Source organism: Aulonocara sp. 'chitande type north' Nkhata Bay, linkage group LG20 (assembly GCF_057382095.1).
Source record: "Aulonocara sp. 'chitande type north' Nkhata Bay isolate Kocher_YH1m ecotype deep benthic linkage group LG20, A_spYH_male_GT1.1, whole genome shotgun sequence".
Lineage (NCBI taxonomy): Eukaryota > Metazoa > Chordata > Actinopteri > Cichliformes > Cichlidae > Aulonocara > Aulonocara sp. 'chitande type north' Nkhata Bay.
The window spans coordinates 18485025-18629203 of record NC_141363.1 but is presented as its reverse complement, the minus strand read 5'-3'; the positions used below and the strand labels follow the sequence as shown (position 1 = coordinate 18629203).

The 144179-nt window shown below is 43.6% G+C and overlaps 2 protein-coding genes across 9 annotated transcripts; one reads left to right on the top strand and one right to left on the bottom strand.

The window, feature by feature from the left end:
• Nucleotides 1-61975: 61975 nt before the first annotated feature.
• Nucleotides 61976-106489, top strand: LOC147305428 (regulator of G protein signaling 17-like). 5 transcript variants are annotated; one of them, XM_086278598.1, is made up of 6 exons: nucleotides 62040-62168; nucleotides 81710-81817; nucleotides 98339-98511; nucleotides 98633-98728; nucleotides 99154-99388; nucleotides 104236-106488. In XM_086278598.1, exons 2-6 carry the CDS (start codon nucleotides 81803-81805, stop codon nucleotides 104428-104430), a joined length of 714 nt encoding a protein of 237 aa, XP_086134724.1. In that variant the 5' UTR covers nucleotides 62040-62168; nucleotides 81710-81802; the 3' UTR covers nucleotides 104431-106488. The 5 variants fall into 5 exon arrangements, with proteins under 5 accessions (XP_086134721.1, XP_086134722.1, XP_086134724.1 ...); XM_086278597.1 differs by having other exon boundaries at nucleotides 62043-62168; nucleotides 81707-81817; XM_086278595.1 differs by lacking the exon at nucleotides 81710-81817 and having other exon boundaries at nucleotides 61976-62168; nucleotides 104236-106489.
• On the bottom strand, nucleotides 98149-119806 carry tcea2 (transcription elongation factor A (SII), 2). Of its 4 annotated transcripts, none has more exons than XM_086278591.1 (10): nucleotides 119643-119806; nucleotides 118058-118120; nucleotides 117700-117805; nucleotides 117453-117534; nucleotides 117202-117353; nucleotides 116944-116998; nucleotides 116562-116718; nucleotides 111792-111938; nucleotides 111649-111720; nucleotides 98149-99959 (listed from the first exon to the last, which is right to left on the bottom strand). In XM_086278591.1, the coding sequence occupies exons 1-10, from the start codon at nucleotides 119709-119711 to the stop codon at nucleotides 99819-99821; spliced, it is 1044 nt and encodes a 347-aa protein (XP_086134717.1). In that variant the 5' UTR covers nucleotides 119712-119806; the 3' UTR covers nucleotides 98149-99818. The 4 variants fall into 4 exon arrangements, with proteins under 4 accessions (XP_086134717.1, XP_086134718.1, XP_086134719.1 ...); XM_086278592.1 differs by having other exon boundaries at nucleotides 117202-117350; XM_086278593.1 differs by lacking the exon at nucleotides 98149-99959 and adding an exon at nucleotides 107614-110832.
• Nucleotides 119807-144179: the final 24373 nt, after the last annotated feature.

Sequence of the window (144179 nt, the reverse complement as noted above, 5' to 3'; positions counted from 1 at the left end):
TACAGTCAGTTACAATAACTCGTACTGCGTACTAGCTAGCATGAGTGAGTTTCTATACAGCTGGGCGGGTGCTATGATATTATTGATGTTGAACTTGTTTTATCTTATTTTATTTATAAGGTTAGTTATTAGAGTTGCCAACCGTCCCGTAGAAAAAAAGGAATCGTCTCGTATTCAGAGAAAATATTGCGTGTTTCGTATTGAGGTGAAAAGGAACGCGATTCGTCCCGGACTTCAGCTACAATGAAAAAGACATAAAGCTGGAGTTATTCTGTGTCTTTGCTGCACAGCTGCCTCTTATCCTCTCATTCTCTCCTCTCCTGTTGCTACTTCAATCATGACATGTTGGTCAGTCACAGGAGCTCGTTCAGTGAGAGACTGAGATTACCGAAAAGCACCACTGAACGACACAGGAAATCATTCCTGCCTGTGGCCATCTCCCTGTACAATGCATCCACTTAACACACTGTTTGCTGCTACAGCTACACATGTTTCTTTTCCAAATATTTATTTATAAGTGACTTATGTATGTATGTATGTATATATATGTATATATTGTACTATTCTTAGTTAGCGTATTGTCTGTCTTGTCTTAATGTTGGTTTATAATGGAGCACTGTAACAAAAAATAATTTCCCCCAGGGATCAATAAAGTATTCTGATTCTGATTCTGATTCTGAAACTGATCAGTGATCAGCTGATCGGCTTTTCTCTCTTGTTTATTTATCGCCCACTTTGCGCCAGAAAGAGGAAACCAGCGGATGTCGCGCTAAACAACAGCAGCACGTTTAAGCTTGATCAGCTGTTGTTAGAATTTATTTAATATTAATTTCTAGTATCAGCTGATGTTTGCTGGAGCCACAGCTGTAAAGCTGCTGGTCATGATGTCGGTTTGGTTATGTGGTGAGAGGGAAACATGAAGATGAAACCAGGAGATGTCCTTACTGAATCATCAGAGCTGTGATGGAGAAACAGGTTTACCTTTTAGGTGACATGAATGAGTTGAAGGGAAGTTATGAACTGTTTCTGAGAGAAAAATAACACCAGGATCCTTTTCTAAGTAGCTGACAGCTGGTAACTGTGCAGGGGCGGGTCTAGCAAAGTGTTGCCAGGGGGGCAGGTAGGGCATTAACAGGGAGAGGGGGGCACAAAGAAATACTTTTCTTTATGTCATTTAAAAACTTTTAATAAATAATTATCTGAATCTTACAACAAATGTTTTCATCTGATGTATAGATGTATAGAAATCCATTATTGTACATAGTAATTTTTTTAGGGTCCCATCATAATTTCTTCAGAAGTAAGAACTGTATATATCACTTCCAGTTAATACTTGTACAGCTGCTGTTATTGTGTATATATTTATTTATATTTCTTCATACATTCTTATATAGTTCTATATTGTGTATTTTGTTGTACAGTTATTTTATTTTCTACTTTAATTTATATATTTTATCTTATTCTTTCCCAGTTAAATTTACCCTTCATTCTAATTTGTGTTGTACAGTTATTTCATTTTTAACCTTAATTTATATTTTATTCCTTCCTAGTTAAATTTACCCTTTTTAATTTTTCATGTTTATTTCCTATCTTATTCATAGCCTTTTCCTTTTTTGTTTTCTTTAGGTCACGAGCAGTTGTCCAAGCATTTCACTACATATCGTACTGTGTATGACTGTGTACGTGACAAATAAAATTTGAATTTGAATTTGAATATACACTCAACAAAAATATAAACGCAACACCTTTATTACTGCTCCCATTCCCCATGGGATGGACGTAGAGACCTAAAATTCATTCCAGATACACAATATAACCATCCCTCCCAAACAGTGGTCACAAATCAGTCCAAATGTGTGGTAGTGGGCACATCTGCTATATTGAGATAATCCATCCCACCTCACAGGTGTGCCACATCAGGATGCTGATCTGACATCATGAGTAGTGCACAGGTGTACCTCAGACTGCCCACAACAAAAGGCCACCCTGGAATGTGCAGTTTTTTGCACTATTGGGGGTCTGGGGACCCAGAACCGGTCAGTATCTGGTGTGACCACCATTTGCCTCATGCAGTGCAACACATCGTCGCATGGAGTCTATCAGATTGTCAATTGTGGCCTGTGGAATGTTGGTCCACTCCACTTCAATGGCTGTGCGAGGTTGTTGGATATTCGTGGGAACTGGTACACGCTGTCGTATACGCCGGTCAAGCACATCCCGAACATGCTCAATGGGTGACATGTCCGGTGAGTATGCTGGCCATGCAAGAACTGGGACATTCTCAGCTGCCATCTGCCCTGAACAATGTGAACCATGATTCATCCGTGAAGCGCACACCTCTCCAACGTGGCAGACGCCATCGAATGTGAGCATTTGCCCACACAAGTCTGTTACGGCGACGAGCTGGAGTCAGGTCAAGACCCCGATGAGGACGACGGGCATGCAGTTGAGCGTCCCTGAGACGGTTTCTGACAGTTTGTGCAGAAATTGTTTGGTTGTGCAAACCAATTGTTCCAGCAGCTGTCTGGGTGGATGGACTCAGACGATCTTGGAGGTGAACCTGCTGGATGTGGAGGTCCTGGGCTGGTGTGGTTACACGAGGTCTGCGGTTGTGAGGCCGGTTGGATGTGCTGCCATATTCTCTGAAACGCCTGTGGAGACGGCTTATGGTTGAGAAATGAACATTCAATGCACGGGCGACAGATCTGGTTGACATTCCTGCTGTCAGCATGCCAATTGCACGCTCCCTCATTGCTTGTGGCATCTGTGGCATTTTGCTGTGAGACAAAACTGCACATTCCAGGGTGGCCTTTCGTTGTGGGCAGTCTGAGGTACACCTGTGCACTACTCATGATGTCAGATCAGCATCCTGATGTGGCACACCTGTGAGGTGGGATGGATTATCTCAATATAGCAGATGTGCCCACTACCACACATTTGGACTGATTTGTGACCACTGTTTGGGAGGGATGGTTATATTGTGTATCTGGAATGAATTTTAGGTCTCTACGTCCATCCCATGGGGAATGGGAGCAGTAACAAAGGTGTTGCGTTTATATTTTTGTTGAGTGTATATAGCGCCAAATCACAACAACAGTCCCCTCAAGGTGCTTTATATTGTAAGGTAGACAATACAATAATACACACAGAGAAAAACCCAACAGTCATATGACCCCATATGAGCAGCACTTTGGCGACAGTGGGAAGGAAAAACTCCCTTTTAACAGGAAGAAACCTCCAGCAGAATCAGGCTCAGGGAGGGGCGGGGCCATCTGCTGCAAGTTGAATAATGATCGCGAAAAGACAGGTAGACATGGGATTACCAGAAGGAAAAGCTTTAAAAAAATGAGACACCGAGAGCCACTTTAGTACCGTGGGGTAGCAGATGATCTGGTTCAGAGTGGAAGTCAATGCTGGTCTTAAATACTGGTCAGCTGATGGCCGCCTGTTTGCCTGCGGGTGGAAACAGCAGGCAAGGGAACAGAAACCCTGCAGTTTCAGGGGTCGGAACATGCATGGGAGAACCACACTGGAAAAATACTCACTCATACCGTGACATCTTTATTCTTAATCAAAGACGCAATCAAAGTTAAAGCTGATTAATATGTTAAATGAGAAATGAGCTGAATAGCGAAAATGTCTGAATTTGTGCAATCAGTTTTCAGCTGATTTTAAAATAAACATCATAAACCATGTTTTCTGATTTCCCACATAATCTTTTATTATCGTCTCAAGTGCAGTGAAGTCAATACTTGTGATGATATCAGATATGACTGATATTAAGGAAAATAATGAGAATAAGGTCCATTTAGTTGTGTTAAAATACATGTACAAAATTCTGCTCCTGTTTAAACTGATTCAACATTTTTAAATTTTGTAAATTTGTATTTGGAAAGAAAACTTTGGTTTTCACTCAGCCTGTTCCAACCACCTGGTCTGTTCATCGGTGAACGTCACAGTTTAATCCCTGGAACACAAACTTATTCATGTCATTCATAGCGGAATCAATACTCGTAAAGTACAATGTGCCAAATCAGGGAAACTGAATTACAAAATGTGATGAAGCGGTCACGTGTGAGTCAGAGCTTCTGTTTCTGTTGTGTCAGCTCATACAGCCGTCCCATTTTCTTTCCTTTTCTTTTTACTTTTAATTTTAGTGCTTTAGTAACCCTGTTTGTGTCAGTGCTCTGCATCCGTCTACATTTATTTCATACAAACTGTTCTGTGTAGTGTCCTTGTGTTTCTGAGAGAAAGGAGAATAACAGCACATTACTCTCTAAACATCATCTTTTTAATGCCACATTTTGAACACAGACATGCACGCCATGATGTAGGTGAGTGAAATTTCATAAAACACACTCGAATGAAGGGTTGACTTTTGTTCTTCTAAGAAAACGTTAGTGCAACATTTTCCGTAAGCATGATGGCCTCGTGGACTCATGTCAGTAATACTGTGGTTACAGCAGTAATACACACCATAGATGCATACACGGTATATTTTCACATTTTTTATCGTCAAGGTCCATGTTTGCGTTTGGATGGATTTAGTAACCTGAGATCTTTGATCACAAGAGAGCAACACACATGGAGCATCCGCCTGTAACCATGGTTACACACTCTGATGTGATTTCATGTTTACAACGTGACAGATTTGTGGCTGTTCGTCAGTGTTCCCCAATCTTTCTAAGAGCTAACATAAAGGACGTGTGTGTGTGTGCAGTTTGATCTCTAACGGTGACGTCACAGCCGTCAGTCAGCTGACCCTCCTTCTGCTGTGAATGAAACATGGACCATGATGAAAATCAGCTGCAGCTCATGCTCATCCTCCTCTGAAACGTCCTCGAGGCTCAGAAGACTGCCCTGATGATGATGGAGATGTGTGGGCACGGAGATGATCGTAGGCCATGTTTCACGTGGAAGCAAAGCCTTTGGAAATAGAAGCAGGAATTTGGGAGAAAGGCTTATTTAAAAACAGTTTTTCCTTAAAATGGGCCACATTAGCTTTGTAGCCTGCTTTCTAAGTGTTGACAAGCTTGTTTCCACTAAATGTATTTATGAAAGCACTTCACGTGTTCATGAATTCCTAACCTGCACACACTACCATCAGCAGGAGAAACAAACTCAAGTATTTCCACATGCAGCCAAGAAAAGCATTCAGATTCATTTTTAGGTCATGTGTCCACAAAGCAGCCTTTATTTAAACTGGTCATCTGTGTGAGATCAGCTCTGTATGACTGACATGTGACACCTTGTGCAGTTTCATAAGTGCACCCGTTTTAATCACTTCCAGTAAAATATACAGTTTCATATCATTTGTGAATAATAGACTCATATTAAGACCTCAGACCTGACACTATAGAGCTTAAACACATCACTCACCTTTGAGGTGGTTAAACGGTTCAACGCGGCACACGATGGATGAATATAAATTATATCACCATAATGAAGCAAAGACAAACCTGTACAATAGTCGCATGATCTGTAAAAAAATGTTCCTGGTAGGACTGAAAAGTGAGGATGTTGTTGGAAACACTGAGGACTACTGAGGCTGGATCAGAGAGAAATTTAATTTTATAACCACGTGGACTGCAGGCTGGATACTTTTATCCACTCAGTGGCATTACTGTTTGGAATGAGTGTGTTTGATAAGATTCATGCAAAGTATGAACAGCAGTCTGTATACTTGCAGATTACAAGATGAGCCTGCGGAGGAGGAAACTCATGTCGTGACTTATTAAACAGAGCCAGACAAAAGTGACACTGTTTGCTATGAGAGTCCAGAAAAGGGCACTCGATGCTCTCTGACATGTGCTCGCTTCTTCTGTTCACTCTGTGTTTTACTGACCGTGCTGGAAAAGGCTCACTCATCTCTCTAACATTAAGTGCTTCCCTTATTTATCCCGAGTAACTAAACAACGCATCAGTCACTCCACAAACGACCCGAGAAGCCGAAGATAGTGGCGAGCTGCTGGTGTAAGTGTGAAACCAATCACATCACCTTTTATTACTGCAGTAGGTCCGAGGTTCTGACCATGGGCACGAAAAGCTGAGCTGATCGTGTCCTGCCGTTCCTCTTTATGACAGGCTAAAGACGTGCAGCGCCCACACTGCTTCAATTTCCTGTTTATTTGATTAGCTGCACTTTGGAGTCTGATGGAAGCACCAAAAGTAAAAGTCAGAGGATGTATCCCCTAATATTGCCGACATGGCAAAAATCAAACCGTTACCATCAGTCAGACAATGCTCTGGTCTCACTCTCCTCCTCCACCACCCTCCTTTTACATCACACAACAGCCTGAAAGGAGCTTTCACATGCTTTTGTTAGATCTCTGTTTCGCTGGCTTTCAGTGGGTATTTTGATTCAAGTGCATAATTTTTATTATGACACGTTTCTGTATATCAGTGTCTTCACACTAGCTGGGAGCGATCTGTGGCACATTGTAATAACTGAGAAGCACACTGTCACAACCTCATCTCATTATTGAAATGCACGCTGCTCATAGACAAAGATATCAAATCATTTTAAATTAGTCTGGATGAGATCTGACGTGAAATTACAGAAAAACAGACCTGATATTAAAATTTTAATAAGCTCTGCGTAACATAAAAACACACGTTGTTAATGTTGTTCACAGCTGTTTAGTGAACTGCAGTCCAGCACAGCGGGCCCATAAAGTCCAGCAAAGCCCAGGACCATGTTCCAAGTCTTTTTCTTTTTTTAAATCAGCGGTGTCGCCCCCTGCTGGTCAATTTAGGGCGGTTCTCAGACCTGCAGCTACGTCCATCTTTTCCAGTGTCTGTGGGCCACACATGCAGTTTGATTAAACCTCGTCAGCACTGAGCGACGGCTCACGTCAGTCATCTGGCTGACTGCAGCTGCTGGAATAATGCACTTAATAACAAATGCACATCCTTCACATTTCTCTGCACAGATTGACTGCTGGTGCGATGCTGACTGTGAAATGATGAGACTGCAGGATCTAAAGCAGGGGTCCCCAATCCCAGTCCATGAGGGCCAGTGTCCTGCAGGTTTTAGATGTGTCCTTGATCCATCACAGCTGATTTAAATGGATAAATTACCTTCTCAACATGTCTTGAAGTTCTCCAGAGGCCTGGTGATGAACTAATCATGTGATTCAGGCGTGTTGACCCAAGGTGAGATCTAAAACCTGCAGGGACACCGGCCCTCGTGGACTGAGATTGGGGACCCCTGATCTAAAGAGTCAGCCAACAGAAATACTGACAGTCTGTTGGTTTCTGTCCATCTTCTTTAAACTACAGGCCGCTTTATTCTCCATCTCTATCCCTTATCTTTACTCGCTCCCTAAATGCATATAATACTTCCCACTTTCCTTCATTCTTTACCATTTTCCTTGTTTTTATTGATTTTACAAAAAGCTCTTCTTCTTCAAAACTCTGAAGTGTTATTATGTTTATTTGTGACTTGAGTGTGATTCATCTAAAAAGCAATTAAGTTAATCAAGAGTTTGGAAGAATTTGCTGACCCTATCTTTCCATGAGTTATGGGTAATTTTTCCATGTTAGCAGGGAGCTAGCATTAGCTCATGTTAGCCATGAGAAGTGCGGCTCAGGGTCGGCTCTGATGCTGAAACGATGTGTCCATGAATCAAACTGATGAGGCTGTAATTTCCTGTTTGGTCGTGCAGGTTTTACTACGTGAAATTAACTTTTCTGTCCCAGAGTCTGTGCCGTGCTGGGAGATGTTACTGGTTAGTGGACTCCACTTTGGATTGATGCTGGGAGCAGAAGCGAGGTACTGAGGCATTTTGTGTGAATTTTTTAAAGAATGACATGTTAGTGTTTTCTTATGTTAAATTCTTTCACATGTAGGCAGTAAAACCATTTCATACTGTATGTAAAACTGCATAAAGCGATACTTTAGCAGATACATTACATGGACACCAACCACCTCCACAGCACACCTTCAGAAGCTGCTCGGCCATGAAGCTCCTGGTGCACGGTTTCTGTGCTGATGGTTGGAGGCTTTAATACACTTTAATGCTCTCCTCTTTGGTTTCCTGTTTACTGGCTGAGCTGCTGTGCTTTCCAAACACTTTACTTCAATATCTGAGAGGGAGGAAACTTTATTAACTGATTTGTTGCACACGCGACATCTTCTTGCAGCACAATTGAATTCAGCAAGCTCTTTAAAACGACCCTTTCTTTCAGCAGACTGCTGAGTTTAATACACCCGAGGCAATGACGCCAAACACACCTGAATTCAAAGAGGTCTACACAGTGTATTTCTAAAGTATTAGTTAAAGTCTGTGAAGTGTGAACCCTTATCTGTTGTTCCTCATCCTTCTTCTCACCACTCAGTCTCTTCTTCGACTGTTCTCCTGTCTCCTTCAATCCTTCATTCTGCTCTGTCTGACATATCAGTCCATAACTAATCCCTTGGTGATGGATTAAGGCCTGTTTCACACTGCCTGAGGTGATCAACATCATAAAGTCTGTGTGTGTGTGTGTGTGTGTGTGTGTGTGTGTGTGTGTGTGTGTGTGTGTGTGTGTCTGCGTGTGTGTGTGAGGAACAGACATGACACAAAGATAATGAAGAAACAGAAGGAATGGCCGATACACGCCTCGTGTATAGAAACGATAATGTAATCTGCTAATAGAGTGGATGTAATTGAGTGCAATGGAGTTGGAAAGAAGGGCGCTATCACACTAAGAACCTTGATGTCAGGACTTCAGAGCATGGCTGCAGAACTGCATTTCTCTGGTGTTTAGTCTGATAAAGCTGGAAATAATCGGGTAAATTAGTGTTTGATAAAGTCTCACTCAGTGCCTGAAATGACTGAAGACACAACCAAGTTCAGTCTGACTGAATGATCATTTCAAAGCAAAGAGATGGCATCACTTCCTGGTTTGTCTCACTGAATGAAGTCTCATTTATCCACAAGCAAGATACGGTTAGAAGTTAAACTCACCGGACATTTGATTAGATACATGTTGCTGGTACCAGCCTGCCAGTACAGATTAAATCCAGTGTCCAGATTTTGGTCCATCACACAGTTGCTGCAGGTTTGTCGGCTGCATCCATGAAGCCTGAAACTTTTTTCTACTAGTTTAATGTTTTAGTGCAGAACTCACAGAAGTGTGCATATATAGATCAAAGACAACCGAAGAGCTCACCGCGTACCCAGTCCTTCACAGCCGGGTCAGTGTGGGACTCGTGGGCAGTCATTCTGAAGGTAGTGAACTCGACACTTGGTTTGATGAATGTTTCATTCAGCAATCATAAAGCACAAAGGCTTGATTGTCTTTGAACACACGTTCTTAAGGCTTTATTAAACTCTCAGCTGTGACTCCAGGCCAGTCACCATAAAAAAAACATATAAAGATATAATTATGTATACACCAGATTTTATCAACAGGAGATTTTAGGTTTAGACATATCAGTGACTTTAAGTTTACTTTTGTTTTCTACTCTGGAAATTAATCCTAGGCTTAGGAACTAATTCATAAAGAAAAATGAAGAGCCTGCAAAATGCTTCTGGGACTGACTGTTGAATCTGGAAGTTCTTGATAAAGCAAACGAGGCGCTGACATTATTAGATGATCTCACTGAAGGTGAGTTTGTGGCGTAGGCGGCCCTAAATGTGCTTAGCAAACTATCTGCAGGCAGAAACTTATAAAGATGCGAAATCATATCTATTTGTTAGGAAGCACCAAGTCCTTCCCCATCTCACCCACGGTGGGGTTTCTAAAAAGTAAAATGAGTGCTAAACACACCTGTGCACCAACCCAGAAGCACAACATTTGGCGCAAGTTACTCAGGTCAAACCTCTGTGGCAGCCATCTGGTCTTGCTGGTAAACAGGAAGTGCTCCTCAAATGCAGCTTGTTTATTGGATGTGAGCTGGCAAGAGTAGGGACCATTTGCAGACATTTAAATTAGTTAGAGGAGTATGTGTACATTCGTATCTGACATGTCTGCTTCCATTTTCACAAGTGATTTTTTGTGAAAATTAATCTTCTTTTCTCTTCTTTTCCCTGTCTGGAAGGATTATGTCATAGGCCAGTTTGAATTGAGAAGGTGTGGTCTGGGAAAGCAGAGGTGGAGAGAGATGGATAGGTTGCCTTTTTGGAAGCTGCTCTGTGTGTAAAAGATCAGCCAACAAACTAAGGTTGCTCTGCGTTCAGTCACCTCAGAGTGATGTCGGCTGTTTTCCACACCTCTCTGTGTAACATAATTAACAGACATATTCACAGGTGCACGCTGTAAACCAAGCCAGCTCAGAGCTTCGTGCTTGTGGAGGCCACAGAGAGGCAGGAAAGGAAAGCTTAATCTGAGAAATGTCTGTGCTGCGTCATTTCCATGCTAACCCCCGAGGAGCTGCAGCTTTCAGACAGCAGGGTCTGTGGGTGTCAGTCTGAACCACCACAGTAAACACATTCACTTTTGTTCCCTTGACACATAAAAACCTAAATAAAGCCTCCTCATAAAGCACATTTATTGGAGCTATTCTGCTCTAAAGCAATATTGACTTTTTCTATGATAGTGACCAATCACATACAAGCAGAAAGGTAAACACAAAAAGTCTGCAGGGATTTTCGGCTCTCCACAGGAAATCACTGAGGGTGTCAGGAGAAGGATTGGATGTTATGAAGCTGCAAATCTTCAAGAACTAAAATCATTAAAGCAGTCTGCCTGACTCTGATTCATGCTGACAAAAGCTTACCTTTCTGTGTGGGGGTTAAAGCTAGAGTAGAGCCTGTGAGCTGTCTATTAACTAAAGCTTCTGTGATCATCGGTGCCTCCTTTAGCGTCTTTTTTTCTGCTGGTGTCCTGTTTGTATGGATGCTGAAACAGGTTTTAATGAACCCAGATGAAGGAAACAGCACTTTAATTTCTTTACACTATAAAGTTTATTATAAGGAGAAAAAGGATTTAGTCAATACGTGAAGAAAGAGTAAGGCCAAGGAAAACTAAAAGACAAGACCAGGGGAACAGGATGGAAAGACAACCCAAATTCACAGAAACCCCAAACCAAAGATAACCTCAAACTGAGGACTCGAATAAACATTCAAATATTCAATTCAGTTTGATTTACAGATTCACAACGACAGTATATTGTTAGGCATAGACCCTATAAACTGAATGTAAACAAGAGCCACTGGGAAGTATAATCCATAAAACAAAAACTATAAATGTTAAATATGTCTATGAAGGTTCTCAGTCATCCAGGTCATCGTAGTCAAAGGAGCTCGCAAAGAAAAGCGTCTGGACTTCTTTAAGTTGCTTGAAGACGTTTCACCTCTCATCCGAGAAGCTTCTTCAGTTCTAAGGTCAAATGGTGGAGAGTCCCAGATATAAACCTAGTGGGAGTTTCCCCCCACAGAGGGACAAAAGGACCCCTGATGATCCTCTAATCGCCTGAGCCAAGGTGTGAAACTGGGTGTGGGTCCCAATCAGCCAGGGTTTCGGGTGTGTTCATTGTGAAACCTGGCCCCACCTTATCATGCGAATTCCCGAGGTCGGATGGCCCAGGCAGCTGCCTTTATTTCCTTTGTAATGTCATTTATTCCATTTTATTTGGTCTCTCACATTTTCTCCTGCTTCTGGCTGTGTAGCAATGACATTTTCTTCTGTTCCACACAACGTACTCATCCCTAAAATTCATATAAGTTTTTTCACACTGCAAGAACCAGCTGGAAGCACCCATCATTTACAGTGACCCAAAGGGGACAATCGTCACAGTTTTTGCATTAATATTTGCCAATAAACAAAATAAACACAAGATCAAATCCAAACAAAGGAATTCAAAAATGGCTTTTTAAAAATACATGGACCATAATACTAGATTTGTGTTCTTCCAGGTACTCTTCATGTAGCTTACACTGAGTATGGAAGACTTTCTGTGGACCTGGGTGATTCTGGATGTGGAGAGCCAGACCGTTTGTCAACCGAACACAGGCCTACAGGAAACTACAGTAACAATGTGTGGACCTCCACATACATGTTCCTCACATCTGAAACTCAATAGAGTTAACAATCCTGATCAGTTCAATTTCTTTATTTATATGTGGCATCAAATCACAACTACAGTCACCTTAAAGCGCCTATGTGGTAAGGTAAAGATCCTATAATCATGCAAAGAAAACCCCAACAATCCGATGACCCCCTATGAGCGACCACTTATCAACAATGGGAAATAAAAACTTCCTTTTAATAGGAAGAAACCTTTTGCATGACCAGGCTCAGGGAGGGCAAGCTGTCTGCCGTGACTGTCCCAGAAGGGACTGGTACCATCCAACTACCGATCAATAACCTATCTCAGCACAACATGCCAGCCATCATAGTGGCTAAGATGAACAGGCATATGGCTCAGTACGTGGGCAGGGCCCAGAAAGTAATTGGTAGCAATGCCAGAAGGGGAGCTAGTGATAGATAGAGCAGTCAATCAAGACTCTTTGACCAGACTGACCTACCTGTGCATTACCTGGATTGGCTACAAGAAAACCTATGCCTCACACATGGATTCTGGAAAAGCCTAGAACTGTACAGCAGCAACAGAACTATAAGAACCTTCATCAGGAACTCAATGGGAATGCTGCACACATCACAGGCAACCAACTTCAATTCAACTCCAACTGCCACCAAGTGCAGGATTCACCCAGGAGATGCTCTGTCCCCACTGCTACTGCACATAGGCCTGAACCCCCAGATCATTAACAGCACTGGCTACGGAAACCGAGTTTTGAACGGAGCAATTATTAGCCACCTCCTCCGCATGGATGATATCCAGTGTGACAAGACATTGATTCATTGATCCACACCAAACGAGAGCTAGAGCAACCATATTAGAATGTCATTCAAACTGGATAAGTGTATTCGGACGGTGTGAGAGGGAAGGCAGTCAGAACTGAGGGGATTACACTACCATAAGAACGCTGCAAACATTAAGATTAGCTATAAGTGTCTTCCAATCCCACAGGCAAATGGGAACCATGAAGAGCCTGCCAGGAAAGCCACAACCACCAAATACCTGCAGAGACTAAGGCAAGTACTGAAGACTCAGCTGAAAGAACATAAAATGGTCTCTGTTTCTGCTGTATTATTGTAGGGGCTACCTTAAAATATAAAGCGCCTTGAGCTCACTGTTGCTGTGTTTTGGTGGTATGTAAATAAAACTGAGTTGAACTGAATCGGCTCTGAGCGCCTTCTTGTTTGCTGTGGTGATGAACATGCTGACAGATGAGGCCAGGCAGGAGACTCTGCAGACTATGATGTTTGCGGAGATGATCTTTAACTAGAGTAGGAGGCTGGTGGAAGAGATGCTCTGGAGAGAAGAGGAATAAATGTCAGTGGAAGCAAAACAGAATCCCAAACAAAATCACACCCAGCCAGCACCTCATCATCTCTGCTCCCTTCACCTAAACATCCCTGAAGTTGGCTCTAACCACTGTAACGTGCTCATAGCAATATGCCTACTATAAAGTGCCTTGAGCTGACTGTTGCTGCGATTGGGACTTTGCAGCAAATTGCAATTTGGAGTGTGGTATTGGAGGTGCAGCCAAGCAGCTGCTGGTATTACAGAAGAATTAGATGTTTTTTGATGAGCTTGACAAAGGTCACACACTGGGCTGAACCAATCCAGGCTCATGTCTAACTGCTGCTGTGTTTTCTGGCTGCACACTGTGTGTATGCATCTTACCGTGCACGTGTCTTTGTGTACCTCTCGTGGTCTTTTATCCTGGCTCAGCCTTAGATCTCTTTGTTTGAGCCTCATTAGTTTGTATGAAGCTGTGAATTCAATCCAGCGGTGCCACTGCTCTGAATCCATCCGCTCTTTATCCTCCCTCCTTAGTGGCCTATTTTCCTACCTCTCATTTCTCAAGAAAGATGCACACAGTCAATGAACATATTAACTTGTGTTTGATCATCAGTGCAAGCCTGTGTGTGTTTGAAGAATAAGACACAGACATGTAACCTATATTTGCTAATGTTTGGATACAGTTGATGGCATAAAAACTCAAGCTGAATAATAAAAATAATAGTAAAAGTAAGACCATAATTTAATAAAGTGATTCCAGTGTTATTGATCCAATCTGTGCAAAAGCAGAAAAAACTGTTAAAGCTTTAAAAGCTGAAGTTCTAAAATAAAGAAAAACATTAAAAACTCAGTTCCTGCTTCACGGGCGCTCTCATGCAGAATTAATGGGCTCTATGGAGCTTTATAAAAGATGTGTTTTTACTCTGCTGTCAAAAACATGTTGGTTCTCTGTTGTTGATGAGATATGGATGTCTGTTCATGTACTCACGTTATAGCTGTGCCATTTTGACCAGGTCTGTCTAGATGTTAGATCTGAACTGGACTTCTTACTAAAATAACCAAATAACTTGTACCTAAGTTTAAGAAACCTCAAACCAAATGACAGCCAATGAGAAGAATAAGAGAACTGTTAAAGAATCAGATCAGTAAGTGATACTGATTATTGAATCAACATCAACTCCCGCTCAGGTGACTCACCTGTGCATTCAGTGGTGTTAGATCACTTAGTCGTCTTTACTTATTTTGATTTGAGCTCAAATGTTTCAGACCAAACATGGATTACATCACTTCAGTTTCCTACAAGAATTAGAGCAAGTTTAATTGAGCAGTTTAGCGGTCTGATGAGCTCTGAGCCAATGATGGAGGCAGGTTTGTGGACATGCTTTATATTTGTGGTGTTTGATTTCTAAACAGTTAAATTTTGCAAGAGTGAGAGAGTTTACTTGATTAGCAGCACTTTGTTTCTGTGTCCTGATTCTTAGATTGATCCTAAATCCAATTCTGTGCTCCCTTGAAAAGCTCTCTGACTGTTTCCCTAGTTTTCCTGCTGAGTGCCTGGACACAAAACTGACATCCGTCCTATGCACCCTGGCTGCAGGTGCTCATCATGTGCTGCTGTAAAAAGTAGGACGTTACATCCGGTAGTTTTCTCCTCTCTCCACAGGAGGTTTTTGTCTCCACACAGGAGTCTGTGTTCATTAACCTCATTGTTTGGCTGTATCTGTCCCTGTCTGACACATCTGAGTGCTGTCTCATTAAATCACACTGACTGAATGCTCAAATGCCTTAAATGACTGATTGTAACTATTACAAAATGAAACTCATTTCCAGGGAATCAAAATGTAATTTGATATAATCTCTCAGTCTCGTATAATAACCTTCTTAAAGTTGGGTGTTTTTTCATATATTAAAGACATTTTGTGAGAATTGTTTGCATCCTAAAAGCTGAGACCTCTCTGACTCTCTGTAATAGCCAATGTCTATGTGAACGTTAGACTAAACTTTAAACACTGTGCTGTGAGTGCCTCAAAGCAGACGACTGAGGGAGCAACTCCTCAGCTTCGCATCAAGACGTTCCACCACACACCACATCATGTACACAGAGACAAAAGCAACAAGAATAGCCTCCTTTAGCTCTGAGTGAAGACCTGCAGGTGCTACAAACAGGTAGCACAGCTGCATCATGGGAGGTGCCTCAGGCCCTGTGTCCGATAGGTGTCGCGTCACCTGTTCAACACCAGAGGTTTCACTGAGTGACTGGCATTCAGATGCTATCCCCACGTTTACATGCATACTGTTTATGGGCTGTTTGTGAGGCGGGAGGATGAATGTCATGCTGTTACACCTGACCTGTGACCCACCTGTGTGTGCTGCAGTGGAATATGATGGTGGATGTTAGCATTGTGTGTATGAGGTCCACTGATCACATCTTCTCATATGGACCAAAATAACAGCTCCATCAGCTGATGACATCGCCTCGTCCGGCGTCTGTGGTAGCTGCGCTTCAGTGGTTTTGTGATCATTTAGAGCTTTCCTGTTAATTATTCCATGCTTGTAGTTTGGAGTTGCTTTTTGTAGTCCTCAGTCCTCCCCCGAGTTTTCCTTAGTGAAGAATTGCTGTGTGCATTTGTTAGTTACTTCCTGGATTATTTGGGGATGATTTTCTGTGTTGGGTTTTACTTTCTTTGTCTTGTTTTCGTGATTAGTTTCAGCTATCAGAGGTGGGGTGGGAGGCATTCACAATATCCTGCTCATCTTCTCGGTGGTTTCTGGATTTATGAAGGTGTGGATTTGAATGTGATTTTGTACTTATCATCTTTAAACCCTTGCCCTATCTTTCACTCCTCAGTTTTACTCCTTGGTCCTCCACAAACTGAGTTTTGGATCTTTTTTTGCTATAAAACAAGCCTATTCAAATGGCGGCCCGCGGGCCAAATGTGGCCCAGAAGCAACCTGCGAGTGGCCCTGCCTGTGGTCCTGGCAGAAACACAGAGAAAACCCCAAAAATGAATGAATTAATTTTAAAAAAATCAAAAAATGAAAAATTCCTACAGCGTAGTGTAGACTGTGAACGCAACACTCCTAGTAGCCTAGCAATATTTAACCCACAATGCACCGTGATGTAAACAAATTAAACAATCATCGTAATATATGATACGACAACAGCATGTCTCTCTCACTCCAAAAGCGCAAAATTGACAATGAAAACTGTCGGTTTAACCCTGCCTGGACTGACAAATACTTATTCATTTTACCGAGTTTAATAATCTTACAACCGGAGTTGTACTACCATGGTGAGGGTCCTGTACAGCCCAAGAGAGAGCTGCAGCATCTTCCCTTCGTGTTTGCTTCTTGGCGAAGAAGAAAAGGCCTTTCACAGATTCTGAAACAATGAAATACTGCATGCTGGCCGTGGTGGATGCGGTGAAAAGTGATGAATAAATTAAAGTAAGTGTGACATCTGCTATTAAAAACGTACCCCTGTAGGACAGTTCAAATATTCGTAGAGTTGACGTTCTGGCGTCAGACGAGTTTGAAATGCTGTTAGATGACCTGAAGAAAACTGATGTAATGTCTATAGCAGGAGATCACAGACAGAACTGATAATGCACAGTTGTGCGTATATGTCCGTTTTTTGGATGGGAAATTGCTCGGTTTACTACCGTTGGAGGGGGACACAGCTGGCGAAATAATGTTTGAGAAGATTTCAGCTCTTTTTGAGGAAAATGGTCTGGATATGAAGCATGTCTGTATACTTGTGACGGATGGTGCTCCATCCATGGCAGGAAAAATGAGTGGTCAGCGAAATATTTATTTTAATTTGAAAGGGAATTATCAAAATGTTTTTTTGTTATTATTATTATTATTTCAAATGTGCAAAAATAGTTTAGTTATAGCTCCCTTTTTTTTAAATGGACCTTTTGGTGTGCATTTGTGATTTACAGGGGAAAAGGAATAAAAAAAATTACTTGTTTTTCAATACAGTTGTGTGGGTTTGAAATTGATCATGATCTGCTGCTTACTGTCTTCAAAAAAAATATCTGGCCCAGATAAATTCCTCGGTTTGAAAATCTGGCCCAACTAATTTCGTAGTTGAATAGCCATGCTATAAAAGAAAACTGAACACACATAGTTTAGGAGGAATGAATATAACTTTATTAGTTACTTATTTTTAATAACTCACTGTGTTGAATTGATGACTAAAGAAAAAAGAGGCTTAAAATTTCTTTATTAGGGGCGTGGCCTCTCTGACAGGCAGGTGGATGGTGACACAGGTGGCTATAGCTGCCAGCTGTATGGGAGGCTCAGCTAAGTGGACCTCTGGTATTTCCTCACATAGATACCATATCACATGAGAACATTAACATCACATTAAGTGCAGACATGCGGGCCAGTGCAAAGATCGTTTCCTGTGTTTGATTCTGTGATTTCTGAGCAGGAGAACAGGAAGCTGCCACAAACTAGTTTAAGTGCCTTGTTTTTCCGCTGTGGAAATCAAATGAACAATGAAAATAGCTTTTAGGTCTGTGTGTGTTTGACCTTGTTATGATGCCAGAGGAGATGTGTTTTTATTACTGCAGCACAAAAACAAGCCAGTTGTTTCATTCTGTTTTTAGTTTGAATTCACAAAAACCAGAAGAGTTCATGTGTGTCGCTCACACAGATAGTTTTCCAGCGGTGTGGTTCGCCCTCTTGGTAAAAGTGGAAGTACACATGTTCAGTTTGTTTCAATTCAGGGTTCTTTAAACTCTGATATCTGCTGCGCTGTTGGTGCACTTTGATTAACATTCAGTTAAATGAAATTCAGTTTTATTAGCAACAGATCACAACAACAGCCACCTCAAACCGCTTTATATTGTAAGATAGACCCTACAACAGTCAGACAACCCCCTACTGTATGAACAAGCTCTTTGACGACAGTGGGAAGAAAAACCTCCCTTTTATCTCAAAGAAACATCTAGCATAATAACAGTAAACCCGTACATTACTGAATGATTCAATAACCTGGTAGTAACTGAAAAAACACCATGATTAGATCATTTAGGATCTGCTCGGTGGTTTGTGCCTGGCTGTTATAGGTGTCCTCTGGTGCCTGTAGGAAATATCATGATGGATTCTGGTAAACCTAAACAAACACTACCCTGGACTCCAGGGGGTGTAACTACAAAACAATGAAGGCTCATCGTAACCAGTTTTATAACAAGTACAACAGTAAAGCTGCTCATTATGGCTCTAAAACTTTAAGCATTGTCATCATGTCCAGTTTGTGCTGCCTCCAGCTCACCTCTCGGACCTTCACTCATGATGTCATTCTCGTAGTTCACTGAGTAAAACAATCACTCCAACAAGCCGTGAACACTCATTTTTATATCACTTTGTAAATTTTCATTAAATTTATTTATTTATCACTTTTATTCAACAGGAAGTCCCACTGAGATGTCATTTAAACACTTCAACATAAAGTTTCATAAAACCGGTAATTAAATTAATTTTTACCGGTAATTCTTTTTCTCACATCAAGGCATTAAACCTGAATGCCTGGGTTTCTACTGATGAGACCTTTCTCCCATCCGTCCGGCTGATCAGTATTCCTGTGGAGTCTCCTATCGGCAGCAGCAGAGATGGAGATGACATGTGCAAAGGTCCTGGGAAACTGAAATTTTCTGGACGGAGAAACATAGCAATGGAGGCACAATGAGGCTGGCAGAGTGTAATACAGAACTGTGTGGAGAATATGGGGGTCTCTGAGCTGCTATCTGACGGATGGGACCTCCTGAAAATCTCTAAATTACTCCAGAAATAGGACTCCAGAAATAATACATAGCGAATTATTTTCTATCCAATCAGCACAGCAAGTTTGATTTGACACAGCGTTCAGCAGCTATATGTTTCTGATCGCTGACTGCATTAACAGCCGCATGCTGTTCGCAGATGCAGAGCATGCAGCGCTGACTCAAACAGGGAGTAGCCAACCAAACGTCTCAGGACAGCGGCATTAAAAATGTGGCCCCTCCCTGCTGCTCAAACACACACACACACACACGCACACACACACACAACATAGTATATTTATGTATCCCCCCTCTGTTTGGTGTTTTAGGTGCTGAGTATCACAAGTGTGCTTTGTAACAGAAGCAGCCGTTGGAGGTCCGTTTACGTCACCCTCAACACCCCACCCACCCCCTCCCATTATCTCCTTTCTTCTTATGTTTCGTCAGCCTTTACCCCTAATCTAATATCCAATAGTCAGTAGTATGAATAAAAAAATTAAGTAACTAAAACACAAACATTAATCAGAGGAGGGCTACAAAGCATTCAGACCATAATTCAGGTCAGGACATCAGGACAGGATACAAAAACTAATGGAGCACAAAACCAGCTTGTCAGAGTATTTACCTGTCACCATGGTGAATCTTGGCTCTACTGATAAAGGAAAAAGTAAATAAAGATATGATGAAGGAAGTGATAGCAGAGCTGTACATTTAAATTTGTTCAGAAATCTCTCAGTCAGAACGTGCTATATCATGTTTAGGTAACTAGCGAAACTAGCGAGCTAACTTCCACTAACTTCCTGCTAGCTTCTAACTCCGTTAAGTGTAATAAATTCTGCTTCAATCAATCAATCAATCAATCAATCAAGGCTTTATTCGCCATGTGCAGGTTGCCCTGCAGTGAAATAGGACACCCCCCGACCTTACACACACAACACAGACATCACATGGGGATACAGGTCGGAGATCGGTAGCGCTACAGAAAAAAACACTGAAATATACACTACAATGGGAAAGTACAAGAGGAAAAAAGAGACCTCTACTCTCGCTGAGCTCCTGCGAGGACAGCATGAGAACAGGAAACAAAAAAACTCCTCTGCACAAAAAAGCACATAAATGTCCACAGCACAACATTATGGAGCACGTGACAAGCCATAATCCGAGTAATCCGAAGCAAACACAGCAGCCATCCTGTGTTTCCCCATTTTCATGGATGCCTGGATGTTAAACTTAACTGTTACACCTGGTAAAGCAGCAACGCTGATCATTTTATTAAAGATGAAAGAATTTAGACAGTTTTTAACTCTCAGTGATGCCGCAGTGTTCATTTGACTTTAGGACCTGAAGCATACAGAGTTTAGGACCTAGATTACTCCCAGATTTACGAGCACCTTAGTCCGACAAATACGGCAATAACGACGGCCGCTTGCATGTTCTACAAAAATGTGCTTTGGTGGGTATGTGACGGACAAACACCAAACCAGTTCTACATCACTGAAGTTCCAAAAACCAGTTCTGGTTCATCTGTTTCATTCAATGATCCACTTTCCCCTTTCTTATTCTCCGTTGCCGCCATGCTTTTTCGGCCATGTGCATGCGCGTTTTACCCATATTCTATCGCGATATTTTATTTTCTTATCGTTGCCCAACATTATACCGGTATTACCATGAATGGTATAATATGGCCCAGCCTTACTTGTGTCTTTTATTTCTCAGTTTGTTTTTGCCACCAAATAAAAGCTGCTGCTTTAAGTTCGCCATCTCAGAGTCCAGCCCCTCCTGCCACAAACATTACATAAGCTTTCAGTTTATTTTAAATGATGCTCACATTTATACTCACACTAAAAGCATCTCAGTAACCACGGTGTCTCTAAATTCAGTTCACCAGCAGTGGTCTCTGAGAGTGTGGTGAGAAAACCTAAAGAAGTCCGGACACTTTACTTTCCATGCTCCGTAGACTACGGTGGCCTGGATGACTGAGAACCTTCACAGACATTAAGTTTGCATTATTTGATTGATGTGGAGATAATCTGATAAATAAGCAGAAGACTGACTGTCTGAGCATCGAATGTCATTGAGCACAGAAATATTGCTGCTCCTCTGTGATGGAGGTGAACCTTGTTAGGTATCTCCTCCTCCTCGCAGCCAGCTGAAGGTGAGACCACACACCAGAGTCATTAATCAGCCTGTTAGTGCATCCAGGCCACGGTACAGCCTGCTGCTGTCTGCAAAAAGATAAATAACAGGGATGAGCTTCTTTGCCTCATTTTGCCTCAGGAAGACCAGCACAATATTTAACCTCTTTAGAAGCGCCACCTCCATCAGTGAACAACACTTCCTCTTATTTCTCGTTTGCTGCCACCTTGTTGATTGAAGTAATTGGCAAAATTGTGAGCACCCTCGCTGCAGCACTCTTTGCTGCTCTCACTTAGCAGGCAGCGCTTCCAATTTGGCTTCAGGAAACAATTAGAGAGCACTCCCTGTGGAGGGTTTGGCTCAAACTAAAGGAGAAGCTTATTTCATACAGCAGTGATATTCATCATATACCAGGGACAGGAACTTTAAATATGTCTCAATGCTGACGAACTGTCGAAACTGCAAACAAACGACCTCATGAGATGTGCCGTACGCCCCCATGGCCGAGGTTCGGTTCACTGTGAATGGCTTCCTGTTGTGGTTAGGGCGATTGTGCATTTTCCGGCCATCTGTTTCTGTAAACTACTGAAAACCAGTCATGTGCAATCCTCATCAGCTGAAATCATACACTTCTGTTCATTTCCTCAGCTGCGATTGGCTCTTTGACTCCAGTGACCACGTTCCCTGCTCAAGAGTTAGAACTTGAGCTGTTCTTTCTCTAATTTGGCAGGTTTGTGTGATTTTATGTGATGTGTTTGAACCGAGGTGGGATCTAATATAACCTCTAGCACTCATTGTATCACCAGCAACAAATCAAGAGTTAGCTCTGGTGCTTCTGTTCAAAGATTTTCCATTCACATTTCAAAGTATAAAAACTACAACAAATACTATAAAAATGGAACTTAAGAGGGTATTATTGTTATTATTATTATTATTGGGTCCTTATATTATGTTATATTATTAAGCCCTGTGAGAGTGTCCCCCAAGAGGGTCATGGACCTCCTATTGATCCTCTACCTAATCACACGAGCCAAGGTGTGAAAACAGGTGTAGGTCAAAATCAGCAGAAGTTTCAGTTGAACCTGCTGTGAAACCAAGCCCCGCCCTATCATGTGACTCACTGAGGACAGCTGGCCCAGGGTGTGAGTGGGCGTTAAGGCATCTGGGAAGGATCTCAAAACTGGATTATAGATGGCAGACAGTTGGTGTCGTAAGCCCCGTCGTTCACAGTGGACATAAATGGCTTCTTTCACTCCTCTTTCAAACCATCTGTCTTTGTCCAACATGTGAACATTGGCATCCTCAAAGAGTGACCTTTGACCTTTAGACGCAGATGTACAGCTGAGCCTGGTCCCGTGGAGGTGGCTCTTCTATGTTGTGGCTGTTTGCTGTCTCCAGGTCTGAGCTCTGCACAGCTACGTGGTTGAGTTTGTGTTTGTGATGAACCAGTTTGTGTCTGAGTGTGTTGCTGGGTTGAAGTACTGCTTGGAGAAGACTGAGCATCTCTGATAAACCTGCTACATGAGGGATGGCCCTGTGATTCTTCCTCGTTGGTGTCTGACCTTCTTCTCTGAGCATCTTTGATGGAAGCCCATGTTTTAAGAGCTTCCTTTACATGTGTGTGTTCCTTTTCTTTCCCTTCTGGCTCAAAGGGAACATTTTATTGTTGTAAAAGGTGTTATTTTAATTCAAACCAAACAAGGGTTGAAGTGTTCCTGGAAAATCTCCTTTGACTAGGTCTTCACTGCTTCTTTGTCGTTTTACATATTAAATCTAATTTTCATTGTTCTTGTTTTACATTGTCTGTCATCGTCCAGTTGCCTGCACCTTCAGACCAGTTCTCTGTTTTTGTTGTTTCTGTTTTTTTCTATCAAAGTAAAATAACAATAATAATAGTGTGTGTAATAACTGCTGTGAGTGTGTTTGACTGACTGTGATATAAGATAAGATAAGATAAGATCAAACTTTATTAATCCCTCGGGTGGGTTCCTCTGGGAAATTCGGTTTCCAATAGCACAGCACCGACAGAAGTTACAGAACGTGAGCAGAATATTATATATATACACATATATAAACACAGAGACATATATGAATAAAATATACAAAAGGGATAAATAGAATAAATAGGAATAAGAATACAAGGGAATTGCACATTTCAAGTATTGAGCTCTATTGCACCATTGACTATTAACAAAAGTATTGCACAAAAGGTATTGCACAGTGAGGTGCAGAGGCACTACAGCTTAGTTGTTCCCCCCTCCTTTGTCCTCCTGTTTCCCCTCCCTCTCCCCTCCAGAGAGGAGTTAAACAGTCTGATGGCGTGTGGGACAAAGGAGTTTTTAAGTCTGTTGGTTCTTGTCTTTGGGAGAAGCAACCTGTCACTGAACAGACTCTTCTGATTGTTTATGGCCGTGTGCAGAGGATGCCCAGCATTGTTCATAATGTCCATCAGTTTCTTTAATGTCCTTTTCTCTGCCACTGTCACCAGAGTGTCCAGCTTCATGCCGACCACAGAGCCAGCCCTCCTGATCAGTTTCTCCAGCCTGGATGAGTCCTTCTTTGCTGTGCTGCTCCCCCAGCACACCACAGCATAGAAAAGTACTCCAGCAACCACCGACTGGTGGCAGGAGCTTCCTGCAGATGTTAAAAGACCTCATCCTCCTGAGGAAGTACAGTCGGCTTTGGGCTTTTTTATACAGGTGCTCTGTGTTGCATGACCAGTCCAGTTTATTGTCCACCCACAGCCCGAGGTACTTGTACTTGTTGACCACCTCCACCTCCTCCCCCTCTATCTGAACCGGCAGTGGACCTTCTCTGGACCTCCGGAAGTCCACAACCAATTCCTTGGTCTTTGAGGTGTTGAGCTGCAGGTGGTTTGTGTGACTCCATGCGACAAAGTTCCTCACCAGACTTCTGTACTCCTCTTCCTGATCATCCCAGATACACCCCATGATGGCTGTGTCATCTGCAAACTTCTGAATGTGGCATAATTCAGAGTTGTAGCAGAAGTCAGAGGTGTACAGGGTGAAGAGAAGAGGGGACAGCACAGTTCCCTGTGGTGCTCCTGTGCTGCTGACCACTGTGTCAGACGTGATGTCCTTCAGCCTGACGTACTGTGGTCTGTCGGTGAGGTAGTCGGAGATCCAAGCGACCAGGCAGGGGTCCACCTCCATCCTGTTCAGTTTTTCCTGAAGCATACAGGGACGGCTGGACATACTCTCAAGATGGGTGCTAGGGTGCAGACACACAGCTTGGCAGGTCCTGTGCGTTTGCCAAAAAACCCACCTAAAAAACCATCTAAAAACCCCTGGATCTTGACATCAACTTGTCTTTTTGTTTTTATACATTTTTATCTTCTGTGGAGTTTGACATGTCCAAGAAAGCTGAATAATTATACCACTTTCCCAGCCAAATGGAGTCAACATCTTTTGTTCACAAGATTCTTGGATTTTGGTCATGCTAGACCACCCCCAGGTAAACATGAACAATCAAATATACCACAACTATCGCTGGAGATTCTGAAACTTGTTCTGATGCTACTTTTGGCTGGTGATTTAGAACTAAATCCTGGACCTAATTCAAACATCAGTGATTTGGACTGGCTACAACTAATTAGCCTAGTTAGCCTAGGCCTGCCTGGGCCTCCAGCTCAGCTGCCTGGGCCTCCATTTCAGCTGCCTGGGTTTCCACCTCGGCTGCCTGGGCATACACCTCGGCTGCCTGGGCCTCCACCTCAGCTGCCTGGGCCTCCAGCTCAGCTGCCTGGGTTTCCACCTCAGCTGCCTGGGCATCCACTTCGGCTGCCTGGGCATCCACCTCAGCTGCCTGGGCATACACCTCAGCTGCCTGGGCATCCACCTCGGCTGCCTGGGCATCCACCTCAGCTGCCTGGGGCTACATTTCAGCTAGCTGGGCTTTCACCTCAGCTGCTCGGGCCTCCACCTCGGCTGCCTGGGTTTCAATCTTGGCTGCCTGGGCATACACCTCAGCTGCCTGGGCCTCCACCTCAGCTGCCTGGGTCTCCACCTCAGCTGCCTGGGTCTCCACCTCAGCTGCCTGGAACTCCACCTCAGCTGCCTGGGTTTCAATCTTGGCTGCCTGGGCCTACACCTCAGCTGCCTGGGCCTACACCTCAGCTGCTCGGACCTCCACCTAGGCTGTCTGGGTCTCCACCTCGGCTGTCTGGGCCCCCACCTGCTGTACCCAAACTACAGTCTCCGGTAAAGGGTTTCTCATCATTAAATGCTCATAGCATTGTCAACAAAAGGACAAGAAATCCTGCTATTAAAATTTACAGAGGAACAAAGATCTGCAAGACATTTAATCAGGCTAAAGTAATCTGGGACACTAAAAATAAACCAAAGGGGCTTCTATGTGGACACATTAACATTCGCAGTATGTTACCAAAGCATGAGCAACTGGAACATATTCTAAGCAATTCCAATATTTCTATTTTTGGGTATCTCTGAATCTTGGCTCACAAGTTCTTCTCCTGAGTCTGCGGTTGTCTTTCCAGAGTGCACAGTATTCAGAAGGGATAGAATTGGAACAAGAGGAGGAGGAATACAGTACTTGTGTATGTAAAAAAACACCTAGATTGCTCTTTACTTAGTTCACCAATAGATGTTGAAATAGAACATATTTCTGTTAAAATCACTCTTTCCCCAGAAATAAGATAAGATAAGATAAGATAAGATAAGATAAGATAAGATAAGATAACCTTTATTAGTCCCACACGTGGGAAATTTGTTTTGTCACAGCAGGAAGTGGACAGTGCAAAAGTTATGAGGCAAAAATTAGAATACAATAAGAATAAATACAGTACACAACTGTACAGAATAGAATAAAATAAAATACTATATACAGTAGAATAAAATAAAATAAATATACAATAAGATAAAAATAGAATACAAATACAAATACTATATACAACTGAGTAAAAATACAACGATGACAGAAAGGATTATTGCATTTTTGATTATTGATTATTGCATCAACGTAAATGTCATTTACGTTGATCTGTTTATATCGCCCTCCTTCCGCAAAGAATATTTTTTATGAACAACTACAGATATTACTTAAATATCATGCTATAAATAATAAGTCTAATGAAATAATTGTAATGGGAGATTTTAATGTCAACTGGGACTGTGAAAAGGACAGAAAAACACTCAAGGGCATAATGGAGACTTTGAACTTTACTCAACACATTGAACAACCCACAAGAATAACAAGACACTCTAAAACTAAAATAGATCTGGTTTTCAGTAATAAGCCCAAGCGAATTATTAAATCTTATAATTTTATCACTGGTATTTCAGACCACAATTTTATATTATTTTCTAGAAAACTTATAAAATCACAGGTTAAGAATGACTTTCAAAGTTCATCTAATAGGAGATCCTTTTATGAATTCATACCAAGAAGTCAGCGACAAAATGTAGCAGAAGCATTAGCATCAGTTAACTGGGAGCCTTTATTGTGTAGTGATGATCCACAATTCTGCAGCAGTCACTTCACTGACAGTGTTAAGGATGTTATATCAACATACTCAATTAGAAGTCGACAAAAAATAAAGACAACATCTAATTTGCCCTGGTTAAACAAAGAGTGCAAGAATTTAATGAAAACAAGAGATCAATTACTAAAGCAGTTCCTGAAAACAGGTCTAACTCTGGACAGACAGAGATTTACTTCAATGCAGAACAAAGTAACAAGAAGTTTGAGACAGGCCAAAGCAAAAATTTTTATAAATATAATTGAAAGAGCCAAAGGTAATGGTAAAGATCTGGCAACACTTAAATAAATTACTAGGCCGTCATTCAAACAAAAGTAAAAATACAATTGAACTTTATGTAAATAACTCTATTGTTAGAGAGCCTCTATCTATTGCCAGTAACTTAAACACTTTCTTTATTTCATCTGTTAAGGAGATCAGTCAGAGCTTTGACTCAGTCGTATGCTCTGATAATGTAAATGATGCTGGTCAAAATTTGTTCACCATCACTCATATTTCAGACACTGAAGTTGCTAAACTAATTACAGGTTTAAAACAATCAAAAGCACTTGATGTATATGGTATTAACACAAATTTCCTAAAGGAACATATGGATCTGCTCGTACGTCCAACAACTCGTGTTTTATGTCTTTCAAACACTCCATTGTTCCAACAGATTGGAAAATTGCTGCAGTTACACCAATTTTCAAAGCAGGTGTGAAGACTGACATGGCTAATTATCGCCCCATAAGCATACTCCCGGTCGTATCTAAAATAGCTGAGAAGTGGGTGGTTAAACTCCTCACTGCTCACCTAGAAAACACCCAACCCTCATTACATCCATTGCAGTTTGGCTTTCGGGCACATCACTCCACAGATACTGCCCTGTGTATGTTAGTGGAGAACTTGAAGAGCTTGCTGGACAAGAGTCCCTGTGTTGGAGCTGTATTTTTAGATCTGAAGAAGGCTTTCGACTCTGTAAACCATCAGATATTGATGTGCAGATTGACTCAGTTTAATATCTCCAGTCAGGCTCTTCAGGGGTTTGCCTCATATCTCTCACACAGGAAACAGTGTGTGGTGTTGGATGGAGTTAAATCTCCATATTTAGACTGTGATACAGGGGTTCCTCAAGGATCTGTTCTTGGGCCCTTATTGTTCTCTCTTTTTATCAATAACTTACCTGAAGTCTGTCCAAATATATTTGCTCAAATGTATGCGGATGATGCAGTTATATATACGCAAGCAAATAGTGTCCAGCTGGTGGCAAAAGATCTTACAGCTGCTTTAGCATTAATGCATAGCTGGCTGGAGGACTCATGCCTAATGTTGAACACCTCAAAAACTGTCTGCATGTATTTTTCAAAACACCCCTGAAACTTGAAGCAGTCAAACATATTCCTGGATGGAGTAGAGCTTGAATTAGCTCCAGAATTTAAATATCTTGGGGTCATTCTAGACCCAACATTATCCTTTAAGAGTCACATAAATAAAGTGTCGCAGGTACTTAAATTTAATAATCGAAATTTTAATCATATACGTAATAATTTAAATATGAATGTTGCAAAAACTTATTTTTACTCAATGATCATCTCTCATATGGACTATTGTTTGACGTCCTGGTCACTTGCTTGTCCAACAACACTTAAAACTATTGAAAACATTTATAAAAGAAGTTTAAAACTACTTGACAAAAAACCGACCTCCCACCACCACTGTCATGTGTTAAAAAAACATAAATTACTGAACTTCAATAACTTAGTGAAACTTAAAAGAGTGAGTTTAATATATAAAGTCTTACACTCCCTTGCTCCACCACCACTAAAGCAGTTCATTAGGCATAAAGAAAGCTCAGACAGGACCACTCGAGCTTCAATCCGAGGAGACTTGTTTATACCCCACAGACGGACAGCATTTGGGCAGAACGTCCTCTCTGTCCAGGGAGGCCATCTGTGGAACAGTCTTCCTCAACCCATTAGAGAATGCTCTACACTCAGTTTGTTTAAGGCAAAGGTTAAAAACTGGTTATGGACAAATCAAGTGTGTGATCATGTATGAGTTGTATAGTTTTAATGTTTTATTTGGGAACAGAATGGTGTGTATGTGTAAGTTTGGTGATGGAGTTTTTATTATGTAAAAAATACAGAAATCAGTTACACCCTGCATCCTAATGATATAAATAATGATAAAATTACCCACTCCAGAAGACGATCAAAGCAGCCAAACGTGAGTACAGGGACAGGGTGGAGCAACAGTTTGACAACCCTCGGAGTATGTGGCAGGGACTAAACACGATCACAGACTTTAGAGGGAAACCCAGCACACCGCAGACCACGGCCTCTCTGTGTGAGGATCTAAACGTATTCTACGCTAGATTCGACACAGCGAACACCATGAGACCGGACAGTGTGCGCACCGCGGATGACGTCAGTGCGCACACTGTGTCTGAGGAGGATGTGCGGAAGTGCTTCAGGAAGGTGAACGCACGCAAAGCTACTGGTCCGGACGGGATTCCCGGCCGCGTCCTCAAGTCATGCGCGGCTCAGCTGGCTGGAGTGTTCACGCACATCTTCAACCTTTCCCTCTCTCTGTCTGTAGTCCCAGCCTGCTTCAAAATGGCCACCATCGTCCCTGTACCCAAATCCTCCACCACCTCCTCATTGAACGACTGGCGACCTGTAGCCCTGACCCCCATCGTAAGCAAATGCTTCGAGAAGCTGGTCAGGGACTTCATCTGCTCTGCACTACCCGACTCACTGGACCCTCTACAGTTTGCATACCGCCACAACAGGTCCACTGATGATGCCATAGCCCTGACACTACACACTGCCCTGTCACACCTGGAGAAGAGAGACACGTATGTGAGAATGCTGTTTGTAGATTACAGCTCAGCATTCAATACCATCGTTCCCTCGAAGCTGGACAGGAAACTGCAGGATCTAGGACTGAGCAGCTCCCTCTGCAGCTGGATCCTTAGCTTCCTGTCTGACAGACGCCAAGTGGTCAGACTGGGCAGCATCACCTCATCCCCCATCACACTGAACACTGGTGCTCCACAGGGGTGTGTACTGAGCCCTCTCCTATACTCACTCTACACCTACGACTGCACAGCCACTAACAACTCCAACATCATTGTGAAGTTTGCAGACGACACTACAGTGGTGGGTCTTATCACCAACGGTGATGAGACGGCTTACAGGGAGGAGGTCAGCGCCCTGACCCACTGGTGTCAAGACAACCATCCCACCCTCAACGTCGCAAAGACAAAGGAGTTGATAGTGGACTTCCGGAGGTGCAGAGAAGTACACACCCCCATCACCATCAACGGCGCTGCTGTGGAGAGAGTGAGCAGCTTCCGGTTCCTTGGTGTACATCTGGCTGAGGATCTTACGTGGTCAGTACACACAAACAAAACAGTGAAGAAGGCGCAGCAGCGCCTCTTCTTTCTCAGGAGACTGAAAAGATTTGGCATGAACCCCCGCATCCTCAGGACCAGCGAGTAGTGCGGTGCTCTGAACGGATAATTGGAGGTGAGCTTCCCTCCCTCCAAGACATCTACAGGAAGCGCTGCCTGAGGAAAGCGGGGAGGATCATCAAGGACTCCAGTCACCCCAGCCATAAACTGTTCAGACTACTTCCATCAGGAAGGAGGTTCTGCAGCATCCGGTCCCGTACCAGCAGACTGAGAGACAGCTTCTTCCACCAGGCCATCAGACTGCTGAACACGTCATAGACACCTCACCTTCACTACTGGAACTTCAACATTATGCACTCCATACTGTACAGTAATGCCACAACTCTGTATATTTTTAGATATTTTATTTATTGTTTATTTAATTTGTAAAATATGTGTACACACACACACACACACGTAGAAAAACATTTAGTATACACATCCAAAAAAAATTTTTTTTTTGCATATACTATTATATATTGTACATACAGTGTTGGGAAGGTTACTTTTAAAATGTATTCCATTACAGAATACAGAATACATTCCCCAAAATGTATTCTGTAACATATTCCGTTACGTTACTCAATGAGAGTAACGTATTCTGAATACTTTGGATTACTTAATATATTATCATGCTTTTTACAACTACATGAATGTACTATTGCTGTGTGATTTATTACTATTACTGAAGGTCCGCGGCTCCGAACCCGTAGTAAAGGGACCTCTGACTAATACGTCGGTTCCGTGTCAGGCTCGTAGCCGAAAAATAGGTTTACTTTGTTGTCTGGGTCAACTCTGCTTGCGAGAGACAGAGAGAGGCGTTGAAAGGCTGCTCCAACAGAACTCATTGTTTCGGAGGAAAACACGAACACAGCGTACAGTCGAGTCTTAATAGCTTACTTACAACTGGGCTCGTCAGGCACTCTTCTTGGCTGCAGTGGTTATTATTATATTTACATGCTTCCAGCTCCCGTTTTTCCTCGATGACAACTCGTACTTTTCCACTCCCCTTTTTCTCCCTCCTAGCGCTCACAGACCCATAACGTGTATGGCAGTCCATTCTCCCTGCAACACAGACTACACTGCCCATGATGCTACATTCTTTAGAGCTATGCTTGTAGTATTCTGCCTGTTAGCTTAGCACAACAACAACAACAACAACGAAAAGGCGCTCTCTCACCCAGGAAACACACAGTCGCAGAGAGAGAGAGCGCGTCGCCCTGTAACTATGGCAACCGTAACGCTGCCGGCTGGAACTACAGAACGTAGCTGTCAAACAAAACCCAAACAGTCCTGACCCGCGACAAAATGAAACCGCAGTGTAATCCATTTATTTCAACAAAGTAACTGTATTCTGAATACCACCTTTTTAAACTGTAACGGAATACAGTTACTCGTATTTTGTATTTTAAATACGTAACGGCGGTACATGTATTCCGTTACTCCCCAACACTGTGTACATATATTTATTAGTTTCAGATGTAGCCATTCTTATATTTTGCTTGTTTATATTATTGTATTTTGCACAACTCTGTTGCTTGTGAAGCTCGCACACAAGAATTTCACTCACATGTGCTGTACCAATGTACCTGCACATGTGATGTGACAATAAAAGTGATTTGATTTGATTTGATTTAAAAACCTCCTGATAACTCTGCTCTGCCTCTGAATCCAGCTGCTCATCCTTCAGGTGTCTTTTCCTCCTCATTGCTTGATGGCATCCATCTGTGTTTTGGTTCTGCGTGAAAAACATGTCTGTGACTACCCAGAATGCACTGCGATTCCCAAGCTCTGCTAAGGAGCTAACATGAACGGGACACTGATAGGGCACATGATATGGAGCACGCGTGTCTGCTGTCAGCGTGCTCTACCTCACTGTGCTTTGACACAAGCTTGTGAATTTTCAGCCTCACAAACTTCTCAGGCCTTGAAGCCACACTGTGTGGCGAGGGGTGAATGATCCGGTTAGATGTGAAGCGGCACTCCCTCCTGCATGGAAGAAATCAGCAAAATTAATTCAGTTTGTTTAATTAGAGACCTGAGAGCAACCTGCCATAAAAATAATTCAATCACTCGTAGCACTGGAACACAGTTGCGGTTTGTCATGTTGGAACGCAGTAACAGTCCGTACAGACTCGTTAAAGCATGACTGCAGGAGAAGAGTGTCCTCTGCTCTTTATCACATTTACATACTGATGCATGCCTGACTGAAAATGTAGCTCATGTTAATTTCATATTTGGTCTGAGATGGAGAATAAGATGATTAAAGTTTAATAAAGTGGAAATGTAAAACATCCATGGCATGTCCTCATGTAATTTGTTATTTAGTAACTGATTTGAAAGTATTTGAGGTGATTTCTTATTTTGAGTTTGCTGTTAACAAAAGTAAAGAAGATAAAAATCAGTTTGCCTAAAATAAAATATCTATTTTTTGTCACTTTTAGCTAATTTATTTTGACTGTCAGTAAATTCTGCCTGGACATCAAAATCTGTCTTTTTTTTTACATTTGTTTCTTCAGCACTGAAGCCAGTCTTCATCTTCATCTCCCACCATCACTCTGCTCATCTCTCTCTGCTGCCTGGAGCATCCTTCTAACCCAACATTGTCCATTTTATGAAAAACCATCCATCACACTCGCATCGCCTCTTTGGACATCCATTTTTATTGTTTTTTTATTGTTGTCGCCCTCAAGCTTCATCTCTGTGATATCTCACTGATCTCTGTGGTCTTCATTCCGTTCTCCTTCCTAAGAATTTGCATCTAATTTCAGCATCATCATGAGAAATAAAGCTCAGCGGCTGCAACACCAAGCTGCAAAGGAAAAACAGCTGACTCTGCTGGGCTTGACAATATCTGACAGTCATAGTTTAGAGTCTTCGTCACACTGTCAAGTGATGCAAAGCGTAGTGAACAACTTTCTGTTTGTATTTATCAGACAAACTCAGGGCGCTCAGCAGGCCCTAAATGGGGGCCTGTGATGCCAACAGCTGTAATCCCACTCATACAGCAGCTTATCATGGCTCCCATTTATCTGTACCTTAAACAGAGGACCTGGGCCTTTGCTCTGCTTGCACACTGCACAATCAACCTGTTATTTTAAATAATTTATTTGGAAAATTTCTAGATCCTCTTACTTCATAAGAATAATCCAAGAGTACTATTTGATACCATCAACTGTATTGTTTCTCCTCAAGCTGTTACTTCCTGATGAAGATTGTAATACTTTTCTCAATCACTTTGTGAATAAGGTGATGGACTTGAGATCCAAATTCTCTTCAAGTGCCTCCTCTTATGAAGATGGTCGTTAGTCTCCTGGGTCATTTACTACTACAGTTACACTTGACTTAACTGGGTGAAAAGAAATCCTCATCATGCTCTTTAGATATATTACCTCCTTCTGTCCTGTCAGAGACTCTTACCAGCATCTGTCCCACATTGCTATCCAACATCAACAGTTCACTGAGGTAAGGTCGTGTTTCATTGTGTCTGTGGCTACAATGTAGCTGCCATCACCAGTGTGTGAATGTGTGTGTGAATGGGTGGATGACTGGATGTGTAAAACGCTTTGGGGTCCTTAGGGACTAGTAAAGCGCTATACAAATACAGGCCATCTACCATTTTTTTCATCCTATTTTAAACTTGAATACTGAAGAAACAGAGTCTTGATGCCAACGATGGGCTCATTTCAAAGTTGCTATTTAAAACAAATTATTTGACATAATTGTATGTCTGTGAAGGTTCTCAGTCATCCAGGTCATAAGGAGCTTGGAAAGAAAAGCATCTGGACTTCTTTAGGTTTAAAGATCACTACTCTGCTCAGTAACAACAATACCTACCTACGAAGCCTTAAAGCGAGACCCCACAAGCAGCTACAAAAAGCTACATCAGCAAAACTAGAGAGATGATAGTGGACTCCCGAAACGACCAGTCAGAGAACACCAGCCCATCCACATCAACGGTGTCAAGGTCGAAAGGGTCAGCAGCTTCAAATTCCTTGGAGTCAACATCACTGAGGACTTCTCCTGGACCCTTCACACAGACACTGCTATCAGGAAAGCTCGCCAGCGGCTTTACTTCCTGAGGAGGCTGAGGAAGTTTGGCATGAACGCCAACATTGCCTCACATTTCTACAGGTGTGCAATTGAGAGCTTGCTGATGAGCTGCATCACAGTTTGGTACGGAAGCTGCTCTGCCAGCAGCCGTAAATCACTACAGAGGGTGGTGAAGGCAGCAGAGCACATCACTGGCACGAGGCTTCCTGCCATTCAGGACATTTATCTCCAGCGATGCCTCCGTAAAGCACACAGCATCATCAAGGACCACAGCCACCCAGCACATCAGCTGTTCTCCTTGTTACCATTTGGCAGATGTTACAGGAGCCTGTCTGCTCGGACTACAAGACTTAAACACAGTTTTTACCACCAAGCCATACGACACCTCAACCACAACACTTAAACACACACAACACAGCACTCAGAAGCTACCCTGCAGCTTCACAAGTACTCTGTTTAATCTGCACTGGTCACTCCACTTTATTGTTATTGATATTTATGTGCAATACTGTAATTTTCTGCTGCTCATTCCTGTGCAATATCCAGTGTTGGGACTAACACGTTATTAAGTAACGCGTTACAGTAACTACGTTATTATTGTGGTAACGAGCACGGTAACTAGTTATTATGCCAAAACCAGGAACGCGTTACTCATTACTTGAATTTAGATAGGGTCGTTACTCGTTACTTCGTGTGGTGGCATCGCGGAGCTTCCACAGATTCAGTAACATTAGCAAGTGGTGGAGGCCAGCAGGTGGAGGAGGGAAAGGGGACGCAGAAGGAAAAGAGACCCGAGGCGGCCGCTGGTCCAAGTGTGAACTGAACTTCAGGTAAGAAGTTATGACCTGCAGTCTCTCTGGGTCAGATACCAAGCTTAGGTGGAGTTTATTTTCGTTGTGCTGACTTTTTCCGTACTGCGTGCTAGCTAGCATGACGGAGTTTCTATACAGCTGGGTGGTGCTGTGTTACTGATGTTGAACTTTATTTTGTTCATAAGTTATTAGAGTTGCCAACCGTCCCGTCTGGTATTCAGAGAAAATATTACGTGTTTCTTATTGAGGTGAAAAGGAACAGTTTGTCCCGTAATTCAGCTGCAATGAAAAAGACACAAAGCTGGAGTTATTCTGTGTCTTTGCTGCACAGCTGCCTCTTCTTCTCTCATCCTCTCCCCTCCCTCTCCTGTTTCTACTTCAGTCATGAAACTGATCAATGATCAGCTGATCGGCTCTCTTGTTTGTTTATCGCTCACTTTGTGCCAGAAAGAGGAAACCAGCGGATGTTGCGCTAAACAACAGCAGCACGTTTAAGCTTGATCAGCTGTTGTTAGAATTTATTTAATATTAATTTCTAGTATCAGCTGATGTTTGCTGGAGCCACAGCTGTAAAGCTGCTGGTCATGATGTCGGTTTGGATTTGTGGTGAGAGGGAAACATGAAGATGAAACCAGGAGATGTCCTTACTGAATCATCAGAGCTGTGATGGAGAAACAGGTTTACCTTTTAGGTGACATGAAGGAGTTGAAGTTATGAACTGTTTCTGAGAGACAAATAACACCAGGATCCTTTTTTAGGTAGCTGACAGCTGGTAACTGTGCAGGGGCGGGTCTAGCAAAGTGTGGCCAGGGGGGCATGTAGGGCATTAACAGGGAGAGGGGGGCACAAAGAAATACTTTTCTTTCTTATTCTCATTTAAAATGTCTAGCTTTTAAAAAATAATTATCTGAATCTTACAACAAACAATTGATAGATTGATACATATATACCATCAGAACAGTGTACATCACTGTCACAACAGTGTTTATTTTCATTCAAAGGCTTTATGATTTTTCCTATAATGGTGGGCCAGTCTCTAGTCAAAATGCCCGGGCCGATTTTCTGTCCCAGTCCAGCCCTGTATGCAGCTCAGCTGCAGTCTGCTGTTACCTACATCTTCCTATTCAGAAGGCAGAATTTCCGAGTTCTGAGTACAATCAAAGCACCACGACTGCAGTTTTTGTGTTGGATGTAAAAAGCACACATGACGCTGTGACGCAGGCTAGAATCATGGCAGCAGTCCAGGCGTGGGATTTCTCTCGTGGAAATGTGCACATTATCTTTTCCTTTCTATTGGTAGGTGGCACAGTGCACTGTGGCAAGTAAGCAAGCTAGAAGACTGCAAAGTTATGGAAGCAACACATTAACAAGAGAAGTCTGAGTAAAGCCAAAGTTACTTTCCCTAGTAACTAGTTACTTTGAAAGTAACGAGTAACTTGAAGTACCTGAGTTATTTTTGAGAGAAGTAACTAGTAATGTAACTAAGTTACTATTTTAAAGTAACTTACCCAACACTGGCAATATCCCACCTGCCCTCCCATCATATTTCTTTTCAAGATTTTCTTATTTAATCACTAGTGTACATATATTTATATTTATAGATACATATATACACTCAACAAAAATATAAACGCAACACCTTTGTTACTGCTCCCATTCCCCATGGGATGGACGTAGAGACCTAAAATTCATTCCAGATACACAATATAACCATCCCTCCCAAACAGTGGTCACAAATCAGTCCAAATGTGTGGTAGTGGGCACATCTGCCATATTGAGATAATCCATCCCACCTCACAGGTGTGCCACATCAGGATGCTGATCTGACATCATGAGTAGTGCACAGGTGTACCTCAGACTGCCCACAACAAAAGGCCACCCTGGAATGTGCAGTTTTTTGCACTATTGGGGGTCTGGGGACCCAGAACCGGTCAGTATCTGGTGTGACCACCATTTGCCTCATGCAGTGCAACACATCGTCGCATGGAGTCTATCAGATTGTCAATTGTGGCCTGTGGAATGTTGGTCCACTCCACTTCAATAGCTGTGCGAGGTTGTTGGATATTCGTGGGAACTGGTACACGCTGTCGTATACGCCGGTCAAGCACATCCCGAACATGCTCAATGGGTGACATGTCCGGTGAGTATGCTGGCCATGCAAGAACTGGGACATTCTCAGCTGCCATCTGCCCTGAACAATGTGAACCATGATTCATCCGTGAAGCGCACACCTCTCCAACGTGCCAGACGCCATCGAATGTGAGCATTTGCCCACACAAGTCTGTTACGGCGACGAGCTGGAGTCAGGTCAAGACCCCGATGAGGACGACGGGCATGCAGTTGAGCGTCCCTGAGACGGTTTCTGACAGTTTGTGCAGAAATTGTTTGGTTGTGCAAACCAATTGTTCCAGCAGCTGTCTGGGTGGCTGGTCTCAGACGATCTTGGAGGTGAACCTGCTGGATGTGGAGGTCCTGGGCTGGTGTGGTTACACGAGGTCTGCGGTTGTGAGGCCGGTTGGATGTGCTGCCATATTCTCTGAAACGCCTGTGGAGACGGCTTATGGTTGAGAAATGAACATTCAATGCACGGGCGACAGATCTGGTTGACATTCCTGCTGTCAGCATGCCAATTGCACGCTCCCTCATTGCTTGTGGCATCTGTGGCATTTTGCTGTGAGACAAAACTGTACATTCCAGGGTGGCCTTTTGTTGTGGGCAGTCTGAGGTACACCTGTGCACTACTCATGATGTCAGATCAGCATCCTGATGTGGCACACCTGTGAGGTGGGATGGATTATCTCAATATAGCAGATGTGCCCACTACCACACATTTGGACTGATTTGTGACCACTGTTTGGGAGGGATGGTTATATTGTGTATCTGGAATGAATTTTAGGTCTCTACGTCCATCCCATGGGGAATGGGAGCAGTAACAAAGGTGTTGCGTTTATATTTTTGTTGAGTGTATTTAGTAGGGGTGCAACGATATTCGTATCGATATTGAACCGTTCGATACAGTGCTTTCGGTTCGGTACGCATATGTATCGAACAATACAAAATTTTTAATTTATTTTATCAACTTTCCTTCTGACGATGCTGTCTGTGTTGAGCGCTCAGTGAATCTGCGTTCGACTACTCCGCCTAGGCTCGACAGTGCAGCCTAGGCGGAGTAGTCGAGTCATGCACTAAAGTAAAACAGTATGTTGGATGTGCCATGCAATGCTCAATTACATGGGTGGGAACTAGTGTGTTAGCGCAGTTAGCTCGTTAACGTGTTGGCCGTCTAGCCCCATGCACGGGGCGATCGGCGGTAGCTCGTTAACGGAGATTTGCTGTGTTGTGGCGTTAAGGTCATTTCAACGAGATTAACCTGAAAGCACTAGTGGGAACACAACGAATATGACTGCACATTTACGCCGACATCATCCTAGTGCAAAGACAAAAACAACAAGCATGCTACTAACTTTAGCCGAGTCATTTAGACAGCTGTTAGCACATGATTCTCCTTATGCTGCTGAGAATATAGCCCAGAAGAAGCGGATAGTATAGCTTTTATTTTGGAAAGAGACATTTCTCTGTAATAAACTCTCTTTTCCAAAGATGAGTGATTCCTCAATCAGATACAGGGCTCGCAATATCGCTAGCCCGACGTCCTGGAGCTAGCGATTTTTTCAGTCGGGCTACCAAAATCTATCTCTGCCCTGCCCGTCGGGCTATCGTAGGAAGGAAAAATATATGTCAATGCTTTTGCATTCTTTCAGAAATGTAGCTGGGTAATTATGTCATTGGCATCGGTGAGCCACTGTCAATATGTGACATATTGAAATCGCGTTTGAATTTGCGCTTGTTTTTTTGCTTTCACTTTGCAATGACAGCACTGATCTGTGAGTGATGATAATTTGTGCACCAATTCCTCTGACATCGTCTTATTAATTGGTAGCTTACTATGCAAACATGACAAGTGAAATCTCCCGCAGCAAGCTTAAACATGTGAGAGGTTGATCGCGCAGAGAATCGCTGAGCTTATGTGAGTGCGTGTGTAAAAGCAGCAGGATATATATTTGACTACGATGACCTGGATGACTGAGAACCTTCACAGACAGAGATATATTTTAGTTCTGCTGAGCCAAATAAGACAGGTCAGGGTGAAGAAGTGACAGCCAAAGAAAAGCTTACCACAAAACGGAGAAGTTATGACAAATCAGACTATAAGGCAAAAAGAAAGTGCAGCTTTATGGTTTCATGGACAGAAGAATTTCTGTGGCTGCAATATGACGAGCTAAATAACCAGGGCTGCACATAAGTGGTCCGCAGGTGCGCATTCGCTGTCAAAATAAAAAACACGCACAAGGGTTAGGGTTAAATTTAAAAACTGTACTTTTGAGTTAAAATATATATTTATAATTTTAATAAATGACAAATTAAAAAGGCATGAACATTTTTTTTGTATCGAAAAAATATCGAACCGTGACACCAAAGTATCGAACCGAACCGAACCGAACCGTGAATTTTGTGTATCGTTGCACCCCTAATATTTAGTCATCTTTTCTCTTTTACCATGTCTCTGTAATATTTTGCTCCTTACAATGAGCTCACCCGAAACCCTGGCTGATTGTGACCCACACCCATTTTCACACCTTGGCTCATGTGATTAGGTAGAGGATCATCAGGGGGTCCTGTTGTACCTCTTTGTGGGGAAACTCCCACGGGATTTAAATCTGGGACTCTCCGCCATTTGACCCTAGAACTGAAGAAGCTTCTCGGATGAGAGGTGAAACGTCGTCAAGTAACTTAAAGAAGTCCAGACGCTTTTCTTTCCAAGCTCCTTAGAGATAATTGTAGAAAATCAGATTACATTTTTGACAAGGTGCCAAAATATTTTGTGTACAGTGCTTTGTGACCGCCTGTGTGAAATGTGCCTGTTCAACTCTACTCTAGGAGTTAAATGAGGCAATTCGCCTCCGTATTGATTTTGAAGAATTTGACTGAAACATTGTAAATCATTGAAGACATTCACACATTAACAGCAGGAGCTGACTGGGCTGAGGTCCTCATTAAACTGATTGCTGATTACCTGACAGGAAAACCACAATATGTGCGTCAACATTGTGTGTCTGACAAGGTAATCCGCAACACAAGGGCACCACAAGGGACCATACTCTCTCCCTTCCTCTTCACCCTCTACACCACAGACTTCTGCCACTGCACAGAGACCTGCCATCTCCAAAAGGTTTCTAATGACTCTGCGGTGGTTGGATGCATCAGCAGGGGTGATGAGTCAGAGTACCGGGCTGTGGTCGACTCCTTTGTCACGTGGTGCGAGCAGAATCACCTATAGCTCAGTGTGGCGAAGACCAAAGAACTGATTGTGGACTTTAGGAGGACCAGGAAACCTGTGACCCCTGTTTCAATCCAGGGGGTCGATGTGGACATTGTGGAGGACTATAAATACCTTGGAGTACACATAGACAATAAACTGGACTGGGTTAAAAACACTACTGCACTTTACAGGAAGGGCCAGAGTCGACTCTGAGGTCCGTCAACATCTGTCGGACAATGCTCAGGATTTTCTATGAGTCTGTTGTGGCCAGTACTATCCTCTACACTGTTGCATGCTGGGGCAGCAGGCTGAGGGTCACAGATGCCAACAGACTCAATAAACTGATCTGCAAGGCCAGTAATGTTGTGGGGATGGAGGTGGACTCCCTTAGGGTGGTGTCTGAGAGGTGGATGTTGTCCAAGATAAAGACAATGTTGGATAACACCTCCCACCCACTCCATGACGTGCTGGCTAGTCACAGGAGCATACTCAGTTAGAGACTGAGATTACCCATAATGCACCAGTGAATGAATCTCCCTGTACAACTCCTCCATCTAATGCACAGAACACACTGCAATAGTTACACATCCATGCCATCTGCACATCCTCTCAGAGGATGGTTGTTATGGTGCATATATATCTATAATCTCTGTGATATTCAATTTTCAGGATGAAAACCTCCTTGTTGTTTCACCTTAACAAAGGCGTGTCAACTAAGACAGTCCTACAACATTCAGAGTCTACAGGAGCTCAGGGTGGTTCTTGTCTACTATAGGGACCATAGGGACCATGACTACCTCAGGGACCTATCAGATGTCTCCGTTGTCCCACAGGCTAGGACCCAACAGGACTCCTTCTTCAGCTTAATGGTTCCCTTCGCCTCTGGTGTCCACCATCTGCTTTGGGAATTACCACCATGGCAGACACCAGCCACCTTGCAGCCACAACTCCTTGCAGTAGCCTCAGCTATTGAGGTGTGGAACATCCTCTACTCACACTCCCTCAGATTTTTGCCAAAGTTCTGCAGGAAGTGGGAGATGAAGATCTCCCAGACCAGGAACTCAGTGCCAGGGGATTCCCAGTTCCACTGTATCCCTTAAAACACGTTAGGTTTGCCCAGGATCCTCCCCCAGCAGCTGATCCAACCCACCACCAGGTGGTGATAGGTTGACAGCTCAGCTCCTCTCGTCATCCGAGTGTCCTTAACATATGGCTGCAGACCTGATGGCATTATTACAAAAGGTGCAGGGAAGAGTGACTTTTATTCATCAGTGAAACTCCAATGTACTGGCAGCAAGCAGATGGTACACAAGAATACCTAACCCTGCACGCTGCCTCTCACCGAGGACAATATCAGATTGGAGAAGAGTCCAGTACCTAAGGTGTCTCCTGTGGGTGGTCGGCCTACAGGAGTTCGGGACCATGTCTGCTCTTCGGGCCCCCTGGTGACAGGTTGGGGCCATGGTAAGTTTATACCAGGTAAGGTAAACTGAACGCTTGATTGATGAACATTTCTGGTGAAAATAACTAAATATTTTTAAACAATGAAAACTGAATCTGAAAGTGAACTAACAATGGCAGCCCAATATTGTAAACAAAGCATGACGCTAGCATCGATTGTCCTGAAGTCAGGTTGTCTTTGCACACAAAACAGCAGACAGCTGAAATCAATAGGTGCTGGCTCGGTGTGCATGTTCTGTTCGGCGTGGCATGTTTTCTGTCTCTCTGCTGTTGTTTAAACCCAACAAGAAAAAACTGAACAGAGGGAGTACAGATGGAGCATGGTCATCAGTCTGATGCTGCTTTATGTTTACATACAGGTGTCGACGCTCACACTTCCATTATCATCCTGTTTGACCCTCCTCCTCTTTGTCCTTGTTGTCCTCATCAGTCACAACGCTCTGTTTAGTATTCCCGCCACAATGTTCAGCTCGCACTCCATCACACAATCAGATACAGGCTGGAGGAGATAGGACGGATGATTTATCTTTTCTAATAGGCAAAACAGACAAGTCTCTCTCTCTCTCACACACACACTGCATCCACAACTGTAGTTTCATGTGCACACGTTGTGGTCATGCCATCCAATGTCAAGAGTAAGGGGAAGTCCCATTAGGATGAGTGTTTTCTTCATCGCCTTCCCGGTATGATAAACACTGGGGTGAGTGAGGGGTGGACCTGACTGACAAACTCCACCTCATTGTTACTCCATTTTAAAAATCTCTGCCATGTTTCAAAGAGCCCAAAAGTAAATAAGCGGCAGACAGAAATGAGGCAGGTCGAATTGTCTTGCGTTTCATGCATGCGCACGACTGGAACGTAAGCGTTTTCGGCCGTTTCAGTGTGGACGCACAACTCTGTGAAAACAGATGAAAACGATAGTGTGGACGCGGAGAGTTTTCAGATGAAAACGCAGTTTTCAAATCTATCCGGGCCAGTGTGGAAGTAGCCTGAAGGAAACCATCACACCCATACAGCAGCAACTAGTCAGTGTGTGTGCTGACCCACCTTAAATCCTTCCTGCTTTCTCTAATGGTACCCTAATTGCAAAAATGAACATTCAGTTCAATTCAAATTTTATTTATGTAGCACCAAATCACAACACCAGTCATCTCAGGGCACGCTATATTTTAAGTTAAAGACGGGAGAATAAAACAGACACAAGACCAACAATCAGATGAATCGAGATGAGCAAGCACTTGGCAACAGTGGGAAGGAAAAACTCTGTTTTAACAGGAGGAAACCTCTGGTAGAACCAGACTGAGGGAGAGGCAGTCATATTTTACTCAACTTGAAAATAGAGACATATAACATAAAGTAAAGTATCAACTGAGCTCAGACATCAAGAAGCTCATTTTAACTCTGACAAACTTGGAAAAAAACACTGAAGCGGGTGCCGTAATCAGCACATTCCAGAGGAAGACTGATCGAACATACTGTGCATGTTCAATGGTAGTTAGATAGCACTCCAAAACCACAAAAATCAAATCCAACTGGGAGAAGAGACAACAGCCAATGACAAACACTAAGATTGGGGCTTAAATACTGGGAGAAAATAAAACTTAAAACAGGAAGTAACACATCGCAGAAATGCTGAACAAAAGCTCGACATAGAGAAACTTGGAAAAGGAACGCTAGGGAAGGCTGGGAAAGTAACCAAAGCAACCAAACACAGAAAAACAAATTCCATTAATACTCAGACTTGATGTTAATAAAAGGCTCAAAAGTCAAACTGCATAAGTCAAAACCGAAAACTCAGCGCACAGACTAAACAGTATACAAAAGGACAAGACACCAAATCCTTCACCACCCAAAAACCAAGGACAATGGTGGTAGTAATAAGAATAAAATCAAAGGGTTGATGATGAGAAAAGTAGTTTTAAGTAGTGTTTGTGAATATGACATCAGTAGCTGTGAAGGTGCGAAGGCTGTTTGTCCACCCTTTGAATCCCCGGTGCTGAGTAGGGGTGGGTTTTTATAATCGATTTATCGATTAAAATTGATTCTGGCTTGGATAACGTGATATCGATTCATTAAAATCCTGAATCGATTTTTTAATATTAATTTATTTTGCCTGAAACGCCAGAATCTCAGGTTAAACCTCACAAAATTTCAACAACCACCAAACAGCTAAGACAGTAAATAAGAGCAGGAACACGGGTCCTGCCCAAAGACGTAAACACAAAGCGCCTTTCTCATCCGACTGCACGGACACGGTCGGGGCTGAAAGCCGACAGCTCGCTGATTCTGATGTTTCAGCGGGTCGAGCTTTGTGTTTACGCCCTTTTTGCGCCAATTCTGAAGCTGCAGGTTTAATTTCTCTCCAAACAATATTGACCGAACCAGCAGCAAAAGAAGATCCAAACTACGCTTCACATAAACATCGTCATGATTTCACTCTGAATTTTGCTGTTTTGCTTCCACCACACTTCATGCACAGCTCCCTCTCTCTCTCTGTACTTCAAGAACAGTTTCCCGTCTAAAAATCTGTTTTCTGCATTATTCGCTTGCTTATTACGCACAAGTCTACTGTTGTTTACAGGCTGTCAGCCGCTGTTTTTTTTCCTTTTACTTACTTCCAAACAGAAAGCCTCATTTCTTCCGTTCAACAGGTTTCTGAACAAATGTAAACTTTTGGAAATTATGCAAAACGCTCAGCCGTGTCTCTAATAAAACCGCTGTAACTTCAGAGGTGATGTTCATATGTTGATTAATGGTTTTCTTTCATTTTTGATGTACTGCAGAATATTTTTATAAAATCCAGGCCAGGAAAATCACCTTCATGTTTTTCTGTGTTTTATCTTCAGCTACTTTGACACAAAGGCATCTGCTGTGATGCTCACACCTTTGATAAAGTCTTGCGAGTGTCAGCTTCCTTTTTATAGATACAAAAATATGTAAATGTACAGATCTGAATTATAATATTTCTGACTGTCTGAAACAAAATTTCCCAGATTTAAATCGAATTGAATCGAATCGATTCGGGACCTTGTGGATCGGAATCGAATCGATTCTAGAAATCAGTGACGATACCCAGCCCTAGTGCTGAGGAGAGACGAAAGCTTTAAGCTGTTTAGATGTTCCCTTTAGGCCAGGGTCTAACATAAATAACCATTCAATGAAATACATTAACTTGAGTTCTTAACACGACCGCAGCTGTTTCCAGCTGAGAAATAACTGTGGCTGTGAACCCGGAGAAACTACTAACCTACTAAGTTAACTGAGCAAAGGTGGAGAAATACGACTGATTTGTTCCTGTTGGTGTCACGGACCCGGTTCCGGGGACTCGGGGTTCATGAACAGTGTGGACCGTAATTGTTATTGTTATTGTTGTTATTATTATTGTTATTAGTGTATTGGATGTATGTTTGCTGCACTGTGCTCTTGTGTTCCATGCTGGTGTGTGTGTGTGTGTGTGTGTGTGTGTGTGTGTGTGTGTGTGTGTGTGTGTGTGTGGGTGTCTGCGGGTGTGACTGAAGGATGAAGGACAGCCACCTGCAGGCCTGATGGGCGTGGCCCTGCCGGCTGCCGGTCACGCCTAGGTTCTCACACACCTGTTTCTGATCGGGCTCGTCGGGGGAGCTACTTTACAGAGCGATGGAGCTTCCTCCGGCGCAGGATCATTGAGTTAGACTCCATGTCAGTGTTTAAAGTGCTGTTCAGTGTATGCCTGCTGGAGTTGGTGCCATAACGGCTGTGTCTGTTGTTTTTCCTCAGGAGGACAGCGGAACACAGGACTGCAAGACACACGGGGTGTGCGAAGGCACAGGGGCAGAGAGCACGAAATACCAGCACTTAGGAGAAGACACGTCACGGGAGTCGAGGGAGCACTTTTGGAGATTTAATGTGTGGTGTACATTTACCTCACTGTAAATAAACCCACTGCTCATTCCACTAAGTCCAGCGTTTGGGTCCTTTCTCCAACATCCCCCACGGTCTGCCACCCAGACCGTGACAGTTGGTCTCTTTTACATAAAGATGCATCCTTATTCTTGGATTCAGCATAGCACTGCAGGGGAAGAATAAAGGAGGTTAGAGATGAGGAATAGTGATGTGCCGGATCTTTGAAGTGAACGACGCAAGCCGGCTCCTTATTGGGAGCCATGGTTTCTTTTCTTTCTCTCGCCCTTTTTTCCCGCTTCACTCTGCACGCGAGCCTTGTGCTTGACCTGAGCAGAGGGGGGAGGGGCGGTAGTTACACTCGCAGTAGCACAGGAACAGAGCGGGAGGGACAAACTCCGAAACACGTAGAAACTCCACAACACGTACAAAACACAACAGAAGTGCTCCAGGATGCTAGGGCGCAGTGTTGAGCTTTTGTTACCGAGTGGCTACACAAGCCAGGAAGTACCACTGACCGGATTTGGTGTGTGGCAGTAACAGGTAAATGAACATTTTTTTTAAATTATTTGAATATATATGAGAGCTTTTGTATAAATAAACAAACCATACACATATGCTTTCAATTGTGTAATTTAAGTGATGTAGTAGCTCTGTTTTGAAGTTCAGTTAATGCTAGAAATGTGTTTTGGAGTTTGTACGTGTTTTGTCTCTAGGGTCCACCGCATATATTTATATATAAACATATATAAATAAAACCATGTTTTTTTTTACATTAGTAATTCTTTTTGTGCATAATTTTATATTGTTTGTTACGATCCAATGTTGTCAGTGTTTTGTGTTAGGCGTGACTGTTATGTGAGCATAGGGACCATTAGGGAGTTTTGTTTGTTATTTTTGGCACTGCTCACTGCTGAAGCAAATAAATGGCTGCTTAGCATTTTTAAAAGAGATTGTTGTTTGTGTTCTTGCTTGGGTGGAGTGTGGTGGGCCAATGTTTTGTTGCGTTCAGGACACGCCTAGACCTAGAACGTAACATAAATGGGGGCTCGTCCGTTGATAATACATTAATTAAAGCAACAAAACAACCTGAAGATCCAGTTGGGAGCCGAAAGAGCTGGCTCTCTAAAAAGAGCCGGAAATCCCATCAGTAATGAGGAAGAAGAGGAAGGTGTCGAGTTTAACATATAAAGAAGAAGAAAAGAAGAAAGAAGATGAGTATGAAGTATGAAGACACAGTAGAAACACATCGATGAGGAGAAGTCACACAGAAATGCAAATATTTAAATCTAATTGGAGAAAAACAGCCAAAGTGAGTCAGAAACAAAGGACAGACTGATAAGTGACTACAGCCAGCACTGCCATTTTAGGAGACTTACTCACTCGTCTTCTTTTCCTCTTTCCAATCATGATCTTTATAGCTCAGTCGCTGCCTTTGTCTTTAGATCTGCTGCCACATGATAACAACATGCAACACAGACACTTTAAATCGAACCACAAAAAGAGGATTTGGCATCAGGTCTCAGATCGGTGTGAATCACAGAGAAGCTTCCGCTAAATGTGAGATGATGGCAGGCAGATGAAGAACATGTTCTGACACAACCTTTTACCAACACTTGTGTTAACAAGAAGAGACCTCAAACAGAACCAGGATCAGACAGGGACAAATGTAGCTGCTAAAACTGGTGGATCTAAATCTTCACCACAAAGTCCATTCACATACAAGAAGAAGGGGACTGAGTGGGTCAGCGCTCAGGGCACAGAGACTAAATCAGCCTTAAACACACCATTTATTTCCATGGAAAAAGGCAAAACCAGAATTACAAATACAATTTCAAAATACCCTATACAATAAAAAGAACGTTCTCAATGCACTACAAACCCTGCCGGCAGAAATAAATATACACTATGCAAAAAAATGCTACAATGTTTCCCATACACTAAAATTTCCCCCACAGTCCCGTAATCCCACAGTCCAACCACACTCGGGTAAATCTGAAAAAAAAAGAAAAAAAACCCAGGAGAGGAATTCCTCTTCCGGGATGGAAATCACGCCAAAAAACCAAGGAGGAGGCTCCTGTCGCAGACCTGTCTCCTCCTGACAGCGCGTCACTGCACAGTCCAGCCACACACCTGAACACGGCCTCCCTCATAGCACCGCCAGATGCAGGCAGAGACACACCCCTGCCCTGCTGTGGATTTCACGTGTCACCTCCCACTGTCGCTATTCCTGCCGTCGGGACGCCGTGTTCCACTGGCCGGTCCGTCGCCGAATGACTTGTGGCACCCCACAGTGCGAGAGCGAAGTGCTCTAATCCGGTTGTTGAAGAAAATATAATCTGATCAAACATTATTCAGCTTTAAATATTGTTCAGCTTTAAAGTTACTGTGCAACTGTGTAATAAAAATGTGCTCACGACTTTGGCCTTGAGAGCGATAAGAAGCGATCGCCTCATCCTGCAGGTGCAAGATATCTGCAAGCGAAGAGACTAGAACACCCAAGGCCGATTTCCTTTTATGGAGTTGTTTTTCTGCTAATGCAGCACTTTCCTCACAACCCCCTCCTGTAAGTTTTAGAGAATATATACCCATCCTCACAGCAAATATTAGGAATCTCCTGATGTGAGCTGTGTTGAGAGGTTGTCTCTGTCTCAATAAAAGTTCACTGATTCCCCATCTGCCGCAGGTGTCCGGTTGTCTTCATTCTCCGCCAGCCTGGTTAAGTCAATTCCTCCTTAACATCTAAAAGAACCTATTTAATGAAGGAAGACGGGTTCACTTTGTGTTTAATATTATTCTATTGCTGTTGTTGTTTTTTTTGTATCCTTCATTGTTCAGTGATGACGCGACGAATCCTACTTCCAAGCCTAAAGTAGTCTGTGTTTAATGTGCCTTTTGTGTTGTTAACATGTTTAATGTTTTGTATTTTCTTATATTTGATCTCAAAAAGCTCCTAAAACAGTCGGTGATCACTGTTGACCTCCCTCGGCTTTTATTACCGCTAATCATTTATTTAAGCTCAGTTTTTAAAACCTTAGGGTGTAGCCACAGCCCAGCCCATGCAGCAGTATATGAATGACTAACCTCGTATTGTGGATGGATTATCTCAGTTGTTCTCCTGGCTGAAGTTTGGTCCTTTTACAGCATCCTGCCATGCGATTACATTTGTTCCTGACCACCGAGAACACTCACGTTAACTTTTATCGAGTGGAAAAAAAGTTAGCTTGTTTATATTATGCTAACGTAGCTGTGTCGCTAGCGGTCACGTAGCACATCATTATATACCAGCTAGCCCAACTTCAGTAACCCTACAAACGTCACTGCTGTTTAGTTTTCTGTCTTCATTTATGCTGGAAGTGATAACAGAGCTGTACGTTTTCATTTGTTTCCAATACCCCGCAGTCAGGACATGCTATATTGTATTTAGATAGAAGCTAGCGAGCTAACTTCCTGCTAACTTCTAACTCCGTTAAATGTCATAAATTCCGTTTTCATGGGTGCCTGGATGTTAAACTCAATTGTTACACCTGGTAGAGCAGAACGCTGATCATTTTATTAAAGATGAAAGACTTTAGACAGTTTTTCAACTCTCAGTAATGCCACAGTGATCGTTTGATATATGGACCTGCAGCGGAGTTTAGACCCAGACACGGCTAGTGACGTCAGACTGAACAACCGGATAGGGTGATATGGTACTACAAGGTCATTAAGATAAGATGGGGCCTGATTATTTAAGACCTTGTATATGAGGAGCAGGATTTTGAATTCTGGATTTAACAGGAAGCCAAAACAGGAGAAATCTGCTCTCTTTCTAGTCCCTGTCAGGACTCTTGCTGCAGCATTTTGGATTAACTGAAGGCTTTTCAGGGAGATTTTAGGACTTCCTGATAATAATGAATTTAGAGCAATAATGAGAATCATCAGTAAAAAGGAGCAGAGCTTCTCTGTTATGGTGCCATCCTGTGCTGTAATGCCCTTTTCTCTGCCTCTCTCATTTTCTCCATGAGTCTGTGTGTGTGTTTGTTCATGTGTGAAAGCATGACCCCTCCTTACTTTACAGTGGCCTCCGGGATCCCCGCCTTCCTGCCACACACACCTAGGATAATCACCCCCTGCTAATCATCTGGCAATCAACAGGCTCCTTTAAAATCTGGGGAAGCTCCTTCAGTCTTTGCCTGAGCGTTGAACCTGTTGTGGTAGTTAGTCACCCACATGCTCTAAGTCTGTTTACCTGTTGTCATGCTTGCCTTCTTTTTACTCCTCATCCCTTCTGCAGAGGTTTTTGTGTGAAAGCTGGAGTGGAAAATCAGTATGGTGGACTTTGGCATGTGGCGAACAGAGGACTTGATTACCTGACCAACCTCCTTCCTGCAGCTATGTGCTTGAGAGACGGTGGATTTGTCCCTTCTAAAAGAAATAAACTCAATGAACTTCATTTCTGAGACCCATTTTTGAGTGCCTTTAACTATGAGCTGTCTGGATACATCTTTAGCTGCTGAACCTGGCTGAATCTTTACAAAACTGGACCTACCGAACGCATACCATCCAGTGCGCATCAAAGATGGAGATCACACTGATCTCCATCAGTGGAAGACAGCATTTAATGCTAAACTGGGACACTTTGAATACCTGTTCATGGGCTTTGGACTCACAAACTTAAAAGGCTTGTCTTTGTATATCTAGATGACATACCTATCTTTTCACGAGTCCCACATCCATCTGGTCCTGCAGCGCCTCCTGGAGAATACTTTTTTTGTAAGCGGAGAAAAGTGTGAGTTACACCCACTCTGTCTCTTTATTGGGCAGATCAGGGCAGTAAATGACTGGCCCACACCAACCAGAAGCAGCGCCGATGCGTCCTCACTCAAGGAACTGTTTGCAGAGGATTCTCTTCTCTTTACATTGAAGATCATTTCACTTTGAGTCATTACACGTTAGGTCTATGCCACGTGTGGCTTCTGGGTAACAGTGTTGATCTGTGGTACAGGTTACTTTATACCACATTTACTACTCACAGCTGAGACTTTTCTGATGTGGAAATCTTAGTATTTTATCTCTTATTTAATCAGATTCCTCCTGAATTGGACCTGTGGGAGCTGATCTGACCTCCACACATGTTGCACTGCAACTTTGTCTAGACACCTATTAAGTACTTCGACTGACTGTCAATCCAAGTCAGGTCTATTTCCGTAACCAACTCTCCTCTCTGTTTTTCTTTTCTATCAAACGTCTTCCTGTCTCACCCACGCTCTCACCACCTTCTCTCTCTCCGGAGGCAGAAACTGGAGGAGATAATGGAGGATCACAAATTAAAGCTGAGACCTAATGAACACACACACATATTAATTTGGTCCGAGTGAGTCACACTCAAAGCACTTAGCTTAGTTCAATCTAATCTGAGTTTAAGTGTGACGGACAGGAGAACGTTCTCCTCTATCCTTCCATGCTACATGTCGTCCATTTAAATAAATTAGATCTGAATCGTTAACATTTCTATCAGACAAGCTCACTGGTTTAAAAGAAATATAAAAATGTGTGTAGACCAAAGATTTCCTTACTTTCATGTTAAAGAATGAACCGAACCAATCGAAGTAGAAAAGTCTCCTTTGGTCATATCCATAATGCATGGTTATTTATTTGACATCTGAGCTGAATAGCAGACAGACTTTAAAGAACCGAGGAGTTCTTCATGGCAAACAGTAGTTTTATTAGGTATCAGTGGACTAGATTAAAGTATTCATCATATATAAATTATTAATGTGTACTTTATGGATTTTGTCAGCACAGGCTGCCTCATCCAAAAATGACCTTTTCATTTTCTCTGTGCTCTAGTTTCATAAAGCTCTGCATTGTCAGAATGAGATAAACTTAACACCTGCCAATGAAAATAATCTCATATCTGCTGACACTCTGTGCTTTCCTGAGGATTTTTGGATACATCAGCTCCTCACTGATAAATGGTCAGTCTGTGGGTCATCTCGAAGACGTGATATCAGTGATCCAGTGTGTCATTCTGTGCTGCACTGTGAGCTGCATTCAGACAGGATTAGTGTGTGTGTGGAGGTCAGATCATTTTATGTCTGCAGTGAAGATGATAATCCTGTCCACATCAGCCCTGGCTGTGTTTTATATCTATAACCCTCAAGATGTTTCCCACACCTGTGCAGACAGGGGTGTGTGTGTGTTAATGCATTACTTTAAAATATGTGGAGACTGCTTCAGTCATATCTGACTTTGCTGGATGGGGGAAGGCAGAAAAAGACACTAAAGTATTTGGGATGACTTGTCTTAGGAAAAGGCATTAAAACATACAACATAAAACATCCTTCCACACAATAGGTACGTGCTGTGCCCGTAAAGACTTGTTATAAATATAATGAAATACAGGAATTAGTTGCTGAGCACAACATTTGAGCAAACAACGACAAATATTATCAGGTCCATGAGACAATTTAATTTGGAATTCAACTTTATTTACACAGCGCCAAATCACAACAACAGTAGCCTCAGGGCTCTTTATATTGTAAGGTAGACCCTACAATAATACATACAGAGAAAACCCCAACAATCATATGACCCCCTATGAGCAAGCACTTTGGCGACAGTGGGAAGGAAAAACTCCCTTTTAACAGGAAGAAACCTCCGGTTCAGGGAGGGGCGGGGCCATCTGCTGTGATTGGTTGGGGAGAGAGAAGGGAGACAGGATAAAGACATGCTGTGGAAGAGAGACAGAGGTTAATAACAGATATGATTCAGTGCAGAGAGGTCTGTTAACACATAGTGAGTGAAGAAGAAACACCCAGTGCATCATGGGAGTCCCCCGGCAGCCTACGTCTATTGCAGCATAACTAAGGGAGGATTCAGGGTCACCTGGTCCAGCCCTAACTATATGCTTTAGCAAAAAGGAAAGTTTGAAGCCTAATCTTGAAAGTAGAGATAGTGTCTGTCTCCTGAATCCAAACTGGAAGCTGGTTCCACAGAAGAGGGGCCTGAAAACTGAAGGCTCTGCCTCCCATTCTACTTTTAAATACTCTAGGAACAACAAGTAGGCCTGCAGAGCGAGAGCCAAGTGCTCTAATAGGGTGATATGGTACTACAAGGTCATTAAGATAAGATGGGGCCTGATTATTTAAGACCTTGTATGTGAAGTGCAGGATTTTGAATTCTGGATTTAACAGGAAGCCAATGAAGGGAAGCCAAAACAGGAGAAATCTGCTCTCTCTTTCTAGTCCCTGTCAGTGGGGACAAAGAATAACATCCCCGAACCCCCACCCAGAATCATTGATGGGGATCCTGCCATCACTGGTCAATGGATTCTGGAGTCACGCTGTCAGGGCTGGAGGTTTCAGCATTTGGTGGAGTGGGCTAGTTCTGACCCTGAGGAACATTTCTGTGTGCCATCCCATTTCATCTTGGACCACTTACCATTTAGGAGTCAGTTGAGGAGACTGTCTTGAGACTTCCATCACTGTTGTCCCATACCATTAGTCATGGAGAGTGGGGTCAGGTCAGGTAGTAGCCAGGACACAACACCGGCATATCAATTTAGTAATCCAGGCATTTTGCTTCATTACTGACATAGGGCTGGATCAGGTGGACCCTAAGTCCTCCTTTAGTTATGCTGCAATTGGTCTAGGCTGCTGGGAGGATTCTCATGATGTTTGTGCGTTTGTTTTTCAGTTGGTGTTTATACACCACTCTGCATTTAATCATTAGTTATTATTCATCCCTGGCTCTCTTCTATAGTCTTTGTCCTGTCTTCCTCCCCTCACCCCAGCTGGACCATTGGGGTGAGGGGAGGAGCCTGAATCTGCTGGAGCCACCCCATATGGAAAAGATATATATAAATCTTATAAAGTTTTTATCTGTCTTGTATGAAACTTGTATGAAAAGCATACAAGAGTGAAAACACATATAAGATCCCTTGAAAAATTATATAATGAAACTTGTATGTTTTGTATACTTACTAAAAATATATATGAAAGTAATGAGAAAGTGGCCACTTTCATGAGTAAATCATATATGTTTTTACTATTTCATTTCCATATGGGACATGCTCATAGGGGTTGTATGAGCGTTCTTTTTTTTGTCCTGTTCTCTTTCTATTATTATAGGGCCTTTACCTTTCAATATAAGGCACACTAAGGCAAGTTAAAAAGTAGAATGGGAGGCAGAGCCTTCAGTTTTCAGGCCCCTCTTCTGTGGAACCAGCTTCCAGTTTGGATTCAGGAGACAGACACAACTGTTGTTGTCGTTTGGTACTATACATATAACATTGAATTGAGTAGAATTGAAGATTATATGACATGAAAGAGTCCTTTGAACTGTCTTGAACATATTACAGGCTAGATTATTAAAATCTTTATCCAATTAAACAAAACTGAGGTCATCATCTTTGGGTCTTCTACATCTAGGTCAGTTCGCCCCATATTTAAAAACTCATGCAAAAGACCTAGTTTTGTTTTGCTTTGACAAAAAAATTTGTTTTGTTGTCACAAATAGTTGATCTTTTTATGTTATTCATGATCTCGAGAAAGTCATCCATGCCTTTATTACTTCACATCTGGATAACTGTAACTCCATCTACCTCCATCTCCTTGCAGATGGTGCAGATTGAGCCGACTGCTGTCTGCTGCACATCACTCCAGTGCTGTGCTCTCTGCACTGTCTTCTTGTCCATTTTAGAATTCATTTTAAAATTTTACTGATGGTTTTTCGAGGCTCGTCATAGGCCTGCCTGTAGATTGTGTTACAAATCTTATTCATTCACATTCGGGTCTCTCACATCCACTGGCAAATATCTCTTACATCTTTCAAGGTCACGCCTCAAATAAAAACCTGCTGCGCTGCGAGTCTGGAATCAGTTACCACTTGATGTAAAAAGAGTGCCCTCCTTCTTTGCCCTTACATGTGGGATCAAACCCACCTTTACTCTTTGGGCTTTCAGCCCACCAACCTCTCGTGTTGTTATAGCTATAACTCTGTTTGTCTCCTGATGTGTTTTTGTGTTTATGTATCTGCTTATTGTTGAAGGCCTCTTAATTCTGTGTTGTGTGTCCCCTTCTGATTTTTTTAATGTAATTACATGTTTGTGTATATATACACTGTAGGTATAGCTACTTTGTACAGTGAAAGCTGGGTTTTAAATCTGCTTTAGAATTGCATTTTATTAGTGCAGATTAGTGTGTACACACTTCATTTGACTTTACAGATGATAATGTGAAATCACAATAATTGATTACACAGCGGTGGAGAGTAGACTTTATCACAGTAGATGTCTTTCTGAAAGCGCTGTAACTAAGTTTAAGAATATAATCCACCCACTGTTATCATCTTCAATGTCCTGTACCAACACAGAGCAGAGCAGCTATCTGAACGCTACTCCAACAGAAGTCAATTATCTTGTTAATAATTTCACCTCCTCACTACGTACGACTCTGGATACTGTAGCTCCTGTGAAAACTAAGGTCTCTAATCAGAAGTACCTGACTCCGTGGTATAATTCTCAAGCACGTACCCTAAAGCAGATGACTCGTAATCTGGAGAGGAAATGGCGTGTCACAAATTTAGAGGATCATCATTTAGCCTGGAGAAATAGTTTGCTGCTTTATAAGAAAGCCCTCCGCAAAGCCAGAACATCTTACTATTCATCACTGATTGAAGAAAATAAGAACAACCCCAGGTTTCTCTTCAGCTCTGTAGCCAGGCTGACAAAAAGTCAGAGCTCTGTTGAGCCAACCATCCCTTTAACGTTAACTAGTAATGACTTCATGAACTTCTTCACAAATAAAATTTTTATCATTAGAGAAAAAATTACCAGTAATCATCCCACAGATGTAATATTATCTACAGCTACTCTTAGTACCATTGATGTTAAGTTAGACTCTTTTTCTCCAATTGATCTTTCTGAGTTAACTTCAATAATTACTTCCTCCAAGCCATCAACGTGTCTTTTAGACCCATTCCTACAAAACTGCTCAAAGAAGTCCTGCCATTAATTAATTCTTCGATCTTAAATATGATCAGCCTATCTCTAATAATCAGCTATGTACCACAGGCCTTCAAGCTGGCTGTAGTTAAACCTTTACTCAAAAAGCATCTCTAGACCCAGCAGTCTTAGCTAATTATAGGCCAATCTCCAACCTTCCTTTCATATCAAACATCCTTGAAAGAGTAGTTGTCAAACAGCTAACAGATCATCTGCAGAGGTTTATTTGAAGAGTTTCAGTCAGGTTTCAGAGCTCATCACAGCACAGAAACAGCTTTAGTGAAGGTTACAAATGATCTTCTTATGGCCTCTGACAGTGGACTCATCTCTGTGCTTGTCCTGCTAGACCTCAGTGCAGCGTTCGATACTGTCGACCATAATATCCTATTAGAGCGATTAGAACATGCTGTAGGTATTACAGGTACTGCGCTGCAGTGGTTTGTATCATATCTATCTAATAGACTCCAGTTTGTGCATGTAAATGGAGAGTCCTCTTCACACACTGAGGTTAATTATGGAGTTCCACAGGGTTCAGTGCTAGGACCAATTCTGTTTACATTATACATGCTTCCCTTAGGCAGCATCATTAGAAGACATAGCATACATTTTCACTGCTATGCAGATGACACCCAGCTCTATCTGTCCATGAAGCCAGATAACACACACCAATGAGTTAAACTGCAGGAATGTCTTAAAGACATAAAGACCTGGATGGCCGCTAACTTTCTGCTTCTTAATTCAGATCAAACTGAGGTTATTGTACTCGGCCCTGAAAAGCTTAGAAATATGGTATCTAACCAGATTCTTACTCTGGATGGCATTACCTTGGCCTCCAGTAACACTGTGAGGAACCTTGGAGTCATTTTTGACCAGGACATGTCCTTCAACGCACATATTAAACAAATATGTAAGACTGCGTTCTTCCATTTGCGCAACATCTCTAAAATTAGAAATATCCTGTCTCAGAGTGATGCTGAAAAACTAGTTCATGCATTTATTACTTCCAGGCTGGACGACTGTAATTCATTATTATCAGGAAGTCCTAAAAACTCCCTGAAAAGCCTTCAGCTAATCCAAAATGCTGCAGCAAGAGTCCTGACAGGGACTAGAAAGAGAGAGCATATTTCTCCGGTTTTGGCTTCCCTTCATTGGCTTCCTGTTAAATCCAGAATTGAATTCAAAATCCTGCTCCTCACATACAAGGTCTTAAATAATCAGGCCCCATCTTATCTTAATGACCTTGTAGTACCATATCACCCTATTAGAGCACTTGGCTCTCGCTCTGCAGGCCTACTTGTTGTTCCTAGAGTATTTAAAAGTAGAATGGGAGGCAGAGCCTTCAGTTTTCAGGCCCCTCTTCTGTGGAACCAGCTTCCAGTTTGGATTCAGGAGACAGACACTATCTCTACTTTCAAGATTAGGCTTAAAACTTTCCTTTTTGCTAAAGCATATAGTTAGGGCTGGACCAGGTGACCCTGAATCCTCCCTTAGTTATGCTGCAATAGACATAGGCTGCCGGGGGATTCCCATGATGCATTGAGTTTTTCCTTTCCAGTCACCTTTTTCACTCACTATGTATTAACAGACCTCTCTGCATTGAATCATATCTGTTATTAACCTCTGTCTCTCTTCCACAGCATGTCTTTTATCCGGTCTTCCTTCTCTCACCCCAACCGGTCGCAGCAGATGGCCGCCCCTCCCTGAGCCTGGTTCTGCCGGAGGTTTCTTCCTGTTAAAAGGGAGTTTTTCCTTCCCACTGTTGCCAAAGTGCTGCTCATAGGGGGTCATATGATTGTTGGGTTTTTTTCTCTGTATCTATGAAGCGCCTTGAGGCGACTTATGTTGTGATTTGGCGCTATATAAATAAAATTGAATTTAAATTGAATTGAATTAATGTGCATACATAGTACATGTATGCATCCAGTTAACACACATGGAGTTTTCACTTCAGTAATCATGATGCAAACATCTGCATTATAATTAGGTCAACGTTTGACCACTAGAGGGCGTCATAACTCCAAAACAATGTGATATAGCTCAGTGGTTCTCAAACTTTTCACAGCAACGACACCTCATAAAATAAATGGCTCTTGAAGTACCATCCTAATGACCGACATTAAAGTGCAGTAGTATAGGCCTGTTTAACACCACATACAGTTTACACAAGACACTTTTATTTCTTATATCAATGTTATTTATTGTAAATGTCATAAACAGGATGTGACACGTGATAATAATAACAACTGTACTGCATTAAAACATTGACAGCAGGTGGGATAGCCAATCTTTAAGTGCTGATGTATGAACCCTGGATGACTCCAAACTACTCTGCATTTATTAAGGCTGTTGTGTTTTTAACATGTTTTAGTGTTTTGTTTCTTGTTCTATTTAATCTGAACAAGCCCCTAAAAACAGTCAGTGATCACTGTCGGCCTCTCGGTTTTTATCACCACTGTTAATTTTAAAGCTCAGTGTTTAAACCCTTAGGCTGTAACTCCAGCCCAGCCCATGAAGCAGTAGAATCTTATATTGCAGTTGTTCTCCTGACTTGGTCCGTTTACAGCATCCTGCCATGCGATTGCATTTGTCTCTAACCATCAGGATCCTTCACGTTAACTTTTATGAGTGGAAAAAAGTTAGCGTTCATCCTCCAGCTTCACTGTTTATGTTATGCTAACATAGCTGTGTCACTAGCGATCACGTAGCACATCGTTATATACCAGCTAGCCCAACTTCAGTAACCCTACAAACGTCACTGCTGTTTAGTTTTCTGTCTTCATTTATGTTGGAAGTGACAGCAGAGCTGTATGTTTGAAATTTTGCTGTTGCGGCTAAGCTGCAGGAATGTTGGCTTCACGACCCTCCTTCGTAGTTCGTGTACGTCAAAGCTCCGTCTGCTCTTCATGGCGTTTCAGCCGACAACACCAAATGTGGGGGCCTTGCTGGATCCACTGTCCACCCACCATGTGATGACCCTCTTCTGGGATCCCCCCAGCCAAGGGAAATACACAGCTCTCAATACACCGCTGCTGCGGCGCTACTCCCTCTTTTACATAGAGCGGGCCATGAAACTCCTCTCTCTCTCTCGGGCGTGGGTGATGGTGCCGCTCTCAAGCTCATGGAGAGCACGCTGTCCTTGCTAGGAACGGATGACGGCGGATTCCTCTTCACTCACGTCTTTCTCCGACAGTGGCTTGGTATGACTTGACCTCGCCAACTCCCCGCTGCTGGCTGCAAAGGATTACCCCCCTCTCGCTGAAGAAGCTGATCGCATTCAACTGGCTACCAGGAGCTTCGGCATCCGGGCGATAGTTCCCGACTCACCGACAGCATCTCCTGCGCCCACACCGATTCTCCTGGGAGCCTCCAACTCATCAATTGTGGCTGGCATCGTGGCATGGTGGAAAAGGGCAGTGTCTTTACCATCTGCGTGACAGCGCTGTGGTGCCTTTGCAGTTTTAAGTCCCAGGGAAACAAGCCCACCAGCGTTCTGTAGCAGCCGTGGCTGCTGGCCATAAGGAAAGGCTGCTCTTCATAGAGGACTCGCGCTCGAGGAGCTCTTAAGCTAAAAATAAGCTTCCTAAAATAAGCTTTAAATTATTTTAGGAACAAAATCTGTCTGAACCTTTGGAGGAAATATGAAATATTAAGTCCAGTTTCCACCAGGATCACCTACAGTAACATCAGGATGATCACAGCAAATTGGTCATCAGCTGGCAAAGCTAACAAGGGTTTAACCTGCAGTTCACATGAAAGAGGCTGGGCTGGCAGCATCTGACCAAACATTATTGAGGAGTGGCATAGCTGTAATAATAGAAAGATGTGAAGATGTTACACAGACTACAGACTGAAGGCAGGACAGCAGTGTCTGGTTCAGAGTGGTTAAAATTGAGCTCTTTATAGCCTTCAGTCATTCAGACTGTAAAAGAGCTGGTTTATGAAGAAGTTTAGCATATTTGTAAGAAACCTGGTAAAAATGAGGACTGTGAGTGAACAGACTGGTCAATGTCACAGCTCGATCAAAGGGATTTTTAGTTTTTATTCTCTCAGCTGGAGTTTAACACTCTGAAACAATAAAAACTGTAATCAAACTCAAGATCAGACTAAACCTGATCTGAGGCCAGCAGGTGCAACCAGCTGATGTTCTCAGATCAGATATTAATGTTTATAGTTCAATAAAACTAAAGCAAGTGTAACAGTGTATATTAAACACTGATGTCCATCATCAAACACAAAGACTTTGGAACACTGAGGGATCTTCATGACACTATTTTTCAGAGATCTGATTGGTCAGCAGACTGTGATTGCTTACCTTCTATCTCTAATGTGGAACCACATCTCAGAACTTTGATAGAAAATACAGATTATTGAGCAAAGGAGGCTCTGCCCAGACACAGGAGCTGCAGGAGACAATGTTAGCTCACTGAGACTTCTCCCACTGGGATGTCTGACAGTTTACTGCTGCAGAGTCACAATCAACACAACAGAGTAGTGCTGTGCGTGTGTGTTTGTGTGTGTGTGTGTTTGTGTCCAGGTTTCACTTCCACCTTGGCCTGTGCAGCTTTGTAGATAAAAAAATAGAAGAGTTGGTTGGACTCTGGTTCTGTGAATGTGGCAGATGAGTTAAAGTTGCAGTATGTGTGTGTGTGTGTGTGTGTGTGTGTGTGTGTGTGTGTGTGTGTGTGTGTGTGTTGTTTCTGGATGTTTCTCTGCTTTCACTGTTGAGTCAATCTGACCCAAACAGGATGTTCATGCAGAGACTTGATTTTTCTGCTTTTCCAAACCTTTAATTTGTCCCCATAATTTCCAAAAACAGATATTTGCATATGAATAAACATGTGTCTGGCTGTGCAGGAAACTCTGGTTTATGGTAAAACAAACCATACAAACAATGCATGCCTCGAGCTCTGAAAACCACACACACTGGAAGCGAAACAGAGCTGAAACATGGACATGCCTTCACTTAGTGCAAAGTCAGGGGAGAACCAGTGTAGGCGGAGCTAACATGTTTAGTTTTTATTGGCTGTCAGATATGTCAAGTTCTGTGATGATGACAGGAGACATTTGCACCTGAGCAATAATCAGCCCTGTTCTGAGCTGATGCTCTCAGGTGAGTTACATTCATAAACTGACCCAGGATCAGCTGTTTGAGCTGATGTTTGCTGCAGAAACAAACCTGCATTAAACACTGCGAGCGTGTCAGAAACTCAGTGTGCATTGTCAGTGCCCTCATGTGGTGACAGGGTAAACTGCACAGTGTGCTGGTGGCAGCTCACCTGTGAGTCGGTGTGTGTCAAACAGGCTGAGAACACCTGAGAAAGACCGCCTGCTGAGTCAGTGAGCAGCAGAGCAGCTGCAGGTGGTGGAAACAAATTTGATATCAGAAACACAATGCAGGCTGGGTTCAAAGGTCACCCTAATATCAGTCAGTGAAGGCTGCTGCCAAAACACAGCCAGAGGCAGGAAAGGGTTTCCTGTTTCCTGCAGCTGTGGTTTACAAATGTGTGGTGTGTGCACTCATTCAGTGTTACACAGGTGAGTCAGTAACTCCACCTCATCTGTGCAGCAGTTAAAGGCAATGATCAGTGAATGGAAACCAGGAAGGAAATCAATTCATAAAAACTTCCCATCTTCCAGCTCGCTCTTTGCCCTCTCCTTGGTGGATGGCGCCCCCTGCTGTTCACCGTGTGTGTCTGTTTGCAGAAGCCACAGGAAGCTGTCCAGCTGGTTCTTTGACGGAAAAGTTATTCAAGCCCGCAGCATCTCCATTGAAACAGAAAACTCAGGACTAAACATGACTTTCTGACCCCCCTCCCACTTTAAGCTGTAGGGACATTTGTAACAATATCAGCATCGAAACTGAACAATGATTTAAAGACAAGGTAAAACAACAATAACAACAAAAACAGGTGTGTAGGCAGTGACATCACCGAGGCTATTAGTTATCTCCGTTATCTGATTGAAATAAACTGCTCTCTGATATTAATGCCAAGGATCAGCGCTGGCCAGAGTTTAAACACCGGATCAGATACAAATGTTTCCTGTTTTACTCAAACGTCGTGCTGATACAGCTGCAGGAGTGTGTGTGTATTACTGGACAGGTAGGTGTGGTTTGCTGTCTGGTGTGTAATAACTAACCGCGTGCTTCAATAACGTGAGTAAACAGTTGATAAAGTTTTTTTTCAACTCCAGCTCTCCTGCCTGCATGGACGTTATGTATATGCGCATGCGCCGTGGCGCCCGTGTCCGTCAGGGCGGTGATCTCTCTCCTGTTCTGCGTGTCTCTCTCTCTCTCTCTCTCTCTGTGGGAAAAACCCAAGTAGGAGGAGGACTCCTTCCTCTTCTCCGTCTTGTTCTGCTCCGGCGGCGGTGAGCTCTGATTGGAGTAAATGATAAAAAGCTCCCGGTGCGCGGCGGTGAAGGCAGACAGACGCACGCGGATGTGTCTCCGGAAGCGCAGCGGAAGCCGCCCCGCGGACCTCCTTCAAGCCCAGATTGTGAGTATGAGCTGCAGAGGAGGGGGCGGGGAGCGCGCTTTCACTTCAACCCCCGTGCGGGCTCCCGTCCGCGGCCACGCTGCTCCTCCCTCCCCCCCTGCCAACGAGCGGCCAGTGTGCGGGGGTGGGGGGAGAGGAGGACCCGTGTCTCCTTTCCTGCTTCCTCTCTCAGTGACATTGGACCGACAGCTCTGGGGGAGGAGTGAGGAGAGGAAGGCAGCTCTTTAGTCCTCTTTCCTTCACTCCGTGCTTGTTTCCTTCAGCTCTCATGTGTGCCAAAGACCTGCGGAGGCTCAGTGAGGAAGGCCCGGTGCAGACCAGCAGGGACAAACTTTAATGGGTTAGAGCGGACTTCTGTTCTCCTGCTGTGACAGATGTTCTGGTGTTGTTAGCCATGTTTTGGCGTTCTGACAGAGGTTCTGTTTTCATGAAAAGACGTTCTGGTGTTCTAGCGGAGGCTACGATGTTCTGACAGATGTACGGACAGATGTTCTGACAGATATTCTGGTGTTGTTAGCCATGTTTTGGCGTTCTGACAGAGGTTCTGCTTTCATGAAAAGACGTTCTGGTGTTCTAGCGGAGGCTACGATGTTCTGACAGATGTCCGGACAGATGTTCTGACAGATGTTCTGACAGACGTTCTGGTCTTCTAGCAAAGGCTAAGATGTTCTGACAGATGTCCGGACAGATGTTCTGACAGATGTTCTGACAGACGTTCTGGTGTTCTACTGTGAACGGTATGATATGGCCAAAACAATCCATAAATCCAAAATACTCCCCAAAAAAGGGCACACACAGCTTGGCCCAGACTGCAAGGTCCTCATGGTGATGTGATCTGCCTGACACATCATGTCTGTTAGAAATATTGGGGTAGCTCTCTGGGGTGGCTGTGGCTCAGGTGGTAGAGCAGATCAGCTACTGACTGGAAGGTTGGTGGTTCGATCCTTGGCTTCCCAGGTCTGCATGCCAAGTATCCTTGGGCAAGAACCTAAAACTAACCCCAAGTTGCTCTCCGATGCATCGGAGTGTGAATGTGTGTGAATGCTTAGAGTACAGAAGGAAGTGCTTGTATGAGTGGGTGAATGAGGTCTGTTGTATAGATTGTATAGAGCGCTTTGAGTACTCCGGAAGAGTAGAAAAGCGCTATATAAGAATCAGTGCATTTACTAGAGCAGGGCGATATGACCAAAAATATTTATCACCATATACATTTGAAAATTTGCGATAACGATATAACTGACGATATAATTGACACTAGACAAAATACTTTACAACTCCTCAACTTTATTAGTGCAAAAAAAAAAAATCAATGTATTTTCACTTAAACAAGCAGCTGTTTATGTGCATTAAAGTTATATAAAAATGTAACAGTGCAAATTCCTCGCTGACAGTTTCACCAAAAGGCGTTTCCAGTGGAAACTGGCCGACATATCCTCAGCATAACCATGTATAATATCCACAAAACTGGTTCTGGTGTTCTAGCAAAGGCTAAGATGTTCTGACAGATGTACGGACAAATGTTCTGACAGATGTTCTGACAGACGTTCTGGTGTTCTAGCAAAGGCTAAGATGTTCTGACAGATGTCTGGACAGATATTCTGACAGATGTTCTGACAGACGTTCTGGTGTTCTAGCAAAGGCTACGATGTTCTGACAGATGTACGAACAGATGTTCCGACAGACGTTCTGGTGTTCTAGCAAAGGCTAAGATGTTCTGACAGATGTCCGGACAGATGTTCTGACAGACGTTCTGGTGTTCTAGCGGAGGCTACGATGTTCTGACAGATGTACGGACAAATGTTCTGACAGATGTTCTGGTCTTCTAGCAAAGGCTAAGATGTTCTGACAGATGTTCTGACAGACGTTCTGTTGTTCTAGTGGAGGCTACGATGTTCTGAGAGATGTACGGACAGATGTTGTGACAGATGTTCTGACAGACGTTCTGTTGTTCTAGCGGAGGCTACGATGTTCTGACAGATGTCCGGAGAGATGTTCTGACAGACGTTCTGGTCTTCTAGCAAAGGCTAAGATGTTCTGACAGATGTCCGGACAGATGTTCTGACAGATGTTCTGGTCTTCTAGCAAAGGCTAAGATGTTCTGACAGACGTTCTGGTGTTCTAGCAAAGGCTAAGATGTTCTGACAGATTTCCGGACAGATGTTCTGACAGATGTTCTGACAGACGTTCTGGTGTTCTAGCAAAGGCTAAGATGTTCTGACAGATGTCCGGACAGATGTTCTGACAGACGTTCTGGTGTTCTAGCGGAGGCTACGATGTTCTCACAGATGTCCGGACAGATGTTCTGACAGATGTTCTGGTGTTCTAGCAAAGGCTAAGATGTTCTGACAGATTTCTGGACAGATATTCTGAAAGATGTTCTGACAGACGTTCTGGTGTTCTAGCGGAGGCTACGATGTTCTGACAGATGTACGGACAGATGTTCTGACAGACGTTCTGACAGACCTTCTGGTGTTCTAGCAGAGGCTAAGATGTTCTGACAGATGTTCTGACAGACGTTCTGGTGTTCTAGCAAAGGCTAAGATGTTCTGACAGAAGTATGGACAAATGTTCTGACAGATGTTCTGACAGATGTTCTGGTGTTCTAGTAAAGGCTAAAATATTCTGACAGATGTTCTTACAGGCGTACTGGTGTTCTAGCGGAGGCTACAATGTTCTGACAGATGTACGGACAGATGTTCTGACAGACGTTCTGGTGTTCTAGCAAAGGCTAAGATGTTCTGACAGATGTCCGGACAGATGTTCTGATAGATGTTCTGACAGACGTTCTGGTGTTCTAGCGGAGGCTACGATGTTCTGACAGATGTACGGACAGATGTTCTGACAGATGTTCTGACAGACGTTCTGCTGTTCTAGCGGAGGCTAAGATGTTCTGACAGTTGTTCTGACAGACGTTCTAGTGTTCTAGCAAAGGCTAAGATGTTCTGACAGATGTCCGGACAGATGTTCTGACAGATGTTCTGACAGACGTTCTGGTGCATTAACAAGAGTTCTGTTGTCATGAAAGACATTCTCATTAGGGGTGGGTTTTTATAATCGATTCATCGATTAAAATCGATTCTGGCTTGGATAACGTAAAATCGATTCATTAAAATCCTGAATCGATTTTTTAATATAAATTTATTTTGTCCGAAATGCCAGAATCTCTGGTGACATCTCACAAAATTTCAAGAACCACCAAACAGTAAATGAGAGCAGGTACAGGGATTCTGCACATAGACTTAAACACACAGCGCGACCCGCGGATCAGAATCAGTTAGATGTCGCCTTTCTCACAGTCGGGGCTGAAAGCCGACAGCTCGCTGATCCGGGTCCGCGCTTTGTGTTCACGCCCTTTATGCGCTGATTCTAAAGCTGTTAGTTTGATCTCTCTCCAAACAATATTGACCGAACCAGCAGCAAAAGAAGATCCAAACGCTTCACATAAACATCGTCATGAATTCACTCTTTTACTGTTTTGCTTCCATTGCGATGCGCAGCTCTCTCTCTCTCCCTCTCCCTCTCTCCCTCCCTCCCCCCTCTCTCTCTCGAACAGTTTCGCTTTCTTCATTATTCGCTTGCTTGTTACGCACAAGTCTACTGTTGTTTACAGCGCTGTCGGCCGCTGTTTTTTTCCCTTTTACATTCTTCCGAAAAGAAAACCTCATTTCTGCTGTTCAATACTGAACAAATTTAAACTTTTTAATATTATTCAAAATGCAAAATGCTTAGCCGTGTGTCTAATAAAACCGCTGTAACGTCAGAGGTAATGTTCATTAATTAATGGTTTTCTTTCGTTTTTGATGTACTGCAGAATATTTTTATAAAATCCCAGGCCAGGAAAATCACCTTCATGTTTTTCTGTGTTTTATCTTCAGCTACTTTGACACAAAGGCATCTGCTGTGATGCTCACACCTTGGATAAAGTCTTGCGAGTGTCAGCTTCCTTTTTATAGATACAAAAATATGTAAATGTTCTGATCTGAATTATACTTCTGACTGTCAAAATTTCCCAGATTTAAATTGAATCGAATCGAATTAAATCAAATCGTGGATCGAATCGATTTGGGACCTTGTGAATCGGAATTGAATCGATTCTAGAAATCAGTGACGATACCCAGCCCTAATTCTCATGTTCTGAAAGATTTTGACCTTGTAAGAGAGGCTCTGAAGATCTGACGTAGGTTCTGGTGTTCTGACAGATGTTCTGGTGTTCTAGCAAAGGCTACGATGTTCTGACAGATGTACGGACAGATGTTCTGACAGATGTTCTGACAGACGTTCTGTTGTTCTAGCGGAGGCTACGATGTTCTGACAGATGTCCGGACAGATGTTCTGACAGACATTCTGGTCTTCTAGCAAAGGCTAAGATGTTCTGACAGACGTTCTCGTACTCTGACAGAGGTGTTGATGCCGCTGATGCTTTAGTGTTCTGACACAGGTTCTGTTATCAGGAAATATGTTCTGGTATTCTGACAGAGGCTCTCATGGATAGATACAGGAGCCTGATAAAGAGTCCAGTCTACAATACACAACAAGACACGACACACTTAAAGGTGCCATCTTATACTATAAGATTTAATATATTTACAACAGTGTTTTTTTTTTGTTTTTGTTTTTTTGTTTTTTGCCTGTCCCGTTTGGCTCTTTTGCATCAGAATTGTTGTCTAAAGGCAAAGAAAGATGCCCAACGGATTTACTTTACCAAATTGACCATCCCAGCCTTGCCGTAATGGTCCATTTGATTCACCTTTTATTGTTTATTTTATTTTCACTTACTGAATACGGGACAGACTTGACTGGGGGAAAGAAGGGGAGAAAGAAAGAGGGAAAGAGAAACAGCTGAGAAGAGGGACGGGGGAGAAGGGCAAAAAACAAAAACCAACAGAATGAGCAGAAAAAAAAAAAAAGAAATAAAAAATGCATCTATCAATCACCTGGGTCACCTGCTGAGAAAGAAAAAAGAAAACAAGCAGAAGAGAACAAGAGTAATAGAATAAACAACATCACAATGATATATGGGAATATGACAGTAAATACTAAATATTAAACATTATTGTGCAGCACATAAGATCAACAGAACACAGTGTGCTTTGAGGTAGGAGCCAAAAAGGGTGTAGTTTGTGGGTGTGATCACCCGTGTGTACACCTGTGAGCATGGACGCGCTTGTTTTTTTTTAAAAGGTTCCTTCATGTAATGATCTGCTAGAGGGTGTGGGGGGGCCACAGCCCCGTCCTCCAGGGCATGAAGCAGGTATGGAGGAGATCAAAACTCCAGACATCCAGAGGCCCCCAGAACACAAGAGACCAAGGAAGACCAACAGAGGGGCAGCCGCGCCACTGTCCCAGAAAGAGCTGAGGAGAGTCCCAGATGAGGGCTCACTCAGCAGCCGCGGAGCAGAAGCCAGGGGGAGTTGCAGTGACGCGCCCGTGAGCTCCGCCGGCAGCCAGCCGTGCCTGAGTGACCGAGCCCCAGGCCGAGAGGCCGGGGGCACCCCACCTCCGAAGTGGCCCGAGCGAGCCCCAGGCTCCAGGCCCCGATAAGCGGCCGCCAAGGAGTGAGCCGGTGTGTACCTGGACGCCCATCCCCGGACACAAAGAACCACCAACGCACCGATGTCTGAGGGAGTCCGCCACTGGCAGGGGAAGTGGTGGTAGGGGGAGATAGGCCTCCAAACCTTGGAGGGCCTAAGATGTCCCCAGAGAGGTGGCGCCTGACACCCAGCCTGACATATAGACACAGAAATACAGGCACACACATTTACAAACATCCATTCCCACCCTCATGCTCTCATATGCACTTACTCCACACTCAACCAACGTGGAGACAGACATAAAGAGACGCTGTACACACGATCACACTCCCCAAGCGTACTCTACAAACCGGGTCTAGGTACCCTTGCCCCTGGAGGGGGAACTGCACCCAGACCCAGGTGGTATTACCTTTTTCCCTGCGGTGGGGGGAGGCAGACCGCCCCGACTCCGCAGCAGCAGGAAGGCCCCACACTCCAGACCGCAGTCGGACGGCCAACTCCTCCTCCTAGCCCCCCCGCTCCAGCAGGTCGCAGAGAATGGGGGTGAGAGAAGACTCCAAACCTCCCTCCACCCGCTCATTGTAGTGTTGATGCATGTGTGTTCTAAGGTGCATTTAAAACCCAGGAGGGCATGGAGCTACCTGCCAGAGAGCAGCAGGTAAGCGCATGGTCCCTCCTGCTAGCCCTCAATGTCTACGTGTATTTAACCTTGAGAGGTGGACAACGACGCCAGGGGTGGGGTGTACACCCTGATGGTACTTTGGATTCCGTGTATCGTGCCCACCCCCAAGATCCTATATGTATGTGTAATGAGAGTGTGAGTAATGTGAATGTCTAAGTTGTGGGATAAAATTGAGGCAGAGGCAGCCAGAAGGGGACAGGGGGGGGGGGGGGGGGGGTAGCCTCCTCTGCACCCTGGTGACATACCTCTACTCCAAGGTCCTGCATGTGTTAAAAAAGTCCAAATAAAGTTAGTTAAACATGGTAAAATTAAAACTGACATTTTATAACAGAAGTGCAAACAGCATTCAAAAACTTTTTGTGCACTACCAGTTAGGGCTGCTCAATTAATCGAATTTTAATCACGATTACGATCTGGGCTTTCAACGATCATTTTTTTTTTTTTTTTTTTTTGAGAATTATAGGCGCTTTCAACGATCATTAAAAATGACTGAGCCGATTATTAGCCCCTCCCTCATTTATCTGCGACACCTTAAAGGCTGGTCTGTGAAAATATTGTCGGGCATAAACCGGTCCGTGGCGCAAAAAAGGTTGGAGACCGCTGATTAAGAGGACCCGAGGGAAGCTCGGAAAGCTAAGCAGGAGTTATTTGGAGAGGAGAGAGTGACTGCCGTTGGTTGAAAAGAGAGGTAAAAAAAAAACTTCAGTGGTGTTGCACACTATTTTATATTATTTTTTAAAGTCATTATTCAATACATTGTTATTGTTAACCCTTTAAAGCCGGTCAGAGCAGCACGCTCCGTGTTGTGTAACTATTTTTAAATCCCTGTAGAACCTGAACCGCGTAAGCTAGCACAATAATTTGTTTTGCATATGAAACCAGAGGAGTTGTACTTACATCTTATGCCATCAGCTTGTCCTCAGTCACGATTTCCTTCCACATATAGTTTTGCAAAAATTGCATAAAAAGCGCTTGCAGGAACAAAAACATAATATTCCAGAAACACGCTTTGCCGATCCGATCAGCTGTTCGTAACACTTCCCACAGTGAAACAGACGTCAGCGCGAACTATCGCATGTCCGCCATTTCCTGCCCGAAACCGGAAGTGACGTCATTTTCGTGGAAAATTTAGTTTTTTTTTACTTGTAGGCCTTAAAAGCCTATACTGGTCATGTTTGACTTTTCTGAATAGTTTCTGGGATGCTTAGAACTCGAATTGCACTGCTGGAAATAGTTTATTTTGATGCACCTGCTGTTTTCTTTGCAAATTTGCATCATAGGATTGTTTTTTGTTTTTCCTGCAGTGTATAAAAATTGCTGTATCTCCAAAATAAAACTATGAAGACACTCAAAATAAATTTCCTGTTGTTGTAAACTATTTTTTGCAACTTTTTTGTATTTAAAGTTTTGAGGGATAAGCCTCTTAAATTTCTCCAAGTAGAAATATATGTAAAAAAAACAAAAACGATTTTCAATTTTTTTGTAGTTTATTGCACTTTTTTGCCATTAATGTAGTTACTATGGACTTAATGCATACATATTATTAAAATATGGGCTATAACAGTTGTATAGCAACTTGAAATGCTCCCACAAATGGCACTACAACATGTAAAAAAATAATATAAGCTCTGGCGGACTTGGTTCTATAGTAGGTCTTAAAGGGTTAAATAAATATCGTCAAATAATCGAGATCTCAATTTCAGTGAAAATAATCGTGATTATCATTTTTGCCATAATCGAGCAGCCCTACTACCAGTCGAACGTTTGGACACACCTTCTCATTGAATGGTTCTTCTTTATACAAAAAAGGGTGAAATAACTCAGAACCGTGTTTTAGATTCTTGGTAACATCCAGCCTTTACTTTGATTCCTGCTTTGCTCACTCTTCTCATTCTCTCCATGAGCTTCATGGGGTCGTCTCCTGAAATGGTTTTCCAACAGTCCTGAAGAAGTTCCCAGAGATGCTGAGCACTTGTTGGCCTTTTGCCTTTACTCTGCGCTCCATCCCAATCCATCTCCACTGGGTTTAGGTCAGGTGACTGTGGAGGCCTCACATCACTCTCCTTCTTGGTCAAACAGCCCTCACACAGCCTGGAGGTGTGTTTGGGCTCATTGTGCTGTCCTGGCATGTGTCTGCAGGATGCTGTGGTAGCCATGCTGGTTCAGTTATTATGGTTCTTGCCATAATATGAATTCTAACAGTTGTCAAATAGGGCTGTGTTTGACAACTGTGAACCCTGACAGGCACACCTGTGAGGTGAAACCATGTCAGGTGACGACATCATGTAGCTCACTGAGAGAAGGCCGAGGGTTTGCAATCAGCAAAGCAAAGGATGGCTACTTTCAGAATTTAAAATATAAAACACATTTAGTGTTTTTATCAATCTTTCTTTGCTACATAATTCTATAAAGCTCGATGCATATATTTGACGTTTGTATCTACAATGTGTAAAGTAGTAAAAATACAGAAAAACCATTCAATGAGAAGCTGTGTCCAAACGTTCGACTGGTAGTGTAAATGTAAGAAAAACACCTGTGTGAAGCTGAAGTTTATTTATTTAGCACATTACCAACAGTCCATGCTGCACAAAGTGCAATGTAAAATACCACTAAAATAAGATGCACAACAGTGATGCAGGTAAAACATCGAAGAGAGGAAAAAAAATAAAACAAGTAAATAAAAACAACAACTAAGGCTGTTAAAACCAAAATGTTTAGGTCAACGTGTGTTAAAAGCCAGACCATAAAAATGTGTCTTTAGTGATGATTTAAAATGTTAGTGTTTGTGCAGGTCTAATATTAAGACGAAGACTATTGCAGAGTCTGGTTCCTGCCACAGAGAAGCCTCTGTCACCACCACACTTTAGTCCAGGAGTAGTTAAGGTTAGTTCTGACCTGGACCACACGGTCCAACAACAAGAATGCAGAGTTAAGAGAATATCATTAACAACCCTTCAAAGTGCCGTCTCTGTGTTGTGTACTGATTTAAAACAAGATTGAAACTTTTCATCGATCTCATTAAGACCGAGGTAAGCCTGCAACTGTAAACTGTAAATAGACCAGTTTCTCCAGAACTTTTGAAAGAAAGGGAAGCTTTGAGATTGGTCTGTAATTGGACAGAACAGTTGGGTCCAGATTGTGATTTTTAAGACGAGGCTGAACTATAGCTTGTTTAAAACATGATGGGACACAGCCTGTAGCAAGGCAAGTGTTGATTAATCTGTGGATAAAAGCCCAACAGTATTAAAAGTATTTTTAAGCAGATTTGGAGGAAGCCGATCTGATGTGCAGTGTGATGATCTTCGGTGATGAACTACCACAGACAGTTCACTCAAACTGAGACAGCTGAGCACACAGGAGGAACACTGAGGTCTGAGGCAGGGGGCGACCAGACATAAGAAACTTTATCAGTAAAAATGCTGAAAAGTCATCAACTATACATCTGACATCACCACATGGACAAAAAATCAGATTAAAACATTATAAAGTACCTGAGGCTGTTTGTGGACACCAGGTTTGAGACAAGCTGAGTGTTTGCAGTCTGTGCAGCCTCTTGGTAAGCAGAGACACAAACATGAAGCCTATCGTTTTTCCATCTCCTTTCAGCGTGTCTGCAGTCACGTCTAAGGCTGTGCGTATGTTCATTCAGCCATGGCTCTGATAATGGCTCAGCACGCACAGTCCTGAGTGGAGCGATTCAGTCCAAGATTTAAGTGCAGGTTGAATTAAAGATGTCAGAACGTCCTCAGCGCTTTCACAGCTGGAGTTCATTTTTCCACAAACCATAAATGCAATAGAAAACTTAGGCGCTATCAAAGTATTAAGGGCTCGTCCTTTGTGGGCTACAGTGCACGGCTTATCCACAAACAGCCCAAAGTTAAAGTGAACAACTCAGGAAAATGATCAGAGACGTGCACGTAGAGCAGGGCGATATGACCAAAAATATTTATCACGATATATATTTGAAAATTTATTTATGTATATTTATATATTTGAAAATTGATGATAATGAAAATTGTGATAACAATATAACTGATGCAAGACAAAATACTTCACAACTCCACAACTTTATTAGTGCAAAAAACCCCATTAATATATTTTCACTTAAACAAGCAGCTGTTTTTTTATGTGAATTAAAGCTGTATAACAATGTAACAGTGCAAATGCAAATTCCTCGCAGACAGTTTAACCAAAAGGCATTTCCAATGGAAATGGGCTGACATATGCTGAGCATAACCATGTATAATATCCACACAAGTTAAAAACTGGCGCTTTGCAACATGGAACTGCAGTGTGCCAAATAAACAAGTCAAATAGGTATTTTTCGGACCATAAGGTGAACGGGATTATAAGAAAACCAAACAGTCAAACTTGACTCATTCTTCTCGCTTCCTCCACGTCTGTACCATTGATTCATTAATGTTGAATTCTCTCACAGCTGCTCTAGTCCCATGTTCTACTAGTCCCTACTAGTTCTACTCTAGTCCCAAGTTTGAAATCCACTTCATAAGCAGTCTCTTAACAGGAGCCATTTGTGGTCCTTATACACACACACTACTGTAATATTATGTTGAAGCACAGTACGTATCACTCCGCGAGGCTCCTGCCTACAATAGCCGTAATGCTCCAACAATCCATCAGCTGGTGCGCCTTCGTCGCTTACCAAAGGCGTACTAAAACATTTTTGACAGATTTCTGCATGTACCACATAAAATCGGTTAGAGGTCAGTAAGCACAACCAGAATTCATACATAAGGCGCACTGTTGATTTTTGAGAAAATTAAAGGTGTTTAAGAGCACCTTATAGTACGGCAATAACGACGGCACGCTTGCATGTTCTACCAAAAACTGTGCTTTGTTGTGTATCTGACGGATGAAAGCTAAACCAGTTCCACACTAGAGGTGGGAATCACCATACATCCCACGATACGATATTATCACAATACTTAACTCACGATACGATATTATTGCAATTTTTAAAAATATTTTGTGATATTCAGATTCTGTACATAAAGGTAAACTTTATCAATATTCAATTTATCTAATATCAAAGTCTCGCACTCAGTCTTTCTCTCATTTCAGTTTTATTGTTGACAAACTGAACAGTTTGTATTACAGTCTAGTCCAACTTAACTGAATGCAACCATCTGGTGCAATTACAGCTATTCTGAACTATGAAATTTATTCTTGCTCAGAAAAAGGATCAACATGCTCTGAAGTCAGAGCCAAGATGGCGCCGCGGATGGTCGCCCTGGTGCTTCAGTGCGTTACTTTTGTTTTGTTTTTGTGCATTTCTTCTGTGTCTGGGCACTCCTCTGGATACTCGTACACCAGAGAAGAGCTCCTTAACTACAGGACTACAACGCCTGTGGATTTATTTCCAATATTTGTCGCATCTGCGGCAGATTTACTGCTGACTCTGACCAGGAAAGCGAGACGCCGAAAGAGAGGGAAGCGAGCCGGCGCACTCGTGCGTTTGAGGAGACGCGGACTGCGAACTGCTCTTCCTGGGATCTTCCTTTCTAATGTACGCTCACTCGGGAATAAGATTGACGAACTGGCCCTGATGAGAAGCATGAACAGAGACTTTGCCTCCTCCTGTGTCTTATGTTTTACGGAGTCGTGGCTCAGTGAGAACATCCCAGACTGCGCGCTCAAGCTGGAGGGCTGCCATCTGCTGCGCGCGGACCGGCAGGCCGCTCTCTCCGGTAAGTCCAAAGGTGGAGGTCTCTGCTTCTACATCAATAGTGGCTGGTGCACAGATGTGACAGTGATTGCTCAGCACTGCTCTTCCTCTCTGGAATATCTTTTTATCCACTGCAAACCGTTTTATTCTCCGCGGGAGTTTGCTTCATTCATCCTGGCCGCTGTTTACATCCCGCCAGACGCAGATGCGCAGGCAGCTCAGTGCGCACTCGCGGAGCAGATTCTCCACACGGAGCGGACATTCCCGGACTCTCTCATCATTGCTCTTGGGGACTTTAACAAAGCCAATCTGAGCCATGAGCTTCCAAAATATAAGCAGTATATTAAATGCCCGACCAGAGAGGAGAGGACATTGGACCACTGTTACAGCACGATCAGCGGGGCCTATCGCGCGGTGCCCCGCGCTTCACTCGGACTTTCTGACCACGTCATGATCCACCTAATCCCCGCGTACAGACAGAGGCTGAAGCTCTCCAAACCTGTCGTGAGGACTAAAAAACTGTGGAGCAACGAGGCTGTGGAGGAGCTTCGCACGTGTTTGGAGACCACAGACTGGGACACATTGAAGGCTGCTTCTAACAGCTTGGACGAGTTTACGGACACTGTCACCTCCTATATCCACTTCTGTGAGGACAGCATTGTGCCATCACGCACCAGGGTGAGTTATAACAATGACAAACCCTGGTTTACTCCTAAACTCAAAAAGCTGTGGCTGGAAAAGAGAAAGGCGTTCAGAAGCGGAGACAGGGACTGCTACAGAGAGGCCAAGTACAGGTTCACTAAAGAAGTGGACATTGCTAAACATCAGCACTCTGAGAAGATGCAGCAGCAGATCTCAGAGAATGACTCGGCCTCTGTGTGGAAAGGTTTTAGGAATATCACAAACTACAAGCCTAAAACCCCCCACTCCACTGATGACTTGCTCTTAGCCAACACCCTAAACGACTTCTACTGCCGTTTTGACGAGCCATCAGGCAGCCTTCACACCTCCAACGGCCCCAACAATAGAGACACTTTGGACACTAATTCCCCCACCTCTCCCCCCTCCATAGAGCCATCACCACCTTCAAACCGTTCACCTACAACACCCCCCTCCTCACCCCACACAAAAGAGGATTTCACACCACCTCCTCCCACCACAACTCTTCATATTCATGAAGCAGATGTGAGGAAGCAGTTTAAGAACCTGAATGCTCGGAAAGCTCCCGGCCCAGACGGTGTGTCTCCTGCCACCCTCAGACACTGTGCAAACAAGCTGGCCCCAGTGTTTTCTGGCATTTTCAACTCCTCACTGCAGGCATGTCATGTGCCTGCCTGCTTCAAGTCCTCTACCATAATCCCTGTCCCCAAGAAACCTAGGATCACTGGACTAAATGACTACAGACCCGTGGCTCTGACATCTGTGGTCATGAAGTCTTTTGAGCGCCTAGTTCTCTCCCATCTCAGGACCCTCACGGCCCCCCTCCTGGACCCCCTGCAGTTTGCATATAGAGCCAACAGGTCTGTAGACGACGCCATCAACATGGCCCTACACTTCATCCTGCAGCATCTGGACTCCCCAGGAACCTACGCCAGGATCCTGTTTGTGGACTTCAGCTCTGCCTTCAACACCATCCTTCCAGACCATCTCCGAGACAAGCTTTCCCAGATGAATGTGCCTGATCCCATCTGCCGGTGGATCACTGACTTCCTGACGGACAGGAAGCAGCATGTGAGGCTGGGAAAGAATGTCTCGGACTCCCGGACCATCAGCACCGGCTCCCCTCAGGGCTGTGTTCTTTCTCCTCTGCTCTTCTCCCTGTACACCAACTGCTGCACCTCCACCCACCAGTCTGTCAAGCTAATCAAGTTTGCAGATGACACCACCGTTATTGGACTCATCTCGGACGGGGACGAGTCTGCCTACAGGAGGGAGGTTGAACGTCTGGTGTTCTGGTGCAGCCACAACAACCTGGTGCTGAATGCCCAGAAGACAGTGGAGATTATTGTGGACTTCAGGAAGCACACAGCCCCACTCCCCCCCATCATCCTGACTGACACCCCCATCACCTCTGTGGACTCATTCCGCTTCCTGGGTACCACCATCACCCAGGACCTGAAGTGGGAGCCCACCATCACCTCCGTCATCAAGAAAGCCCAGCAGAGGATGTACTTCCTGAGGCAGCTGAAGAAATTCAACCTGCCAACACGGACGATGATGCAGTTCTACACTGCAATCATCGAGTCCATCCTCACCTCCTCCATCACCGTGTGGTACGCTGGAGCCACTATCAGGGACAAACAGAGACTGCAGCGTGTTGTGCGCTCTGCTGAGAAGGTGATTGGCTGCAGACTCCCATCTTTGCAGGACCTGTACACCTCCAGGACACTGGGGCGTGCAGCTCGGATCTCAGCTGACCCTTCTCACCCTGGACACAGTCTGTTTGACCTGCTCCCCTCAGGCAGGAGGCTCCGGTCCATTCGCACCAGAACCTCTCGCCATAAGAACAGTTTCTTCCCCTCTGCTGTTGGACACATGAACAATAACCATATGACTGTTCCCACCACTAACACATGACCCTACGCTGTGTTCACTGCATCATTCCATGTTTGGCACTGATCACCACCTGCACTCATGTATATATCTTTCAACGTAGCACTCTTAATTCTTATTCTCATGTATATATCTCATGTATATCTCATGCACATATCTTCCCACGTAGCACTTTTAATTCTTATCCCTACTTTTATTTTTTTCCATGTCTATTTAAGTGCTATTTATGACAGCATGTTTGCACTGAAGCACCGCAGCAATTTCCTAATGTTGTAAACCTGCTCAACATTTGGCAATAAACCCCATTCTGATTCTGATTCTGATTCTGATTCTGAAAAACTTTTTTGTAACAAAATATCGATTCCTGCTGTCCCTGTATCGATACATTATTAGCAAACAAAATATCCCGATACTACACAGTATCGATTTTTCCCCCACCCGTATTCCACACCACTGAAGTTTCAGCATTTTTACAAACCAGTTCTGGTTCATCGTTTCATTCAACGATCCACTTTCGCCCTTCTCATTCTCCGTCGCCGCCATGTTCATATGAAAACAAAGGCACTGCGCATGCGCGTTTTACCCATATTCTATCACGATATTTTATTTTCTCATCGTTGCCCAACATTATACTGGTGTTACTGTGAACAGTATGATATGGCCAAAAAAATCCATAAATCCAAAATACTCCCCAAAAAAGGGCACACACAGCTTGGCCCAGATGTGGCTCACATCTGCAAGTTTTACAAAGACTGCAAGGTCCTCATGGTGATGTGATCTGCCTGACACATCATGTCTGTTAGAAATATTGGGGTAGCTCTCTGGGGTGGCTGTGGCTCAGGTGGTAGAGCAGATCAGCTACTGACTGGAAGGTTGGTGGTTCGATCCTTGGCTTCCCAGGTCTGCATGCCAAGTATCCTTGGGCAAGAACCTAAAACTAACCCCAAGTTGCTCTCCGATGCATCGGAGTGTGAATGTGTGTGAATGCTTAGAGTACAGAAGGAAGTGCTTGTATGAGTGGGTGAATGAGGTCTGTTGTATAGATTGTATAGAGCGCTTTGAGTACTCCGGAAGAGTAGAAAAGCGCTATATAAGAATCAGTGCATTTACTAGACCAGGCCGATATGACCAAAAATATTTATCACCATGTACATTTGAAAATTTGCGATAACGATATAACTGACGATATAATTGACACTAGACAAAATACTTTACAACTCCTCAACTTTATTAGTGCAAAAAAAAAAAATCAATGTATTTTCACTTAAACAAGCAGCTGTTTATGTGCATTAAAGTTATATAAAAATGTAACAGTGCAAATTCCTTGCTGACAGTTTCACCAAAAGGCGTTTCCAGTGGAAACTGGCCGACATATCCTCAGCATAACCATGTATAATATCCACAAAACTTAAAAAGAGGTTATACACACACAATACGGTAATATTATGTTGAAGCACAGTACGTATCACTCCGCGAGGCTCCGCCTACGACAGCCGTAATGCTCCGACAATCCATCAAGCGGTGCGGCTTCGTAGCTCAGCAAAGTCGTACTGAAACATTTGACAGATTTTCGAGCGCCGTGCACATAAAATCGTTTCGAGGTCAGTAAACACAACCAGAGTTCATACATAAGGCACACGGGATTATAAGGGGCGCTATCGACTTTCAGGAAAATCAAAGGATTGATTTTAAGTGTGCCGTATTTTCCAAACAACACGGTAATAACGACGGCCCGCTAGCATGCGCTACCAAAAATAGTGCTTTGTTGTGTATCTGACGGACGAAAGCTAAACCAGTTCCACACCACTGAAGCTGCAGCATTTTTACAAACCAGTTCTGGTTCATCTGTTTCATTCAACGATCCGCTTTCGCTCTTCTCATTCTGCATCGCCACCATGTGCGTATGTAAACAAAGGCACTGCGCATGCGCGTTTTACCCATATTCTATCGCGATATTTCATTTTCCTATCGTTGCCCAACATTACACCGGTATTACCGTGAACGGTATGATATAGCCCCGCCCTAGCATTTACCATTTACTCTCATAATGACTATGAGGTTTGTTGAATTTCTCAGGTTAACCCTGATCATGTGTTGCTAACCTGGAATTCAAACGTGAGGCCAAGCAGTGTTGCTGCCTTGCTCATGTGAGAGAATTGAACCGTGTTCCTTAAATTTAGAGCTGCATTTGGAACAAACAGACACAAAGTGTTCCTCCGTGCTTCCTTCCTTTCTTGGTGTGTCGATGACTCGTATAGCTTACGTCAGGATAAGCTGCAGTATGGGGATTTATGGGAATGTTGTCATTATGACCATATAGGGTGCTGGGTCTGGTTTCAGGAGGAAGAGACACTGAAAAGCAGAAATAACGTGTTTCTGCATTGAAGGAATCGTATTTCGAGCAGTAGTTTTTACATCCAAGTCCCTCAGAGTGGAACAAACACCTGTCTGTAATCATTACTGATCACCTGCGGGTGCTTCGCCTCGACTCCGTTTCCCTTCTTTCTGAACACCCAGCCCTCCCTTCATGTCACTCTTGGTTTTACATATTAGGCTTAAAAGCATGTTGGAGGTGAGGGTTGTGGGTCATTGCAATAATGTGTCTTAATGTGAAAGTCTTTGGAAGCCTCTGGAAAGAAAGCTGTGCTGGTTTGTTTGAAGTCTCTTGTCAACTTTGAATAAAGCCACCTCTCAGATAGCCGCCGGAGGACGAGGAGCAGGACGGCTTTTTCTGTCTTCCTGTTGCCAGTTGGTACACACTTCCTCTTCCTGCGTCTTTCTTCATTATGTCTGTTGCTTACTTCCTCTTTTTCAGACTGCTCATCTTCTTCCCTTCTGTCTGTTTCTCCTTTTGTCTTGTGTTTCTAGCACTCCGGCCATCTTTGCTTCATCGATGCGTACGTCTGTGGGCTTTTATCAGACGATGCTGCTTCATCAGCCTGTTAAAGGTCATATTCACTCAGAGAACCGCAGCAGTGATTCAAGATACAAGAACTTTATTGTCAGTACAACAGTATACACAGTATGCAGCGTACCGAAATACCCCCCCCCCCCCCCCCCCCCCATGGTGCATTTATAAGAATATAAAAGATAAATCTCCAAGAGATATAAATCTAGGCATTACAAAAAATAGTAACTTATAAAATAAAAAGGTACTATTACTAACTATACAATACTAACTGTACAATAAACAAAGGACAGAGGCAATACGAAGTGGATTGTGCAGCAGGTATTGAACACTTCCAAAAAAAAAAAAAAAAAAAAAAAAAAAAAAAAAAAGAACACAATAACTGGAAGATGATGATGGAGACAGATTGGACAGTACATGAAGCAGATGTGGGACTGACAGAGAAACTTGTGATAAGCCGACATTACCCAAGATGACGATCAAAGTGACTCTGTGTTATCCAACATGTAAGCGAGGAAACTGCTAAAGAAAAAACAAGTGGCTTTAAAGAGTTCCATCTCCTCTCCGTTCATAAATAGACACACAAACATCGTGTAGTTCTTCACATGATAAAATACACATGGAGTCAGCCTGTGACTCATCGTGGTGCCTCCTTAATGTGACGTCAGAGGTTTGATCCCTGTTCCTTCGTCCTGGATGCTGTCCTTGGACAAACCCCTGAACACAGAGGTTTCCTGTGTGCTGGTGTGTCAGGGTGTGAATATAGAAACGCTAACAGCAGTGAGGGTCCGTTTACAGCCTTTATCTCCCCTAGCCTTAACCCTAATCTCCCCCATTGTCAGCTTTTCCTATTGAAAGTGATAAAGAGTGGTGGCATGATGGCTGACCACTGATTCTAACTTCTTCCTTCCAGAGTTGGAGAAAAAGCATTTTCAGAACCAGAAATTTCAGTTACTCGTTTTTTTCTGTCCATGTGTTACAGTGGAAACATCCTCAGCTCCACCTCTGATGGTGGGTGAAGTTCTCGTCTTTACGGAGACTTTGCATGAAATCACGGTGCACAAAAACTTAACTGTGTTTGCCTGAATGGTTCGTTAACTGGAATCTGATGAACTGGATTAAAATGTGACTGTTTAGTACAGGTGTCATTGCTCCCTCTGCTGCTTTCTTGGTCATATGGTTTTACACTCGCCACACTCACGTCCTCCAAATGTTTACAACTAATTGAATGCATCAGGAGCTCGTTCATCTCTGCTGTTCGATGTTCGAGGTTTAACCCTTTATTGACGATGGGCCCGCTGACAGGCCCATTTTACAAGCGCTCTTTAAACAACGGTAACTCCGTCATCGTTTATGCTAGAGAGAAAATGTGGACGCTTACTGAAAGACGAGAAAACTTTATGGTGCATCTTTAGAAAGCACGAGCAACCGATGGTCCAATCACATGTAAGAATTGATGATGCATGGGTGTGAAGAAGTGGCAACGCCCCAAAAAAGGCCTGCAGATTTAAAAAAACTGAGTGGCTTAGGCTCAAAAACTTCATTGTACATATTTAGTATAGTTCATTTTTAGAGTTGATGTGTTACATTTTGTTTCTGTGGAATATCAGTTTCCACTTAACTATAAATCTGAAAACACAGAGTCTGTTTTTTATTTTCGTCCACTGTAAACTGTTGTTGCGTTGTCACAACAATACAGTGATGTAAAATGACTGACAGATATTTAAAGCTGGGGTTATTCTGAAAAAAGGGGCAAAAGCATGCACTTATAGTGTGATTTCTGCCCCTATTACAGCCAAAATGACCAAATACGTCCAGGCGGCCTAATGATGCTTGGTCAGTAAGAGCAGCAGATTAGAGGTGATGATGTCATCTGGTCCTCACAGCGCCCAGAAAACACGGCAACGTGTCAGAATCATTTAAATATAAAGTTCATTAAGAATCTTTCAGTGTCCTTTTCACACTTTTGCACACACACACTCACTGTGGTTTTTTTCTCTCCTTCGTGTGTGTGTGTGTGTGTGTGTGTGTGTGTGGACACCTTGTGAATAAATCTGCCTCTTGGTGGATTTGTTGGTGCTGTTTGATGTTGCATTTGTGAACATCTCCATGTGTTTGGACTGTATGTGCTTTTGTGCATTTCGCTGTGTGTGTGTGTGTGTGTGTGTGTGTGTAAAGCAGAGGTCCGAGGCTGAAGAGAGGATGACATGCGTGTGCCCAGCCTGCTAACACCGCTGACGACGCACGCTCTAACCGACCGGCCGCTCTCTCGACATGGCGGATGTTCTGGTAAAGCCCTCTGACTGTGTGTCCTCTCTGTGTCCGTCTGTCCGTGTGCCACACAAACACGTCCTCTTCTAGCAGTAATGAAGTCACATCACCATCAGCAGTGTGAGAGTTGTCCTCGCGCACCACACAATCATTTCTTTATGGACTCTGCAGCAGCAGACCAGGGAAGGTGCTGTCATGTTGTAACATGCACGAGAGCTGAAACTGGATGTAATGTGACGCTCATCTCGGACCAGAAGCACGTAAAGGGTTTTGTCTGTAATGTGTTGAGAAGAACAAGGGCACAGGCCAAGCGAGCAGCTGGGCTGTGACAGCTGGGCTGATGTTGTGATGAGCTGTGGGGATTTAGCCTCAGGGATGTGGTCAGGTTGGTTTTCCTGTGAAAGAGAGAAACTTTGACAAGTCGAGACTGGACTGATTCCAGAGATGAACAAGTTCAAGAATGTAAACACTGCTTTTAGCAGCTTTTTCCTCCTTTTCCTGCCTCGGTGGTGTGAAGAGGTCCGTGCAGTCCTCGTGGCAGGGTTAGTTGTGTGTGTGTGTGGACGCCAGGTCTGATTCATCAAGTTTCAGAGAGAAACCAAGAACCCCTGTGTGTCACAATACCTCTGATTCTGCTTCCTGCCCCCCACCCTTCGTCTCTTCCTCCTTTACGGGAGTGAAGGCGTGCTGATTGATGGAGGCGTCGTGGCTGTTAGCGAGCGGCTGAAAGGAAGGAGAAAGAAGGACTAGTTTGTCGATCATTCGCCGCTGAATCGTCCCGTCTCTGGTGAGTTGTGTGGCTGAATGCTTTCTGTGTGCTTTAGCGTGCTGCCGTGGGCACTCCTGTCACCTTAAAGACGATGGATGCAGGTACGGCGTGAGTCACGCCATGCTGTCGATACTGTTGATTATCGACCGAACTGAAGGTTCATATCTAAGATTTGAAAAATGATTTCTGATCTGTGGGTGTTCGAGGAAAGGCAAAGGTCTTTAGTGGAAAATGCATCATGGTCAACTGTATTTCTCAGTTCCTGAAAAGCTGAACAGTCTGGGAAATGCTGATTTTCATGTGTTGGCTTGTAAACAACAATGAAAGGGCCCAGCAGACTTTCAAGTTGAATATTTGAAAGCTGCAGAGGCGGCAGACATTCTGTATTTAAATAAGAAGTACAGATAGTAGTTTTGAAAATACTCCAGTAAATGTCGAAGTACTAAATAAACTCTTTGAAGAAGTACAGAGTAAGAAATGAAAGAGTAGCTCCCTGGAGGACGTCTGACAGCTGCGCACACATAACTCAACCTTGTGGTATAAAAATGAGAATATAAACCTACTTGAGATGAATTTTCATTGCAATAAATGCAGTCAGCCTGAATCACTGAAGCAGAACATGAGCAGCTGCCTACATGTTGGCGCCGGGAGCGGGCCAACAATAACCTGAACTATGCTCAATACAAATCTGCCCCAACTGTAAAGAGCAGTAAATTATCTCATTTTGATTATAAAGCATGTTCTGCTAGAATAAAGATGTAAAATTGTGGAGTAAGTCATAAACAGGGAAATGTTTAACACATAACTAAGAAATGCTTAATAGTTGTTTTTCAAATGTAAGCAAAGGCAGTAAGGGCTTGTGTGTGTACACGGCAGCATGAACTCGGTTGGATTTACCTGCACGTGTAAAATGTTGTCCTGTTGCTGCGCTTACAGAAACGCTGTCTCTGACTTGAAAAACTTTACTTTATGCTCCTCCCACTCCCTGCTTCTCAGCTTGATGCTGACATCTCCCCTCGGTGAGGGGTTAGGTCCGAAACAAACCACATTAACCCCTGACTTCAGTTGTGCCTCTTTCATCTCTTTTTATGCGATGTACCCCGGTGATTTATACACGAGTAGGATTGCCTCATGTGTTACAGTTTACGCTCATGTCGGTTAAAAAATAACTACTCAATTAAAGTACAGCTCCTAAAAGTTGTATATAAGTATAGTAATAAGGTATTTATACTTTATTTTTCCCACCTGTGCCGGGCTGTGGAGATTTCCATCTTAAATGTTTCCCTTCAGGTTGGTTTTATATTCTGAGTGGGGGTAATACAGGCAGGTCTTCCCTCAGAGTGTGTTTGCTCCTGAGCCTGAATGTGGTCTTTGGACCGTTAATAACACCTTAATACTATTAGTGGTACCCGTCTGAGGACCCTGAGGAAGAGCACTGAAGCCGCTGCTTTTGTTGGGCTCCCATTTAGTTCTGTATATGATTTTTTAAATCTCTAATATATATATGAGTAATAATCCATGTTAAAATCAGTCACTACAATAGAATTGAATGGCCCTTTATTGTCATTGTACATGTACAACAGTATGGTGGCTACTCCATGCTGACTGAGCAGCAGTAAAAATCATAGAAATAGTAAATAAATCAGGAGTAAACAGGAAAGTAGTGTTAACAGTCCGAATGGCCCGGGGAAGAAGCTGTTAGTGAGTCTGGAGGAATAGTGACCCTCTGTGCAGCCTGTCTGACCCCTGAGTACCAAACACCAGGCAGGAGGAGAGCCTGAAGGCCAGCAGCAGCTCCTGCTCCAGGTTATTCTAAGTGCAGCCGCTGCTGGGCCTTCTTTACCAGGTGGTGGTGTTGTGGGTCCGGGTGAGCTTAGCGGGGTGGCCTCAAACAGAGCAAAAAAGACGTTGAGCTACAGCCAACAAAGGAGCCACCCCTACCCATGAAGCCAGATAACACACACCAATGAGTTAAACTGCAGGAATGTCTTAAAGACATAAAGACCTGGATGGCCGCTAACTTTCTGCTTCTTCATTCAGATCAAACTGAGGTTATTGTACTCGGCCCTGAAAAGCTTAGAAATATGGTATCTAACCAGATTCTTACTCTGGATGGCATTACCTTGGCCTCCAGTAACACTGTGAGGAACCTTGGAGTCATTTTTGACCAGGACATGTCCTTCAACGCACATATTAAACAAATATGTAAGACTGCTTTCTTCCATTTGTGCATTTGTGTATTTATTACTTGTAAGCTTGACTACTGTCATTCATTATTATCGGAATGTCCTAAATATTGGCTTTTCTTCATTGGCTCTATAAAGCACCTTGAGGTGACTATTGTTGTGATTTGCTGCTAAAAAACTAAAACTGAATTGTAAAGATTAGAGCTGCTGCTCCTACTGAGAGAGTGTGCCGAAGTCTCCTGTGTGTTTCAAGTCCAGCTGGGAGGAGATCCCAGTGTGTCCAGGTAAAAACATGCATACAGACTGTCTTTTACTTCTTTCTGTAGCTGCTGCAGAAAGTGTTTGTTTCTTAAACTCTAAGTGTTTTATAGGATTCTGTCTGTTTGTTTCTTGGCCTGAAGCCCTTTCAGTCAATGCTAACATCCTTGTAGCCTTAAAATGGGCGTGTGGCAGCCTGCTTGGTTACGCTGTGTGTGTGCGCGCTCTGAGTGCACGTGCACGAGCATAAACGTGTGTATATTTCAAAATACTTCTCCTAATAAGGACAGGGGCTGAATCTTGAGTCTGATGCAGTTTGTTGAAGCTGAAAAACCTCAAATGTGTCACCTCAGAACGGTTCGGCTGATTTAGACACCGCTGACTGCGTTCGAGTGTGAGTGCTCGAAAAGGAAACTAAGCCTGTGTGTCCAACATGTCGGTACAGCTCCTTTCCTTTCTGCCCCAGGCTCAAGTCCACCGGTGCTGTCAGCCTGGTGTCATGATGAAACATAGAACTGTTCACACTCTACAGTCACCATGACTCAAACATTTATTCCCCTTTTCTGCATTTATGTCTTTCATTGTATCACACTCCATGTCTTCATGTCCTTATAGCTCCATGTGTCCTTTGTCCACATGTCTGCTGTTTAAAAAACACAGTTTGAAAACAGAACAACACTAATCTGTTTTTGTCATTAGGACCTCTCCCTAACACACACATGCAGAGTGCTGCTGCTGATCAGATGGTGAAATTATGAAGCGCTAATCTCTCAGATTAATATTTGAAATTTACTTAATTATGTAAACACAGCTCTGTGCGTGTGTGTGTGCGTGTGTTTGTGTACATGTGTGCGTGTGTGTGTGTTTTTGTGCATGTGTGTGTGTGTGCCTGCGTCTGTGTTTGTGTGCGTGTTTGGAGCTGCTCAGTGCTGTCAGTCTCCTGCATGGTCTAGGAGATGTTGTCCAACAGGGATGACAGCTTAGCCACCATTCTCCTGTCACTCTCCACCTTCACTGGGTCCAGACTACAGCAGGGCAATATGGCCAAAAATATTTATCACAATATATATTTGAAAATTTGCGATAACGATATTACTGACGATATAATTGATGCGAGACAAAATACAATTCCACAACTTTACTAGCGCAAAAACCCATCCATTTATTTTCACTTAATCAAGCAGCTGTTTTTATGTGCATTAAAGCTATATAAAAATTGAACAGTGCAAATGGTAAATGGTAAATGGCCTGTATTTATATAGCACTTTACTAGTCCCTAAGGACCCCAAAGCGCTTTACATATCCAGTCATCCACCCATTCACACACACATTCACACACTGGTGATGGCAAGCTACATTGTAGCCACAGCCACCCTGGGGCGCACTGACAGAGGCGAGGCTGCCGGACACTGGCGCCACCGGGCCCTCTGACCAAATGCAAATTCCTTGCTGAAGGTTTAACCAAAAGGCATTTCCAGTAGAAATGGGCTGACATATCCTGAGCATAACCATGTATAATATCCACCGAAGTTAAAAAGAGGTGCTTTGTGGAAGGGCCGATGGCGCGTCCACAAAGCAGCTCTTTCGATATGGCAACCTCGCTTCTGTCAGTCTGCCCCAGGGCAGCTGTGGCTACACCTGTAGCTGCCTCCACCAGTGTGTGAATGTGAGAGTGAATGAATAGTGGAATTGTAAAGTGCTTTGGGTGCCTAGAAAAGCGCTATATAAATGCAATCCATTATTATTATTATTATTATTATTATTAAACTGCAGTGTGCAAGAAGAAGAGCTGTACGTTTGAATTTTTTCAGAAATCTCTCAGTCAGAACATGCAATATCATGTTTAGGTAACTAGCAAAACTAGCGAGCTAACCACTAACTTCCTGCTAACTTCTAACTCCGTTAAATGTAATAAATCCTGTTTTCATGGATGCCTGGATGTTAAACTTAACTGTTACACCTGGTAAAGCAGCAACGCTGATCATTTTGTTACAGATGAAAGAATTTAGACAGTTTTTAACTCTCAGTGATGCCGCAGTGTTCATTTGACTTTGGGACCTGAAGAATACAGAGTTTAGGACCCAGATTGCTTCCAGATTTACGAGCACCTTAGTCCGACAAATACGGCAATAACGACGGCCGCTTGCATGTTCTACAAAAAAATTTGCTTTGGTGTGTATCTGACGGACAAACACCAAACCAGTTCCACATCACTGAAGTTGCACCATTTTTACAAACCAGTTCTGGTTCATCTGTTTCATTAAATGATCCACTTTCCCCTTTCTCATTCTCCGTTGCCACCATGCTTTTTCGGCCATGTGCGTATGAAAACAAAGGCACTGCGCATGCGTGTTTTACTCATATTCTATCGCGATATTTTATTTTGTTATCGTTGCCCAATATTATACTGGTATTACCGGGAACGGTATGATATGGCCCAGCCCTAGTCCAGAGGGCATCCTAGAACAGAGCTGGACCTCCGGATCAGCCTGTTCAGTTCTCTTCCCCAGCACAGATGCTGCTGCCCTAGCAGACCGCACCTTAAAAGATGGCTGAGGCCACCACAGAGTCATAGAAGGTCTTCAGGAGTGGGCCCTTCACTCCAAACGACCTGAGTCTCCGCAGCAGGTACAGCCTGCTCTGCCCTTCCTGTAGAGGGCGTCTGAATTATGAGTCCAGTCCAGTTTATTGTTCAGATGAACACCAAGCTACCTGTAGCTGTCCACAGCCTTGATGTCCATACCTTGGATGTTCAGTGGTTGCAGTGGAGGATGTTTGTGCCTGCAGAAGTCTACCACCAGCTCCTTGGTTTTATTAGTGTTGATCTGGAGGCAGTTCAGCTTGCACCAGTCCACAAAGTCTTGGGTCAGTTCTCTGTACTCCCTGTCGTCCTCATCAGTGATGAGGCCGACTATTGCAGAGTCATCAGAGAACTTGTGCAGGAAGCACTGGGTGGAGTTGTGGGAGACGTCTGCAGTGTAGAAGAGGAACGGAGCCAGAACCGTTCCCTGTGGGGCCTGTACTGCAGACGACCCTCTCCGACACACAGCCCTGAGTTCTCACATACTGTGGTCGGTCAGTGAGGTAGCCCAAAATCCAGGTAGTGAGGTGATGCTCCACTCCTGAGTTCTCCAGGTTGTCCTTCAGGACTGTGGGAAGAATGGTGTTAAAGGCACTGGAGAAATCAAAGAACATGATTCTCAGAGTGCTCCCAGCGGTCTCCAGGTGAGAGAGGGAAGGATGCACGAGGTGAATGACGGCATCGTCCACTCCAATGCCTGGTAGGCAGACTGAAGTGGGTCCAGTATTGGAGAAATCCGATCGTTCAGACCCACAGAAATGATTTAAATCATCATGTCAGTAAACTGTCATGAATGTTACTGCAGCTGTGATTCTCCTCCAGATTATCTCAGAGTAATGCGAATTTCCATTCCATCCATCTCCAGACGCTCATCCAAACGGGAGCCTCCAGCCGCCCCCCCCCCCCCCCCCCCCCCCCCCCCGCGAGGGGAGAGGCGGGGGCAGGTGGCTTTTCTGTCTAACACAGAGAGACAGATAATCATTCACACTAACACCTCGAGCTGAATCACAGAGTAACCCTAACATGCATGTTGAACCGTGGGAGCCCAAAGTGGCACAGAAAAAACCCACAGTCACTTTTAACTTTTATTTTGGGGGAAGAAAAACTCTAAAGCAGAGATATTCTTCAACTGTGAGAAATAAAAACATGACTCACACACACACAAGTGTGTGTCACATGTTGGGTCTCTTTCACTTCCTCTTGCTCTTCCTCTCTTCTATTCACGCCCTTTATTTTGTAAAACCCTGGTTTCTGTTTCCTCTTTTGTTTTTGTCTCTCCTCCTTTTTGATGTTACTTTGACTCTTTCCTGCTTTTTTCTCTCTTTCTCCCAAACAGTGAGTGTATTTCTCTTCCTCTAATCAGCGTGTCTTTTTCCCGTCTCTCATATTGTGGTTCTGATTTTTGATTTTTACTTGTTCAGTGTTGTTTCAGCTGCCTGCAGCCTTCAGAAGGCTGCAGGCACCAACTTTTTATTGTTGGTGTCGGACTCACAGTAATAATGAATGACCAGTCGTGCATCTGTTTCGGTGCATGCAGTGAATACACATTTGTTTACTGCATAATAGATTTATGAAGTAGGAAACATCCTCGATCTTTCCCGATCATCCCACTCAAATATTTCAGATTTAGGACTGGCTGTGCAAAACAGCCAGAACGATTTAACCTGAGCAGAGCTGGGAGGATGCTTCATAAGGCCAAACAACCAGTGTAGTTCACTTCCTGTCAGCTCTGTGAGGATCTTCAGGAACAGTTTTCCAGGCTCCTTGAAGGACATTCAAAGCTCTTCTTTGGATGTTTTGTTCCCTGTCAGGATGATCCCACGCTGCTTCAGTCATGCTGAGGTCTGGCTCTGTTCCCCCGTGTGTTTCTATCCAGCTGTGCCTTCACTGTGGTTGGATCATTGTCATGCTGAAACATGAAGCTGATGTTTCCAGATGCTGCTGCACGGTGGATCACACTCATCAGTTTATCAAAGATCCATCTCTCCATCAGACCTGTTCCTCTGATTTCTGAGTTCTTGTGCAATTTCCATACCTCAGCCTTTCCTTGTGTTTCCCTTCATTATGGCTTCCTGATGCTGCCCTTCCACTCAGACCATTTCTGATGAGGTTTCAGTGGAAAGTAGATGATCATCGCTCAGTGTCCTGTGTCAGGTCTTTGCTGGACTTGTTCTTCTTTCTTCAGTTTTCACCTTCCCTGCTGTTTGGGAGTCACCTTTGGTGCAAAAACACTATTTTATTTCAGACTTTGTCATCGTTGGTATTTTTCACAGATTCGACTAAAGAAACCAGCTGCTGGTAACAAAAAGTCAAAGTCTTTGCTAAGGTGTCTGCTGTGTACATCCTTGAGTTAGAAGACTTTTTATGCTTTAGTGCTTCATACGTCAGAGTTCAGGGGTTAAAAACACTCCCGTGAAAAGGGTCAGGTACAGGGACTGAACAAAAACAAAAAAAGCAGCCGATGTCCAAAGAAGAAGAGCTTCAGAAAGCTGGAGAACTGTTGCTCAAAAGCATTTTTTTTTTTTTTTTTTTTTTGTCTGTCCCGTTTGGCTCTTTTGCCATCAGAATTGTTGTCTAAAGGCAAAGAAAGATGCCCAACGGATTTACTTTACCAAATTGACCATCCCAGCCTTGCCGTAATGGTCCATTTGATTCACCTTTTATTGTTTATTTTATTTTCACTTACTGAATACGGGACAGACTTGACTGGGGGAAAGAAGGGGAGAAAGAAAGAGGGAAAGAGAAACAGCTGAGAAGAGGGACGGGGGAGAAGGGCAAAAAACAAAAACCAACAGAACGGGCAGAGAAAAAAAAATGCATATATCAATCACCTGGGTCACCTGCTGAGAAAGAAAGAAGAAAACAAGCAGAAGAGAACAAGAGTAATAGAATAAACAACATCACAATGATATATGGGAATATGACAGTAAATACTAAATATTAAACATTATTGTGCAGCACATAAGATCAACAGAACACAGTGTGCTTTGAGGTAGGAGCCAAAAAGGGTGTAGTTTGTGGGTGTGATCACCCGTGTGTACACCTGTGAGCATGGACGCGCTTGTTTTTTGTTTTTTAAAAGGTTCCTTCATGTAATGATCTGCTAGAGGGTGTGGGGGGGCCACAGCCCCGTCCTCCAGGGCATGAAGCAGGTATGGAGGAGATCAAAACTCCAGACATCCAGAGGCCCCCAGAACACAAGAGACCAAGGAAGACCAACAGAGGGGCAGCCGCGCCACTGTCCCAGAAAGAGCTGAGGAGAGTCCCAGATGAGGACTCACTCAGCAGCCGCGGAGCAGAAGCCAGGGGGGGTTGCAGTGACGCGCCCGTGAGCTCCGCCGGCAGCCAGCCGTGCCTGAGTGACCGAGCCCCAGGCCGAGAGGCCGGGGGCACCCCACCTCCGAAGTGGCCCGAGCGAGCCCCAGGCTCCAGGCCCCGATAAGCGGCCGCCAAGGAGTGAGCCGGTGTGTACCTGGACGCCCATCCCCAGACGCCCATCCCCAAATGACAACAGTCCCCACAAGGCGCTTTATATTGTAAGGCAGACCCTACAGTAACACATACTGAGAAAAAAACAACAATCATATGACCCCCTATGAGCAAGCACTTTGGTGACAGTGGGAAGGAAAAACTCTGCCTCCCATTCCAATTTTAAATACTCTAGGAACAACAAGTAGGCCTGCAGAGCGAGAGCCAAGTGCTCTAATAGGGTGATATGGTACTACAAGGTCATTGAGATAAGATGGGGCCTGATTATTTAAGACCTTGTATGTGAGGAGCAGGATTTTGAATTCAATTCTGGATTTAACATGAAGCCAATGAAGGGAAGCCAAAACAGGAGAAATATGCTCTCTCTTTCTAGTCCCTGTCAGGACCAGTGTTGCCAACTTAGCGACTTTGTCACTATATTTAGCGAGTTTTCAGACCCCTTAGCGACCTTTTTTCTAAAAAAAAGTCGCTAAAAAAAGACGTGAAAGCCCATATTGCTTTTACTCTCAACAAGCAGCGGGTGCTGTAACGCAGTCAGTTCTTCTTTTACTCTTTTACTCTTATGCTGTTTTGTGGATCACAAGGTTTAAAACTACTTATAAACACACACACACAAAGTAACTCCACCAGAGTGCCTATTTCGGGTCACTTTTGCCAGTCCAAGCCCGGGTAAAGGAGCAGGATTGGAAATGTGACATTAAACAAAACAATAATTGCTAAAAGAAATTTAATTTGTAGTTCTAAATAAACTCTAAATGCATTTAGGACGTTTTTTACTCACTTTATGTCTCTTCCACGATGTTATTTGTCTCTCCAACAACATAGGGTACAATTAGATTAGTATGATCAATTATGCAAATTAGGCGATGACATCATTTAGCGACTTCTAGCAACTTTTAGGACAACCAATAGCGATTTTCCTTACTGAGGAGTTGGCAACACTGGTCAGGACTCTTGCTGCAGCATTTTGGATTAGCTGAAGGCTTTTCAGGGAGTTTTTAGGACTTCCTGATAATAATGAATTACAGTCGTCCAGCCTGGAAGTAATAAATGCATGAACTAGTTTTTCAGCGTCACACTGAGACAGGATATTTCTAATTTTAGAGATGTTGCGCAAATGGAAGAACGCAGTCTTACATATTTGTTTAATATGTGCATTGAAGGACATAGTCAAAAATGACTCCAAGGTTCCTCACAGTGTTACTGGAGGCCAAGGTAATGCCATCCAGAGTAAGAATCTGGTTAGATACCATATTTCTAAGATTTTCACGGTCGAGTACAATAACCTCAGTTTGATCTGAATTAAGAAGCAGAAAGTTAGCGGCCATCCAGGTCTTTATGTCTTTAAGACACTCCTGCAGTTTAACTAATTGGTGTGTGTTATCTGGCTTCATGGACAGATAGAGCTGGGTGTCATCTGCATAGCAGTGTAAATGTATGCTATGTCTTCTAATGATGCTGCCTAAGGGAAGCATGTATAATGTAAACAGAATTGGTCCTAGCACTGAACCCTGTGGAACTCCATAATTAACCTCAGTGTGTGAAGAGGACTCTCCATTTACATGCACAAACTGGAGTCTATTAGATAGATATGATACAAACCACTGCAGTGCAGTACCTGTAATACCTACAGCATGTTCTAATCGCTCTAATAGGATATTATGGTCAACAGTATCGAACGCTGCACTGAGGTCTAGCAGGACAAGCACAGAGATGAGTCCACTGTCAGAGGCCATAAGAAGATCATTTGTAACCTTCACTAAAGCTGTTTCTGTGCTGTGATGAGCTCTGAAACCTGACTGAAACTCTTCAAATGAACCATTCCTCTGCAGATGATCTGTTAACAGTTTGACAACTACTCTTTCAAGGATGTTTGATATGAAAGGAAGGTTGGAGATTGGCCTATAATTAGCTAAGACTGCTGGGTCTAGAGATGCTTTTTGAGTAAAGGTTTAACTACAGCCAGCTTGAAGGCCTGTAGTACATAGCTGATTATTAGAGATAGGCTGATCATATTTAAGATCGAAGAATTAATTAATGGCAGGACTTCTTTGAGCAGTTTTGTAGGAATGGGGTCTAAAAGACACGTTGATGGTTTGGAGGAAGTAATTATTGAAGTTAACTCAGAAAGATCAATTGGAGAAAAAGAGTCTAGCTTAACATCAATGGTACTAAGAGTAGCTGTAGATAATATTACATCTGTGGGATGATTATTGGTAATTTTTTCCTCTAATGATTACAATTTTATTTGTGAAGAAGTTCATGAAGTTTCTATGCCATATGTTAAAACAAGATCTAGAGTGTGATTAAAGTGGTGGGTGGGTTCTTTTACATATTTAGCATCTACATGGATGTTAAAATCACCCACAATAATTATTTTATCTGAGCTCAGAACTAAATCAGATAAAAAGTCTGAGAAATCAGACAGAAACTCTGTGTAAGGCCCAGGTGGACAATAGATGATAACAAGTAAGACTGGTTTCTGACTTTCACAGCTGGGGTGGACAATGTTAAGCATCAGGCTTTCAAATGAATTAAAAGTCTGTCTGGGTCTTTGGTTGATTAATAGGCTGGTGTGAAAAATTGCTGCCACACCTCTCCCTCGGCCTGTGCTTCGAGGTTTCTGGTAGTTAGAATGACTCGGGGGTGTTGATTCATTTAAACTAACATAATCATCCTGCTGCAACCAGGTTTCTGTAAGGCAGAGTAAATCGATTTGTTGATCAATTATTAAGTCATGTGCTAACAGAGACTTGGAGGAGAGAGACCTAATATTTAATAATCCACATTTCACTGTTTTACTCTTTGGTTCAGATGTGGATACTTTATTGTTCTTTCTTTGTAATTGTTTATGTTTAAGTTGTTTGTTGCTGGTTTTTAGTTTGTTTTTTGTCTGTTTGGGAGCTGACACAGTCTCTATGGAGATGGGTTTTTGGGGGGGGGGTAGCAGGAGGAGAGAAGCTGCAGAGAGGCGTGTAAGACTGCAACTCTGCTTCCTGGTCCCAACTCTGGATAGTCATATTTTGGGAGGTTTAATGAATTTGTCCATATTTCTAGAAATGAGAGCTGCTCCATCCAAAGTGGGATGGATGCCGTCTCTCCTAACAAGACCAGGTTTCCTCCAGAAGTTTTGCCAATTATCTATGAAGCCCACATTGTTTCTGGGACACCACTCAGACAGCCAGCAATTTAAGGAGAACATGCGGCTAAACATGTCACTCCTGATCTGATTGGGGAGGGGACCAGAGAAAACTACAGAGTCCGACTTTGTTTTGGCAAAGTTGCACACCGATTCAATATTGATTTTAGTGACCTCCGATTGGCGTAACCGGGTGTCATTACTGCCAACGTGAATTATGATTTTACTGTATTTACGTTTACCCTTAGCCAGCAGTTTTAAATTTCCCTCAATGTCGTCTGCTCTGCCCCCTGGAAGACAATTGACTATGGTTGCCGGTGTCTCTAGCTTCACATGTCTGAGAACAGAATCACCAATTACCAGAGTTTGACCCCCGGCGTGTGTGTCGCCGAGTGGGGAAAAACGGTTAGACACATGAACGGGTTGGTGGTGTACCTGGGGCTTCTGTTTAGGACTATGCTTCCTCCTCACCGTGACCCAGCCGCCCTCTTTCCCCAGCTGCTTGGGATCTGCCGGGGAACAGCTAGCGGGGCCTACGCTATCTTCGGCTGCACCAGCTACAGGGGCCTGGCTAGCTACGGGTGAATGAAGGGTGCGAAGCTGAGTCTCCAATTCAGTAATCCTGGCCTCCAGAGCTGCAAATATGCTACATTTGTTACAGATTTCATTACTGCTAAAGGAGGCTGAGGAGTAACCAAACATCTGACACAATGAGCAGGAAAGTGAAGGGGGGACAGGTGAAGTAGCCATGGTGCTAACGAGTCGGCTGCGAGCTAAGCTAAGCTATTGAAACAGTAAAGACACAGTGAGTGAATACTTTGGCTATAAGTTAGGGAGTGAGTGCACAGAGAGTGTGCTTCGGATGAAGCATGTGAAGATTATACTATGAAAGAAGAAGGTATCTAAGTTTTTAATTAAATTGCTAAGCAGGTAAGCTACTCAAAAACATCACTGTGTTTGAGCAGTAACAGGAAGTGATACTCTACCGCAGAGAGCGCGAACACCAATTGTTAATATCGGCGCAATATGGTGCAAATGGAAAAGAATGTGTCACTGTTTGTTTACAGGTGCAAGCTCGCTGTCATTACTGTAAACAAAGGTTATTGGGAAGGGAGATTTTAAGCTCAAGTTTCGTCCTGTGACCTGAGCAGGAAGCAGCGTCATTTCTCTGAGTCGTCACATCCTGACTGAGCCCAAGATCATCAGCTGAAGCAGCTTTAAACTCAAACGGTTAACTGTCTCTTCCCAGCTTTTTCAAGTGGTCTCAGTCACTATAGTACCTGTGCAGGTAGGCCAAACCGAGTGCGTTCTAATAGACCAATATGCTTAGGAAGGTATCGAACTGAGACATGTGACAGGAAGTATCTGGTGTTCCAGTTATCCAAATACTAAGGAAAGGAGCTTCAGTACTTCCTTTAGCATAGGGTACATGCTAATATTACTGTGTTATTGTGCCACGTGCGTTTATGCATTCATGGCTTCTGTGGGTGGGGCTAACTTGTACTGACTGAGTGTGAGCTCTGAGTGTCAGGACAAGGCCAAAGACTGAGCATCCAAGTGCAGATCATGCTTTCCTTCTGATAATAAACAGTCCGGGTAGCAACTATCACAAACACAACAGCCATGACTTTTTTCTCTTAGATTTTGTTCAATTTGCAGTAAATTGTGTGTCACAGAGTTTTTAATTCACAGTTGGGCGACTGAGTGAAATATTATCCTCCTGAAAGTGAAACTCTTGGAAATACGTTTGCGAGTGTTTACGAGTGTCTTCATGCGGCTGCAGACGTTGAATGTTCCTTCTTCTGTAAAACTCCAGCCTTTGTAATGAAGGATAGTTTTGTTGTGAAGCACAAATTAATGTAATAATAATAATAATAATAATGGATTGCATTTATAACTTATGTCTAAAAATGTATCATTTCATACATCTGTTAAAACACTCGACTCCAGATACATGACGCGCAGCTGGAAACACTTCCCGCAAGACGAGCTTCCCGAGATTCACAGAATTTACAGAAAATGTTACATTTATGTGATTTATATCGTTATCGGGATGATAGAATTCTTATATCGGGATATGAGATTTTGGTCATATCGCACAGCCCTAACAGTTACCGTTTAAAAAAGGTGGTATTCAAATTACAGTTACTTTGTTTAAATAAAGGGATTACACAGCGGTTTCATATATTAGGCTGTCCCCTCTCTGTTTTTGGTATTTACACGCTGGTGGAAACCCAAGGAAAACACACATTAAGAGGCTCAAATGTCTGTGTCTCAATCTCGCGTCTCATAATGACATGAAGAAATATTTTTAAAAATGTTTAATATGAAGGCAATAGGCAGAGTGTTACATGTAGGGCTGCCACGATTACGTCGACTATCAAAATCGTCGACGACTAATTTAATAGTCGACGCGTCATTTGAAGCTTTGCAAGATCCCAAAAGACGCAGGAATAAGTAGTAGGATTTAAGAGTGTAATAACGGACTGAAACAGAAGATGCCAGCACTGCATGTACAAGGATGCCAGCTGCCGTTAAACCCCGAAGAAGAAGACTGTGTCCCAGAATTCATAGCGCAGCCCAGCTCAGTTGTCAACAATGGCGGCAGCTAGTTAGTTTTAATGTTACTCTTATTATTCTTTCTGGGTCACAAAATAAACTTTTAACATATTTTCAGGCGAGAATGTAGCTGTGGAAACCTCAAATATCTGCTCAGTTTATCAAGACACCGCATATTTTCAAAAGCGCTCCGACGTTTTATTTGTTTCTGAGTAAATCGGTTTGGCTGAGATTAAAGTTATAGTTTTTACACAGCTGAATAAACGTCAAGCAGACAACTGATCATCAGAAGTGTGAGATGCTCAAGAATTTACTCCGGTGAGTTTATTAAACTCCACCGAAACAATCTGCAAATTTCATTTAAATTTAATAAACTATCATCTTGTCTTTATTTTTAGTTAGCACATACCTGAAACACTGAAAGCTGTAAGCTAATGATAGTTATATAAGAGCAGCTGCTGCTGGTGCAATAAGCTGTACGTTTTACGTTCAATGGATGCATGATCTGATTAGTCAACTATCAAAATAATCGTTTGTGGCAGCCCTAGTTACAGGCATTGCCCTAAAGCATGCAGCCTGATGGGCAGTGTAGTCCGTGCTGCAGGGAGAATGGACTGCCATACCCGTTATGTGTCTGTGAGCGAGGAGGGAAAAAAAGGAAACGTACGAGCTGTCACGGAGCAGAAACGGGAGCTGGAAGCATGTAAATATAATAATAACCACTGCAGCCAAGAAAATGGTAAATGGCCTGTATTTATATAGCGCCTTACTAGTCCCTAAGGACCCCAAAGCGCTTTACATATCCAGTCATCCACCCATTCACACACACATTCACACACTGGTGATGGCAAGCTACATTGTAACCACAGCCACCCTGGGGCGCACTGACAGAGGCGAGGCTGCCGGACACTGGCGCCACCGGGCCCTCTGACCACCACCAGTAGGCAACAGGTGAAGTGTCTTGCCCAAGGACACAGAAGAGAGCCTGATGAGCCCAGCTGTAAGTAAGCTGTTAAGACTCAACTGTACGCTGTGTTCGTGTTTTCCTCTGAAACAATAAGCTCCGTTGGAGCAGCCTTTCAACGCCTCTCTCTGTCTCTCGCTAGCAAAGTTGACCCAGACAACAAAGTAAAGCTATTTTTCGGCTAGGAGCCCGACACGAACCTGACGTATTAGCCAGAGGTCCCTTTACTACGGTTCGGAGCCGCGGACCTGTTTTATATACGCGCCAAATAGTTTTCTACACGAGATCGCTGCAAAAAGTGTAGCCTTACCTAATGTCCACCTACTGTTACTCATTTATATTAAGATTTTTACATCTAGTTGGTATTGGTATGGCGAGTAACCTTCAGTAATAAATCACCCAGCAATACATTCATGTAGTTGGAAAAAGCATGATAATATATTAAGTAATCCAAAGTATTCAGAATAGTTACTCTCATTGAGTCGCATAACGGAATACGTTACAAAATACATTTTGGGGCATGTAATCTGTAATGGAATACATTTTAAAAGTAACCTTCCCAACACTGATCACCCTGAGTATGTATCTGTACAGTACACAGGTCCGATTCCGGCCGAGCGAGGGGCGGAGCTCACCATGGGCGGAGGTCGCAGCGAGACCTCTGCACTGACCGGGACGGGAGGGGGGCGGGGCACGGCCACTACCCAAAATTCCCAGCGGCCCAACGCCTGCTGCTTCTGCTGGTGCTGCTGCTGCAGCTGTTCATGGTGAGACACACCTGCCTTACCTGGTCAGTGCTGCCCTTAACCTCATCGTGTGTGGCTGTGCTGTTTGTGCGAGTTTGTGTGTGTGCGCGTTTCCTGTCTGAAGGCTGTTTTATCATGTCAGTCTCACTGTCAGGAATGAAGAGGAGAGGCAGAGGTGGAGGAGGAGGAAGAAGATACCGGACACAAAGATGGAAACCATTCCAAACTGTGAAGCTTGGTGAGTCACTGCAGTCGATCGTTCTCTGCTCGACCTCAAAAACATGAAAAACACAACTTTTTCCGCACTGCAGAAAAATGCCACCAGGGGGCAGTATGACCTCAGCTGAGCTCAGCGAGCCGTGAAACATGTTGATGGGAGTAGTACGCAGTTTGGGAATAAGCTGAGCCTGAGTGTGAGTTTTATTTACCTGCAAAGGAAACGTGTTCAAACACAGATGTGGTCTGACTGTGCCTACATCAGTTTATCCTGCATTAACGGCTCTAGGATCTTTACAGACTCTCAGTGTTTAGCCTCACAACTGCAATTAAGTCAGAAATATCCAAATATTCGTACGTTCAATTTTATATCAGCTAACTGCAGCCCAGGAACATACACAAATGAACAGATGAAGATGAACAAAGCTTTCCCCGCTTCTTCCTCAGCACCAAACCATCGTTAGAAGAGATCCGGCTGTGGTCTCAGTCCTTCGACAAGCTGATGAGGAATCCGGCAGGTCGAAATGTTTTCCGGGAGTTCCTGCGGACAGAGTACAGCGAGGAGAACATGTTGTTTTGGCTCGCCTGCGAGGACCTCAAACAGGAGATGAACAAGAGCGCCATTGAGGAGAAAGCTCGTTCCATCTATGAAGACTACATTTCTATTCTGTCACCAAAAGAGGTATGACTGTTTTTCAGCTGGGGTTATACCAGTGCTCACTGTTTAGAGGACCAGTGTGTGAACTATACAACAGGTGCACAGAGCTGTAAGATGTAAGGTGTGTCTAAGCCAGAGCTGTGATCGCTCTGTTACAAAAACACTGGATACAGGTTCTGACACCAGGATTTACTTCCTGTTTACGCATTCTCATTGCTATCCTCGAAGAAACCAACTCCAGACTTTTTTGGAAAAAAATTCTTCATTTAATCCCAAACGCTACAGAAAGAGTGCGTATTTCTCCCACATTAGCTTCTAAAATCCAGGTGTTTACAGGTGCACCTTACAGCCGTACGTCTTGGATTTTCAGCACTGGCACTCTCAGTGTTCGGGTTTTCTTTCTTTAAGGAGGTAAAGAAAATATTTAATTGATTTCAGCAGTTGAAATGACAAGTTACAGCACGCTGGACAGCACCACCAAAGCTGAGGCCATGCTTCTGGAGACTTCTCTCCAACCTCTGGCTGTGGAGGAGCGTATGCTCCGTGGGTTCTGAGTCAGCTGATCTGTCGGTCGAGCCACACCAGTGGATGTAAGCTGTGGGGAGCAGAAATGTGTCTTCAGTTATCATTTTTGCTTCTGACAGTTCAAAATGAGTCAAACTGTATTTCCATAGAATCTTTCCAGATAGCATCAGAGAGAAAAACAGAAAAGTTCCCAAAAGCAGGTTTAAAAGGTTTTTAGCTGCTTTGAGAAGGAACCCAATGAGATGTCAGACTCAGGGGGAGACAGCGCCACAGTTTGGCCACTGATGGAAAAGCTCCGACTCCTTTAGATCTTGTTTGCTGCACAGCCAGCAGATGGCCTCGGGGACCTGCTGGGGCTGCATGGATGTACCCTGGTGCTCATCCATCCAATTCAATTCAATTCAATTCAATTTTATTTATATAGCGCCAAATCACAACATAAGTCGCCTCAAGGCGCTTCATAGATACAGAGAAAAATCCAACAATCATATGACCCCCTATGAGCAAGCACTTTGGCAACAGTGGGAAGGAAAAACTCCCTTTTAACAGGAAGAAACCTCCGGCAGAGCCAGGCTCAGGGAGGGGCGGGGCCATCTGCTGCGACCGGTTGGGGTGAGAGAAGGAAGACAGGATAAAGACATGCTGTGGAAGAGAGACAGAGGTTAATAACAGATATGATTCAATGCAGAGAGGTCTGTTAACACATAGTGAGTGAGAAAGGTGACTGGAAAGGAAAAACTCAATGCATCATGGGAATTCCCGGCAGCCTACGTCTATTGCAGCATAACTAAGGGAGGATTCAGGGTCACCTGGTCCAGCCCTAACTATATGCTTTAGCAAAAAGGAAAGTTTGAAGCCTAATCTTGAAAGTAGAGATAGTGTCTGTCTCCTGAATCCAAACTGGAAGCTGGTTCCACAGAAGAGGGGCCTGAAAACTGAAGGCTCTGCCTCCCATTCTACTTTTAAATACTCTAGGAACAACAAGTAGGCCTGCAGAGCGAGAGCCAAGTGCTCTAATAGGGTGATATGGTACTACAAGGTCATTAAGATAAGATGGGGCCTGATTATTTAAGACCTTGTATGTGAGGAGCAGGATTTTGAATTCAATTCTGGATTTAACATGAAGCCAGTGAAGGGAAGCCAAAACAGGAGAAATATGCTCTCTTTCTAGTCCCTGTCAGGACTCTTGCTGCAGCATTTTGGATTAGCTGAAGGCTTTTCAGGGAGTTTTTAGGACTTCCTGATAATAATGAATTACAGTCGTCCAGCCTGGAAGTAATAAATGCATGAACTAGTTTTTCAGCGTCACTCTGAGACAGGATATTTCTAACTTTAGAGATGTTGCACAAATGGAAGAAAGCAGTCTTACATATTTGTTTAATATGTGAGTTGAAGGACATGTCCTGGTCAAAAATGACTCCAAGGTTCCTCACAGCGTTACTGGAGGCCAAGGTAATGCCATCCAGAGTAAGAATCTGCTTAGATACCATATTTCTAAGATTTTCAGGGCCGAGTACAATAACCTCAGTTTGATCTGAACTAAGAAGCAGAAAGTTAGCGACCATCCAGGTCTTTATGTCTTTAAGACATTCCTGCAGTTTAACTCATTGGTGTGTGTTATCTGGCTTCATGGACAGATAGAGCTGGGTGTCATCTGCATAGCAATGTAAATGTATGCTATGTCTTCTAATGATACTGCCTAAGGGAAGCATGTATAATGTAAACAGAAGTAGTACCGTGGTCTATGAAGGGGACAAGGAGTGTAACGGTCCTAATGCTCCTGCGTTGGTCCCAACATAGCCTGTTAGTCTTTAATGCAACGAGCAGACGCGCACACACAGCGATTGTGTTAAAGCTGCAAACGACACAAATCTAAATAGCCAGTCCTCTTCACCAGCCTCAAACATCACTCAGCCAGGGGAAGCTGGTTATACTAGACACCTGCTCAGCCAGGTAAAGGCCCGTAATTGGCCCAAAACACAGATCCCAGAGAATCCCGGGCCCAGAGCGAGACCCGTGTAAAGTTAGCAGATTTTTCAATAACAAAATTCACTTCCTGTATCATGTAGGTGGGAATGCACCCATAAGCATTTTGGTGCAGTCCATTGTTGTACTCGCGGCTGTCAGAAACTTGCGATTCTTTTAATTGAACAAATTGGTAAGCAGTTATGGGAGTTACAGTTCCCGTACCATAATTCCTTTATGTAGCACTTAGAACACATAGCTGGCCCAAGTGCTGTACAGCAGAAGAACAAAAAGTACAATAAATAACTAACAATAGAATAACAGTGTCAGTTACCCACTGAGTCAAAGGCCAGTGTATAAAAATGAGTTTTTAAAAACCACGTCTGAAGTCGACCGCCTACTAGAGGAAGAGCTTCAGGGTCTCCTCTAAGTTTCAGCTGCTCAGCTGACCGGAGTGAACCGTATAAGGCAAATATACCATTTAAGGATTTAAAAACCAGTAAAAGGATTTAAAATAGATCCCAAATTCAAATGGAAGCCAGCGTAAGGAGGTCAGAACTGGAGTAATATGATTTTTAAAACCATTTGAAAACACCTGTCTGGTGCCAGCGACAGGTCCTGGTTTACAGGGTTAAACTCGTCCATTTGGGCCAGTAACTGGTCTCTGTGGGCTCTCCACCATCATCCATAAAAATAATAAACAGAATTGTTGACAAAGGGAATAAACGAAGACAAAGAACCAGTCTGACTTTCTGCAGGCAAAGACGAGGCTCTGACTGTAGTTATACACTCAGAGAACAGATAGCTCCATACAAAGGGACGATACTCGATACCTTTGAAGGGACAGAGGGGGCGACGTGTTTGTTTTTTTATTTCCGTGCACTCTTCTCGATCCTGACTGAGCGCCTCTGGGTGTAGATTATGTAAGTATCTGCATTGTTGATTGGTTGATAAGTGGGCTGGAATAGAGAAGGGAGCGATAGCAGAGTTCACCGGGAACAGGAGTCAATACTCAATTTCTACTTTTTGTATGTAAGATCAACAACAACATGAGCAAGAGTGGCTCTCAGATGGTTGAACCACAGACTCTGTACACTGCCTCCCTCTGGCAGCAGAGCTCTCTGCAGGCAGATGGGTAGTCTGCAGCCTATAGGCAGCAAACACTGCTCAACCATAAATCTGCTTCCCCCCAGAGTTGCCTGATCATTTGCCAGAATTTCTTTAAGACTGAACAAAAGTCTTGCTCAAGGCTTCCCCTAACTCTCACAGCAGAGGTTTGGTTCATTCAACCATGACCAGAGATGCGTTCTGCCCATTGTTACCGCTCTGCAGCCTCCAGAGTCCACAAGTAAACCAAGCTCCATAGGCCTCTTCTTAGGCCTGTCTGCTTCAGGGATCACCACCACAACACCCACCGACCACTCCACAGGCACAACTCTGGATCGTGATCCATTCAGATCCTCGCCTGCAGTTCTGTAGAAAGTCTTCTGCCTGTGACAGACTCTCACAGGTCACTCTCACTATACTTTTGGGTACGCAGCTCCTGAAGACAACATCCAACATTTTTCCCAAAAGGCTGATTCTGTTCATCTGGACGTTTTCAGTGGGAGAAACGTTTCACGATCGTCTAAGTGACTCCTTCAGTCTCAGCTGACTGCAGGTTTCAACCTTATAAAGAGCACATTTGCACAATGACTGAATCCAGCCCACTGAATGAACAATGGGCTGTGAGGTCGGTTCCTTGAGTGATGAAACGTTTCTCCCACCGAAAACGTCCAGATGAACAGAATCAGCCTTTTGGGATTTACTTACCTGGATGACTGAGCATCAAGACATCCAACATTTTTATTGGAGATTATGTATCGGGATTTCAGGAGCAGGACCACGCCTCCAAACGCTCCTTCCGGCTGTCATCTACAGAGGTTCCCCCAGTTCTGCAAGCCGATCATTCTCGTTTACGTGCCTCACCCTCCCTCTCTCTTTCTTCTCCATTCTTCAACTTCTTCACTTCTATTTAGTGCATTGGGATCTGCCAGGCCCGGGAGCCATCGCCAGTCTCCTTCGAGGCCTTCCCCAAACCGCAGCTCAATTCATGCCAAAGCATCACTTTTACCTACTAAAATGCTGTCAAACCTAAAATGAGGACGTGGGCTCAGTTAGTGAAATGTTATTTCCATGTTAAAGACATGTGGAGACGACACAGTAGCCTGAGTTGGGTTTAGCAGCAGCTGTTCAATGCAGTGTGCCTGGTTAAGAGTCTCTCGTGAGCTCCTATCAGTCACGTCTCCAGCTCCAGGTTGGCTGGCTCATTAGTCACACTGTTTCTTTATGTAGTGAAACCTGAACTGCTTTGTTGCATCAAAGTGTGTTTTTCCCTCCAGGTGAGTCTGGATGCTCGGGTTCGAGAGGTGATCAACAGGAAGATGCAGGATCCGACGCCACACACCTTTGAAGACGCCCAGCTGCAGATCTACACGCTGATGCACAGGGACTCCTACCCACGATTCCTTGCCTCCAACATCTACAAGGCGCTGGTTCATGGCGGCTCCCGTACGCCCTCCGAGTCCTACTCCTAAACATCTTCATCCAACCTGCGCTCTGCCTCCATCCAAATCTTTCAAGCAGTCATCACTCCATCCTCAGCTCTTCCCACGTACTCATCTTCATCGTCTCTCCACTTCATGTTTTCTTCCTTTTAGTCACACTCCTGCTCACTTCTTTCTTCTTTTGTAGTCACCTTCTCTTAATATGGAGATAATCATTTTGAAAACAAGAAAAAAAACCCTGGAAACAGATTTACAATGTTTATAAAAATATATATATTTTTCTCGAATTTGAAATCTTAATCAGGCCTTTGACGTCAGTTAGACCTTGTTATGTGCAGGGTTAGTGCAGTGCAGTGATTAAAAACTAGCAGTTAAATATTAAGACAAACTCCTGGCCAACAGTTTCAGCTCAAACAGATGAATTTTAATAGCAGTGAACTTATTGATTTTAGGTGATTTATGAGTTTTACGTCACTGAAATCAGACTAAGCTGATCCCTGATCCATCCCTGCCTTCCTCCTCCTCACGGTTCACCTCTGCTTTGGTTCATGTTTCCCACCTGCTCCTGAGGGCACCAGCGAATGACACTGAAGTTTTACTGGGGTGATTGTTTTTTCAGTGGGAAAAATATTCACATGTGCCATCAGCTCTTTGTGGATTTTTACCAGCCTTGCTCCTTAGCATCTCCTTTCACAGAGCCAGCTGACTCCACCTCGCACTTCAGGAATGATGCGGTTCAAAGAAAAAGATGAATGCTGCGTCGTTCCCTTTCTCTGTTTTTGAACTGGAAACATGACGCTTCCTGAGACGCTTCATCTTTGGTAGTTCGCTGGATCGATGACTTTACTCCTGACCACAGGGGGGCGCCGCTTCCTCCAACTACTGATTAACAAACGACTACGTGAATATTTTATATCACAGAACTGAACGTGGAACATTTCACCTACTTTTGTTTGCCGTGGTCTCTCCTCGTCCTGGTTTTTCCAGAAGAGGATGACCCAATGAGACTGATTACACCCGACACACACACACACAGAGCAATAAAAACACTGGAGTTTAGAAAACACACACAGAATCAGTGCTACTTTACTTACACGGACCGTTCAATAATCAATACTTTCCTTCCATTAATGGTCAGAAAGACACAGATTTGAGTTTCGGAGTAAACGAAGCTGCTGTGACCGCTGTGTCTTTAAAATGAATGGATAATCAGTAATAATGATTATTGTTCATAACTAGTCTGCAACCAAAAACTACTATCACTGAGAGATGAAATGTAAAGAGTGCAAAGCTGCAGGCGGACGTTTGTGTTGTAATAAATGAACATTGTGTCTGCCTCGTGTCGCAGAGACCATAAGAAGAAGGACCTGTTAAAAGTGACACAGAGGAGGTTTTGTTTGTGCGGGTGGAGAACGCTTCACTGTTTACGACCAAGAATAACGCGCAGGTGAAGTTGGAATTTTATCTTCTTTAAGTCAGACGTACGCTGCCATTACGTGAATGTTTATGGTCGCCACATCTGTTTTCTTACAAATTTATAACAGGCCCTGTAAGTATAGTATCACACACACACACAGACACACACCGGGGCTGCCTACCTGGGCGCTGCTGCTGCTGACCTCTGCGACCTCTCACTTTTGACCTCATCACTGTCTGTGGCTCCTGATTAGCTGCAGGAGGCCACCGGGCTCATCTGTGGTTGGTCCATTCAGGAAGGGGGGCGGGAGGAAATCCCAGGTGCAAAAAAGCAGCCCATGTTGTGAGTCGGACGCTTCCTGCACTGCTTCATGGGAACGCTGGTAGATGGAGGCGGAGGCCACAGGTTCCAAACAGGAGATGCCTCCCTCTTCAGCAGACCAGTCACACGATGCATTTCTCTTCGTATTGTTGATGTTATTTATTTTCTATTTTGTTAAAACTGTGATTTTAATTGTACAAATATAAAGAGAAAACTGAAGATCCAACGAGAGGCTGCTTGTTTTGTGACAGAAATGACCTGAGAGGTCAGACAGTGTTCACACCTGTGTTAACACCAAGGACTGAATCAATAAAATCTCCCAGGCTAAAACGCTGTTATTATGATAACTGACCAGCACCGACACACTCTTTTTTTTGTGTGTCCCGTTTGGATCTTTAGCCATCAGAATTGTTGTCTTAAGGCCAAGAAAGATGCCAAGCGAATTTATTTTACCAAGTGGATCATCATGGCCTTGCCATATTGGTCCATTTGATTGACCTTTATAATTATGAATTTATTTTATTTTCATTTTTTAAAGTCGGGACAGACATGACTGCGGGATAGGACAGGGAGAAAGAATGAAAGAAAGAGAGGGAGAGAAAGAAAAATAGAGGAGAGAAGAGACTGTGAGAAAGGGGGAAGAAAGAAAGAAAAACAAACAAAACACCTGGGTCACCTGTATGGAGAAAAAAAAACAAGAAAGCAAACAACAAAGAGCAACATAATAAAAACAGCACCATCACAATAAACTAGCTAACAATAGATATCAGTAGATACTAAATATTAAACGATATTGTGCAGCACGCAAGATAGACAGCGCACAATGTGCTTTGAGGCAGCAGCCAAGAAAGGTGTAGTCCGCGTCTGTGAACACCTGTGTGTACACCTGTGTGCATCAGCATGCTTGTATTCCGAAGGTTTCTCCATGTAACGATCTGCTAGGGAGTGTGGGGAGCCACAGCCCCGTCCACCAGGGTATGAAGCAGGTATGGAGGAGATCCAGGCCCCAGACATCCAGAGGCCCCAGAGTACGAGGACCCGAGGAGGACCACTAAAGGGGGGGGAACCGTGCCACCCTCCTGGGAAGAGCTGAGTAGAGCCCCAAACGAGAGGTCACCCAGCAGCTACGGAGCAGAGGCCAGAGGGGGTTGCAGTGGCTTGCACACACAGATTTCATTAACCATGTCAGGGTGCTAGCTCGCTGGTTTCCCGTGTTCTGATGGTAGGATTTCTTTCTAACCTTCGGCCTCGATGAAGAGGAAAACCTAACGGTGTTTGCAGGGTTGGTGAAGTCGGTCCAGCTGATGTGATGATGAACTTGAGGGTCTACGCTCGCCACAGATCACCAACACGTATATCTGACTTTGTGGTAAAGTCACAGACTTCGCTTTGATCTGTGACAAATCAGGCTGTGTGACAGGAAGCTTTGATGTTTCCATGGATACAGTCTAAAGTCTCACAGCTTAAAAACAAACAGCACTGAGCGCGTTCAGACACAAAATAATTCAAATCTTTAGATGAACCAGTTTCTGCTGCTGTCAGATTATTTTAATTTATTTATCTAAAAAGGGACAGTGCAGTTTAACATAGTCCAAGTACAAAACATGAAACTGATGTAACGCACATAAGTTTATAGCTATTGCTAATTTTCAACAATTGTCCCTTGTTGGGCTTACAATCAAAATAAATACATTTTACAACAACTACAATTAATAGACAATAAATTAAAAAATAAAAATCTGTTAAAAAATAAATATTTTACTTTTAGATTTTGTCTTTTTCAGAGGTGTTGTATTTTTATTTATCCTCATCTGATAAAGCATCTGAGCAGGGGGTGCTCACAGGGATCATTTGATAAGAAACAAGACTGACGTGACGTGTCAAATACCTTTTTTATGTGAGCCTGAAGCAAAGAGCCCGGCTTAACAGAGAAGGCTGGTAATCACGATACCCGTTATCGCTGACTGGAGTTTCAGATTTTAGTCCAGGAAGTCAGGATATATAGAACTTTAGTTCACGGTTAGCTACAGAGCTAATATAAAATCATCAGCACAGGAAGCAGGAGGGTAAGGGTTAAACTGTTCCCAGTAACGATCACGCTGGGTGAAGGATGGAGACAAACACCATTGTAGGACAGGAAGAAGCTTAAAATGACACAAACGTGTCCGTCCACAGCTCGAGGTCAGTCACTAATCTGCTGCTGCCTGGTTTGAATGACTGTGACAAAATCCTGATCCTCAGTGTCGTGTCCAGAACGAGGGGAATTCTTTGGAGTCCAGGACACAACTTCTCTGCTGCTGGGTTAAGGTCAGACACTTTCTAATAAACAGTTCTTAGAGCACAACAGGAGCCAAGAGTACAACTCAATAAAGTTTCCACGAACACAGAAAATAATGAACCAGCTCCCTGAAATCTATAATCTCAGACGGTTTCCACTGAGCACCAATTATGTTCTCTTGACAAAAATAGACTTGTGAAAAGATTCATTTGTACATATGTTATATCTGTTTTCTCTGTCTCTCTTCATGCTCATGTATGGGAAGAGCTCACCGGTGTTTCCACAACAAACACAACAGAATCCTTCTCAGCTCTGTTTCCCCACCACTCTTCATCCTACCCGTCAACACACTTCCAAACACCAGCAGCATTTAGAAAAACAGCACGAGGCCTCTGCTCTTTGTTTAAGTAGTCTGTCTTTTGCTGGATGCTTCGTGGTACAGTGTTAACGTCCACATTTATTCAGACGAATACTGTTTAACTTCTCAAAAGTAAGAGCATGTTGGTCTGTCCAGGCCAGGTTAGATATGCATCCGACTGCCACCATCACAGATCTGTTTAATCTGCCTATCAGCCAACCAGCCTCGTCCGTTTAGACTTGTCCTTGACATTTTGGGGCATGAAGCTCCTTTCGGTTATAGCCTGAAAAATATTTGTTGAGTCTTGGTGGAAAAACCTTTCCCGAGTCTGTGTGAACATTTGTGTTGAATTTGAGGCGTTGAACACCTTCAGGGGTGATATAACCAGGATTAGCAATCATCAGGGTTCACTGGTACTGTAACCAGTCAAGTAGAGGAAGAAGGTTTGTTGTCACTCGTTGGCTGTTTTGCACAAACTAACAATGGGAATTATAATCCATTAAATAGAGGATTAGAGTAACTCTGCAAATAGTCTGAGGGTAAATTAATCTCATTTTCACTGACCGACAGTGAAGATGAACTGTGAAGGAGTGGAGAGACAATGCTGGTACCTCAACGCTGCACGAGGTCATCGTTCATTCGTCTCGATGAGCTAAAAGTCACACTCAGCTAAACAACCATCAAGATTTTTTTTTTCCTACAGGTGGCATGTAAACCAGCCGAATTCTTCTCAGTTCGTATTAATCAACATTTTTCAGATTGGAAGCCAGTCCAACCTACAGAATGACTGAAAACACAACATCATTTATTATAATCAAACCCAAGTGCCGATGACATCGTACCACCACTGACTCAGTCTAACAAGTCTTTGGGGAAATTACAGTGAAAGAAATCATTATGTGATGAAAGTTTTCCCACAAAGAAAGAAATGGTTTCTGGTTCATTTCAAAGGAGACAAACTATTCTGCATTAACTCGAAGCTTCAACTCTCACCACAGACTTTTCATCGACCTGAGGACAGGAGACTGGTGAGGACGGTGCATAATACCTCATTCTGGATCTTCGTCTTTAGCCGGTCCTTTGTTCTCTTAGTGCTATGTTTAAGGTCTTCCTGGAAAACCCACCCACAACCAATCTTCAGCATTCAGGCTGAGGGGACGAGGTTCTGGTCCAAGATTTTAATGGTACATGGCCCTGTACTTTGAAGACACAGGGCCTGTACACTCAGAAAAACGACTTCAAGCAAGTTTCCACTTCCATGCCCAACGGTGGGGATGCTGTTCTTTGGGTCATACGGCGGGTAGAACTCAGTTCCATTTTGGTTTCATCTGACCACAGCACTTGCTCACCCGGCTTTCCTGAATCATTTAGATGTTCACTGCAAACGTCAGATGGGCCTGCTTGAACATTTCAGTCCAATTTCTGAATACTCAAACTCAATGCCTCACCAAGTTCATGGTGGTCGTCTTTTACTTCATTCCAGCCATGGGCAGGTATACGGTGGGAACCGGAATTCTAGCTGGGTTGTAAAGGCTCAAATACTCATTTCAGCCAATAACATGACATTAGTTTTGTCTAATGTGTTTCTCTAGATTTTTGGTTGATATTCTGCGTCTCTCCATTCAAATGAAATTCTAAAAGAAAGCCTGCCGATTTCTTTGTGAGTAAACTTCAAGGTTCACCAGGGGGCAGGGATGGTTTCCCTTTTTATTGATGATGGTGATTTCTGAAGCCAAAACAATAAAAACAGCGATTCGATGGTCTTCATCCAAGAGCAGATTTAATATGTTCAGCACATCATGGCAAAGAAAGACACACTATGAGCTGTGATTTGAATCTGGCTCAAGCGTCTTCAGAAAGGAAGTCTCAGTCATCAATACAAAACCAATTCAACCAATGGACAACATCAGCTGGCTTTTGTCTCTCCAAATACATTGCAGCATTTAGTTTGATATATAAAAAGAAATTACACCAAAAAAATAAAAAATAAAATAAACTTCAATAACTTCAATTTGCTTCTTGACAGAAGAATAAACGGCCGAGTTTTCTTCAACAGAACTGAAAGACAAATACAAAGAGACACCTCAATCAGACCCAATGCAGAGAAACCTGAAACAGTCAGAAACAGATCCGACTGTCACCTGGCCCTAAACAGACACTATGAATCTCAGCACCTCAGAAATCAGAGGCAGAAGCTCAGTGGAAAAAGATCAAAGTGCACACCTGCAGTGGAAAAACACACCACAGAGCTAACAAACAAATGCAGATCTGGTAACTCAAATCTTTTCGCTTTGAGCAGCTTGAGGCAGCTGCTGTTGTGATTTGGCATTTTATAAATGAAAATGAATTGAACTGAAGCTTTGCTCTTCTCATAAATCACCTGCTTCTCCATTTAGTTGCTTCACTTTGACCTGAGTCAGCAGCTAAATCAGCTAGGTCGGGGTGAGAGGGTATGGTAAGATCAGAAGGTCAGGTAAAGAAGGTTAGCATGCAGATAGAGCTGAGAGGAAGAGGGGGAAGCTGTAATTCAGCCTCTGCTGCCACCATCTGGAGGCAGAAGCTGCAAACCTGAGCTCAAACATTCAAAGCAACAGACAGTGCACAAGACAAGTGAACAAAAGCTCCACAAAAGAGGAAGACTTCAGAGAGGATTCATGGATGTACTGAAGGAAGGAGGGTGGGTGTGACTGCTGTGTAGACCTCTAAGAAGGGTGATGAGAAAGAGGGTAGGTCGATTAGCTATTTATCAAATATTTGCAGAAGAGAAACTTTTATATGGCCCTAAATATTTCCAAGACAGCGCCGTCTGTAACACTGATCAGTGTCAACGCCAGTCCACATGTCCTGTGTATTTCTCAGAGTCAGGGGCCTTACCTTCCATCGGTTGCCGCAGTCGTTACACAAAACAAAAGTGGTCATGGGCTCATCAGCGCTGCGGGTCTGCACCTGAACACGAGAATGAGGTGGTGAAAACTGGTCAGAGAACAGCGACCATCAGCCTGAAGATGTGCTCATACCTGTGTGTACGTGCAGCTCTTTCCATGACACTTGCTGCAGATAAACATGTCCGTCTCAGTTCCTCCGACCTTGGAAAGCTGATGCTGTCTGATCGACTCTTTTGTCAGAGCCTCTCTCATCTGCTTCAGCTCTGCACTCGCCATTTCCTGCGCGTGCACACACACACACACACACACACACACACACACACACACACACACACACACACACACACACACAGCTTCATTCGACCCACTGACTCCACTCCTTTTTGTAGTTATCCAGTTTACATTCATACAAACCACCGCTGCACAAATGGGGATTCTTACCGTTTCACTCTATAAGCTCAGTGGGTTCTTGACCTCATCTCACTAACGTGAAACTAAAACAAATTACTTCCCATTTAGACTTTCAGAATAAAACAATATTAGGCCTATAAATATTTTGCCAGAGACAACTTTTTTCTAATTTAGGCTCTGTAAATCACCACAATCAATTTAAAATGAAACAACTGAGATGCAGGTGAAGTGCAGACTTTCAGTTTAATTCAATGGTTTGAACAAAAAGATTGCATAAATGTGAGGAACTAAAGCATTTTAATGCAATCAAACACAAAACAGAAAAGTAATCGGACCAATTACATATAATAAAATGTTCATTTCTTATACTTGGTTGAAGACCCTCTGCCTGAAGTCTTGGACATCACCAGATGCTGCTTTTTAACGCTCTGCAGGCTTTACTGCAGCAACTTTCACTTCCTGTTTGTGGGCCTTTCTGTCTGACTCCAACCAGTGAAACGCTCAGTTGGGCTAAGATCAGCTGACTGACTTGGCCCTTGAAGAATTTTCCAATAAACTCCTGGCTGTGTGTTTCGGGTCATCTGTATTATGAAACACACTGACTCTGACTGCACGTAGACAGTCTGTCTCTGAACACCTCAGGAGTTCGTTCTGCTGCTTCGGTCACATCATCATAAACACTCATGTCTAGGGATGGGTATTGATAAGATTTTCACGATTCCGATTCCATTTTCGATTCTGTTTAACGATTCGATTCTTTATCGATTCTTTTTAAAAAGGAGGACACTAAGGTCGACTAGCTTAGAACTTTGTTTTATATCTTCTCTTTGAACAAGATAGAAATTTAGGAGTAACATGGCCTTACAAACCCAACAGTGAGATCTTAAGAGATCCAGCCTATGGCTCTTCAATGGGGTGTCACAGGGTCCCCAGGAAAAAACATTGTAAATGTGAAATAATAAAATAAATATTCTTCTGTAGCAATAACAAAGTATAACATAAATTATTCTGTAGCAATTACACAAGAATATCCAGTAATGTCCCTGCCTACAATTACACACATTCACTTACTGAAAATCATCTGCTGTGGCAAACGGGTGCAAGCCTTTGACCACAAACTGAGTCACTGCTCGGTGACGTTCGTCTATCCTGCCTGAAAGGAGACGCTGCCGGCAGACTGCAGCGAGAACTGCCAGCATCTGAGCCAGACTCTGTCTCGCATCATGGTCACTAAACACACAGTGATGGCAGGTTTGTAATAAGGCAGATCGCGCTAACATAATATGCACTGTTAGTTGATTATTTACCTGCCGCATTAACGGGAGAGGATGTGCAAACGTTACCGCTGCTGCTGGGTTGAGATTCACGAGTCCAGAATTAAAAACACGACATTCATTTAAGGTCATCGTGTGTTTTGTGAGCAAATGCTTTTGCATATTCGTAGTGTTTCCTCCCTTAAATGAAATATTTACTTTGCAAGTATTGCAAGTTGCCCTGTCGTCATCCGTTCTCGTAAAGTATAACCAAACTTTTGAGCGTTTGAGCCGCCGTGTTTCCTGCCAGGTAAATGACGCTCCACAACGTGGTGACGTCATTCGGGGCGACTGGAATCGATAAGGGAATCGTTTGCAAAAATGGCAAACTATTCCAAGGAACTGAAACATTGGGAACCGGTTCTCAACAAGAACCGGGTTTCGATACCCATCCCTACTCGTATCCCAGTGCCACTGGCAGCCATGCACGTCCAAACCATCACACTACCTCCACCGTGTGTTACAGATGATGCTGTATGCTTTGGATCACGAGCTGTTCCACGCCTTCTCCATACTTTTCTCTTGATCTTGGCCTCATCTGTCCAAAGAATGTTTTCCCAGAGCTGTGCCGGCGTTTTTAGATGTTTGTAGCCGATCAAGCCTTTCTATTCTCGGGGCTTATGAATGGTTGCACCCTGCAGTGAACCCTCTGTGCTTTCTGTCATACAGTCCGCTCTTTATGCTGCACTTGGGTATCGACACGCCTTCCTCCTGGAGAGTGTTGTTCCCTTGGCTGACGTTGTGAAGAGGTTTCTCTGCACCGTGATTCTGCGAGCATCCACCACCGTTGTCTTCCATGGACGTCCAGGTCTTTTTGCCTTGCTGAGTTCATCAGTGCTCGCTTTCTTTCTCAGGATGATTTTGTCACTCCTAATACTGCAGCAATTTCTCAGACGGTTTGTCTTTGTTTGTTTCAGAGCTGCATTGACTGCATGATGTCTGTTCACAGCAAAATCTTCCAAATGCAAGAACCAAACATCAAGTCAAATCTTTATTCTTCACTGATGATGACATGACGAAGGAATTGCCCACACCAGGGGTCAGTAACCTTTAACACCCAAAGAGCCATTTGGACCCAGTTTCCACGCAAAAGAAAACACTGGGAGCCGCAAATACTTTTTGACATCTAAAATGAAAATAACACTGCATATATTGGTTTTTTTTTTTTACCTTTATGCTTCAACTAAGGTGTGTTGCTTATGAATCCATGAAGTGGTATGGAGAAAATTACATTATGTAATTAACACATTTTGAACTCTTAAAGAAATATAACAAAAGGAAACACCCAGCTGAACTAAAGTGATCCAGCAAACAAAAACTGTGAGCCGCCACCCTCATATCGCCTTTGGGCTTTTGGAGCCTTGACCTGACTTTGGAAAAAAGCACTATGCTGCTAAAAAAAAATGAAAAATAGATATTTGCAAAATTCTGCCTACATATGTATTTTACCAGGTTAATGGGTGTGGCAGGGCGTGGTCTGCAGTGCCGCTGCAGAGGAGGCGGACGCACCTGAGAGTCACCCGCAATCACGCCTCGCCGCCTTAACCTCTGTGCTATCTGGCTCAAGCGATGGGAGTTCGCCTTGTAATCGGAAGGTTGCCGGTTCGAGCCCCGGCTTGGACAGTCTCGGTCGTTGTGTCCTCGGGCGAGACACTTCAGCCGTTGCCTACTGGTGGTGGTCAGAGGGCCCGGTGGCGCCAGTGTCCGGCAGCCTCGCCTCTGTCAGTGCGCCCCAGGGTGGCTGTGGCTACAATGTAACTGCCATCACCAGTGTGTGAATGTGTGGATGACTGGATGTGTAAAGCGCTTTGGGGTCCTTATCAAATCAAATCACTTTTTATTGTCACATCACATGTGCAGGCACACTGGCACAGCACATGCGAGTGAAATTCTTGTGTGCGAGCCCCACAAGCAACAGAGATGTGCAAACACAACAACACAAACGAGCAAAATACAAGAATGGCCAACCTGAAACTAATAAATATATGTACAATATATAATAGTGTATGCATTTCTGGATGTGTATACTAAATATTTTCCTACGTGTGTGTGTGTGTGTATACACATTTTTACAAATTAAATAGTAAAAAAATAAAATAAAATAATAATAATAATAATAATAATAATAATAATAATAATAAAATATATAAAATATACAGAGTTGAATATGTGCAAAACAAGTGGCATTTATATACAGTGTGGAGTGCATAATGTTAGGGACTAGTAAAGCGCTATATAAATACAGGCCATCTACCATCTATCTGTGCTGCTGTGTTGGTATGTGTTGGGCTGTGAGCTTTAACACCGACTGTATGCGTACAGCAACCGTGTGTGAAAAGTGGTCAATAAAGAGATGCTGAAAAGCGTGTTCATGCAAACATTGTCGGATCTGCCGTGATATGTTTACAATGGGACTTCTGCTCCTGAACCTCTGCACACAGCGTCTGCAAATCGTGGCTTCCATCTTTACGCAGGACTGTAAGCTGTCATCTGTGAGGCATGAGCGGTGTTTGTTTTTAACATAGTTCACGGTGGAGAACAGCTGCTGACATAATGTGGATCCGAAGATCCATAACTGGCCTACCTGGGGTTGAAAGTCTCGATGCACGACGTTTCTGCGGGTACACCGGCTTCCGCGAGTGTGACGCTTATTTTGAGCGATGAAAAATAATAAAATATAATTTTATTTTTATATTTCAAAATCACAATAATCTTCCAATTTAGAACTACAAGTTAAAAAAAGAACTAAATACAAGTAAAACACACTTCAGCTAAATACTTCTAATTTATTTTACCCAAACCACGCGGAGTCGCAGTACAAGGACTAAAGAGCCGCAGGTTGCCGACCCCTGGCCCACACCATCCATCGGCCTTTCAGACGATTGTCCGATTACTTTTGGTCCCTTTAAATAGAGGGTGGCACATGTTAAAGAGCTGAAACTCTTAAATCCTTCATCCAGTTTCAATGTGGATACCCTCGAATGAAAGCTGAGAGTCTGCACATTATGTCCTTTATACAACTAAAAAACAGGTTAAAAAAAAAACAAAAAAAACCTTGTGTCAGTGTCCAAATATATATGGATGTAACTGTAGAAGTAATAAAGGGTTATACAGTTACACTGCACTGTATCGTGAAACTCCGCCCCTGACCCCTATTTAAAGAGGAAGACGCACTGACCTCAGCAGTCATACAGGCGATGCGATGTGGCGAGATGTTTCCACACAGTACGTTGCGGCGCAGTTCTGGGTTCTTCTGGTCTTTCAGGTTGGAGATTCGACTTCGTAGACGGGTTTTATATTTCATGTCTGTCGACTTAAACTCCTGGAAGATCTGTGCACATGGCGAGCCGTCAAGGATCAAGAGTGTGTGCGAAATGTGTTGGAACTGGAAAAACGTGCAGAACATTTATTGTAGTGCTGCTGGTGTTCATTAATACTGAAGCTTTTATGTAATCATGAATGAAATCTGCTCCAGTAAAGTGAGATCCTTCCTGTGAGGATGCTCCCGCCGACACTGTTCAGTGGTCAGGTTTCAGCAATAGCAACACGAAAGGATATGTTCTTCGATTTGAGCCGCCAGGTGCTCGCAGTCCACTCTGATGGCCTTGTGGTCATCTAAAACACAAACATTGGTTAGCTTCATGCTTGTAAACAGCACCACAAACACCTGACTATCAACTCTGACAGATTCCAGGTCTTTGTGTAAACAGGAGATTACTGAAACACAGATTCCTCATTTAGACAGTGATACGATCAGATTAATCTGATCAAGGCAGGGTTCAGAGTCTGAAAAGATCCAGACTTCATTATCTTCTCACCGTCCGTCTGCAGCGCCGCTACCAGCAGCTCTCGACTCTTGCTTCTCACGCAGCCCATGGTTACGGGGGCAGGGGGGAAGGAGGTGACCTGAGAGAGGGTGGTGGTAGTTGGGGAAGTGGGGGTGGACGGGGGCCCCTCAGAAGATTTACTGCTGAGGAGGAGGAGAGAGGAAGAGTTCTTATTTGACTGAAACTTTCTCCTGATCGCAAACATGTAAACAAGCTGACGCCGCCGCCAGTGTGCAACAGACCCTTTTTCACTGCTGCCATAATCCTTGGAGGTGGATGAAGACCTCACCGGAGAGCCGTCCTTTTTCTTCTCCTCTGAACCCTCTGTCAGATAAAAACTAACAAATGACTGCAGCCATAATTCTACTTCCTGTTTGTACACTCGGGATTACGGTTTCTAACACTTGATGATGCAACTTAAATCATGCGAACTGACAACAGTCACCTGGAGACACATTATATGTCACGTTTCGGTTTTTCTTTACCCACCCAGCAGTTTCTTCCAGGACTTGATGAGAGTTTTGGCTAAAGTCTGAACTTCTTCGTCTGAACTTTGTTTCCTCACAGCGTTCACCGACATACCCACTCTGGTAGACTACACACACACACACACACACACACACACACACGTTTCTGCAGCGCTTTAAATGAAAACATTCACAGCAATGATAAATGGATTTGGTCTAGTGTATTCATAAACCTCGTGGACTTTAATCTCACCGGTGTGTTACTGCACACTGAAAGTCATAAACACCGAGTCCTGTGTTACCTTCAGTTCAGTTAAATCAGACACGCAAGTGAATTTCAGGCTTTTTCGTATCACCATATTGTTTGTGGAGTTGCTCACCTGCAGTGTCTCCAGAGACATGTTGATGTTCTTCAGTTCTCTCAGCAGGTCCAGAGCATTGTCCTGTAAACAGAACCACCATTTTATTGTACCTAGTCGTTTACTAAATAAACGTGTTGTGAAAAACTGTAAGAAGGTTTCTGTCTGAATGTTAAAAAACTATTAAAGTTTTTCAGTAAAGCTTCACATTTGAATCTCGAGTCCTCACTAAGACCAAAAAAAGTGGACCACATCAGTCCAGCTCCGAGGTCTTTACACTGGCTGCCTGTCCGTCAGAGGATAGACTTTAAAGTTCTGATGCTGGTCTATAAAGCTCTGAATGGTTTAGGACCAAAATACATCAGTGACCTCCTGACCCAGTATGAACCTTCCAGATCCCTCAGGTCATCTGGATCTGGTCTTTTATCAGTTCCCAGAGTCAGAACCAGACACGGTGAAGCTGCATTCAGCTTTTATGCTCCTTATATCTGGAACAAACTCCCAGAAAGCCTCAGATCAGCTGAAACACTCAGTTTATTTAAATCCAGGTTGAAGACTCACCTGTTCTCAGCTGCATTTGAATAAAGCACCAAATCCACACTTTAAGCTTAAATTTCAAAACTTACATTTAACTACTGATTTTATCTATTGTTCTGATTTGATCAGTTTTGATTTTATATACTGTTTTGTTTGTTTGTTTATTAGTTTGTTTGTTTGCATGTTTTAATCAATTTTAAATCATGCTTTTTATTGTTTGTGTTTCTAATGTCTCTGTAAAGCGCTTTGAATCACCTTGTTGTTGAATTGTGCTATACAAATAAACTCGCCTTGCCTTTGTGCAATACTATTTTTCTTTGGTCAGCACACCTTTACATTCAGGTGGAATAAAAACACAGCTAATATTTCTTTTATCTTTTACCTCTTTGATAACAAACAAAGTTTCACCAAGAACTCAAGGAGCTGCATGACAAGACGACAGACAAACAGAAGAAAGTTCAGTACAGTCAAAGAGCGCAAGTTAAGCAAAAGAGAGTAACAGCAGAAAGCAGGACAAGACTGCTCAAAGAAGTCCTGCCATTAATTAATGCTTCGATCTTAAATATGATCAACCTATCTCTAATAATCAGCTATGTACCACCGGCCTTCAAGCTGGCTGTAGTTAAACCTTTACTCAAAAAGCATCTCTAGACCCAGCAGTCTTAGCTAATTATAGGCCAATCTCCAACCTTCCTTTCATATCAAACATCCTTGAAAGAGTAGTTGTCAAACAGCTAACAGATCATCTGCAGAGGAATGGTTTATTTGAAGAGTTTCAGTCAGGTTTCAGAGCTCATCACAGCACAGAAACAGTATCAAGCCTACAGCCTCTCCGTCAGTCCAGCCTCAGAGGTCTGTCTGCATCATGCTGCACACGTTGGTCACATTTGGAGTTCAGGAAACTACAGTTTGAATATTTTGTGCCATGTAATGACATCACTAATCACCTGACTGCAGGTGATGAGCTCTGAGCTGATTCCAGGTGTGTCCGTTTGAAATCTGAACTGTGTCATGATTTCAAAGTGTTACCTTCCTCGCTCACCATCACCTGTCGGCCGCTTTCACTCACCGTGCTCTTCTTCTGCACCATTTTATCCAACTTTCTGGCGATGCGCTCCACTTCCTGATCCTTCACCATGTCTGCGGCTGCCTCTGCGTCACTGCCCTGCAGAGGAAAGCTCCATGGATGGAGCGCAAACTCTTCTCCGTCCTCTTCTCTCCTCTCACGGCCGGTCGTTGTGTGCGAGGCATTGTGGGAGATGGAGTCTTCTTGTCTCTCCAGGTTAACGTTCTTCTTCTTTTTCTTACTTTGGTTGGCAAAAAACAAAACGGCGCATTACCGCCTCCAACTGGTGTGGAGTGTGAACTGGACCGTCGCTCAAAAAAACCCCAAACAAACAAATTCTCCCGAGCGATTTACCCTCTTTTACAAACTGGAATAAGGCCTGATAACTTTCACTTCATGGGTCCTTTTGCAGTAAATCAATAAGATCCAGTTTCATTTACATATCACTGAGGTTTCCTTCATTTCTTGCCTTACCATACTCGTTATCTCTGTCTGACAGAGGCTAATACCCAGGTTCACTACCCCATGCTTTGTGGCTTCCTTTGCAGCTCTGTCTGCCATTTCATCTGCTCTGACTCCACAGTGAGCTGGAATCCATAAACACATGTGTGTATATTCTGTGAAGTGTTGCTGAACCTCTGTTAGGACATCTGCTCTGCTTTCTGAGCGGCTACTCTGTAAACTGACCAATGACGAGCCAGAGTCGTAACAAATTACTGCTTTAAACGGCCTCATGTCTTCTACCCAGTGAACAGCTAACCGTATTGCGAGCATTTCTGTATACTGACAGTCCGTCACTGATCCTTTCCCTATTTTGACTTTAAACTCTGGAACAACCAATGCTACACCGGTTTGACCGGCTGTGTTCTTTGATGCATTTGTATGTATTTGTACATAATTATAATACTTGTCGATATAAGCCTGTCCTGTATGTGCGTTTAAATTAACTACCCTGTCCCTGTTCTTCTTTTCCAATAATGGATACTTCCTGTGGCATCAGGTAGTATCCATGGAGGTATTGCTGATAACGGCACTCTTTGACTGATGTTGAACTGATGCTCTCCTAGTCACAGTCCATCCGAAGCTCTTTGTTTCCTGCAAGGTTTTAGTACCTCTTCTGTTGGGTGATCCTGTCCATGGCCGTCCAGATTTGCCATTAAGTGTTAACTGCTCTCTTCTCATTCCTAGTGGCATCTCACCCATCTCCATCTGTAAAGCTGCTGTTGGGCTTGTTTTAAACACACCTGTGCAGAGTCTCAGTGCCTGATACTGAATATGGTCTAACTTTGAAAGGTTTGTGTCTGCCACTGAATTATATGCTACACATAATCTAACACTGATTTGACTAACCCAGGGTATATGGCCCTCAAAGACTTCCTATCTGCTCCCCAGCCCATCCCAAGTAAACCGCTCATTATATTTATTATCCATTATTCCCTGAATGTGTTCAGCCCGTGTTACCCTTTCATCCAACCACAATCCAAGAAACTTAAATTTACTCTCTCTTTCTAACTCCTGACCGTATAACTTAAGCTTGACTTCCTCTCCAACTCTTTTTCTCGTAAAATCATTGCCTTGGTCTTATAAACCGAAAATTTAAAACCCTGTTTATACGACCACTCTTCAACTTTTCCAGTTGCCCCCTGTAGTTTCTTTACAATAAACATTTTTATTGTAAAGAATAAAAATGTTTTCCCTCTCTTCCCCATCGCTCCATCAAAGTGAAACCCCCATCCCACCCTGTATGTCATTAAACACATGATTTATTATTAAAGGAAATAACAAAGGCCTCACTCTGCTCCCTTGATGTGTACTGTTTTCTACGGGAAACCTCTCCGAGTGAATCTTCCCAATTCTCACTTGTATTTGTCTTCCCCTTAATAAATCCTTTATCATCTGAACATCCACTGATACCCGGTTTCCTGACTTTGAGGCCTTTGAGGCCTTCTCTCCACATCGTGTCGAAGGCTTTTTCCATGTCAGCAAACACCTCAACTACACTCTCTTTGTTTATTTGTGCTTTCCTGACTTCATGTTCCAAACACAATATGGATCCTCTTCTGAAAGCACTTTGATGTTTACAGGAAGTGCAGAATTATTAGGCAAGTTGTATTTTTGAGGAATAATTTTATTATTGAACAACAACCATGTTCTCAATGAACCCCAAAAACTCATTAATATCAAAGCTGAATGTTTTTGGAAGTAGTTTTTAGTTTGTTTTTAGTTTTAGCTATTTTAGGGGGATATCTGTGTGTGCAGGTGACTATTACTGTGCATAATTATTAGGCAACTTAACAAAAAACAAATATATACCATTTTCAATTATTTATTTTTACCAGTGAAACCAATATAACATCTCCACATTCACAAATATACATTTCTGACATTCAAAAACAAAACAAAAACAAATCAGCGACCAATATAGCCACCTTTCTTTGCAAGGACACTCAAAAGCCTGCCATCCATGGATTCTGTCAGTGTTTTGATCTGTTCACCATCAACATTGCGTGCAGCAGCAACCACAGCCTCCCAGACACTGTTCAGAGAGGTGTACTGTTTTCCCTCCTTGTAAATCTCACATTTGATGATGGACCACAGGTTCTCAATGGGGTTCAGATCAGGTGAACAAGGAGGCCATGTCATTAGTTTTTCTTCTTTTATACCCTTTCTTGCCAGCCACGCTGTGGAGTACTTGGACGCGTGTGATGGAGCATTGTCCTGCATGAAAATCATGTTTTTCTTGAAGGATGCAGACTTCTTCCTGTACCACTGCTTGAAGAAGGTGTCTTCCAGAAACTGGCAGTAGGACTGGGAGTTGAGCTTGACTCCATCCTCAACCCGAAAAGGCCCCACAAGCTCATCTTTGATGATACCAGCCCAAACCAGTACTCCACCTCCACCTTGCTGGCGTCTGAGTGGGACTGGAGCTCTCTGCCCTTTACCAATCCAGCCACGGGCCCATCAAGACTCACTCTCATTTCATCAGTCCATAAAACCTTAGAAAAACCAGTCTTGAGATATTTCTTGGCCCAGTCTTGACGTTTCAGCTTGTGTGTCTTGTTCAGTGGTGGTCGTCTTTCAGCCTTTCTTACCTTGGCCATGTCTCTGAGTATTGCACACCTTGTGCTTTTGGGCACTCCAGTGATGTTGCAGCTCTGAAATATGGCCAAACTGGTGGCAAGTGGCATCTTGGCAGCTGCACGCTTGACTTTTCTCAGTTCATGGGCAGTTATTTTGCGCCTTGGTTTTTCCACACGCTTCTTGCGACCCTGTTGACTATTTTGAATGAAACGCTTGATTGTTCGATGATCACGCTTCAGAAGCTTTGCAATTTTGAGACTGCTGCATCCCTCTGCAAGATATCTCACTATTTTTGACTTTTCTGAGCCTGTCAAGTCCTTCTTTTGACCCATTTTGCCAAAGGAAAGGACGTTGCCTAATAATTATGCACACCTGATATAGGGTGTTGATGTCATTAGACCACACCCCTTCTCATTACAGAGATGCACATCACCTAATATGCTTAATTGGTAGTAGGCTTTCGAGCCTATACAGCTTGGAGTAAGACGACATGCATGAAGAGGATGATGTGGACAAAATACTCATTTGCCTAATAATTCTGCACTCCCTGTAGATATGTATCCCTTATTTTCTATATGGTACGTGAATCTTTCACGTATCATTCGCTCCATTATTATACAGATATTAGATGGTAAGGCTATTTGTATCATCCTTTCCTGGTTTACATATGGGCACAACCCCCAACTAAATCTTTCACAGACGGCGTTGATGAACGTGCAGACTTGATGATGTCATTGAAACACTTTCTACGCTTTTTATTTGTTTCTGCAGGTAAATTCTGTTTTTTTCTCCAGAGCTCACACATGACCTGAAACTCTCGCTGAGCACATTATTAGGAAAACCTGTAGAAACCCACACTCTAAGAATTGAAATACTGCTGTTGTTTACAGGATACATGTTTTTTACGGTGACTTTACGCTACATAATTAGTTTTTTTACTCTCAAAATAAGATAAGCAGGCTTAGTATTAAAGTAATACCGTGAGATGTTAAGGCTACAAAATCTTTGCTATTCAAATTACTGTCTCAGTTCAGAAGGACTGGCCCTTGAACTGCACAGTCTCGCACATGCGCAGTACTAGGGCGATCGTGGCTCTGGGGGTTGGGAATCGCATCTGTAACCGGAAGGTCGCCGGTTCGATCCCTGGCCTCTCTGTCCTGGTCGTTGTGTCCTTGGGCAAGACACTTTACCCTACTTGCCTACTGGTGTTGGCCAGAGGGGCCGATGGCGCCATATGGCAGCCTCGCTTCTGTCAGTCTGCCCCAGGGCAGCTGTGGCTACAACTGTAGCTGCCTCCACCAGTGTATGAATGTGAGAGTGAATGAATAGTGGTATTGTAAAGCACTTTGGGTGCCTTGAAAAGCGCTATATAAATCCAATCCATTATTATTATTACTATACAACTGGCGGGGTCTTTCTATCTCTTGAATTCGGGCAAAAGCAATAACTAGCTGACGTTAACAGGGGGCTTCTTTGATTTGGTTTGCTTGCCTGTGCGTCCCTTGATACACTGCTTTAGCTTAAGATCTGCCAACAATCATAATGTCAACACATGTTAGATGCTTCAGCTTTGTCTCATCCGATAGATGCAAAGGGTCAAGAAGGTAAGACTTCTTGACCTCTTAGATGTTACAGTATTTGCTCCACATCTATTGCTCTCTTGCTTGAATGCTGTCTCTCTCTTTCAGTTAAAAGGGAAGATAAATATGGGCCATTCAGTGCCTTTAAAAAGTCTTGTTGAAAAACTGTCTCCCACAGAGTCCATGTGTTGGTTTAGCCTCAATACAGCATTTAAGCTGACTGTAATGACTGTAATGAATAATTGATTGCCTACAATGCAGGTGGGTCTGAGGGTCACATTTCTTTCCAAATACTTGTGTAAAATATATCCTGTAACAAAGGAGAGTGGACCAGTGATGCTTACCCGGCAGAGTAAACTGAAGATTTCCAGGGAAAAACCCCAAATCTAATCTAAAGACAAATATTTGGTTGATCTGTAATGATCATGTTCTGTCCATCTCACCTGTGAACAGAAATTTTTTTTAAAATAGGATGTGTAACAATGTGTTTAATATTTACTTTTTCTAATCGAATATTTTGTTTAACTTGTGCTTCTGTAACCAGGCTTTAGAGATGTTCCCTTGTTAATGCCAACTGTCTTCATGCTAGACTCTTTTCACATTACTGTAAATCAGCACAGAGAGTCACGTCAGTTGGCTCTACTTTGCATTTTCGATAAGTTGTCGCAAAATATAAATATTTAAGTGTATTTTATAGGAAGGATTTTAATGAGATAACAATGAGAAAGCATAAAGTGACGCAAGTGTTACAGAAGACTATAGCTGTGTTTAAAGTGGCAGAATGAGAGTAAACAACTTAAACCTTCGGAGTTAGCTATAGTTAAGAGAGCAGTGGGCTAGTTTGAACTCATTCAGGTGTAAAACCTATAAAAATAATAAAACTTGATTATCAGATCATCAAGTGAGACATTCACTGATAAGGAACTTTCAGTTTTATGCATCTTTATTTTCTTCACATGGGGTATACTTAGGTACATATGCAGTTTTTGTAACTGTATACTTTTTTTCTCAGTACACATAGCATGCGTTAACTACCGATACATGTTGTGTGCATGTTTTTCTTTTCTGTTAGATGCCTTGTTAGACAATGTTCTAAATCAGAGTTTAATAAAGTCAGGTTTAGATAGAGCTTTATTAATCACTTGGGTATGTTCCTCTGGGAAATTCAGTTTCCAGTAGCAGAACACCGACAGAAATTTGCATAGTAGTAAAAAATTAGAATAAAAATTAAAGGGGGAAAACAGGAATATAAGCTTAAATACAGCATATATAAATAAGCTACGTAGCAGCCAGAATGTGTATTGCACAGTGATTGGTTCTTATTTAGTTTTGTTTTTTCAGTTGTCCCCGCCCTCCTTTGCCCTCCTTTGTCCTCCTGTTCCCCCTCCCCTCCAGCGAGGAGTTAAACAGTGCGATGGCGTGCGGGACAAAGGAGTTTGGTCTGTTGGACCAACAGACTTAAACTTGTCTGTTGACTTGTCGCTTTACTAAAGCAACTTGAGTATATTTGACCTGAAAACTTAAACGGCGCAGCTATGCTGTACAATGAACAAAAGCTTCTAATATTAATACTCATCATTTGTATTTAGTGAGCTAAACTTAATCATTAATCAAGTTAATTGAACCTGTTGTCAGTAGATCCAAGAAGATGATTTTAGCTAATGTAATTGAACTATATTCTCTTTAGTATTTAATTAACACAGCTTAGTTACATTTACTTAAAATATATGATTACAATTAAATGTAATTACTGTTCCCATGTAAACAGCGAGTTTTGTGGGACTGGTTGGTATAACTTGATTAAGTAAATACAACATTTTATTTCTTACCTGAACCTTTGTTCCGAGTTACAGCAGAACAATGGCGGAGCGGGGGGGAGGCTTAAGCCCGGGTTGTTTTTTCAGAAGCACGGGGTCTTTTGGAGTGTAATCTTTTCATAGTTAGATGCCTGGCTGACAACTGTATAAAACAAAACTACACACAATATTCGAAGCACATAATGCACACTGTGGGAATTAACGACTGTGCGTAAATCTCCCCTAATATTGGTATGATCCGAGCTCAGACACTAATCAACTGAGTGAGGGGGCGGGGCAGCTGCTGCCTGCAAGTGCGCTGTTGGAGAAGCGCAGCCAGGCAGACAGAGGAGAGCTTAAGTTTGAGCAGTGTTAAGGTTCTAATAATGAGGAAGGAGAGTACAAACAACCAGGTCCAGAACTTGGTCAAACAATTGATTTTAATGAATACACGCGTGGGAAGACCAGCACCTGTTCGCAGACAGGGCTGATCTCCGACTTAATCAAAGCATACACAGATTTTTATACCATCAGGGTTTGAATTAATGACGCCCCTTCATATGTCACCAGACAGAATATATGGATACGTCAAATCAAAACCACAATGACTTTTAACACAGTTTAAAAAGAACATTGTCTTCTATCTTCATGGCCGGTATTTCCTGTCAACCTTTTGACTTCCAGTTCTCGTCTGGAAACTGTTCCTCTTTTTGCAGAGACAACAAGAAATTGTTCCTCTTTCACAGTTGCGAGCAAACATAACTAACCTCTCACCTATAAATGATTCTCTCTAACTGTGTGTGTTTGTGTGTATATGTCGTCCTCAAATGCTCTTTCATCTCACCCGTTGCACTTCTGACCTTTCACCAGAACAGAGGCTCATCCTCACATGTAATCCTCAAAATAACCTGCACTTAGACTACTTTCGGTTTCAGTTCTGCAAAAGGCACACGCTGCAAACCTGCAATTTCCTGTCAGCCTGTGGCTTTAGTCTTTCTGAAAGACACACACTGTTTAAACATCTGAATGCAATATCAATACTGTAAATTATATTATTAATGCAATGGTCATGATGATTATTAACAATAGCAGTAAAATAATTTCCCTGCTCTCCACAGCAGGTACTAAAGCAAATCATTCGTACTGTACAAATAATGTAAATATGACGGTGTATCACAAAAGATTGATATCAAACTGATCACTTGACCAATATTACGTTACTTGCTCTTAAAGTGAATCAAGAAATGGCGAAATGAAAAGCTGAACAACAACAAAGCTGTTTCTTTAGAGAGTCTCAGCTTACATGTGTGTTTATTTCATATTTTCAGTTGTTTCCCTCCACGGCTAAACAAACCGGTTTCAGTAATGTACTGATATACAAGAATGGACATAAGGAGCTTCTTTCAAAGAAAAAACTCAGGTAGATGTTATTTTATTTATCATGCTTTGTATGTTGTTCAGTATATTTCTATGCAAAACAACAGGAACTTCAATACACAGCAGTATATTCACAGTTTAAACCAGATATTTACACTTTATGGAGAAAACATAAAAACATTATTTTACTGTTAAACATCAATTTAGAGTACACTTGTTTTGTTTTGGATAAATAAATATTTAAAATCTTTTGAATTAGTTAAATGTCAGAATAAAGACAGATATAGCTTCTATTTTAATCACTTTCATCAAATTTAGGAGTACATATGCACTAAGTTTATTGTTAATTAATAAGAAAACTCCAGATGATTCCATTCTGAGCTGAAGAAGCTTCTGATAGGTTAGTAGAGTCCATGTGAGTAAATTGGTGGCACAGCTGTGGATGCATATAAGGCAAAACACAGGGCCTGTTTCTGTGACATGGGAACATCCAGAGATGTCAACCAAAACACCAGGAACAGGGTTGTGGATCCTCATAAGTGTGGCTCAATTTGAATACAATTTGGTGCCATTTACAATTAAGAATTATTAGGCAAATGAGTATTTTGTCCACATCATCCTCTTCATGCATGTTGTCTTACTCCAAGCTGTATAGGCTCGAAAGCCTACTACCAATTAAGCATATTAGGTGATGTGCATCTCTGTAATGAGAAGGGGTGTGGTCTAATGACATCAACACCCTATATCAGGTGTGCATAATTATTAGGCAACGTCCCTTCCTTTGGCAAAATGGGTCAAAAGAAGGACTTGACAGGCTCAGAAAAGTCAAAAATAGTGAGATATCTTGCAGAGGGATGCAGCAGTCTCAAAATTGCAAAGCTTCTGAAGCGTGATCATCGAACAATCAAGCGTTTCATTCAAAATAGTCAACAGGGTCGCAAGAAGCGTGTGGAAAAACCAAGGCGCAAAATAACTGCCCATGAACTGAGAAAAGTCAAGCGTGCAGCTGCCAAGATGCCACTTGCCACCAGTTTGGCCATATTTCAGAGCTGCAACATCACTGGAGTGCCCAAAAGCACAAGGTGTGCAATACTCAGAGACATGGCCAAGGTAAGAAAGGCTGAAAGACGACCACCACTGAACAAGACACACAAGCTGAAACGTCAAGACTGGGCCAAGAAATATCTCAAGACTGGTTTTTCTAAGGTTTTATGGACTGATGAAATGAGAGTGAGTCTTGATGGGCCCGTGGCTGGATTGGTAAATGGCAGAGAGCTCCAGTCCGACTCAGACGCCAGCAAGGTGGAGGTGGAGTACTGGTTTGGGCTGGTATCATCAAAGATGAGCTTGTGGGGCCTTTTCGGGTTGAGGATGGAGTCAAGCTCAACTCCCAGTCCTACTGCCAGTTTCTGGAAGACACCTTCTTCAAGCAGTGGTACAGGAAGAAGTCTGCATCCTTCAAGAAAAACATGATTTTCATGCAGGACAATGCTCCATCACACGCGTCCAAGTACTCCACAGCGTGGCTGGCAAGAAAGGGTATAAAAGAAGAAAAACTAATGACATGGCCTCCTTGTTCACCTGATCTGAACCCCATTGAGAACCTGTGGTCCATCATCAAATGTGAGATTTACAAGGAGGGAAAACAGTACACCTCTCTGAACAGTGTCTGGGAGGCTGTGGTTGCTGCTGCACGCAATGTTGATGGTGAACAGATCAAAACACTGACAGAATCCATGGATGGCAGGCTTTTGAGTGTCCTTGCAAAGAAAGGTGGCTATATTGGTCGCTGATTTGTTTTTGTTTTGTTTTTGAATGTCAGAAATGTATATTTGTGAATGTGGAGATGTTATATTGGTTTCACTGGTAAAAATAAATAATTGAAATGGGTATATATTTGTTTTTTGTTAAGTTGCCTAATAATTATGCACAGTAATAGTCACCTGCACACACAGATATCCCCCTAAAATAGCTCAAACTAAAAACAAACTAAAAACTACTTCCAAAAACATTCAGTTTTGATATTAATGAGTTTTTGGGTTCATTGAGAACATGGTTGTTGTTCAATAATAAAATTATTCCTCAGAAATACAGCTTGCCTAATAATTCTGCACTTCCTGTAAAGTTAACAAATATGTTTTTATATTTATCTAAAAAAATAAACATTTAGTCTGATTTGATGTTACAATTAAAAAAGTGTTTTTATCTGAAGAGTTTGTAAATATCTGGTTTCAAATGTATATTTGAGGATTGTCATATTGTCAGAGAGAGAGGAAGGAACAGAGAGAGAGAGGGAGGAACAGGGAGAGGAACAGAGAGAGAGGGAGGAACAGAGAGAGAGAGAGAGGAACAGAGAGAGAGAGAGGGAGGAACAGAGAGAGAGAGAGGGAGGAACAGAGAGATAGAGGGAGGAACAGAGAGAGAGAGAGGGAGGAACAGAGAGAGAGAGAGGGAGGAACAGAGAGAGAGAGAGGAACAGAGAGAGAGAGAGGGAGGAACAGAGAGATAGAGGGAGGAACAGAGAGAGAGAGAGGGAGGAACAGAGAGAGAGAGAGGGAGGAACAGAGAGAGAGAGAGGAACAGAGAGAGAGAGAGGGAGGAACAGAGAGAGAGAGAGAGGAACAGAGAGAGAGAGAGGGAGGAACAGAGAGATAGAGGGAGGAACAGAGAGAGAGAGAGAGGAATAGAGAGAAAGAGAGAGAGAGAGGAACAGAGAGAGAGGAAGGGAGGAACAGAGAGAGAGGGGGGGGAGGAACAAAGAGAGGAATAGAGAGAGAGAGAGAGGAACAGAGAGAGGAACAGAGAGAGAGAGGGAGGAACAGAGAGAGCAACAGAGAGAGAGGGAGGGAGGAACAGAGAGAGGAACAGAGAGAGAGAGGAACAGAGAGAGGAACAAGGAGAGAGGGAGGAACAGAGAGAGAGAGAGGAACAGAGAGAGAGAGAGGGAGGAACAGAGAGAGAGAGAGGAACAGAGAGAGAGAGAGGGAGGAACAGAGAGATAGAGGGAGGAACAGAGAGAGAGAGAGAGGAACAGAGAGGGGGGGGAGGAACAGAGAGATGAGCACAGAGAGAGAGAGAGAGGAATAGAGAGAGAGAGAGAGAGAGAGGAACAGAGAGAGAGGAAGGGAGGAACAGAGAGAGAGAGGGGGGGGGGGAACAGAGAGAGGAATAGAGAGAGAGAGAGAGGAACAGAGAGAGGAACAGAGAGAGGAACAGAGAGAGAGAGGGAGGAACAGAGAAAGCAACAGAGAGAGAGGGAGGGACAGAGAGAGAGAGAGGGAGGAACAGAGAGATAGAGGGAGGAACAGAGAGAGAGAGAGAGGAACAGAGAGAGAGGGGGGGGAGGAACAGAGAGATGAACAGAGAGAGAGAGAGAGGAATAGAGAGAAAGAGAGAGAGAGAGGAACAGAGAGAGAGGAAGGGAGGAACAGAGAGAGAGAGAGGAACAGAGAGAGAGAGAGGGAGGAAAAGAGAGATAGAGGGAGGAACAGAGAGAGAGAGAGGGAGGAACAGAGAGAGAGAGAGGAACAGAGAGAGAGAGAGGGAGGAACAGAGAGAGAGAGAGGAACAGAGAGAGAGAGAGGGAGGAACAGAGAGATAGAGGGAGGAACAGAGAGAGAGAGAGAGGAATAGAGAGAAAGAGAGAGAGAGAGGAACAGAAAGAGAGGAAGGGAGGAACAGAGAGAGAGGGGGGGGAGGAACAAAGAGAGGAATAGAGAGAGAGAGAGAGGAACAGAGAGAGGAACAGAGAGAGAGAGGGAGGAACAGAGAGAGCAACAGAGAGAGAGGGAGGGAGGAACAGAGAGAGGAACAGAGAGAGAGAGGAACAGAGAGAGGAACAAGGAGAGAGGGAGGAACAGAGAGAGAGAGAGGGAGGAACAGAGAGAGAGAGAGGAACAGAGAGAGAGAGAGGGAGGAACAGAGAGATAGAGGGAGGAACAGAGAGAGAGAGAGAGAGGAACAGAGAGGGGGGGAGGAACAGAGAGATGAACACAGAGAGAGAGAGAGAGGAATAGAGAGAGAGAGAGAGAGAGAGGAACAGAGAGAGAGAGGGAGGAACAGAGAGAGGAACAGGGAGAGGAACAGAGAGAGAGAGGGAGGAACAGAGAGAGAGAGAGGAACAGAGAGAGAGAGAGGGAGGAACAGAGAGAGAGAGAGGAACAGAGAGAGAGAGAGGGAGGAACAGAGAGAGGAACAGGGAGAGGAACAGAGAGATGAGGGAGGAACAGAGAGAGAGAGAGGAACAGAGAGAGAGAGAGGGAGGAACAGAGAGAGAGAGGGAGGAACAGAGAGAGAGAGAGCAACAGAGAGAGAGAGAGGGAGGAACAGAGAGAGAGAGAGGAACAGAGAGAGAGAGAGGGAGGAACAGAGAGAGAGAGGGAGGAACAGAGAGAGAGAGAGGAACAGAGAGAGAGGGGGAGGAACAGAGAGAGAGAGAGGAACAGAGAGAGAGAGAGGGAGGAACAGAGAGAGAGAGGAACAGAGAGAGAGAGGGGGAGGAACAGAGAGAGAGAGAGGAACAGAGAGAGAGAGAGGGAGGAACAGAGAGAGAGAGAGGAACACAGAGAGAGAGGGGGGAGGAACAGAGAGATGAACAGAGAGAGAGAGAGAGAGAGAGAGGAATAGAGAGAGAGAGAGAGGAACAGAGAGAGAGGGAGGGAGGAACAGAGAGAGGAACAGAGAGAGAGAGGAACAGAGAGAGAGAGGGAGGAACAGAGAGAGCAACAGAGAGAGAGGGAGGGAGGAACAGAGAGAGGAACAGAGAGAGAGAGGAACAGAGAGAGAGAGGGAGGAACAGAGAGAGGAACAGAGAGAGAGAGGGAGGAACAGAGAGAGGAAAAGAGAGAGGGGGAGGAACAGAGAGAGAGAGAGAGAGAGAGGGAGGAACAGAGAGAGAGAGGGAGGAACAGAGAGAGAGAGAGGAACAGAGAGAGAGAGGGGGAGGAACAGAGAGAGGAACAGAGAGAGAGGGAGGGAGGAACAGAGAGAGGAACAGAGAGAGAGAGAGGGAGGAACAGAGAGAGAGAGAGGAACAGAGAGAGAGAGAGGGAGGAACAGAGAGAGAGGGGAGGAACAGAGAGAGGAACAGAGAGAGAGAGAGGGAGTAACAGAGAGAGAGAGAGGGAGGAACAGAGAGAGAGAGAGGGAGGAACAGAGAGAGAGAGGGAGGAACAGAGAGAGGAACAGAGAGAGAGAGGGAGGAACAGAGAGAGAGAGGGAGGAACAGAGAGAGAGGAACAGAGAGAGAGAGGGAGGAACAGAGAGAGGAACAGAGAGAGAGAGAGGGAGGAACAGAGAGAGAGAGGGAGGAACAGAGAGAGGAACAGAGAGAGAGAGAGAGGAACAGAGAGAGAGAGGGAGGAACAGAGAGAGAAAGGGAGGAACTGAGAGAGAGAGAGGGAGGAACAGAGAGAGAGAGAGGGAGGAACAGAGAGAGAGAGAGAGGAACAGAGAGAGAGAGGGAGGAACAGAGAGAGAGAGAGAGGAACAGAGAGAGAGAGAGAGGGAGGAACAGAGAGAGAGAGAGGAACAGAGAGAGAGAGAGAGGGAGGAACAGAGAGAGAGAGAGGAACAGAGAGAGAGAGGGAGGAACAGAGAGAGAGAGAGGAACAGAGAGAGAGAGAGAGGGAGGAACAGAGAGAGAGAGAGGAACAGAGAGAGAGAGAGAGGGAGGAACAGAGAGAGAGAGAGGAACAGAGAGAGAGAGGGAGGAACAGAGAGAGAAAGGGAGGAACAGAGAGAGAGAGAGGGAGGAACAGAGAGAGAGAGAGAGGAACAGAGAGAGAGAGGGAGGAACAGAGTTCTTACACACACTGGACATTCTGGACATTGTTTCACTTCATTACTTAAATCACGCTGCTGTTATTGTGTATATATTTATTTATATTTCTTCATACATTCTTATATAGTTCTATATTGTGTATTTTGTTGTACAGTTATTTTATTTTCAACTTTAATTTATATATTTTATCTTATTCTCCCAGTTAAATTTACCCTTCATTCTAATTTGTGTTGTACAGTTATTTCATTTTTAACCTTAATTTATATTTTATTCCGTCCTAGTTAAATTTACCCATTTTAATTTTTCATATTTATTTCCTATCTTATTCATAGCCTTTTCCTTTTTTGTTTTCTTTAGGTCACGAGCAGTTGTCCAAGCATTTCACTACATATCATACTGTGTATGACTGTGTACGTGACAAATAAAATTTGAATTTGAATTTGAATTTGAGAGAGAGGAACAGAGAGAGGAACAGAGAGAGAGAGAGGGAGGAACAGAGAGAGAGAGAGGAACAGAGAGAGAGAGAGGGAGGAACAGAGAGAGAGAGAGGAACAGAGAGAGAGAGAGGGAGGAACAGAGAGAGAGAGAGGAACAGAGAGAGAGAGAGAGGGAGGAACAGAGAGAGAGAGAGGAACAGAGAGAGAGAGAGGGGGAGGAACAGAGAGAAAGAGAGAGGAACAGAGAGAGAGAGGGAGGAACAGAGAGAGAGAGAGAGAGGAACAGAGAGAGAGAGAGGGAGGAACAGAGAGAGAGAGAGGGAGGAACAGAGAGAGAGAGAGAGGGAGGAACAGAGAGAGAGAGAGGAACAGAGAGAGAGAGAGGGAGGAACAGAGAGAGAGAGAGAGAGGAACAGAGAGAGAGAGAGAGAGGAACAGAGAGAGAGAGAGAGGGAGGAACAGAGAGAGAGAGAGGAACAGAGAGAGAGAGAGGGGGAGGAACAGAGAGAAAGAGAGAGGAACAGAGAGAGAGAGGGAGGAACAGAGAGAGGAACAGAGAGAGGAACAGAGAGAGAGAGAGGGAGGAACAGAGAGAGAGAGAGGAACAGAGAGAGAGAGAGGGAGGAACAGAGAGAGAGAGGGAGGAACAGAGAGAGAGAGAGAGGGAGGAACAGAGAGAGAGAGGGAGGAACAGAGAGAGAGAGAGAGAGGAACAGAGAGAGAGAGGGAGGAACAGAGAGAGAGAGAGGAACAGAGAGAGAGAGAGGGAGGAATAGAGAGAGAGAGAGAGGAACAGAGAGAGAGAGAGAGGAACAGAGAGAGAGAGAGGGAGGAATAGAGAGAGAGAGAGAGGAACAGAGAGAGAGAGAGAGGAACAGAGAGAGAGAGGGAGGAACAGAGAGAGAGAGAGAGGGAGGAACAGAGAGAGAGAGAGGAACAGAGAGAGAGAGAGGGGGAGGAACAGAGAGAAAGAGAGAGGAACAGAGAGAGAGAGGGAGGAACAGAGAGAGAGAGAGAGAGGAACAGAGAGAGAGAGAGGGAGGAACAGAGAGAGAGAGAGAGGAACAGAGAGAGAGAGAGAGAGGGAGGAACAGAGAGAGAGAGAGGAACAGAGAGAGAGAGAGGGGGAGGAACAGCGAGAAAGAGAGAGGAACAGAGAGAGAGAGGGAGGAACAGAGAGAGAGAGAGAGAGGAACAGAGAGAGAGAGAGGGAGGAACAGAGAGAGGAACAGAGAGAGGAACAGAGAGAGAGAGAGGGAGGAACAGAGAGAGAGAGAGGAACAGAGAGAGAGAGAGGGAGGAACAGAGAGAGAGAGGGAGGAACAGAGAGAGAGAGAGAGGGAGGAACAGAGAGAGAGAGAGGAACAGAGAGAGAGAGGGAGGAACAGAGAGAGAGAGAGAGAGGAACAGAGAGAGAGAGGGAGGAACAGAGAGAGAGAGAGGAACAGAGAGAGAGAGAGGGAGGAATAGAGAGAGAGAGAGAGGAACAGAGAGAGAGAGAGAGGAACAGAGAGAGAGAGAGGAACAGAGAGAGAGAGAGGGAGGAATAGAGAGAGAGAGAGAGGAATAGAGAGAGAGAGAGAGGAACAGAGAGAGAGAGAGAGGAACAGAGAGAGAGAGAGGGAGGAATAGAGAGAGAGAGGGAGGAACAGAGAGAGAGAGAGAGGAACAGAGAGAGAGAGAGGGAGGAACAGAGAGAGAGAGAGGAACAGAGAGAGAGAGAGGGAGGAACAGAGAGAGAGAGAGGAACAGAGAGAGAGAGAGGAACAGAGAGAGAGAGAGGGAGGAACAGAGAGAGAGGAACAGAGAGAGAGAGAGGAACAGAGAGAGAGAGAGGGAGGAACAGAGAGAGAGGAACAGAGAGAGAGAGAGGAACAGAGAGAGAGAGAGGGAGGAACAGAGATGAACAAGAGCAGGTGAGACACACATGTTAGTCAAATGGTTGTTTACCAAAAGTATCACCGTATCATAGGTCCTCATGTATCTATTACCTAGTGTTTCTTTTTAGGTTTGTTATTTTTCAAATTCTATATTTATTAAGTTATGCAGCTTGTTTGCACAACAAGGCTAAATAATTATATAAACTTTTCTCAATCTAAATATTGGACTTTGGTAGAATTAAAAAATTATTGTAGTGCAGGTCTATGATGATTTTTAGTGCTACTATCATCTAGTTCTGATTCTGGTTCTGTCTTGGTTACGTCCTAAGTAGTCCTGATTTTAAACTGTTGTAGTCCTGTTTTAATTCCGGATCAGTTCTGGGTCTGGTTGAATTTGGGTTTAGTCCTCGTGTCTTGATACAGCCCGACTTGCTGCTTAATTAAAAAACTAATTTAAGGTGTCCTGCATAAGTGATATATATTTTTCCCTATATGAAGTCATTCTTTTTTGAACAAAACTCAAAACAGAGGCTATTAATCTTTCAGCCACAATCCCACATGCATACTATCCTTTAGGGCCAAGCCCTGGGTGTATCAAATGTCTGCCTCCGCCTCTGCTGCATCAGTTTACAGATGCAGGTGTATTTAAAGGTGTTTGCATTATTTTGGCCACTCATTAAAATACACCAGGACGTTAAAGTTTGTTTTTATATACCTGCCGAGCACAGCTGTCCCTAATAAACTAACTAAACTGACACTTTAACTGAAGTGTTTTCAGGTTTTTCATTTAATGTTCATGTTTATAGTAATGGTGTGTTCTGCACTTCTACAGGTGACCTCACCTTCAGCTTTGACCAGCTCAAAGACAAACAAAGAGGATTGAATGATTGTTTTTTGTTTTGTTTAAATTGTGGGTGTGAAGAGGTTTCTCCAGGGGGCGCTGTCTTCCTAAACATAAAGCCTGTGTGCAGACACTCTATCCCAGGGGTGCCCAATCCCGGTCCTCGAGAGCTACCGTCCTGCAGCTTTTAGATGCATCCTTGTTCCCACACACCCGAATCAAATGAATGGCTTGTTATCAGGCCTTTGCCAAACATGATGGCATGCTGAAGAGGTAATCAAACCATTTGATTCAGCTGTGTTGGAGTAGGGCTGCATCTCAAAGCTGCAGGATAGTAGCTCTCGAGGACTGGGATTGGGCAGCCCTGCTCTATCCCCTTCAGAGGAGCAGCGCTATGTTAGTCAGCTGAAACAACATGTTGTGACTCCTTCAGTCTCAGCTGACTGCAGGTTCCAACCTTATAAACAGCACATTTGCACGATGACTGAAACCAGTGCACTGAAGGAACAGGGAGCTGTGAGCTCACTTTATGATCATTAATATGCAAATTGTCTTGGCTATTGATCAGCAACCACTGATCATTGATTGATGGTCATGAGTCCCATTCACAGAGAGTTGGGGGAATGGCTGCAATCACAGCATTGTAAGATGGTGACAGATGTACCCTTAGACCCCCTCCTCGAATCAGAGATGGTCTTTCCCTTTTCACATTTACGTGAAAAGGGAAAGACTCCGCGCTTAAACCAGCATTCCTCCCTGTCCAAGATGTGTACATCCTCATGAGACTAACAGGAAACGCTGAAGAAGAGAATCTTGTCCTGATTCTTCCTCACTCCTCCCTGTTGTCTCCAGAGTTTCTCTCTTTGATGCTTCTTTCTTTAATCGCTCTTCTTATTTATTTTTCTCTTGACTTTTCTTTTTTCTTTTCTTTCTTCACTGGTTTTTCTGCCTTTGTTCTTGTCTTCTTCTTCACTGATGTCTCTGAGGTTTTTCTCCAGTGAGTCGTATTCATCTGTTTGGTATTTACCTAGAAAGAGAGAGAGATCAAATGTCAGGCATACACATATTTTACGTATGTAAATATTTAGTTTTGTTGGGTTAGTTCTTAGTTGCACTGCAGTATGTCCTCCGGGCTTGTCACTACTTGTCGTTGGTGCAGCAGCAGCACCAACAGCCAACATGTTGTTAATTTGACACATTTCCTGATTTGCTTTTAGTTTCTTTTTTCTTTTGGTGTCTCAGCTTTTCAGCTGCACCGTTTTGCCACTCTTCCACTCCAAACTTTGTTCTGCACAGTGAAGGTCGGAGAGCGCCCAGTTACATTAGGAAATTTAATTTGGCAATCAACATTTTCTCATCCCAACGCGTCACATACCGACGGCATGTGACAATCCATCGGTATGTTACGCGTTCGGAGGAACGAGAGCCGTTTGGAATGAATCTATACATGTAAATGTGTTTTAGGTTCTGATCGTGAATCACTTTGGAAAACACTCTCTGACAGGGTTAGGGCTGGAATGGAGGACTGGAGCGTGTTCTGTTGGATTCAATTGACAATCTAGAGTGTCTCATAAGGACGGGTACCTTTCACCTTACTATGAGACGCCTCGGGACGTGACAAATCGTCGCTATGTTACGCGTTGGGAATGAGAATGCTCGGTTAGCAATACGCTGTCATGAAAATGAACCAACTGGCTGTTCTCGGTGCGTGTGGGGCTGGTGCACAGCGGCCCTTTAATTGACCCATCAGCCCGAAAGTATGTCGGTCCGTTGGTCAAAATGACTGGTGTGCCAGATTACCATCCCAGCCCTGTGTGTTACTCACATGTGATATCCTGAAAAAATCTCTTCTCTTTACTGATGCAGACCTGTTTCCCACCAGCAAGGATGAAGGAGCCAGCTCCACACAATACTTGGCAAGCTTTCTGAAGGAAATGAGAATGGCTCCATCCATCCAGCTGAGAGGACACTTCCTGTCTCAGGTCATTACCAGCAGTGACTCCATAGATTGATTTTAAGTAGAAATGTTACTTCCTGGTGCCGAAGGTCAAATGAAGGAAAGTGTTCACTTCCTGTTTCAGATGACACTGCATAGATCAGGTTGGAGCAGAGAAACAGTTCCTGGCGTCAGAGGTCATTTCGTATACATCAGGAGAAGAGGACACTTTCTGAATTCAGGTTTTCACTTAGACTGGCATATATGTTGAGCTCGTCTACCCATAGCTAACACTACAAGTCACATTTCATTCCATCTTTTCAGATTTCGAACATGAGAATGTGGACTAACGGAGGTGAGGATTGGACCACCAACTTTCTGATCAGCAGATAACCTGTCTGCCTCCCGAGTCCTGGCAGTGGAGGATTAATAGAATAGAATAGAATAGAATAGAATTCAACTTTATTGTCATTGCACATGCACAGGTACAGGGCAACGAAATGCAGTTTGCATCCATCCAGAAGTGCTTTAGTGATATAGATATATTACAATATATATTAGCAATAATATAGATATGTGAGTATATTACAGAAATGGGTCTATTATGGTATGTTATAATGTACACGGTATGAAGTATGTTGTGAATATTCTATAACTATAAGTATGTACAGGCTGTAGTGAGTACAAGCTATGTACAGGATATGAACAGGATATAAATATGAAAAACTATACAGAATATGAAATAAATAACTTTACAGAATCTGGGATATACAGCTATACAGAAATGGGAACTATGCAAGTTGTAAACAGTTGTAGGATTAAAGATTATCGAATGTACAGAATGATTATTTACACAGAGCTATACAGTAGTGCAGTTAAGATAAGTGAGGGTGTAGATAGTTTCTACAGAGGCTATATAAAGTGCTAGTGGTTGTGAGTGGTGGTTCAGTCCATGTTATTATTGTGTGTTTGAGGGTACAGTTGTCCATTGTGGGTGTGTGTATGTTCAGTCCATGTGTTAACGTGGGTCAGATGTCAGGAGGCAGAGTTCAGGAGTCTGACAGCTGTGGGGAAGAAGCTGTTCCGGTACCTGGTGGTCTTAGTCCGGAGGCTCCTGTGGCGCCTCCCAGAGGGCAGGAGGGTGAAGAGTCCATGTGATGGGTGACTGGGGTCTTTGATGATTTTCCCAGCCCTTTTCAGACACCGCTTCCTGTAGATGTCTTTTATGGCAGGAAGTGGTGCTCCGGCGATGCGCTGGGCAGCTTTCACGACCCTCTGCAACGCCTTCCGGTCCGAGGCAGAGCAGTTCCCGTACCAGACTGTTATACAGTTGGTCAGGATGCTCTCGATGGTGCAGCGATAGAAGTTCACCAGGATGTCTGAGGACAGGTGGTTCTTCCTCAGAGTCCTCAAGAAGAAGAGGCGCTGGTGAGCCTTCTTGACCAGCTTGGAGCAGTTGGTCGTCCAGGTGAGATCCTCGGAGATGTGGACTCCCAGGAACTTGAAGCTGCTCACACGCTCCACAGCCGTCCCCTTAATGTGGATGGGTGGATGTGGGTCAGCATTCCTCCTGTAGTCCACGATGAGCTCCTTGGTCTTCTCGGTGTTAAGCAGCAGGTTGTTTCTGTCGCACCACTCAGCCAGACGATCCACCTCCTCCCTGTAGGCGGCCTCATCGTTGTCACTGATGAGGCCAATCACCGTGGTGTCATCTGCAAACTTAATGATGGTGTTGGAACCATCAGCAGGTCTGCAGTCGTGGGTGAAGAGGGAATAGAGGAAAGGGCTCATCACACAGCCTTGTGGTACACCGGTGTTCATTGTGATGGTAGATGAGCAGCGGTTATCCAGCCGGACATGTTGGGGGCGGTTGGTCAGGAAGTCCAGTAACCATTTGCAGATGAGGGAGCTGATACCCAGGTCTGTCAGTTTCCTGATGAGTTGTGAGGGGTGGATTGTATTGAACGCTGAACTGAAGTCTATAAACAGCATTCTGGCGTAGGTGTTGTTGTTGTCCAGGTGTGAGAGGACAGAGTGCAGTGCGATGGAGACTGCATCCTCTGTGCTCCTGTTCCGGCGGTATGCGAATTGGTGGGGGTCCAGGGTGGGGGGGAGACAGGATTTGAAGTGTGCTAGGACCAGTCGCTCTAAGCACTTAGTGATGATGGGGGTGAGTGCTACTGGGCGGTAATCATTGAGGCAAGATGGGTTGGAGTTTTTGGGTATCGGGACGATGGAGGTGGATTTGAAGCAGGCCGGTACCACAGCGTGGGCCAAGGACAGATTGAATATGTCTGTGAGCACTCCTGCAAGCTCCCCAGAACACGCTCTGAGAACACGCCCGGGGATGCCATCAGGGCCTGCAGCCTTGTGGACATTGATCCTGCTCAGCACCGCTCCTACATCGGTGGGGGAGAGAGTCATAGGTTGGTGGTCTGGCGTCATGTCTGCTTTGGTTGTGGTTGTGGGGTTCCCTCGCTCAAAACGAGCATAAAAGTTGTTGAGCTCGTTGAGGAAGGAGACATCAGAGGATGCGGGGGAGGGTTTGGTGGTCCTGTAGTCTGTGATGGTCTGGAGTCCTTGCCACATGCGTCGGGGGTTGGAGTTGGAGAAGTGTTCTTCTACCTTCTTTTTGTAATGGTGTTTGGCTTTTTTGATGCCCTTCTTTAGATTAGCCCTGGCTGTACTGTAGGCGTGTGCATCTCCTGACCTAAAGGCAGTGTTGCGGGCCTTCAGGAGGAGACAAACATCCCGGTTCATCCAAGGCTTCTGGTTGGGGTACATGGTGATCCGTTTCTGGGTGGTGACACTGTCTGTGGTTTCGGAGATGTAATCCAGTACAGATGAGGCGTACTGGTCCAGGTCTGTGTGGGTGAACATATTCCAGTCTGTGTTTTTAAATCTGTCCTGGAGCACTGCCTCTGTCCCCTCTGGCCACACTTTAATTGTCCTCACAGCAGGTTTCACACGTTGGATGAGTGGTGAATACCTAGGTGTAAGGAACAGGGAGAGATGGTCCGATTGTCCAATGTGGGGGAGGGGTGTGGCTTTGTAGGCTCCAGCCAGGTTGGAATACACATGGTCTAAAGTCTTGTCTCCTCTGGTGTGGCAGGAGACATGTTGGTGGAATCTGGGGAGGACTGTCTTTAAGTTGGTGTGGTTGAAGTCGCCAGCAACAATAAAAGCAGCCTCGGGGTGTTTATTCTGGTGTTTGTTAATGGCTGCAGAAAGTTCTTTCATGGCCAACCTAGCATTAGCGTCGGGGGGTATATACACGGCAGTGAGTATGATCGAAGTGAATTCTCTGGGGAGATAATAAGGTCTGCATTTGACCATTAAAAACTCCGCATTAGGTGAGCAGTGACTCTCAGTAGTAGTGGAGTTAATAGGAAGAACCAACAAGTCCTGACATGTCTTCCTTTAAAGAGAGATGATCAGATTTTGAAAAACTGATCCTCAAATATGAAACGAGCTCATGTGTGTGAGCGCATTATTTTACTTTGCAGAGGTCAAATATGAAGTAAAGTCTCAGGAGTGTCATTTCATCTGCTGATCATGTGGAAGAAAAGCTGCTGCAGACATCAGATGGTCATCCAGTGGAAACCTGTCACTCCCAGGCAGGTTTGGCTTCACATAACTCTAATCTATGCTTTAATCCCTGTCTGCACTGAAGACGGTGGGCTGTCGTTAATGACGGTGAGAGCTTTCTTTTCCTAAATGCTGAATTCAGAATTAACACGAAGTCAAGTTTTAATGTAATTACTCTCAACCTAAAAACCCCAAGTTAAATCCAAAGAAAATTTGTGCTTAGTGACACAGAGAGAGGCAAAAGGATGTCCATGTGTTCTGAAAATTCTCTTCATGCTCTCCCACAAACTGTAGAGCTGAAACTGAAGCAACATTTTGCTAATTTCTGCCAAACAATAAAACCAAAAAAACACATTCAGATTCATCTTCAGTAAGAGGCTGCATTTACTCACAAGAACCATAACAAAAGTGTTTCGAGATCAGAGAGGCTAAGGACAATTACAGGAGGAAGCTGGAGTGGAAACTCCAGCAGAACAGCATGAGAGAGGTGTGGAGGGGCATGAAGACCATCACTGGATTCAGGCCAACCAACAGCAGGGGAGCTGAGGGAGGTGAGAATAGAGCCAACAAGTTGAATCTGTTTTTCAATAGATTCGACACCACAGTGTCTGCTCACACCCCCACAACCTCACCTGTAGTCAGCCTGGAATCCAGAGCCACACCACTGTGCCAGCCTCTCTCTTCACATGTTGCCTCCTGGGAGATTCCTGACACCCCTCCCCCACCCATCACCTTCACTCAATACCAGGTTGAGATGCAAATGAGGAGACTTCACTCAGGCAAGTCTGCTGGACCAGACGGAGTGAGTCCCCTCGTCCTCAAGACCTGTGCCCCCCAGCTGTGTGGAGTCTTTCATAAACTGTTTATGCTGAGTCTGAGTCTGCAGAGGGTCCCGGTGATGTGGAAGACATCATGCCTCGTCCCTGTACCAAAGACGCCACGTCCCAGTGGCCCCCAGGATTACAGGCCCGTGGCATTGACCTCCCACATCATGAAGACCCTGGAAAGGCTCATCCTGGACCAGCTGCGACCCATAGTAAGACCACATCTGGATCCCCTTCAATTTGCTTATCAGCCTCGTCTTGGAACTGAGGACGCCATCATCTACCTGCTCAATCGTGTCTACACCCATCTGGACCAGCCGGCGAGCACTGTGAGGGTCATGTTTTTTGACTTTTCCAGTGCTTTCAACACCATCAGGCCGACCCTCCTGGGTGATAAGTTAGCAGCGATGCAGGTGGATGCTTCTCTGGTGTCCTGGATTGTTGATTACCTGACAGGAAGACCACAATATGTACGTCTCCCACAGTGTGTGTCTGACAAGGTAATCAGCAACACAGGGGCACCACATGGGACTGTCCTCTCCCCCTTCCTCTTCACCCTCTACACCACAGACTTCAGCCACTGCACAGAGACCTCCATCTTCAGAAGTTTTCTGATGACTCTGCGGTGGTTGGATGCATCAGCAGGGATGATGAGACAGAGTACCGGGCTGTGGTTGACTCCTTTGTCACGTGGTGTGAGCAGAATCATCTGCAGCTCAGCGTGGCAAAGACCAAGGAACTGATCGTGGACTTCAGGAAGACCAGGAAACACTTGACCCCTGTTTCAATCCAGGGGGTCAGTGTTGACATTGTGGAGGACTATAAATACCTTGGAGTACACATTGACAATAAACTGGACTGGGCTAAAAACACCACAGCACTTTACAAGAAGGGCCAGAGTCGTCTCTATTTTTCGAGGCGACTGAGGTCCTTCAACATCTGCCAGAAAATGCTGAGGATTTTCTATGAGTCTGTTGTGGCCAGTGCGATCCTCTATGCTGTTGCATGCTGGGGGAGCAGGCTGGTCAATAAACCGATTCGTAAGGCCAGTAATGTTGTGGGGATGGAGCTGGACTCCCTCAAGGTGGTGTCGGAGAGGCAGATGTTGTCCAAGATAAAGACAATGTTGGATAACACCTCACACCCACTCCATGACATGTTGGTCAGTCACAGGAGCACGTTCAGTGAGAGACTGAGATTACCCAAAAGCACCACTGAACGACACAGGAAATCATTCCTGCCTGTGGCTCCCTGTACAACACATCCACTTAACACACTGTTTACTGCAACAGCTACACCCTTCTTGCACATGTTCTTTTTCAGCTATTTATTAATAAGTGACTTATATGTATATATATGCCTGTATATATTGTGCTATTCTTAGTTAGTGTATTGTCTATCTTTGTTAATGTTTGTTT

Coding starts and splice junctions, on each gene's coding strand:
- LOC147305428 (XM_086278595.1), top strand. CDS start 62,061: ATGATAAAAAGCTCCCGGTGCGCGGCGGTGAAGGCAGACAGACGCACG. Junction 98,729..99,153: donor ATTCCAAACTGTGAAGCTTG/GTGAGTCACTGC, acceptor CTTCTTCCTCAG/CACCAAACCATCGTTAGAAG. Junction 99,389..104,235: donor CTATTCTGTCACCAAAAGAG/GTATGACTGTTT, acceptor TTTTCCCTCCAG/GTGAGTCTGGATGCTCGGGT.
- tcea2 (XM_086278591.1), bottom strand. CDS start 119,711: ATGGTGAAGGATCAGGAAGTGGAGCGCATCGCCAGAAAGTTGGATAAA. Junction 117,354..117,452: donor TATGGCAGCAGTGAAAAAGG/GTCTGTTGCACA, acceptor CCTCCTCCTCAG/CAGTAAATCTTCTGAGGGGC. Junction 111,939..116,561: donor TCGCCTGTATGACTGCTGAG/GTCAGTGCGTCT, acceptor GTGCACGCGCAG/GAAATGGCGAGTGCAGAGCT.